The sequence below is a fragment of the Perna viridis genome, chromosome 6 (assembly GCF_037379345.1).
Source record: "Perna viridis isolate PV_CMFRI_1.1 ecotype Kerala chromosome 6, ASM3737934v1, whole genome shotgun sequence".
Classification (NCBI taxonomy): Eukaryota; Metazoa; Mollusca; class Bivalvia; order Mytilida; family Mytilidae; genus Perna; species Perna viridis.
In genome coordinates this window covers 49,252,146-49,396,324 of record NC_142450.1, presented here as the reverse complement: position 1 = coordinate 49,396,324, position 144,179 = coordinate 49,252,146, and the positions used below count along the sequence as shown (strand labels likewise).

General features: G+C 33.6%; 3 protein-coding genes, 32 non-coding genes and 1 pseudogene across 35 annotated transcripts in view; 2 read left to right on the top strand and 34 right to left on the bottom strand.

Annotated features, from left to right (window-relative positions):
* The window catches only part of LOC148615450 (uncharacterized), a 2,052-nt gene extending 521 nt beyond the window's left edge, over positions 1-1,531 (bottom strand). Inside the window, exons 1-3 of the mRNA XM_088590331.1 lie at positions 1,389-1,531; positions 810-932; positions 1-10 (exon numbers count right to left, since the gene is read on the bottom strand). The exon at positions 1-10 is cut by the window's left edge and continues 521 nt beyond it. Of these exons, the coding sequence (XP_088446457.1) occupies positions 1-10; positions 810-922 (123 nt within the window). The 5' untranslated portion in view covers positions 923-932; positions 1,389-1,531. The remainder of the gene's footprint in view (positions 11-809; positions 933-1,388) is intronic.
* Positions 1,532-4,302: 2,771 nt separating this feature from the next.
* LOC148615449 (ras-related and estrogen-regulated growth inhibitor-like) lies at positions 4,303-8,799 on the top strand. The gene is made up of 4 exons (XM_088590330.1): positions 4,303-4,742; positions 6,760-6,816; positions 7,707-7,780; positions 8,322-8,799. Exons 1-4 carry the CDS (start codon positions 4,631-4,633, stop codon positions 8,760-8,762), a joined length of 684 nt encoding a protein of 227 aa, XP_088446456.1. The 5' UTR covers positions 4,303-4,630; the 3' UTR covers positions 8,763-8,799.
* Positions 8,800-35,981: 27,182 nt separating this feature from the next.
* LOC148615448 (lysine-specific histone demethylase 1A-like) lies at positions 35,982-57,752 on the bottom strand. Its single transcript, XM_088590328.1, has 17 exons — positions 57,586-57,752; positions 51,128-51,335; positions 49,750-49,883; positions 49,181-49,259; positions 47,207-47,299; positions 46,769-46,875; positions 46,262-46,343; positions 43,988-44,082; positions 43,241-43,383; positions 42,901-42,991; positions 41,549-41,683; positions 41,066-41,139; positions 40,220-40,368; positions 39,228-39,323; positions 37,731-37,933; positions 36,976-37,300; positions 35,982-36,355 (listed from the first exon to the last, which is right to left on the bottom strand). The coding sequence occupies exons 1-17, from the start codon at positions 57,667-57,669 to the stop codon at positions 36,141-36,143; spliced, it is 2,313 nt and encodes a 770-aa protein (XP_088446454.1). The 5' UTR covers positions 57,670-57,752; the 3' UTR covers positions 35,982-36,140.
* Positions 57,753-62,880: 5,128 nt separating this feature from the next.
* Positions 62,881-62,951, bottom strand: Trnaf-aaa (transfer RNA phenylalanine (anticodon AAA)). Its single transcript has one exon. It is a non-coding gene; the product is annotated as a tRNA-Phe (tRNA).
* A 5,547-nt stretch (positions 62,952-68,498) lies between these two features.
* On the bottom strand, positions 68,499-68,572 carry Trnaf-gaa (transfer RNA phenylalanine (anticodon GAA)). Its single transcript has one exon. It is a non-coding gene; the product is annotated as a tRNA-Phe (tRNA).
* Positions 68,573-69,175: 603 nt separating this feature from the next.
* Positions 69,176-69,248, bottom strand: Trnaf-gaa (transfer RNA phenylalanine (anticodon GAA)). Its single transcript has one exon. It is a non-coding gene; the product is annotated as a tRNA-Phe (tRNA).
* Positions 69,249-82,512: 13,264 nt separating this feature from the next.
* Positions 82,513-82,586, bottom strand: Trnaf-gaa (transfer RNA phenylalanine (anticodon GAA)). The gene has a single exon. It is a non-coding gene; the product is annotated as a tRNA-Phe (tRNA).
* Positions 82,587-83,189: 603 nt separating this feature from the next.
* Positions 83,190-83,262, bottom strand: Trnaf-gaa (transfer RNA phenylalanine (anticodon GAA)). Its single transcript has one exon. It is a non-coding gene; the product is annotated as a tRNA-Phe (tRNA).
* Positions 83,263-83,867: 605 nt separating this feature from the next.
* On the bottom strand, positions 83,868-83,940 carry Trnaf-gaa (transfer RNA phenylalanine (anticodon GAA)). Its single transcript has one exon. It is a non-coding gene; the product is annotated as a tRNA-Phe (tRNA).
* A 605-nt stretch (positions 83,941-84,545) lies between these two features.
* Positions 84,546-84,618, bottom strand: Trnaf-gaa (transfer RNA phenylalanine (anticodon GAA)). The gene has a single exon. It is a non-coding gene; the product is annotated as a tRNA-Phe (tRNA).
* A 2,831-nt stretch (positions 84,619-87,449) lies between these two features.
* On the bottom strand, positions 87,450-87,522 carry Trnaf-gaa (transfer RNA phenylalanine (anticodon GAA)). The gene has a single exon. It is a non-coding gene; the product is annotated as a tRNA-Phe (tRNA).
* A 2,913-nt stretch (positions 87,523-90,435) lies between these two features.
* Trnaf-gaa (transfer RNA phenylalanine (anticodon GAA)) lies at positions 90,436-90,508 on the bottom strand. Its single transcript has one exon. It is a non-coding gene; the product is annotated as a tRNA-Phe (tRNA).
* A 603-nt stretch (positions 90,509-91,111) lies between these two features.
* On the bottom strand, positions 91,112-91,184 carry Trnaf-gaa (transfer RNA phenylalanine (anticodon GAA)). The gene has a single exon. It is a non-coding gene; the product is annotated as a tRNA-Phe (tRNA).
* A 605-nt stretch (positions 91,185-91,789) lies between these two features.
* Trnaf-gaa (transfer RNA phenylalanine (anticodon GAA)) lies at positions 91,790-91,862 on the bottom strand. Its single transcript has one exon. It is a non-coding gene; the product is annotated as a tRNA-Phe (tRNA).
* Positions 91,863-92,464: 602 nt separating this feature from the next.
* On the bottom strand, positions 92,465-92,537 carry Trnaf-gaa (transfer RNA phenylalanine (anticodon GAA)). The gene has a single exon. It is a non-coding gene; the product is annotated as a tRNA-Phe (tRNA).
* Positions 92,538-93,140: 603 nt separating this feature from the next.
* Trnaf-gaa (transfer RNA phenylalanine (anticodon GAA)) lies at positions 93,141-93,213 on the bottom strand. The gene has a single exon. It is a non-coding gene; the product is annotated as a tRNA-Phe (tRNA).
* A 603-nt stretch (positions 93,214-93,816) lies between these two features.
* Positions 93,817-93,889, bottom strand: Trnaf-gaa (transfer RNA phenylalanine (anticodon GAA)). The gene has a single exon. It is a non-coding gene; the product is annotated as a tRNA-Phe (tRNA).
* A 603-nt stretch (positions 93,890-94,492) lies between these two features.
* Trnaf-gaa (transfer RNA phenylalanine (anticodon GAA)) lies at positions 94,493-94,565 on the bottom strand. Its single transcript has one exon. It is a non-coding gene; the product is annotated as a tRNA-Phe (tRNA).
* A 603-nt stretch (positions 94,566-95,168) lies between these two features.
* Positions 95,169-95,241, bottom strand: Trnaf-gaa (transfer RNA phenylalanine (anticodon GAA)). The gene has a single exon. It is a non-coding gene; the product is annotated as a tRNA-Phe (tRNA).
* Positions 95,242-95,844: 603 nt separating this feature from the next.
* Positions 95,845-95,917, bottom strand: Trnaf-gaa (transfer RNA phenylalanine (anticodon GAA)). The gene has a single exon. It is a non-coding gene; the product is annotated as a tRNA-Phe (tRNA).
* Positions 95,918-96,520: 603 nt separating this feature from the next.
* Positions 96,521-96,593, bottom strand: Trnaf-gaa (transfer RNA phenylalanine (anticodon GAA)). The gene has a single exon. It is a non-coding gene; the product is annotated as a tRNA-Phe (tRNA).
* A 3,189-nt stretch (positions 96,594-99,782) lies between these two features.
* Trnaf-gaa (transfer RNA phenylalanine (anticodon GAA)) lies at positions 99,783-99,855 on the bottom strand. The gene has a single exon. It is a non-coding gene; the product is annotated as a tRNA-Phe (tRNA).
* Positions 99,856-106,206: 6,351 nt separating this feature from the next.
* Trnaf-gaa (transfer RNA phenylalanine (anticodon GAA)) lies at positions 106,207-106,279 on the bottom strand. Its single transcript has one exon. It is a non-coding gene; the product is annotated as a tRNA-Phe (tRNA).
* Positions 106,280-106,882: 603 nt separating this feature from the next.
* Trnaf-gaa (transfer RNA phenylalanine (anticodon GAA)) lies at positions 106,883-106,955 on the bottom strand. The gene has a single exon. It is a non-coding gene; the product is annotated as a tRNA-Phe (tRNA).
* A 603-nt stretch (positions 106,956-107,558) lies between these two features.
* Trnaf-gaa (transfer RNA phenylalanine (anticodon GAA)) lies at positions 107,559-107,631 on the bottom strand. Its single transcript has one exon. It is a non-coding gene; the product is annotated as a tRNA-Phe (tRNA).
* Positions 107,632-114,198: 6,567 nt separating this feature from the next.
* On the bottom strand, positions 114,199-114,271 carry Trnaf-gaa (transfer RNA phenylalanine (anticodon GAA)). Its single transcript has one exon. It is a non-coding gene; the product is annotated as a tRNA-Phe (tRNA).
* Positions 114,272-114,874: 603 nt separating this feature from the next.
* Trnaf-gaa (transfer RNA phenylalanine (anticodon GAA)) lies at positions 114,875-114,947 on the bottom strand. The gene has a single exon. It is a non-coding gene; the product is annotated as a tRNA-Phe (tRNA).
* A 603-nt stretch (positions 114,948-115,550) lies between these two features.
* On the bottom strand, positions 115,551-115,623 carry Trnaf-gaa (transfer RNA phenylalanine (anticodon GAA)). The gene has a single exon. It is a non-coding gene; the product is annotated as a tRNA-Phe (tRNA).
* Positions 115,624-116,226: 603 nt separating this feature from the next.
* On the bottom strand, positions 116,227-116,299 carry Trnaf-gaa (transfer RNA phenylalanine (anticodon GAA)). The gene has a single exon. It is a non-coding gene; the product is annotated as a tRNA-Phe (tRNA).
* A 2,670-nt stretch (positions 116,300-118,969) lies between these two features.
* Trnaf-gaa (transfer RNA phenylalanine (anticodon GAA)) lies at positions 118,970-119,042 on the bottom strand. The gene has a single exon. It is a non-coding gene; the product is annotated as a tRNA-Phe (tRNA).
* Positions 119,043-119,645: 603 nt separating this feature from the next.
* Trnaf-gaa (transfer RNA phenylalanine (anticodon GAA)) lies at positions 119,646-119,718 on the bottom strand. Its single transcript has one exon. It is a non-coding gene; the product is annotated as a tRNA-Phe (tRNA).
* A 2,669-nt stretch (positions 119,719-122,387) lies between these two features.
* Positions 122,388-122,460, bottom strand: Trnaf-gaa (transfer RNA phenylalanine (anticodon GAA)). The gene has a single exon. It is a non-coding gene; the product is annotated as a tRNA-Phe (tRNA).
* Positions 122,461-129,212: 6,752 nt separating this feature from the next.
* Trnaf-gaa (transfer RNA phenylalanine (anticodon GAA)) lies at positions 129,213-129,285 on the bottom strand. The gene has a single exon. It is a non-coding gene; the product is annotated as a tRNA-Phe (tRNA).
* Positions 129,286-129,888: 603 nt separating this feature from the next.
* Positions 129,889-129,961, bottom strand: Trnaf-gaa (transfer RNA phenylalanine (anticodon GAA)). Its single transcript has one exon. It is a non-coding gene; the product is annotated as a tRNA-Phe (tRNA).
* A 603-nt stretch (positions 129,962-130,564) lies between these two features.
* Trnaf-gaa (transfer RNA phenylalanine (anticodon GAA)) lies at positions 130,565-130,637 on the bottom strand. Its single transcript has one exon. It is a non-coding gene; the product is annotated as a tRNA-Phe (tRNA).
* Positions 130,638-131,061: 424 nt separating this feature from the next.
* Positions 131,062-134,363, top strand: LOC148615415 (uncharacterized; annotated as a pseudogene).
* The last annotated feature ends 9,816 nt before the right edge of the window (positions 134,364-144,179 follow it).

The following is a 144,179-nucleotide window of genomic DNA, read 5'->3' as shown; positions in this document are numbered from 1 at the left end:
CCTCGATGAACTGAAATGTAAAAAAGTTAAAACAGTTAAATTTGAGCAATTTTTAGAGGTTTATATGAAAGTGACATGTTCCAGTTTTATGGATTGTTTTTAATGTATTGTTTACGTTTTTCTGTCTTATCTGTTTCGCAGTTAGTAAAACAAATTTAAAAGGATAAAAAAGCTACAATCACCCAACTAACACTCAAATTTGTGTAATAGTGCACCGCTAAGATGCCTCTAACAGCGGGAATGTGCTAGAGTACCTGTAACACGCGTTGATAACAGTTTAAAAGTTTTACCCATCACTTTCTAACTGAAAACGTCATGTTCGATTGACATCACTTCCGAAAGAACGTGTTCTTGTAATTCATTTTTCACAGCATCTCTGATGCTCTCTCCATATGAATATTCATACAATGCATTCCATGAATGCCTCAGGTCATTTAGCTTAAATTACAGAAACCTTGTTTAAATTGCACCAGAGAAGGGTTTAAAAAAACCCAAACAAACAAACAAACAAACAAACAAACATACAAAAACAAAACAAAACAAACACAATTCACACCATCTAGTAAACAAGGTAAAAATTAGGAGGTCGTGATGCGAATGTTGAATATTCAGAATATTCATTACCTAACTATACACGACAATATCAAATAAGGAACAATGCTACACCGCGACATCGACACGCGTAATTTTTTAATTGTATTTACAAATAAAGTGTACGTGGCTAGCAAGTCTGTAAAACAACGAAATAGATGCGTAGCTCATTGCTTATTACAAAAACTGTTTTATATGTTTTTCATGCATGTACATACCTGCAGGGTCTTCCCCATATGAATGGAGGCGCCCAACAAGAATTGGTCCCCCTGCACAGGTTAATATGTGCAAGAAATGCACATAAAGTGATTAATATGGCTCCTCTTTTCATTATTGCTCATCTAAAATGTTGAAAACATTACAATAAAAAAATAAAAATAAACATTGACCTCAACTTATGAACACAACCAGTTTATTACAGGATATTATAGGTAGAACTAAGGTACACGCGGGAATTTGTGTGCAAGTTCATTTCGGGAAAATGCAATTAATTAAAACCAACTCTTTAAGCAAACGTATTCATGAATCTAAATCAATTGCCAAAGTTTCAATTCTTATTCAAAGATATTAATGGGTAAAGAATATGCCACTGAACTATAACCACAAGAAGAGGGAGATGAATATTCAAAACAATATAACTTATCGTCACAGTCTATTACCATAGTTTGGTTCCGTTTATCATGATTTTCTTGAGTTCAACTTTATATCAAATAGTGCAATTTAGTTCTGTAAATGAAGCTTTCCTTCTGAGAAAAATCCCCTTCCTGACCAGTATATATAAGAAAGATATAACATACCTATTTATGACTAGTCTGCATCCAGAAACAAATTAATCTGGTTGACTCTAATATTTATAGTACGTGTACCGATAAAGCGACATCAACTTTGTCACTAGTTTCCGCTGTATGGTTTGATATGTAGGAAAGGACTTATTTTTTTCCTAAAACGAAGTATTTTGTAGGAAATAATTTTTTTTCTACTTGTCAAAACATCCCTTATCGTAGGAAATCGAAATCCTGAGAATATTTGAACCTTTCTACGCAACAGATCTTTACCGGAATTCATGCTGGTTACTAACGTCTTAAATTGAAACGCTTGATCTAGGTTTTTTCTCGTTTTTGTAACATAACTTACTTACTTTTGAATTAGAGAAAATTGAAAGAAATATCGACATGGGCATGTTAGCGTGGCGTATCTGACTAAATTGTAATAAGTTGTTGATATTGACATAAACAAAGTAATACACAAACGCAGTAATTGAAGGCTTGAAATAAGTAACATTCAACCAACATAGACTGTCAAGTAATACAACGCCCATGGTGAAACAGCACTTCCAACTGGATTTTACAAATGGGAGTTAAGTAAACATAAATTGGTTATCATGCTGTCAAGAAGACATAAGCAGAGCTGATGAAACGAATGTTCAGGTTCACATAGAGTTAAAGAAGACATGAAACAAATGATTTAACAAGTCATTTTTATCTCTTACCAGTACTAACGAGCATATAAACACATCGATAACCTTAATGCATCCCCACTTCTATAGTAGAGAAAATCTAAAAAAAGTAATAAAATGTAGATTACACATTAACGACTGGTAACAAGGTCGTACATTGGACCTTTAAGAGGCAAAAAATCAGTGTTATGTAGAGGTGTATATTTTCATGATAATTATTTGCATGTCTAGATAAGCATATTTGGATTTAGTCATTGTACCATCATTCTTATGTCCAGAAGTTTATCTTTAATATACTTTTAAGCGATTTTCTATAGGAAAGGTGATGAAGTACAGTATCATGTTACCCATGTAGGATGTTGTTTTAAGTAGTTGTCAAAGTTTTTGATTTATTGGAAATTGGTGCTAAGTTGGTGTTGAATTGGTGCCTAATTTAGGTCAGTTATGTAAGTTATGATAATTAAAATAGTTGGTGTAAAATTGGTGTTGAAAAGTATATAAGGGCTTTGATTTTCAGTTTAAAAAAAAGAATGGAGATTGAAATTTAGTAGTGGAATAAAATGGGATAGGTGACCAAAAAGGAGAGAAGGAGAGAGAGAGAGAGAGGAGGAGGATTGCAGATTTTATGTTTAAGAATATATGGTTGCAGACTGAATGTAAGATTGGAATTTATTTTTATGTGGTTAAGGGATGTGTTTTTCGAGACAAGTGATGCAAGAGGAATATTATTTTTGAGAGTTGTAACTTGCCGTAACTGGAAGTTAACTCGTTGTTGTTGATGATGTTTGTTTGACGTTTTGACGTATACTTGCCTTAACAGGAAGTATTTGTATTCCGGACAATATGGTCCGAGGTTCCGGACAATGGTCCGAGGTTATTGTGGATAATTGACGTTAGTATAACTTGCCTTAACAGGAAGTTATCGTGTTCCGGGCACTACACGGTCGTACAATCCGGTATCTCTCATTGCATGTTGAAAACACCGATTGAATTAGAATTTCTAGATTTGAATCAAGACTATTACAGTACCTAATTGTTGCTGGAATGAAAGTATTATTTGTAGTAGAGAGTCGATAATAAGGTAGAATAAAGTCATTTCCGTTACGTAAAGGATAAGCGCTGAAACTTTGGACCTTAGCAGTAGTGAGACTACATAAATATTCAGGTGCATCTTGATTTTCTATTTTATATAACATTTGTAACCTTCTATATATGCGTCTATCAGCCAAAGATTTAGAAGCGTTTCCAGAACCACAGTTATCCTAGACTTCAGAAGCATATTCGAACAAAGGCCTTATGTATATATATATGTGTGCCTTTGATTTATCAAAGGCACACATAAGCAAATGATAAGGAGCCTGAATGAAAATAACAAAGGGGGTCTTTTTATCAAAATTAAAAGTAAAAGTTGACTGCGACAAGCAATTAAAAAAAAAGTCCAAATGTAGTAGTACGATGTATTGATGTATATCATGTAGTGCTGTACCAGCCTTGTATTAACATCTTTATCAGTATCGGTGTACAATCCTTTAGACTTATATAATTTTTTTGTTTGGGCTGCATCGTCATGATTCGACGATCCGCTACCCATTAAGTTTGCTGGTTGGCAAATTCCTTTAGACTCTCTCTCTCTCTCTCTCTGTATATATATATATATATATATATATATATATATATATATATATATATATATATATATATATATATATATATATATATATATTATTACAAATGTAGTTCATCTTTGATATCAAACAAATGGGTACCATTGATAATAGCAGAGATAAAACTATAATATATCATCTCTGTATTTTTTTAAAACTAGTATTCCCAGAATAATGAATGTGAAAAAAACTCAAAATTCTAAATTTTTACACTTGGATTGAGATAGCTACTACCACAAACGTATTATCCTGAAATGAAATAAATATTTTACCAAGTTTGTTGCTCATAAGTGGTTGTACGTTTTGTTGTGTCAACAACAATATTATGTTGCTTATTTATGAATACTATACTTAGTGTTCTAGCTAACATCTGTTCTATTTACTACTTTGATCATAGGCAATTATTGTATTATGTGCTTTGATCCCTATTGAATAAAACAATTAGGTACTGGCAAGACTACATTAAATTAGAGATCTGCAGACTCTACAAATATACAGACGTAAATATTAGTATCGGTTTTATTGTATTGTATTAAGATGTTAGGCTTTATCTTTGGTTCTTTGGCGACGATACAACAAGCTTGAGAGCTTACTCTGTCTTTCAATTCAGATGTAAACTTGCTAACATTTTGGAAGTGATAATCAATTGGTTACACAATATAATAAATATCTCATTAATTCGTCGCCTTTCACAGACGTAATAGCTAACATTACATCGTTGTTAACCCTCTGTTACTACGTGACTATAAATTACTGTTTTGACGCTATAAGCATCTTTCTTCGTTCCGCTTGTTTTGCAATTAAGTTATAAAGGAACCAGTAAGTCACCTGCTATAGATAATCGGATACACTTGTGCAAGTTCTGTTGAGTTTTATTGACATGTTAATTTTTAATAGGACGTAGTTTAAAATAGAAATAATGCCGTTTCACAAGGATCCTAAACCTATATCTGATGATAAACATTCTTCCAGTCAAAAGCATAAGGATGTACATATTCTAGTGCTTGGAACCCCGGGAGTAGGAAAATCGGGTAAGAACCATTGATTCTTAACGTAAACTGCGAAATATTTTAAGAAAAATAGTTTAAGAAAGTCAGCCTTTGATAAAACCATGCAAATTCTGTTCCATTGTCGAAAGGGGTATGTGAAGATATATCCCACTATCTCTTGGTGTTTTTTTTACACCAAGCATTTCAAGTGATGATGAAATACCATAGTCTTTTTGAGAAGTCTAAAAACTACAAGTTCAAAGATTGTTCTTTATTGAAAACAAACAAACAAACAAACAGAAAAAAAAAAAAAAAAAAAAAAAAAAGAATTGTGTTAGTTAGTAAATGGGAATTGTTTTTACAGTCAACATTAAATTATCTTCCATAGAGTTTAGACTGTAAACTGCGTTTACTCTTACAACATCAGGAAAGTAAGATCACTTAGATTTGATACGTAAAGATTGTCGTTGTAAAATTAAAAAAATGAAACATATATCAATGTAATTCTATTGCTTCGATATTCAAAAACAAAATGTCTGAATCTCTAGGTCAAGAAATTTTACATAATTTGATTAAATGACAAATATATAGTGTATATAACAATCCTTTGAAATGTCACGTCAGTTTTAACACATTAGCTTGTACAGAATGTAATTAGATCTTTAAGTATTTTTTCTTTTACAACAAAATTATTTAAGATGTTTGCTGTTATAAACCAGAAATGCACTTGAAAAAATCCTTTTTATGAACTATTAACTATAAATAAACATTTTTCGTTAAAAAAATGAGCAAACAAGTTACAAATAAAAGTTGTTAAGCAGTAAAAACCGTTAAAACTTTATAAGTAAAATAAAATGTATTTCTCTAATTTATGATTTAACTAAAACAAATTAACAATATCAGTATTCTACTATTTTTACACTGGCTACATTATAAACTGCAGTATTTTACACTATGTTATAAAGCAGATGTTAGCTGTGTATTTTATCATCACCGAAAAGATAAATATTGCGATGAGAGGATTTTTTAAAATGGAAGATAAAGTCGTATTTAATATCATAAGTTATTAAACCATAATGTGAATTTATCAGTACAAGCATGCTGCTCTCTTCAACATGAATTAAAACTTCAATGTTATCCTGTAAAATGCAATTACAGCAGCTGTCGTATGTGTTCTTGATATATCAAATCTATACAAGTGTTAATTGGTTAGGATGAACAAATGATTCGTTTGGATATTAAAAGGGTCCATTTCACTCTGAGATATGAAATTTGTGAGTGAAATACTAGTATACCATTTTACCTCCAATTCTAAACCGGTGATTAAAAATGCAATTCACTTTTTAACCACCGGGCGGTGATTTAATTTCCGCGAGAATTTTTCCGCAATTTTTCAATTCCGAATTTACTACAAATTTAAAAACATAAACAGATTCTCCTCCAATGCTTTTCGGGATTACAAAATCTCTCCACTCTCGATAGTAAAAATGTAGATTTAACCCACTCGCTGAAGTTAGTGGGTTGAAATATAAAATATAACTATCATGAGAGGAGAAATCTTGCTTGTAATCCATCGAGATTGAAGGAGAATCTATATGTATACATTTAGTACATACACATCTTTTAAGGTTTGATAAACAGTTCTTTAATTGTTGCCTGTGCATTTTGATAATTCAGAAATTTTGTTATGATCGACAAACCTATTGAGATATCGAAAAGGACGGCACCAAAATAAATTTTCCAGATTCACATTCAGGCAGAGTGGATGAATGGAACAAAACGAAACAAAAGTTATTTGATTCTCCATAGTTTGACTTAAAATTTTCCCTCAAATAAATCTCAAAATATAGGTCAGGTTATTACGACACAGATTCTTTATAGTCTGCATTAAAGTGTTAAAATTTCATAAGTAAAATAACTTATTGTAGCTAACAGTAATTGAAAACCAATCTAATCAATAAAATTAAGTTAATGATTCACTGGATGTTTGCTGAGTATAATTTGAGAACGTTTTATCTTCAATGCTAATATATCTAATAAATGTTATCTCATTTTGCAGCACTTACTGTCAGATTTTTAACCAAGAGATTTATTGGTGATTATGAAACAGAACACGGTAAGCTTCACAGAGATACAGAATTATGAGGCTTTTAAATGAAATAAAATTAATTCAAAAGAAGTTAATTTTCGTACATTAGGTCTTTAAAAATGAATTCTATTTTCGTATATATAGGTTAACTGAAGCTATCAGTATGTTGAAGTTTAAGAAAATAAAGCACGAAAATTTACAAATCTGATTCTTGAATGGGAACGAGTTTTCCAAATAAACATTTATTTTAAACATCAAAATTGTATTTTTTTTTTTGCACAAGCGTTCATCCGTTACAATGGCTAGCTTAATAAGATTTATATCTATGTTATATTCAAGATGTTATGACAAAAAGATGATTTAATCAAGTGACTGTTTAATCATATTTCATGCTTTCTAGTCTACTATCATTTGTCTTGTTACAAAGTCAGTAATTTGTTTCGATGACATGCCATGACTCTTTTTTTACGCATTAGTTTTTATCAGAGAGTTATATCCGGTTCTAAGGAACAACAAGGTATATATCTGTCATAATCACTGGTGCTGCCCGTCATTCACGTACTTAAATACGTGTTATTGTTCATATAATAATGCAACCAAGAATTTTCTGTGTTTTATTTAAGTAAAAAGTTTTTAAACACTGTTAAAAAAATCATAATAAACTACAAAAATGCTGATCAAACAATAGCAAAAAAGAAACATCGACAAAACATTGATTGAAATGAAGAAAAAAAAAAACGAAATACAATGGCAGGAATCATAAATGTTTAGTAAAATTGTCTTTGTTTTAGCTATATCAAAAACACAGAAAGTTTAATCGCAATGACCTACACTTGGTACACGCATTTTCTATTTTTATAGCACCCAAACCTCTTGCTTCTAATACGATTAATTGTTTTAATTGGTTTTTTTTTCAGAATCTTTATGTTCACATTGTGTATTAGTAGATGGAAAATCAGTCAGTGTACATATTTTAGACACCGCCTGGAAGGTAGGCGTTTTCATCTGATCTCTGAAATTTTGAACATAAACATAATTATGTTATGTTATAAATACGGCTAAATGCATATATTTTTTTTATATATTTTTCAGCATGAACTTAGAACTAAAAAATCCATTCTTTGATCATATATGGTGTGTAGGAAAACACAAATTTATTGACAATTCATAGATAAAAATAAACAAACGAACAAATATTCCAAAATATTGTATTTTTCCAATATAGAGAAAAAACGACACAATGGGGAGGAGGAATATACAGTACTTCGAAATAAATATAAATTCAAGATATTAACGGTACTAAGACATGTCATAGCATGCATGGGATATTTTTTATATTATGTGGAAATAAAATGCAAAAAATGAAATTTTTATATTGGTCCTGTTTGATGTCTTCGTACAATCGGCCGTAGATAGTTGGATTCGACCTCTGCATATATTTACCTTATACGACTTATACCTGTAAGATATTATGTAGAGAGTTACAAAAAATACCTACAGCTCTATTAATTATTTGTATTAAATCATTTCAGGCTGGTGACGTCATGAAAGATGAGTATCTTCTTTGGGCGGATGGAATTATACTTGTATATTCAATTACTGACAAATCAAGTTTCGATAAAATACGCACAATACTCGAGTGGATACTCGCTAAAAAGGGCGAAGAGAAAGTAATTGCAGTTGTTGGGAACAAAAGTGACCTTATTCACAGAAAAGCTATATCAGACACGGAAGCCACGCAATTATGTGGAGAGTACAACTGCATGTTCTTTGAGACATCTGCTAGTGATAATTATACAGATGTTGCTAATGCATTCAATACAATAATTAGAGAAATAAAAGTGAACAATAAAAAGAGGGAGAAACTAAACAAATTGATGCATAACCCGAGTGTTCTGGCAAAGTTACAGATAAGACAATCATTGAAAAGTCTTGCTGAAATGAAATGGAGAACACGAACTGGCACAATTTGATCCAACTACATAATAAAATTTTGTATTGATATCGGTATTTTATTGTGATGTGTTACATGTGATCAGCGATTGTATGTTGATACTTACTTAATTTAAAAGTTGTATGTATGTTCTATTGCAACACCGCCTGCACAAAGTCCAGCCTCCCTAGACCACTCGGCCAGCTAGGCTATATAAAAAATATAGCTTTCGCTGGCCGGGTCATTCCTCCTCGTAGGATTAATCTAGGGTTGTAACTTAGTACACGATGTATGGTAATACGGGACAGTTCATCTAGGTGTTATTATGTAGGATAGAGGATAAAATTAATGATGCATGTCATAACAAGTCAATATTATACAACGTCTCAGAATGTGACGACTCTATTCGTTACACTCTTCCATCGGATCAAATTGATACAGGGAAGATAACGTAAACTTATAAAAGGGTCTGAAAAATTCCCAACGATGTTAGAACTGTAAAATTTGCGAAGATATATATATACCTTTTGTCAACACAGGAGCGACTCTCGCCTGGAGTCAAGTTGGGCTTAGATATTTCAGCCCTCACAAGTAGACTACGCAAACTGTCTGGCTGTCTGAAAGCAATCATAAGTGGTCCAGGAAAGACTTTGGATAATGTTGACTCCAGGCGAGAGTCGCTCCTGTGGTGACAAAAGGTGTAAATGTTGCAATCAAATGCACCACCAAAGTCACGGGAAAACGCTACAACATATTTTGCAACGTGCACTGCAATAGTGCTAATGTAATATATTTGCTCCACTGTCCCATTTGTGGCCTTCAATATGTTGGTGAATCTAAACAGCCTTTTCACAAGCGCTTGAACGGACAGAGGAGCGACCTAACAAAAAAGCCTTTACTCCCAGTGAGTCAACACTTTAGATTACCTAACCACTGCCTCGATGATTTCAACAAAATGAAAATCTTCATCGTGGAACAAAGCACGATCTGGAGCGATCTACAGAGAGTGAATCGGGAGGGATTTCGGATAAAAGAACTCCGTGTTTTACACCCACACGGAATTAACAAAAAACATTAAGTTCTTCCTATCTTGTCTAGTTTCTTATAACAGTATTTGTAAATATTTTTTATTTTTACAGTTCAGTATTCAAGATCAACACACAACGTGTGTCTATAGCACAATGTTCAAGATCTTTGTTACCGTCGGTAAAAAATTTTTTATACGTCACAGGTATTCACCTGATTAGGTAGTGAGTTATGTTCAAAGGCCATTTACTTTCATACACACTCAGTTTATTTAAGGCACTGAAGAAGGTCATTTGTTGACGGAAAATTTTGCCCATTATATACTTTATTATAGTGTGTTAACATCTTGATCGGTATCGTTGTACAATCCTTTAGACGTATATAATTATTTTTGTTTGTTATATATATATATATATATATATATATATATTAAATGATTATTGTTCATGTATACAATATGAGATTGATAGATGTCTCAGAATGTTAGAACTGTCAAATTTGATTGCGATGCAAATGTTTGGCCAGCGAAAGCTATATTTTTATATAGCCTAGCTGGCCGAGTAGTCTAGGGCGCTGGACTTTGTGCAAGCGGTGTTGCCATAGATGTCACAGCGGTACGAGTTAGAGTCCTGCGGAGGGAACGACCAATAATTTCAGAACTTTCTATATAATGCACGTCTCCGCGCGATTTAACTTCGATTGCTTTTAGACTATAAACTTTGAACGATTTGAAGACTTTTGTGAATCTGTGGACAATTGTGTATCACATCAGTTAGATTTCTCACAAAACCAAATAAATAGTTTCCCAGTTGTTCGGTACGGGTCCGGTGTGGGAAGGGTCACTTCCATTATACAGTTTGATAGGAATGATCCGCTGGAATAAGTCACTTAAAATTAAATGACATGGATGGGCATATCATACTATCAAATTAAAAATCAAACTGTATAAGGTAGATAATATCTTATACACGGAAAATTCTTTTCTGGCATCTTGCAAAATCATACTGAAATGTATATTTTCTACAACTAATAGAGTTTGAAATAATGTAAAAATGATATATTTAAAAGAGTAATCAAGGGAACCAAGATTCTAGCGGAAATCAAAATAATGTAATCTAGGTACAAAAACCAGACAAGGAAAACAGACAAACACGACAAAGAACATTAAGTAACTAAAATAAAACATACTCCACTAAAAACAGGGAGCACTGACCAGGTGCACCGGTCGAGTAAGCGTCCTCTGCTTTTCTAGAAGTACCCATCGAGTTGTTCATAAAATGTCAAGTCCGGAAAGAGGAAAGGAAAACTATGACACGTTGAACAAATCAGTTTTCATGGTGCAGATGGATGCACCGTAACGATACACGTAATATTAAATATTTCAAATTATTTTGACATAAAAAGTAGTATGGTAAAATTAAAAACATTACTTTGAAAAAGTATCTTTCAAAGGGAGATAAATGGTGGGAAAATATTCCTTTGCAATCCATTGGGAATTTCAGTCATTTTAATATTGCAAGAAAAAGAGTTTGGTGACCCCCAATTTTCGTTTTTAAATATAATAGAATGTAAGATACGTGTTCTTTATATAAAATTGTAAGACATTCTTTCTACTAGTTTCTTTTAAGTTTGCGAAATACTGAAAATTTCCTACAGAATCCATGTAAAATGCAGTAAAATATTGCTTTTAATGAAACTCAATTATCTCAAAATGAAGCCGGTGACATACGTTTTTCAAATTCTTGAGTGTGTTCTTTCACGGTCATCTTCAAGAAAAATCAAAATTTATCTACTAGAGGTATCAGGTATGATCTACCTTAAAGGTGAGCTTTTATCCTATTATGATAATATACATATCAGATATAGTATAATATTTGGCAGTTGCCTACCCCTTTCTGAAACTATACAAAGGGATTCCCTGAGGACGGATCATCAATGAATCATGCATAATCTCTGTTAACGTCTAGTCGAATTAAAGTGTAGGTGTTTTATATTGGTTAAGTTAGTTACAGTACAATATGATTTGTTTTGAACCAATATATTTATAGTTTCAAACGTGATTTCCGGGACATGTCGTTTTCCTCTTTTGCAAATATGCAAAGAATATTTTATTTCAATCGACATTATTGAAAAGAAGAAAACCTGTATTATTTAACTCATCCACAGTTTGCCGTATTTCCTTATCAGCACTGTTTTGTTTTCCCAAAATGGTAGTTGATTCGTATTTGACCCGATCATTTAATATTGAATAATCAACTTCAATCACAGTGTATAAAGCTGAATAATAATTCAAAGTACATATATTAGCAATGGAACATGTAATTGTAGAATAATTTCAATTAGCAAAGAAAATAATATTTAAAATAATGAGTATACATGTATCGTTAATCTACTGGAGATTCACCAGAAATGTGTCATTACGTCAGAACATGTGAATTACACATGATTGGTTTTTTTTCATTATTCAATATCATCTCTTCGGATATTAATTACAAATACATGAACACAGATTTTAAGCGTTAAGTATTATGTAAGTATTACGCTTAAAAACACATATTTATAATACAAAATTGGCATGAAGTAAAAACTTTGTAAACCCTCTTTACTTTTCTAAAAATATATCGAACATATTATTTTCTCAGGATGTGAAATATGTCACATGAGAAACAACCTTTGAAATAAATCTTCCATTTAAATAACTATTAGAACGTTTCCTACATATTCGAAATATCAACTCTTGATTTATTAGTAGTATATTTTATCTATAGCTAATAATTTAAAGATAATTTGCACAACACGTGTAAAAGACAACAAATCTAACAATTGTTTAGGAGAGCGCATAACAAGAAGCCTTTTGAAATTAGGTACAAAATATTGACCTATTTTAGAACATAAATAAAAATAGATATACTCTAGTTAAAAAAGGAACATGATATCCATAATCCTAAGATGTCGACCATAAAACTTTTGAATTGATGACTTTGTTCCAATAGCATATTTGTAAGAGGTTTACCATTGTACAAAAATCCGTGTAGCTTTAGGAAGCTCTAATAGATAGTATGAGCTGTGATACATAACACTATTAACTAGGTTAAAAGTTATTTTTGACCTAGATAAATTGAAAGTTGAATTTTACATGAAAGGTCCTCGTGTTTGTCGTGTATTTTCGTTATAAATATTCATCACTTTTTAAAACTAGGTAATTATATGACGCAGACTTATCCGTGTATGTTGTGTCCTTCCTTCGTAAAACTACAAGAGATGTAAATTGATCTATGGAATCTTGATTGTTAAAAAGTTATCTATTAAGTGAAAACTGAGATAATAGGTCCTGGCTAAGTGCCGAGCTTATTTTTTGCAATTCTGCTATGAAGTCTACCTCATATAAGGCAAAATACCATTTGGTACATATTAAAAATATATAAGAGGTACAAAAGGAAGCATGTCAATCTTTTATGCTTAATTATGTGTAGCTTAATGACAGAACCAAATATGCCAGCAATGCTTGTAAATGTGATAGAAATGTCTAATTGGCTGACCTGATGCCGTCAAAAACACTTTCTTTCTGCTCGTAATGTAAAATGACGTCCGACAGTTAAATCACAGGAATTCTTGAAGAGTATATAGTGAAAAAAACTTCTCTCATATAAACTTGTTAAAAAATCGAGTGTAGTAGGTCTATGTATTTTTATTGTTATCTAGATAGATATACAATCTCTAGTTTTTCGTATACGAATATACTATAAATATATTTTAGTGTTGAATAATTCATTTTATAAAGGGTCAAAAAGACAATTAACAGGACCAAGACTGAATTTAAAGCTCCTATAAATAGGACTTAGAATACATATCATTTATAAGCGCTAAAGTTATCATCATCTAAGTCTTGAATACTTAAATATTTATACAAAAATTATGTAAACGTTTCTGCAATGTTATCATAGAAATTCATTTTGACTTCAACGAAGTCTTTTAGATTAGTACTGCCACATAATGTCAATTAAATGTTTTATGCATTTAGTACTGTTATCATTTAATTTGTTAAAAAAATGCTTGTAGAAGATTATTACAAATTTTCTTCTGAATATACTTAAGAAAAGGCTGAAACTTTACAACATATTTGTCTTGCGTGTTGGACATGTTTTTCAACAGACGGTCGACATTCCAATGATAACAAATTGTGGTTAGCTATTTGCTGTCCTTTTGACTTTATGACTGATCATATCCAAAAGGATGAACACCATGTAGCCAGATCCTTTGATCTCAGTTGCCTCGTTATAGATTTGTCTTTAAAAAAATCCTAGATTCGGTAACTACAAGTATATACATTGCATCTACATGAAAGAATCCAAAATAAAGGATATTTAGACTCTCTAAAGTCAGCATCATTACTACACTATACAACAGACGCTATGACTTCTCGTTTTGGATCGTCATCTGATCCGTGGCAACACCTCTTCGGCACCTGCGTATAGAATTACAACTCATACGTTATGTAAAGACCTTTTGTTCCGTGATAAACTTCTTTGAATTAGGTTCCTGGAACATGGAAAAATTGCTTCTGAATGAAAGTCATTCCTACAAAAGTTTTATGGCCGTCACCATTAAGTTAAAGTTCTTTGCAGTGTATCATTCTGCACCGGGAGAACCGATTTGTTCGCCGTATCATAGTGTTCTTTTCCTCTTTAGTCTACGTTAAATATTTCAAGCAACACGGCGTGTTTTCGAAAACAAAAGGGTGCTTACTCTTCCGGTGCATCCGTCCATGCCAACTCTTAGTTGAATCGTGGTTGCTCATTTATTTTTGTTAAATGAACGTTTTATTTTATATTTTATATTTATTTCATATTTCTTGTTTTTTTTGCTGCGTGTGTCTATTTTCCTTGTCTGGTCTTTGTCCCTGGATTATGTTATTTTTTTCATTACCGTTCTTATCCTGGTTTCATTGAAGTATCGTTCAGATGTAGACTTAAATAAGTAAGGTCAGTTGTTCTTAAGAATCGGACAAATCCTGCACATAAATATACAATTCCTATATAACCATAGGTAAAACTACAATACGTACAGTAGATAATGGTTGGATTATTTATCAATATGTATTTGAAGAATAATATTTACAATTGAATATCAAAATATTTTTCAATGCTATTTTTGGTGTACACCTAAAGAGAGGAACAGTTAAGAAATCGTGTTCAGCATTAACGATAATAGATGAGCATTTCAAAGAGAGAACCAGTCCTACTCATAATATATCTAATAAGGGTAACAACAGAATCATCGAACACTAATCCGATCCATAATATAGTAAATATAAAAACAAATCGGCTAGAAGAGGAGCACAGTTAGTGTCCATTGGAATGCCAATTTGTTGAAGAATAGCTCCTCCAAATGTGACAAATATGTTATCAATGAGGAAATCAAGAGTACGGCAAACCTGCTTTTCTAGATGTCATTGATTTCATTTCCACAGTAATATGCCAATTATTTCACGCGCAGATTTTCATTCACTGCTTCTGTTTGTTATAATTCTCAAGTTTAATTTCGAACGTTTTTCGGTAAACTTCCGATAGTCCATAGACTTTATAAGCAACAATGTTATTCATTAAATTTGCTGTTGTGACATAGTTACTTTAGATTTGGACTATAATCAAACATTTAAGCCGCATTTCTTACTGGTACCTTGTCTTCTTCGCTACTTACTATTAAACATGATTGTTTTTCCGGTCATCATCGCACGCTATTTTCTGTATACTCGATTAAAAAAACATTAAAAGCTCTATGGACCAAATTTATATCTTTTAATGTTAGTTTTGTATAATTGCGTCTTATGGTTTCAGCTTATATGGGCTAAATTTGCTTTAAATTTGTTCTTAAATTTGAGTACGCTTTTTGATTTTTGACACCTTAATGTCGTATCTTGATTCAGTTCATACAGTGTAGTAAATTTTATATAAATATAAGAATAAAAAAATTGCGTTAAGAAATCAGTATGTTTTTGATACATTGTCACACATCTCACGCTTAATGGGGATGAACCTGACTTCGATAGTAACACAAGAAATAAGTGCATCGTACATTTCCATTATTAAGTGTTCTAGACAATAAATAAAGATATGGGCAAAGACCAATAGGATATTGCCCTTTATCATGAATGTAACAGAGAAATTATATCGGTCAGACAACATCAAGACTTCTTCAGATACAGAAATACACTCTCTTAATTTGTACTTTAGCACAATTACAACGAAATAGAACAAAAACGTTTAATTAAAAATGACACCACGGAAGTCAATACTGTTAGTATTAATACAATTGTCCTGGCTTCCAGTTGTTAATGGAGCCCGGGTTGTTCATTTCCCTTTGTTTCTATGTACGTGTTTTTTAATTATTTCATGTTCTTTGTTCTGTATGTGTCTTTTTGATCACCGTTCGTTTTCTGGTTCGCTTGCTTTCCCTGAAATAATTTTCTTAAATGAAATATAGCTGTGTTTTTTGACAATTACAATAATATTCTGAAAAATATGAAATAATATTTCGACAGGCTTGTCATGATTAGCTGTTCGGGTGCGCTGAATATTTCCACGACTGGCTAAATTCTCAATACAGCAGTGAATTAAGGGCATTAAGAATCATCATGAATGAAATACAATCACATTGTCTATCGTCTTGAGACCTGGCCTTGGTTTTGTACAAAAATCAAGTTGAGAACAATTTCAAGTCCTGAGTTTTACTTCAAACCTTCAATTTTAAGTGATCTGGTTCTATAAAAATTTTAGTAGACGAAGAATTCGAGGAATATCTCTATTTTAGATTTTTTATGAAACTAGGAGCTGGTCAATATTGAGTGAAGTGCACTCATGTGGTGATTGATTTTTATATGACATAATATATTAGGCTTTAGATGCCGGAGCGTTCACCTGGTGTATATTACTACAATGTTTTCGAACGAAAGCACCAGAAAATTCATTAGACAAATGTTCAGTACATAATGTTTTAATCATGTGCCTTTTTGATCTAGTGTCAATGAATGTGCAATTTCCCCATAACATTTCTAGATTACTTTTGCTCTTTCCACTTAGATAATTAAATCGTTTTTCGAATATTTAGAAAAATAGTTTATATGGATTTTTGATATTTACTAATACTGATTCATATCGTACTTATTCCCTTTCCCGGGCGTAATTATTCATAACTCTATAACCTTGGTTCCATTGATTACTCTCCCTCATTTTTTTTGCCTTGTGTGAAGATCAATTCTAACACTTTATAATAAGAAAACAAAAAAAAAAAAAACTTTTAGTAAACGATTTTTGGATAATTAACTTCATTTCAAAGATTAAAGATAAGTTTGATGTTGTGGAACATGGTTTATTTGGGTAAGATACCGTGCAACATTCAACTTCTTCTCATGAGGTGCTATCACGATAAGCAGAAAATTATTGATATACTCATATTGTATAGTACGGTAGAAAGTAACCTAAAATTATGTAAAACGCATTTCGTTAAACTAGATTTCATAAGTCAATCAATTGTTAACATTGATCTACCACCAAATGTATTTTATTTGTATATTAGTGCGTTTTACACCACAAATATAGGAAGACATGTATAACATATAAACACGCGAAATATATGTTTTATTCCAAATATTTTCTTCATATATTAAATGATATGCAGATCAATAAATTAACATAATGAAACATGTATGATATACCGATGATAAACTTACTTGTTGCTTTAAGAAAATAAAATTCTTTAAAACAGGCGCCGACTAGAATACAGATAGCGCAATTTGAGTTATTGATGACGATAAAAACTCCAGTGTTAAAGAAACGTTATTGAATAATAAGCAAAAAATACAACTGCATCCAATCAACACTTGTAAACATGAATTCTGAACTGCAGAAAGTTTTGTTGACTTTTCGCACAATCTTTGAAAATAGAAAACTTGAAAACTTATGGATGAAATCTACTTACAACCATTTGCACTACACGAGATGGTTAATAAAGTATAGATGGAGTGAATGAAGGTGTCAATACCAAAGCTTTATACAGTTGAATCAATTAAGAAGGAGATAAAATCAAGTCATATTTTTCTTGTGGTAATTATAAATTGAAAACAGGTTGCATACATCTACGAGTTTTTTTTATGAAAACCAATTGAAAAAAACAAATTTAAAACAAAAAGCTATTAATTAGAATAAACTAATAGAAAAACTAGAATAGACTAATTTTGATCATAATGTTTGAATCAATGCTAAATTGGTTCCCCAAAGGTTAGGTGATATGGACTATTGACTATTGACTATTAATTGGAGCAGTATTAATTCATAACCTACAAGAAGTAATAATGATTAATTACATCATCATACCGGAGCTTTTGAATCAAGTTTTTGTACTTAAGATATTGATGTCGACGAATAAAGTTTGAACATTTTATTAAAAATACTTTGATGTAACAAGTAACACGAACAGCTTCTACACTGGCGCGTTAGATGTATAAAGAAACTGGGAATACGATCCTTCATCATGGTGAAGTTGACTCCTCGTAGGATTAATCTAGGGCTGTAACTTAGTACGCGATGTATGGTTGTCCGAGACAGTTCATCTAGATGTTATTATGTAGGATAGAGGATCAAATTAGTGAAGCATCTCACAACAAATCAATTTTATACAAACGTCTCAGAATGTGATGACTCTATTCGCTACAATGCTCCATCGGATCATATTGATACATGGAAGATAACGTTAACTTATAGAAGGGTCTGAAAAATTCTAAACGATGTTAGAACTGTCAAATTTGCGATGCAAATGTTTGGTCGTTCCCTCCGCGGGATTCGAACTCGTACCGCTGTGACATCTATGGCAACACCGCCTGCACAAAGTTCAGTGGCCTTTGTTTGATTATACTGTCGTAATTATGGAATGATATAAACGATAACACTTTGCAGATTGTTTTAATTTACGATTACAAACACAATGTTGAAAACAGAAGACAGTTCTGAAAGAATAAAATGAGCCCGCTATATATTTTTTCGTTTGAGTTGTTGATTCTAACACATTCGTTGTGTTTGTAATGTCAAGGGCAACTAACATCGTTAAAAGCTTTTCTGCTAGTCACTATTGTACCACGAACTGTTTACTTAATGGCTGAATATTCATTAGTTATGAACAGAAAATAGTATCAGAGATACATCTGACATTTATCTACCGACCAGGTAATAATGGTTACTGTACACAGACTAATTGGTATTATGAGGCTTTGTTTTCTAAATATTTCTATACATTTTGTATCATCGTTTGGATAAGTTATGCCTCACATGTATGTCAAGATCATATGTTCCCCTCTTTAAATAGTTACAATGAACTCACTAGAAAATATTTAGTTAATAAACGGACCAGATTTTGTGTAACGCAGTAAAGGCTAAGATTTTTTTCTGTTATGAAGCTTAAAATACCGAATTGTTCCCCTACCATTAGAAAAATATTTACTTCACATTAAGGTTATCAAGATAACTAGAAACCAATTAGAATAAGATAAAGAACGGTTCGGTAGTATGAAATTTTGCCGGATGACAGTGTGTTATTATTTCGTAACAAATGCTTGACATATTTTTATGGTAAACGAGGCCTTTAGTCTTCACCTGCAAATTGATTCCACTACTAAATGTGCTTATGTATTAAGGTTTAGGGGTAATGATAAAGAGATAGATTGTGGTTGTCAATGTTGAATATTCTACAGTAATTGGAACACTGCCGACAGGACAGTAACTCGGTAACAATCTGAAAGAACTTATTCGAACTAAAAAAAAATTAAAACAGTGGCCCAACCTCATCCGCGTCATTTTTAGACCTAGAATTCGAATTTGATGACAGTGATCATCCCAGCACAAACATATATAAAAAAACGAGGCAATTTTGAATTTAAAATTTATAAATTTCCCTGTCTTTTGCAATAGTATACCAGCATTCCCTACACTTCCAGGAATTTAACTACAGATTTCATGTGCTTTTAATGCCGATATAAAATCAGTACTTTTCTTTCGAATAACATTTCAGTAAGGAATTTCTTTCGGTAATTTCAGTACTTACCATTTTCGTCATTTTACAGTACTTTGAATTTTATTCATTTTTCAGTACTGTAAATTTCAGCCATTTTTCAGTACTGAAAATTTCAGCCATTTTTCAGTACTGTAAATTTCAGTCATTTTTCAATACTGTGGTTTTCTGTCGTTCCTTAGTACTTTTTCATTTCAAAGGAAACTATGATATTTACTGATTTTTTTTCACCTCTCATGAGTATGCTTTCATTGAATATGTGTATTGTTGTCTTCTTCGTTTAAAGTTTTTTTGTCCTACACCAATTTACAATTTTGTGCGGGCCAAACTCCAAACATCTTTTTAAGATTCGTTTTGGAGATATTTTGTTCTGGTTTCCTTCCATTGTTATATCGATTTTACATGTAATTTCTGGTTAAATGCATTTTAAATTGTGTAAGTTGTATGAGTTTTCATTTGTTCGAATATGAACACATCATAATGGAACTTGGTACTTGTACATATAAAATTACAAGCAGAATGTGTTATGCAACAATTCTTGATTGTTTTACATAACAATCTTTTATTCAGTACAGGAATGACAAATTTACATGAACGACTTTTTATTTTTTTTTATTTCGGAAAAGCATCAATTTTAACGTATAAATATGAATAATGAATATCATGTTTAATCGTTTATTTACTATTTATTTAAACATCAACAACTTACAATAATACATTTAGTTTTTTTCCTATAATATATAAAAGAAGGGAAATATTATAAATTAATACATGGAAATATAAACAGCTGTGCCCTGAACACGTAACAATCGTCCCCATATGGAAGTAAACGAAAATCGTGTCAGAACTCGTAGCAAAAATATGTGCTCTACTGAGCGCAGCTTGATACAACAACAGAGGTCGAACCCTGAAAATTGGGCCAAGTATTAACACACCATTCAAGCTAGATACAGTTCTGAATTTTGATTGCGATTCAATATTTGATACAGGAAACTAATTTGACCAGAATCACAGTGGCAACCTTATTCGTCAATAAGCACAACCCCAATTCAATCCTAGCCTTCCTTTCGTGGTATGACACCTTGTGGTACAATTTCAAAGAAGTTCATTCATATTTACTCAAGTTTTTGTGCGAAAATCGCGAAAATGCTCGTTTTTGGTACATTTTCCTAAACAGTTCAAGGCACACTCCCAACATCAATCCCAGACTTCCTTAAAGGTATGTCACTGTGTAGTTTACTTTCATAAACATATACGCTCATACTGAAGTTATTGTCCGGACATGAAGTGTCTATAAACAATAATAACAGCATACCATTACATGGCCACCATTTTTTTTCCAAACTCATAAAAAGGATTTGCAGAGGTCAACTTCAGAACACTTCAGGCATTTCAGGACATAACATTTTAACTTGATGCAGTAAGGTTAAATGTTGTTATATAGCATAAGGTTCTTGGAAGAAAAAGAAAATGGTAAAATAACTTAAAACAAATAACAATAAGACAATACAATAAGAAAAGAACTTCAAACAAGAGGCTCCCAGGAGCCTGAATTGCTCACCTTGTTAAAATTTGTCTTTCAAGGGTAATAAATTTAACAATGTGATGTCCAACAATTTTGACGCAAGAAGACTTCGGTAGGACTTATCATAAGTGTTCCATTAGGGTAGCATGTCCAAATTCAAGAAAGTCCCAGAACGCCTGCAAAATTTGTCAAATCCAAATGGTGGCCCAATATGACCAATGTAATGTGGTGACTAACAATCCTATAAATTTTGAACAAAATTTGTACAGCTGTCTCCAAGGAGTTGCATCCAATAAAGTGCTCATATTATGTAACATGCACAATTTGGTCAAAGTCCCATAACTCCTGTAAAATTGGTCAAATTAAAATGGTAGCCGAAAATGATCAATTATTGACTAATTATTTGCCTAAATTTATATGATAAAAACTGCCTATACAATACAAAGAACAAAAGTGCACAAACACAGGATTTAGCCGTTTAATACGTCATAATGGCCTAATAAAAATCCATATTTCCATAGACCAATATGAGGTATTGGACTAGTTAGTTAATACAGGTATAATTAGGTGAGGTTTTCCATATTAGCTGAGTTATTGGTCCTCGGATGATCATATTGGACCAATAACTAAACCAAAATGAAAACCTTACACAATAATACTACATGTATATTAAATATGATGACCATCAATCCCATATCATCAGATCTGTACAGCTGTATCCGAAGCAGTTCAAGAAGTATCCAAGAAGTGTTCTATAGAGTAGCATGTACAATTCAACAAAGTCCAAAAACTCCTGTAAAACTTGTTTAATCAAAATGGTGGCCCAATGTGATCAATTACATATAGTGACTAACAATCCTATATAATTTGAACAAAATCCCTCCACAGAGTCAAATGTGTTGCTTGGATATTTCTATATGTTTTTTTTTACCAAAATGTATTCCCTTTGTACAGTGGTAGCAAACAACTTTGCAAAGTTTGAAGTAAATCGAACATGCATTTTCCAAAATATTGTAAAATCTTGACCCTCCACCTTTTTTCAGGAAAAGTCTCATTTAGAAACTTAAACTAGAATTTTCTCTTAAAAGAATACAGATCATAAGACCGTGATAACAAAGAACTTTATAAAGTATAAAAATAAGGTTTACTATTCAAGGGATTTTAAAGTTACCATATTACATGTTAACACAGACAGACGGATGGATATATGAACATGTACCATTATAAGACCCATCTCTAATTGATAGCCATACATGTATAAGAGAAATCAAGGGAACCAAGGTTATAGCGGTAATCAAAAGAATGTAATCCAGGGAAAAGACCAGACATGGAAAACAGACACACACAACAAAGAACACAAAGCAACTAAAATCATACATACAAAGTAACAAAAGTAAATGAGCAACTCGGACTCCACTAAAAACTGGGAACATGGACCAGGTGCACCGGTAGGGTAAGCGTAATAGATTGTTTCCTAAAATCTTTTATATTCATTATATTAAATATAATATAGTTTCTTCAATATTGCTCTCCAGTATTTCATTCCTTTTTGTTCACAATGTGGGCTTTACAAACAACATAAAATATAAAAAAAAGTCCAAAACATTATAAATGCTTCACACTATTAGCAAAATTGTATAGTACCATATACCATGCAATACATATAAAATATATCATAATTTATAAAACATAACTAGACATTGATAATAATGGGACTAATGCCCTTTACAGCCTGTTGATTTGGGGATGACAATTCCATAACATTATATGAATCTTGCAAATTTCTGCAATCGGAAAAAAAAACATTTAAAAAAGAACTAACTGACAACAGAATTATATAAAAATAAGATTTACGGTAACTTATTTTTCCATCACAAACCCCTCTTTTTTTTACACTGGGTGGTGCAAGATTCTTCAAATACCGAAAGGCCTTCCTTTGTGTCTGATGAATCTATTGGCTAAATATTAAGTTGTTTTTGTGAACATCATTCTGACCACAATATGGCCAAAAACGAATGAAATATATGAATTTTGGTAAAATTCAAGCTATCTTTTTGCCATTTGCATTCAAGAATTTATAGAAATCCCTATGTTTTCTCAATGTAATGGATTTACAAATTCAAATGAACACTTGTTGATTAATTTTCAGTATTTTTAGGCCAATATGATTCCCAGTCTAATTAAAATTAGCCCCTCCAATTTTTTGTTGTTGCAAACATAAAAAGTAAAAAAAAAAACACTAGGTCTAATTTTATTTGACTGATATGATCCCCTAATCCCTTTCTCCCTTCATCAAAATACCATTAATTGCTTAGAAGTATCTGTAAGGTTTTAATATTTACAACTCATTAGGTGGAGCTACATTTGTGTGTGTAGTAACAAGCACTTCGTTCTACCTTTAATTGCTTTAATTTCACTTTTTGGACTATCATCATCAGGGCGGATCCAGGATATGAGTGTAGGGGGAGGGGCGTTAATTGAATTAAATGCTGTGCAAAGCAAGGCAAAAAATAGTATGGGTGAAACTTGTGGTGAAAAATGTTTTTCTTACCCATTGGTGTGGGGGGGGGGGCATTCGCCCGGTACGCCAGTCCTTGGATCCGCGCCTGATCATCTGCCAAGTATCGTGGTACAGAATCACCCTGGTAATCTGCACTTAGTTGTCATCAAGGCTAATGAAATGTTTAAAGAAAGAAAATTAAAAAAGCATTATCACCTTTCCCTTATTCTGAACAATTAAATCACATTATATACTCTTCAATGATTTTGTGAAAGACTGTATATGAGTTTCAGTTGAAAAATAGAGAAAGGGGTTACTTACAAGTGTATCTATTGAGTACTGCAACACTATTCAAGTGGCACTGCTTGTAAGAGTCATGCAGATTCTGTAATATGGGATATCGAAACAACTCCAAAAATACTTCATTTTTTTTATTTTTGTTATTAAGTAGCACTTCATCTAAGAATCATGCATAATGTGATATATGGCTGAAATGCCTAGCCTACATATTTTTGTTTGATGTTTTGTTTGTATTGACGTAGTAAATAGGAATTAGCATTCTGTTTTTCATAGCACCCATGTTCTTACATGTAGGAGATAAAAAATTATATAGAATTCACTGTAGAATTCAAAATAAAGGGAGATTACTCTATAAATGACACTAAATGCAATAGGTCTCAGTCTTGTATTCTTTGCCCCATAGGTCCATTCTAGAAAAAAAGGCATGAACTTTGGTACACCAGAACATGTCAAACTAAAAATAGACAACCTTTAGTTTCATTGTTCATAAAATAATACTCTGATGCATAATTTTTCATGAAAATACTGTTTTTCCTCAAAAACAAGTTTTTTGTGTCATAGCTTGATATTTATCCTATACTTTTGATGATAAATGATAATCATTTGCAAAAAAACAAAAACAGGAAATGGCATAAAGAAAGCGCAGTATATTTTTTTAGCCTCCATCTTTTGATGTACACCCGCTCCGGAATACAATACAAGACTGATACCTATCACTAATAAAAACTTTAAGATAGCTATAAATGCTGTTGCATATCTACAAGTGTGTTCAATTTCCAACTGAAAAAAAAATATCTCTGCCCTCCTGCTTTCCATTGAATTTGTGTTTCATTTTTTAATATAGGTACATGTATCTTATAACAGTATTAAGTCAAATATCTGATTTTTTTTCCAAAAAGAGACAAGTTTTGATAAAAAATAATTTGGTTACCTTTTAAAGATAAAAAGTGGTCTGAATTGATAAGACAAATGCCTAAAGTATTCTATGAATACCAAATTGACTGACCAAGTGTAGACAACAGTTGCCAAGGCTCTTGGCAAAATATGGGATTACGAAAAGCCTATACATGTATATAGGCTCTTTGTCATAGTAAGGGTTAAATGATTGAGTCAAGAGTAATAAAGGTTTAAAGTTTTGTCTCTACCTTAAAGGAACATAATCTTGACATTCAGCTTAGGTTTAAGTGTCCACAAAATTGCAAATAAATTTGTAGTTAATAGAAGCAAATTTATCAGTTCAGTCAGAGATAGGAGAAGGCAACGTTACATCAAATACATGTAACTCATATAAATATAGAAAGGCAATTTCGACCCTGACTTATCTTGTCCATAAAACAAGTGTATACTGATTTAACTATTTCATAGACACATTATATTAATACTTTAAACCTAACAGCACAATACATGACTCTTTAAGAACTATAAACCATTATGGCGTAAGCCTGCTATGAAAATGTAGAAAAGTAAGATTAGAAAAATAATTTTCAGATGCAAAAACCCAATGTCTATAAAAATTTGTTGGGTCCTACTATTTTACAGAAAAATCTTATACCGTGAAAAAAATACACATTTCACTAATTTTGACTCTTAACTTAAATGGCAAAATTTTTCGATAATTTCCCCCCAGAAAGGCAGAATGGCCAGACTGCCAAGATACAATCCTGAAAAAAATTACTAAAAATTACAGAAATATTCCAACGGTTAACAATATATAACAACCATTTTTTTTTAAATTTTGAAATGGGTAAAATGCACCTTATGAGTGTGGTAGTGGTGGGGAGGGGGGAGCTTGAGACTTGTTCCCAAGCTGGTGAATGCAGATAGTGTACTTTTCATTTGTATTTACATCGAATATTGCGCCAATACCAAGATAAAGTTCTTCTACAAACTTGTTGAAAGAACAGTTTCCTCTTCTGGTGATGTCTGTGTGGCAGTATGATGTCAATAAAATTTAACCGGCGACGTTTCCAACCGAAATTTGAACACCAGTTTCCGTTTTTCGTCGGTATCACTTATGCGCTTAAATTTTCACAATTATCTTCTTCTCGGTAAAACGCTCGAAAGATTTGTAAACAAATTACGTCATTTTGCACGTTTGTTTTGTTTATATGAACATTAAAATGAACGAAGTTGAATATTCCGACAACACGAGTCTAATATTTTTTTTTGATAAATCATTGTAAATCAATTATTTGTACTGACAAACGACAGAAAACCACAGTACTGAAAAATGACTGAAATTTACAGTACCGAAAGTTTACTGAAATTTTCAGTACTGAAAATTGACTAAAATTTACAGTACTGTAAAATGACAAAAAATCAAAATAAATTTTTTTTCGAAAGAAAGTACTGATTTTATATCAGTATTAAAATTACATAAAATCTGTAGTTAAATTCCTGGTAGTGTACATATATGGTGTTTCAACTTGTCATTTTTAAGGTATGCTTGAGCTAGTAGCGATTATTCTGACTTCTTAATACACCACTGTTGCCTTAGAGACAGGATTTGTTGGTATCAGAAAATGCGTCATATACGCTGCCTAAAAAAGTTTTTTTTCGATATCTATATCTTATTGAAAGAGTAATCAAGGGAACCAAGGTTATAGCGGTAATCAAAATAATGTAATCCAGCGACAAAGACCAGACATGGAAAACAGACATACATAACAAAGAGCATAAACGAACTAAAATCATACATACAAAGTAACAAAACCAAATGAGCAACTCGGACTCCACTAAAGACTGGGAGCATGGAACAGGTGCACCGGTAGGGTAAGCGTCCCCTGCTTTTCTCGAAACACCCGCCAAGTTGCTCATAAAAAGTCAAGTCCGGGGTAGACAAACGAGGAAAGGAAAACTATGACGCGTTGAATAAATCAGTTTTCATGGTGCAGATGGAAAAATATCAGTTAATAAGTAATAATGGATTTTTACTTGTATGTTATTAGTATTGTAACCGGGGAGGTTCTATGAAACAACACAGTTTCCCAGTAGTTGTTTATTGTGTACAGCAAACAAAACAAAACAAGTAAAAATCCATGAAAATCCATTATCTACAATATGTTTGTCAGAAACAGAATATTTTGTCAATGAGATATAGATATCGAAAAAAACTTTTTAAGCAGCGTATAATACGCATTTTCTGATACCATTCATTTTGAAATATAAATACCAAATCACGATAATTGCAGTGGTTTTCAACTTTTCGGTGTTTACCCTGATATTGCCATTTTTAGAATGACCGTCCTTTTGACTATTCCTTTTGAACGCTGCCTAGATTTAATCAGTTCGATAATTTTGTTAATACCCTAAATCAAATATTTAAATTTCAAACACAATATTTTTTATCCAACAAAAGTCATAACAAAGAACATGTGTTGCCTTTTGTCACACTGTGAATTGACTTTGACTGGTATAAATGTATTTCTTATTCTTATACACATATTACAAACAAATAAAGCCTAGGTTGATTTACTAGTACTAAAATTTTCAGGTGTTTATATTTGGTTTATTCTAATATTGAAATAAGACGTTTTGTATGAATTGAAGGTGTAAAGAGTACTTCTTGTTGGCTGACATTTGTTTATATATACACTCACTCTTACGGGGTGATGGATCGTTAAAAACGATGCAAAACATACCAATGAATTGAATAAACGTCAATTATGTTCAACATCACCAAAAGATGGTAAAATTTACATTGAATATTTCGGATAACTGATATCTTTCTCCAGCTGAAGAAGGATATCAGTTATCCTAAATATTCAATGTAAATTTTACCATCTTATGGTGCTGTTAAACATATTTAGACATGTAAACGATTCATCAAACATGTGCGACTACAACGTAGGAGTAGACCTATGTGGTAAAAGAAGAATATATACATAAAATAGCCTTTAGCAAATAATTTTGTTGACCAAAGCAACAGACTCATGATTTGTAATGAATACTTCAAACAAAATGACTTACAAATGTTCATATTGTGTTTCCTTCGCACAATCAAGTGCTTATTAATCTTAAATAGTCAGATATATAGAACAAATTTCTAAATCACGATTTGCTCTCATGATGTAAATTAAACACATTAAGGTACTTCTTTGAGTACTGTCACCTGTACAAATAATGAAAATTATTTCTGACTTTAATTACATTTACCAGATGCAGTTTTCTGAAAAAAGTTGGATCAGTCTTTTAATGGGAATAAATATCTTTCTTATCGAGTGCAAAATCAACTGGGTCAACTCATTACTAGAAGAATCGTTGTGAAAGAGTAATAAAGGGAACCAAATTCGGATTAAAATCAAAAGAATATAATCCAAGGATAACGAGTGGACAGAGACATTAGACACACACAACGTAGAAAATGAAATAACCAAAATAACACGTACACAGATACTGGAGTAAATAAATAAACTATGACTCCACTAAAAACTGGAAGCATGGACCGGGTGCACCGGTAGGGTGAGCGTCCTGTTTTTTTTTTCTAGAAACACCGAATTGCTCATAAAATGTCAAATCTTTGGTAGAAGAAAGAGGTAAGGAATGCTATCACACGATGAACAAATCGGTTTCCATTGTGCAGATGTATAAATCGTGAACTTACACAAATTATTTTGGCAATAAAAGAAAACTATGACACGGTGAACAAATAGGTTTTCATGGTGCAGATGGATACATTATGAATTTTTATAAATTATTTCAATTTTGACAACAACATTGAGGTGTGAAGTAATAAGAGCAGTTCCCAGTTATACGATGGCGTGTTAGGTATAAACAGAGTTATCACGATACTCCATCTTGTATATATTGATAAATATTTATATTCTTTCTTCCTTTTTTTAATAAACATACGTCCCACACCCAATCATCTTTCCATCAGTACAAATAAGTGTTTTATGTGCAGTTTGAATGTTACAATGTATACATACTACGTTGTTTACAGTATGAAAACACCCTTTTAAAAAGAAATTGTTGATTCCGACAGACAGTGATTTTTTTTGTGTTTTTATACAATGGAAGTACTTGGCAATTCGTTTCAAAATAATCAATTAAACCATGTTCACACTGCCTATCTAATCAGGAGTGTTTTCGTTTGGGATTAAACTAACCGTTTTCTGAGAGGAATTAATTAATGAAATGAACAATTATAATTGAAAACATTGTGTAAAATAAATAATTATGATTGCAAAGCTATAATTGTGATGGATTTTTTTTTCTTATGCAGACGAGAATTAAGATAAAGAAGTTGTTTTATACATGAAATACATGGATTAGGCACATTACCTATACGCTATCACCTTCATTGTTTTTCGTTAATTGCAGCTAACATTTTGTCTACGAGAGAAGTGAATTACATATAAAGCTCTATATAGTATTTATTTTTAGCTCTCGTGGTTATATTCCTCTTTCTTCTTATCTTTAGCTCCGTTATTTCAATTCGTTTTGTAGTCACTAAAAGCTTGCCATGAAAAAAGCGTAATATACATTGCGTCAAGCTAACGACAGTGTGATGTTTGAGGCGTGTTTACGTCGAACATTTGACACAATGACTTTTCCAGCCATATGGACACTTATGAACTTTTTGTACCAACACGTATAATTTCGGTTAAAAACTACAGATTAAAAAGTAACTGAGAAAACACACATGCAAGTTGTGCCCTATTTATCTGACATGGGAAATAATTTAGTGTGAAATTCATTACGCTTGAGAGTGGTCATTTTCAATGTACCATTTAAGTTTTTTGTAAGAATCTGGCAAAGTGGGAAAAATGAGAAACATGCATGCCAAACCCCCATCGATCTGAAAGAGTAATCAAGGGAACCAAGCTTAAAGCGGTAATCAAAAGAATGCACGCTAGGGACATAGACCAGACATGGAAAACAGACACACACAACAAAGGACAGAAAGCGACCAAAATCATACACACAAAGCAACAAAAGCAAATGAGTAACTCGGACCACTCCAAACTGGGAGCATGGCCAGATGCACCGGTAGGGTAAGCGTCCTCTGCTTTTCTAGAAACACCCACCGAGTTGCTCATAAAGAGTCCTGTCCAGGGTAGACGAAAGAGGAAAAGAAAACTATGACACGTTGAACAAATCAGTTTTCATGGCGCAATATAAAATACAATTTCATTCACGGATGTTTTCTCTATTTGTAAAGACAATTATTTAATCTCTGCATCACTGGATTTGCCCAGAAATTTTTCAATTATATGTTAGAAAAATGAGGATTTTTACAGTGTTATTTGCCCTTGAAATGTTCATTTTCAGTGCATTTCAATGAAATTATAACTCAATTTACCAAAATGATATGGACAATCTCCTTGATTACGATGATGCAGCTAGGCAAATTTAAGTTTAAAATGTGCTTTTTTCATACCATGTTTCACCCACTGCCTGATTCTTACAGAGACTGACACTTAAATACTCATTGTGTCAAATACAATCTGAATCTGATAGAGGAGCCTTAAGCTTGTTGACATATTATCGTGTAGCAGACGATGTTTACAAAATGGGCGGAGCTATGCGTCTATGATGAAGCAGGTACGAGATCACAATTAATTCCCCCTGACTTTTCGTTGTATACGAATATAGTTCATTTTTTTAGTGTGTTTCTTCCTGATTTTTTTTCTTTGCTATCATAAACTTTATTGCTTAGTACTAACTGCAGAAATGTAGGGCAAGGATCGAATTTACAAGGTTTTTTTTTCATTCTGTAATTTGATGTGGAAGTTGTGATTTGGTCCTTTGAAAGAAGGTCAAAATTTAGGACATTTGGCAGTGGTCACTTTCCATGTCTACGGGGTCTCCGAAGCAAAGTTGCTAAAAATAAAATATGATGATGAATTTTTCTAGCACTCTTATAGAAATCTGCTTTTATACATGTTTCCATATTGGTGAAGTTTGAATGTATTTGAAGCGGTGGAATTTTTTTATATGTCAAGATGGGTCTGTTGAAATGCACTCCCAAATTAATTGTGTCCTCGTACCTATAAGCAGAATAAATACCTGAGAGAAAAGCTTACAAAAAAATTAAAATACTGAAATAAATGAAAAGAAATAAAAAAAATAATCCTGATTCGTGTCAACTTGATGGCGCCGGAACACTATATTTTGCCCTAATCTGTTTTGGCTGAAATGAATCATTACAGTGGCAAAATACAGCGAGTAATGACACTTATTGTCCCCATACTCTCGATGGTTGCTCCTAATTACTCGTTAACTATAAGTTTATTTGTGATCGTCTTTATTGCCAAAAACAAAGTAATTAACAGTTATGTTTTTTTTTTATTTTAGTTGAATATCAACTAAAATACTGTGCAAGCAATTAATGTATTTTGGATTCAAATATTTAACATATCACTGGTATGATTTTTGATACTAAAAACGTCATTATTAATTTACGATTCACACGCACCAAACTCTCTTAAAATAAGTTGAGTTTGGAGATCAATGAATATGTTTTAAATTGCTCGTTTAAAGCGTCCATTTCAAATACATGTAATTGCATTTCTTTCTGTCGGAAAACATACAACTGATCAATATAGAATTTCAAGCATTGGTTTTTACAGTAAGCTTGTAAATAAAATACTAATTAGGTTGAAAATCGTTGTTTCTTTATCCTTATATAATTTTGAATATTGTAAAATGAAGACGAAACTATTACATGCTAGTAGACTATAAGAGTTGATGCCAAAGCCAGAGGGGTGAAATGGAACTTTGACTTTGACGGTGATCTAGCACTCCTTACCTTAAACATTGCTAATATTGATTAGAAAACAAGAAATTAATAACAGAGGCTTAGAGAATTCGATAGGAACTCATCCCTTAACAGATAAACTCTAAAGTGATGATCAACATAAAGAACGAGAAAGTAGAGGATTCAGACAAGTTCACATACCTTGTAACTGCAATAGAGGAAAAGGAAACACAATAGAGACTATAATAAAGAAAAGCAAGAGGGTCATCACATCGTCGAAGAATCATATGGCATGCAAGTGGGACAGACCACAACCTCATATACATAAATCATTCGTGAGACATTTACTAAATAATGAAATGGAAACTCGCAAAACATGAAGAGTAGAAACAAAGTATTATACAACATCAACGCCTCACAAAGATCCTGAAAATAATGTGACAAAGTTAAGCATTACAAGGCAGTAAATGGAATAGTCAAACTCAGAAAAATAAATTTAAAAATCATAGGGAAAAGACGTGAAACCGATAACAACAGTAACGTAGCACTTAAATATAAAGGACAAAGAGCTAGAGTAAGTCAAAACTTAAATAATGAACAATTGAGGAAGAAGAAAGGATGGACATTTTGGGACGTGGTCAAAATAACACAAGATAGAAAATAGTGGACAATCAGTTTGGAGGCCTTATTAAACTTTTGGTGCGAAGTTAGGGTAAGGAAGAGTTTCCGGGATGTATATATACAAATATTTGTGGAATTGAAATCTTCGCCTTATTGGAATGTTTTCATAACATTAAATAAATTTGTAATTAACTACTAAATCATGTGTTTTAATAGCAATTTCTTATGAATGCTTATTTTTTATATGATAACAAACACAGGATATAGGAGTGATGGTTCGACTAAGTTCTTTATGAAACTATAAATGTAATGACTATTATGTAATTTTCTAATTGTTATTTAAGAACATGCAGTAAATGTCAATTTGAATATATATATATAAACGTCTCAGAATGTGACGACTCTATTAACTACAATGCTCCATCGGATCAGATTGATACAGGGAAGATATGTAAACGTATAGAAAGGTCTGAAAAATTCCCAACGATGTTAGAACTGTCAAATTTGTGATGCAAGTTTTTGGTCGTTCCCTCCGCAGGACTCGAACTCGTACCGCTGTGACATCTATGGCAACACCGCCTGCACAAAGTCAAGCACCTTGGACCACTCGGCCAGACGTAAACAATTAAACAAGAGGAAAGTTAGAATTAAAAAAAATAATCTACAAGTTTTAAGTTTAAAAAATGGTTTTGAAAGAGCATTGAATGATTAAATTTCAGGAAATACCTAATTATTCCAGTTTCATTTTCATTAGTACCAATTATTTAACGGTGTGGTTATTGTTAACAGAGCATGGACAAAAATCAATCTTGCTGCAACTTCAACAGATAAAATAAATTAGAAGTTTGAAATATTTTTCAGAGGTTTAGATGGATATAAAACCTGGTTTAACTCACCTTTCATTTTTAAAAGACCAAGCCCGAACCATTGCGGTAGTTTCCAACTTTCCGGTTTTTACCCTGATACCATTTGTTATACACGGACTTTCCTGTTGACTATTTCTTTTTATCTGTTCGGTAATTTTGTTTTTTTTATAAGAATCAAACCATATCAGGCAAAGATATTGTTTTTCCCTATTCTAACTTTTTTGCAATTTGTAACATCAATGATCAAACGGCTTTTTATAAAAACATAAATGAAAATGACTATCTGATAGTTTCATCATCATATTCGTAGTTACATATCAATTAAAGTATAACACAGTTGATGATAAATTAATATTTTGCGAACTTATATAAAACAATGCACTGGACAAAACTTTTTAACGAAATGATCAGGTCTCAGATTAGTATTGGACCAGTCAGGTTTTTAATTAATACTTTGATTCATAATCGGTAGAATTTCTATAACAATATGATGAACGATGACATGACATGCACCTGTTTGTTACAACATACCAGAATTCCAGGTCTTTACACTTTCAAAGATAAAATTTGCCAGTAGTATTGTTTAATTGTGACGTCAAAAAATTCAAAGACCACCTTGAAAAACTCTTGTAATTAGTTTCATGATTATTTATTTGTATGTTTCTGTTTAAACATGATGCTCTAAAATTAGAATTATAAAAAAAGGTATTTACAGTAAGAAAGTGTTTGATGAAGTTTCACTACATGACAAACTATGCGTCAGTTTCAAGTGCATCAGACATCTAAACTAGCTAGCAGTGAGTGTGTAAAAATCCAATCAACATAACTAAGTGGAATGTAATATTCAACTCGTCTAATTTTGAATTTTTAGTGCATACTTTTTGGTTTTCATACACACTTGAGATACCTAGCTGAAATTTTCAATAGTTATCTAAAAATATTATAAACGAAGTCAATCAAAGAACCCTGTGTGTCAAAATTTTATTAAGTGGTTCTGGAGAAAATGAAGATACAAAATAGGTCTATACTGCCCGACTGGATGACAAATCTGTTATATATCAATGAAAACCAAACCCTAAAACATTCAGAATAACAAATGGCCGAGTTAAAATATTTTTTTCTGTTAATCAATGAGCTTCAAAAAAATCAGTACAGTAAGACAGTTTGGGGAAAGTTGGTACAAAAGGGTTAACCCTACCAATCATCTGAGTATATAGCTAAACCCTTGTTATACAACTGGATCCCCACAAAAAGCAAATATTAACAAGAACCCTGTTACAATGGCTCACTAGTGATACCCCCACTATAAACTAAGTCCTCAGAAAGTTCTGCGAAAAAGGTCACGCTAAATTTCTCACTTAGAAAAGCTGAAATGAGGGGAACCTCCCTTTTGAGCATTCAAAAGGTTAACAGGTGTGCCCTGTATAGATCAGGACCATTGAGATGGTTTCCAATGTTCCTCTTTTGCCTTGATGTTGCTATTTCCTTCTGTTGATTATTCGTTTTGACAATTGACAGGAGTATTTATCTATCAGTTCAGTAATATTGTTATTTATTAGCCATTATCTGCAACAATAAGTGGATTATTTGTTGATGCCCTCATATGAGTAGAGACTTTTTTTACATGTCAAAGCTATGCTGGCTGGGACCAAAACTTATATTGTCATTAGTAAATTAAATAAAAACATTTTGGTTTCTTCCATTTTTCCCACATTTAAACATCACCATTCCTAAACAATACATGTTGTGATAGTAAAGAGTGGTTTTACAGCATTAAAGGATAATTTTTTCTTATTGAAAAGAAAACAAAATAACCTAAAAATTAAACTAAGTTTTTTAAAATCAGACAAAATTGGAAAAATCTGAAATCTGATTAAAAAAAATCTGAAATCTGAATTAAAAAAAAAACACATTGATCAAATCATATACTTATACTTAAAATGATCAACTTCCTTCTTTGGATTCTACCAAAATATTTTTCAATAGAATATTAGAAAACTATGTCCTTTAACAGAATTAACTTCCATAAATTTGTAGTGTATTTTTTGTAATTATAACCCATTTACTAGAAAAATAGACCAAAACTTTGTCTTGAATTTTCAGTTTTAATTATATCCCTCTGAATTGTTGTTTTAATTACAAAGTTTTTTACAGACCTGACAGTTTTTAAAACTAGAGGCTCTTAAGAGCCTGAATTGCTCACCTGACTTCTCCCAAGTCAGAATCTGGCCTAGACCTAAAGGTTTTAGAGATATATAAAGAAAACTGCTGTCTGACCATATGTTCTATTTTTAGCAAGGAAGACCATGTTTGTCTATTAATAAAAATCCCCACATCAGCATGATCAGTTCTAGGCAGAATACCCTAACGAAAATTTGTACCATGTTGGTTTTAATGAGTGATGAAAAATTATGAACTATGACATTGGACAACAAAGTGAGCTAAAAATAATTAAAAAAAAGGCTGGGCATTACTATTTTGATACTGATCTATACATTCAGTATTAATGAGATTACAAAACTGAAGTGCTAATAAACTTTTACTAAAAAGTTATAAGTAGATTAGGTTTGATCAAATGTTCAATGACAAGCTAACATATGGCTGGCAACATTAAATCAGGTCATTTTCATGGAGTAATAATGATAACTTCTTAAATAGCATTATTTTACCAACATTTTATTCTGACATGACATGATTTGTACAAAACACATATGTGCATCATATGTACAATATAGTTTTATTTTGCCTTCCAGATCTATGACCTTTGACCCCTGAACACATGGTGCTGCCTATTTTAAAACATTTCCCAAACAATGACCTCATGTTTTAGCACCTTCAGTTTTCATAGAAGGAAGAGTGTATGGTGCTCCTAAAAACTGGTCTGCGATCCTGCCTGCCTCCCGTAAAGCACTCATGAAAGCTCCATGAACTGTAGCTGGATAGTTCCTTATGGTATGCTCTCCAGCGAAGAACAATCTAGGCAAAGTACCAGCTTGTGGCGAGACTGGTGTTGCCATCAAATCATAATCATTTCCTGAAATAAAAACAATACAGTTTCATTTCTCTACATTGTTTCATGTTAATTTTTAATTCAGTGATAAATATGAACATAACATCATCATTTATATAAGCTTTCAAATTATTATCCTCCACCAAGTAACTTGTGAATCAAATCATTTTACATAGAAAGTCAAACATAGCCCGCTGGGCCACCAGATTTTGTATGCTTTCTATATTACATATCACATCGGCAAGTCAATTTCTTACTGGACAAGTTCAGTTTCAGAAAAACTTGCCTACTTGACCTGCTCTTAGACACATTTCTTATTTTTGTTTTTAGGTCTTCGTGCAACACAAAATTTGCTACATCAGTTTCATTTTTTTAAACTGACAAGTTTTATACTAGATTCAGGAGAATTGTTATGTAATACGAATACAGCACTGAATTCTAGTTCATTCTTTAAAAAAATAAAAACAATAAAAACAGTATGTGTTTAGATAGAAAACCACACATAAATTCATTGCATTTTATTTCAAGTAGATATTCAATTTAAAATATTCTATAAGCAAGAGTGCTGAAAGGACAAATGTTTTGAAGAATTATTTTCTCATTGTTTTCCGAAACATATTTATTTGCTCAAGCAATGTACAAACCTGATGAACCAGCAGCAACATATGAATAAGATCCCCTGGACCATGGATCTGCCCGCCATCTTGTCACTAAAGTCTCTTTTGGCTGAGGTACAGCATTGTTACCAAATATACCCTTCAGAACAGCAATAGATCTACCAACAATAACATCGTCACTAACGTTCTCCATAATAGCTGCAGCCTCTCCTGCCACTAGAGCTAATAACACTGGTGCCTTGTATAGATTCCAAAAGAGAAACAGTTCACCACGACTGGCAGTAGTACTACCAACATGTCCAAATAGATTAGCACTAGGATCCCAGAATACTCTGTCAAAGCATAACACTACCTAAAATTATATTGAGAATGAATGCAAACTTAATGAGTCAAGCATTTGATTAATTGACATGATTAAAAAAAATGAGTTTGAAAGAAAGGTTACCTACATAGATACATGTAAAGACTTAAACTTATTTGTCATACATATATATCTCCATTGTATGATCAGGAGTAACCATTGTTACAGACCAGCAACAATGACAAAATGGGGAAATAGATGAAATATGAAAACATAATATCAACTACACAAATGTCACAAGCTTCTATGATCAAATTGAGTTTACAGTACATTTTTTTAAAAACTTGTCAATGTTTTGTGAATGCTATCCACTGGAAACATTGCTTTGAAAGGTATAAATAGAAATTTGATAAATGGTTCCTTTAATCCTTCCATTACCATTTGGAGGTTCTACAACCATTGAGAGGACTTTATTGCTTACTTTATTAAGATTACCAAACCCCATCCTCTGTAAAGCTGCTGACTTCCACTCCGGTAATGGAGGCTGGAACTGGACACTGTTTAAACCATTACCACGGAGACATTCTTTCAAAACTCCTAATGGAAGAGTACACAAAACAGCATCTCCCTTCAGAGTCTGGGAATTAGTATTGTTTTTAGCATTACTGACAGTAATTTCCACCCCTGTAAAACAGTGTACAAAAATACATTATAACAAGTGATTAACTCACATAGTTTACAATAATAGTTAAGACCATTCCCTAACACATGACAATTTCTTACAAACCTATAAATGTAAGAGTAATTAAGGAAACCAAAGTTATAGTGGTAATCAAAAGAATGTAATCCAGGGACAAAGACCAGACATATAAAAATAAAACAATGTTGTCTAACTTCATTTACTGTTATTTAGACAGATGAGCAGGAAAAATAAACATGTGATACAGTAGTAATTGGATGATTAATTGGAAAGAGTTAATAACCAAAATATGATCACAACAGAAGAAGAATGCCAAGATCTAATGAGTATGCAGAACTTGCTCCATGCACAAGTCATATTTTGGTTATTTACAATAATCAATTAATTATCCTGTTTACATTATAGATTTTCTCCATATTTTGTTGCTAATTTCAGCATAAATTCAAAAGTTTGTGATTGGTGGATTGATATTCATATTGTGACATCTTGGCAGGTTAAAATCCAAGAGTGAAATTACCAAAGGAGTACGTTCAGAAAATATCAAAATCAGCCCCAAAAACTAAAGTATTTCAAATAAATTTGAAAATTGCATAATTTACTAGTTGAATATGTGCCTTTCATGAAAAACAAAGTTTCATTGCTGTTAATGCATGTGTTGCACTAAAATTGTTGAGGTAAATAATGCAAAATTTGAAAATCTAGCCGAATTGTATTAAAATAGCTTATTTCATGAGACATTTTTAGAGCGCATTTATCAAACTCTTTCATATTTCTACAAAAATAGCCGTCTGTACCATTACAACTCCTGACAAAATATTTTGTTGTTCATAGCTTGCGCTCCATATTTTTGGATTAAAAAACTACCCATAATCCTCACATTTTTGTGAAAATTCTTCAAAATCTGTGTAGATGTAGAGTTTTGTGCCCTCCTTATGACAAAATTATCACGCAGCAGCAGCATGTATTTTTTGTATATTAGTATTCAGGTAGTATTTTAGCTTTAAAATAGGCAAACAGTAAATTTCAAAAAGTAAGTTGAAACTTTGGCAAAATAGTAGGCCAGAAACTAGAGTTAGTGAATTAACCCCTTTATTTCAGTGTGAAATTTCAATTTTTTTTTCTAATGAAATTTGGTAAAAAATTTCATAAACTAATTTTTCAAATCATTAATAAAATCTCAACTTTCAGTACAGAGAAGCTTTGGGTGAATAATGCAAAAATAAATGCAACAAAAGATGGTAGTACATGTAAATATCAAATAATAATAAATATTTATACCTGATGGAGTGTAGACAACCTTCCTGACAGCTGTGTTCAGCTTGATATCTAGACCTTCAGACAGAGCCACAGGAACACATGAATAACCATTTCTTACTGGAATCATAAATAATAATCATGTTTATAAAATATGATTACTAAACATTGATCTATGAAATAGCACCTGATACTTTGTGGAACAGAAAGACTACATCAGGTAGCAACCAAACTACTTATAAAGTACAATTTATTGACCACACAAACCAAATCAAATCATTCTCATTGTGGACAGATATATTTTTTGCAATGGAAATTTTCCCCATCACTTTCACATGCTGAAAAATTCCAAGTTCTGTAATCAGGAAGCTGAATATCAGAGAGCCACTAAATTTTCTCACTAAGTATGTCACCTAACTATGAATCTACATACCAAATTTGAAAAAAAAATTCCCTAAGTAGTAACTGAGAATTCAGACAGACAGAATGATGGAGTGATGGAAAGACATGGTGAATGTAATAATTGTAAAAGACTATTACCAGGAAAGTCCTAAATCTACATTAAGTTCAGAATCAGAGTAATTATGGCATCACACACTGATACAGATCTACTTACCAGTAAGATGACTGCCTGAGAATATCAGACACTGATACAGATCTACTTAGCAGTGAGATGACTGCCTGAGAATATCAGACACTGACACAGATCTACTTACCAGTGAGATGACTGCCTGAGAATATCAGACACTGATACAGATCTACTTACCAGTGAGATGACTGCCTGAGAATATCAGACACTGACACAGATCTACTTACCAGTGAGATGACTGCCTGAGAATATCAGACACTGACACAGATCTACTTACCAGTGAGATGACTGCCTGAGAATATCAGACACTGACACAGATCTACTTAGCAGTGAGATGACTGCCTGAGAATATCAGACACTGATACAGATCTACTTAGCAGTGAGATGACTGCCTGAGAATATCAGACACTGATACAGATCTACTTACCAGTGAGATGACTGCCTGAAAATTCGAAATCATCATCTTGATCCCAATGTTTCAGTGATAGCAGAGAGAGGGGTGTGGCATTTGCAAACTCCAGGTTGGCAAAGTGCCAATCTAAAATCTGTCTGTCTCTTGTGGATAAATATACATCACTGCAATACATACATGTTAGTAATAGTAATGTGTGAAAAAAACAGGTGAGCAATGAAGACAATATAATTCTACAATAAACTAAACCTAAAGATTTATAAATTGTCATTATCAGTACCTATTACTATTCACAGATTTTCCTTTAATCTTTTACCACTGATACATATATTTTTTTCAAAAATGTTGATAATCAGTTAAGCATTGAACTTCTAAGTGATTAAACTAGATATTATAACATACTGTATAAAGGCAAGAGCATACTATAAACCAACCTCAAATTTTAAGACTTTTAAAAGAAAACAGCAGGAAAATAAATTGCTTCAAATACAAGTCCGTCAATACCGATTAAGCGTTCCACAGAGTTGTAAAATAAAACATGTAGCAGTAAACTGAAATTACTATAATGAAACTAAGTTGTATACTGTATTAAGAGTTTATTTATAGTCCACTTCACTGGATAGATGTTTTAATTGCAGCTGTACCGAGTGAAGCATTAAAGATGAGTAACCAAAATCAATGATGATGGAAACATAACAATAGATAATAACTTAATGACACTTATAGGACCAACCATCATTTACAGTTTACTGTACATCAATCAACGTATTACTAAAGCAATAGATCTTAAGTTTATATCAGACTTCTGTAATCCTACTTAAGGAGAGAACGTCAAAAGTGAAAACTCTATTTATATATTACCTAGGTGGGTTTGCTTCAAGTTCATGTAGTTTTTCTTCTAATTCTTTCTGTTGAGACTGTAACTGGTCATATTCCTATAATGAGTTTTTTAATCATTTGTTTTTGTTATTTGTTTGCAATCGGTTAAAAATTCTATTTTGGTATTCCCTGTTCTAACTAAAATAAACTGAGTTTGCCTGGTTTGGTTTAATGAGAATTCCTCTGATATTAACATATTTCTGGATGTGTAATCAGCTGAACAAGTTCTTTTCAGCAGCACCATGTAAACTGACATATCTATCATCACTTTCATTTTCATTAAAAAGTTTCATTAAAGAAGAAAAGTCTGCTGATCAATGAAGTTTTTATTTGAATGTATTTATGATCCTCATCTGATAAAAATCTTTTTTCACGTACTCAACAAACAAAGGGATATTGGCAATATATGAAGTAATTATACAGTACAAAAAAGATTAAAGTGTCAGCAATAAGAAATATACAAACTTTACAAGCAGCATCAAGATCTCTGAGTTTACTTTTGACCAGGAACTCTGCAGTGATGTCACGAGGTGGTTTCACTTCTGAGGCTTCTTTCCATTGTCTGTGTAAATCTTCTACTTTCTCTTTTAGAGTCAACATCTATCAACATGTGCAATTTTTAATTTTGATCCAAAAATATTTGATACAATTTGGGAATTTATCCTTAAACAATTTATCCTAGTAATTCTTTGTATGTTATAACATAGTAATGATGGAATTAACAAACAAGAGGCTCTCGAAGAGCCTGAATCGCTAACCTGGCAAACCATGCCCTATTAACTAAATACCTATAGTTATCATGCATTGTTACCATGTTTGACTAAAAATGGCTGAAAAAGCATAAATTGATGAATGCTATAAGTTCAACTGAGTACCTAAGGCACTGTAAACTGTTGGAAATACCTTCAAAAAGTTTTTAGAACCTCTGGAAAAAAATTTGGGTAGGAGTCCCCCTATGCCCTGTTATTCCACCTAGTCTGAGGGGCACATTAGCCCAGTATACATTTGCTGAAAAAGAACATCAAATGAAGTTAAACCATGGCTATACAACATTTTCATCATCATCATCATCCTCATTTAACTCAGGAGGCCATGTTTACTATATAAACCAAATATTGTTGAAATCAAAACAAGTATAAAATAAGTGGGAAAATGACCATCCATAACAAAATTTCATCATCACCATTCAACATAGAACACAATGTATACTACTGAAACTAAAATTCGTTGGAATCCAATCAACTGGCGAAAATGGTCACAAAATTGCAGCTGATTTGAAAATGGCTGCCCAAAAAGAAATGTCAATACTGCCAGTCAACTCAGAATATCATGTTTATCTCATGAGCAGCTTTCATCTTCATTATTCTTCTATAGTTGAGGTAAAAAAAAGCAAAAAAAGCATTTTGACCCCTATGTTCCATTTTAGTAATAACACCCATGTTTTTTGATTGATGAATAATTTAAAATGATCCGTTTCTGCAAGATACCCTAAAGCAAGGTGAGCTAAAAAACACTGGCGAATAACTCATGTATGTAACTGCTATCTTAAGCTAAGCTGGTCACAATCAATGACATCTTGTTACAAAAATTTCCATGAAGTAAAAAAAATAAATGTACAAATCAGAAAATTAACATTGAAATACCTAAAATAAATACTCAACAAGTTAGAACATAATTAATTTATAGATCACGGCAACATTCTAAGATTTTGTGTCAGAAATTTTAAACCAGTCAGCTGATTCTGTAGAACATAATCCAGGTTCATTTTTCACAAGATATAAAAATTAACATAAGACAGGTAATAACCAGGGATTTACCTGATTTTGTGTTTTCTTCAGTTTTTCCTGCATTTCTATGATATTCTTTTGGTGTTCACACTGTTTTACTTTCACATGCTTTTCTTGCATTCTAAAGAAATAATCATAATATACATATGACAGGAAAAGACAAGATGACATTGTACATTTCTAACACAAGAAAAATATTCACAGATGGCTTATTCTGTAAAATGCATATTCAGTTTTTTTTTTATCAAAAATCCAATTAATAACCAAGTTATACTGAGAAAAACCTGGTGTTTACAGAGATAATATTCTTTTAATGTCTTCTAAAGTATATACATTCACGATGAAAAAGACTAATTTAATGAGCACTTACTTGATAACAACTTCCAGAGCCTGGCCTAGAGACGCGGGTTTTCCATTCACCATATTAAAGTCCATCTGATGAGAGAGGTATGATGTAGCTTCCAGTAATCTGTTAAACTCACGTTCCACCATCTCATCCTTGTCTTTTGGTACCTTTTGAAAAAAAAACTCTCTTAATAGAGCAAACATTCACACAAAATGGATTTTTAAACCAATTAGATCTATGAACATGTAAAACTTAAATAAGAAACAATTATCCAACAATGACTGTATCACTTCAGATACACACCTTAATGTAAAGTTTCATCAAAACCATGCATAACTGTTTAGGAGTAGTTGCCATAACAATCATACTGATTTTGAACAAAATTTATCCTGCAGTGTCAGACGAGTTGAGTCCACAATGTGTCACTAAAGTGCTAATGCAGGAAATGATCCTATCATTAAATTTGTCAAATCAAAACGCTGGTGCATTATGATCAACGACGTATAGTGCCTAACAATCCTACAAAATTTTAACAAATTTAGAGGAGTTGGGTCTACAAAATAAAAGTGATGGGTAGATGAACAAACACACACCATTACTAGTTCTCTTGATCACCTTATGGCAGAGGACAACTCGATATTATACAGGGTAATTGAGAATTTTGTTTCACTGCAATCTGTAGTTCTTGAAATTGTGCTTTCACAGACAGACAGACAAAAAGACAAGGTGAAAACTACTAGAAACAACAATTGATTAGAAACAAACACTTACAGTTCCACCATTTGCTTCATATAATGGACATTTCTGTTTAATTTTATGTAATTCCATGTTTATTTGTCTACTCAATACAGTTACTGGGTTACCACCTGAAATATACCAAGTAGATGTACATGTCTATTCAATACAGTCACTGGGTTACCACCTAAAATATACCATGTACATGTCTATTCAATACAGTTACTGGGTTATCACCTGAAATATACCAAGTACATGTACATGTCTATTCAATACAGTCACTGGGTTACCACCTAAAATATACCATGTACATGTCTATTCAATACAGTTACTGGGTTACCACCTAAAATATACCATGTACATGTCTATTCAATACAGTTACTGGGCTACCACCTAAAATATACCACGTACATGTCTATTCAATACAGTTACCTGGTTACCACCTAAAATATACCATGTACATGTCTATTCAATACAGTTACTGGGTTACCACCTGAAATATACCAAGTACATGTACACTCATTACAATTACTGGGTTACCACCTAAAATATACCATGTACATGTCTACTCAATACAGTTACTGGGCTACAACCTGAAATATACCAACTACATGTACATGCCTACAATTCTGTTACTGGATGACCACCTGAAATACACAATGTACATGTACATGTCTACTCAATACAGTTACTGGGCTACAACCTGAAATGTACAAAGTACATGTACATGCCTACAATTCCGTTACCGGGTGACCACCGGAAATACACAATGTACATGTACATGTCTACTCAATAGTTACTTGGCTACAACCTGAAATGTACAAAGTACATGTACATGGACACTCAATACAGTTACTGGGCTACAACCTGAAATGTACAAAGTACATGTACATGTCTATTCAATAGTTACTGGGCTACAACCTGAAATATACCAACTCCATGTACATGCCTACAATTCTGTTACTGGGTGACCACCTGAAATACACAATGTACATGTACATGTCTATTCAATACAGTTACTGGGCTACCACCTAAAATATACCACGGACATGTCTATTCAATACAGTTACCGGGTTACCACCTAAAATATACCATGTACATGTCTATTCAATACAGTTACTGGGTTACCACCTGAAATATACAAAATACATGTACACTCAATACAATTACTGGGTTACCACCTGAAATATACAAAGTACATGTACACTCAATACAATTACTGGGTTACCACCTGAAATATACTAAGTACATGTACACTCATCAATACAGTTACTGGGTTACCACCTTAAATATACCATGTACATGTCTATTCAATACAGTTACTGGTTTACCACCTGAAATATACCAAGTACATGTACATGTCTATTCAATACAGTCACTGGGTTACCACCTAAAATATACCATGTACATGTCTATTCAATATAGTTACCGGGTTACCACCTAAAATATACCATGTACATGTCTATTCAATACAGTTACTGGGTTACCTCCTGAAATATACCAACTACATGTACATGCCTACAATTCTGTTACTGGGTGACCACCTGAAATACACAATGTACATGTACATGTCTACTCAATACAATTACTGGGCTACAACCTGAAATGTACAAAGTACATGTACATGTACACTCAATACAGTTACTGGGCTACAACCAGAAATATACAAAGTACATGTACATGTCTACTCAATACATTTACTGAGTTACCACCTAAAATATACCAAGTACATGTACATGCCTACAATTATGTTATTGGGTGACCACCTGAAATACACAAAGTACATGTACATGTCTACTCAATACAGTTACTGGGTTACCATCTGAAATATACCAAGTACATGTACATGTATACTCAATACGTTTTAATACTGGGTTTCCACCTGAAATAATTTATAAACCATAGCTTTTTTTTGTGTTGTTCATTGTTTTTAATTTTTCATAGTTTTTTTTCCACTGAATTCAAATAGACATTAAGTAGTTTGTCTTTTGTTTCATATCATGAATAAGGGGAAGTAAGTCATACCATTAATCTCCTGTTATACTACAATTATATTTTGTTACAAACTAAACCTGACCATACCTGTTTAAGAAGAATGATTTCAAAAATATATTTTACTGTAAGGTAGTCACAACTTAAAGCCCTAAATGTGTAAAACTTATTTGTTAAATTATCTTCCCTGGCAAATATTTGATAATTATAATAACTGTACTTCATAGGACTATATTTACAGAAGAATGTAGAGGAGATTCCCTCATGTTCATGAAAAAGATTAAGAAACTGGTTAACAGACGGAGAACAGAATATTACCTAATCCTGTGACAACCATTGCCCCTAAATCAGCAACGTAGTTTCCTTTACGGAATGTAGCTATTCTTCCACCAACTCTATCCTATAAACAATGTAAATACAATCAATGTTTAAAATATTTCATGAAGTTTTGATGACAAGGATCATTTCACAATAAGAACTTATTCATACCAAGTATGAAAAAAGTGAAAAAAAAATCATACAAAATTGATTTAAACATTTGTCCTTTGGAGATCAAACATATCTATTAGACAGCATAACTTATAAAATTACACAACAAGAAGACAGTAACACACGAGATGAAACAGATAAGATACCACTATTCTACTAAACCTTCTGTAAACAGCATCCTAAACATTCCCAATTATTATTATTATTATTATTGGCTATTTACCTGCTTTCATTCTAAATTATACTGGCAATGTCAAATTAATTTAGTAAAACATAACATCTTTTGGTATGATAGCTAATATCTCAACTAACTGCTTTCATTGTATATGTACCTACCCTGGCCTCTAAAACAATGACTTCCATTCCAAATGACATTAACTGTCTAGCAGCAGCCAAACCAGCAATACCTGCCCCAATTATTATCACACGTCCATGCTTCTTGGCTGAAATAAATATTTTTGCAGTTACGTTGAGTCAGTGTACACTATTAATCAATCTAAACTACTCAGCCTTTCTCTGTACACAGAAAAATCTTGTATGTACTGGGAAGAAGAATCTATACAGAATTTTTCTAATACGGTTCTATATTACCATTTTTCCTAAGCTTGTCTAGATTGAGTGTTGAAGAAGGCACAGATTTAATGAGTGTCCAGAAATTGTTCTGTGCACAAATGTTCTCAGTATTTCATATGAATATGGAATTTTTAATTCATATGTGAAAACTCTATCACTGACTGCAATCTATACAATTATGCATAATAATCAATTACTAACTAGGCAGAGACTTAAGCCTTTTAAAAACTCCAAAGTTAATGAAACCAAATCTTTCTAAGTAGGCATGAACTCTCATCACAAGTGGACCATCACCTAAAACAAAAAAACAAAATTCAGAATTCAGCAGGATTTCAATATACAGATCAAGTACTTATTGATCAAACCATTTATATACCTCAATTAATCTTAAACATATGGAAACATGTTTATACTCCAAGTCACCTCAGATTGTTTGCGGTTTTTTGCGTTTATTTTGGTAATTACTCGACGGTTCATTTCTGCTCTTTACCTTTAGTAAAAGACAAAACTAGAAGTTCCGAATGAAAATGCTACAACTGGTACTTAATATGAGTCTTATCACATAAAGTAATAAATTAGCAGGGAACCAGAAATATGGCGGGAAATCATGGTATTTCAGCTCTTCAATTGTGATATAATAGGGAACATTTCAAAATATCCATAGAAACAAGATGGCGGATAAACAATACATTCAGTGCAAAATTTTTCGTAGGAAAAATAAATTTTGAATTTTTTCAATCTCGGAGGTAAGAACGAAAAATAATTGTAAGGGAATCGTAGTACAGAATGACATGAATAAAATGGCAAATTTTTGATAGGAACCGTCGAGTAATTACAAAAATAAACGCAAAAAAACGCAAACAATCTGAGGTGACTTGGAGTATAGGACCGGTAAAAATATGTTTAGTGTTATTAAAAATACTTAAAATAATATGTTTTTGAAAATTATACAAAAACCCATTATTTTTTCCAAAATTAATTGGTTAGTCAGAAACATATGTTTTTCATATGCTTTTTTAATGGAGGTCCTAAACATATGAAAAACATTTGATAAACACATGTTTTTCAGATGTTTTCACAACATAAGAAAAACATATGTTGTAATTTTTCCTGTGTATGACTTCTGCTAATATGTCTCAGTGATACAAGTTATGCTAGTTTTTTTATGTGTTAAACTACAAGTTCATTACATTACAATTCATTTTAAAAACTTTACTGCTCAAAGATATGGCAACATTTATGGGGAGTAACATGAAAATTTTATTTAGGAAAAATTCAATTGTGACTAAAGAGAAGTGTTATACTATTGAAAATTTAATTTTTGCACTTTATTCTTAATGGATAAAGTAATTAATTATGAACAAACTGAATAATACATGTAAATCAACAAAACCGTTCATTGGACACCTGAAACAGTAGTCAAAAAACTCCATCAATTAACCTCAAACTAAATGAAAAAAGTAGGACATTTGTCATCTGAATCACAACTTCTAAATTTCAGTTACCTCCCCTTTTTAGCTAGGAATTCCTTATAGTCAAGAATCTGACAGATGAAATGTTTTATTTTTTCATTGACCTTCACGCATAAATTATCTTTATTTCATACTTATGCATCAGTCACCTGAACTATTAGTTATGTTAACCTGATTATGAGAACCTTTCACATCCCTATTTTCAACATATACTGTACTTATTTGTGGAGTTATGTAGTGAGTCCACAGATTTATCATTGATTCTTGATTTACTAGGTATCACTCCACTGACTTAAGGAGGTAGACCTAGGGTAAGGGACATAACTTTTGAAATCAGTGATATGTTTGTATTACATTCAATTTCAAGCTTTCCTTGAAACAGAATGAAATCGGTCAAGCTACTTTGATGCTTACATGATATTGATGTAAATTGGTGAATAAGAATATTCAAATGATTTGTAAGAGTTGTGTCCCTTACCCTAGGTCTACCTCCTTAAAGGCTCTGCTATAAAAGATGTGATCCACAAGGCATAAGCACTACTCCATACAAAGATGTTTCAGTTGAATGAAGAGGCAGGGTTTAATAATGGTATGTGTAGTAAATATACCTCTTTGCAGGAGATTGGTAGTGAGTATGACAGAGGTTATAATGCTTTTCAAATTAATTATCATGTGTACCTCTGTAGAGAAGATTACTACTCACTGTTATATGGAGCCTCAATCTGAGGAAGAGCATTTTCAAATGTAACTTGTTGTTTTGGATTGTCCAGCCATAACTGAAGCTGTGAAAAGAAACAGTAACAAATGTAACAATAATTATAATGATCAAAACTACTGCAAACACTGGAGGATTTCTTTTGACAATGACTTTGTTTTGAGAGTATTTGCATGTAGATACTTAATGGTTGAAACTGTCTAATAAACGATCCAGAGATGTTTTCATAGCCAAAGTTACAGCAATAATACAATTTAAATAGAAAATGTTAATACTCTTTTTTGCTTCAAAATGATGTCAAAAACTGAAAATACTCAGTAATTGACTAATATGATTACTAGGAAATAACACATCAATGATTGGTGCATCATTTTCAGACAGAATCTTGAATAATTCAACTCTTACAATGTTAAAATGTTAAAATGTTAAAATACTCTAAAATGTTGAAAGCCTTAAAGCTACAGTTTCAACTTCAATAGGAAACAATATTAAGGAGATAGACAATACACTGCCTTGAACTATTCTGTAAGTGAGGATGACATTTAACAACAACTTACAATCCTGTTCCTGAGGTACAAAAATACTTTCTGTGATTGTGGTGGACCCTGTACTATATCTGGGAAACAAGCTGCTTCTTGTGAAGTCATCTTATCAAATGGAACTCTGCTCTGGAATGCTGCTCCTTCTAAACCTATATCAAATATTCACACTTAAACAAATATGCCTGTTTTTTTTTTTTATTTACAAAAAATATCTCTACATGTACATACATAAATGCCAAGATTTTCGCCAAAATTTAAGAACCTTTAGTCATTTTTCACACACAACAATTTTTGATACTTAATACATGACTCAAGGTCCTCTCCTTAAGATGAGGAAGATGTGTCATTTATATATGTACTTAATCAGCTTTTTTTGGGGAATTATAATGAATATTTATTATTTTATATTGACAATATTAGGCCAAAAAAAAATATGTGTGTTTACTATCACATGCTGAAAAAAAAAGGGTTGGCAGTTCGATTTTTTTTTTTGGTGGGAAGGGTGGTTCAATTGTAGTTTCTTGACTAATAAGCTACATAGAGAGAAACAGAAGACATTGTAATGGTGCACATGCTTGTCTATCAGCTAGTTATATTTTTAAATTGCTGGCACTGAAGGCAGTCGTTGTTTGATATGATAAATAACGGTACCGGTGACGAAAAAAGGAATTTCAGAAATTGCAGATTAAAAAAGTTAGGGTCGCAGTGATAAAATGAGGGTCCGTCGGGGCCGTAAACACCCTTAAGAATCAACACTCTTATCATATCTTTATCAATAATTCATCTCTTCATAACAGGCATAAAAAGCTAAATGATAGAAATATTGAGACCAAGCTCACAAAAAGAATGCCCCTTCTTCACAAGGACTTTAATTATGATTATATACCTTTGCAAGGATCTGGCAATGGTCATATTCGTGAACATCTACATATGATGTCTAACCTCCATATAAAATTTCATCAAAATCCATTGAGATACTTAAGAGTTGAACTTACAAGCAACAAATTGTGAGTTAGAAAGACGGATGTACTTCTTGAAAAATACAATATCGACAAATTCACGAAGAAGCAGTACATATCTCAACTACTGATATACTTACAACATTAGAAGTTTGTCTGTACAATGAGTCTAACATGTTGTGAACATGATTGTTCTACTCCTGTGTTTATGTCTACTGAAAATATTCTTGAGATCACTGTGCAAAGAACAGCTAAATGGGTTCCATGTATTTTAGAGGTGATCTGGGTTGAAATCTTATCCTTGTTCAAAATTTGGAAAAAAAATGAGCAAAAAATAGCCTGCAACACATTGTTTTAGAAATAAATTTCATCTGTCTTTGATACAGAAGTCAATAGGTGAGGTCTGCAATATTTTATGAGTGTGGCAATCATACCTGTAGGGTCATCATTATCACTATCATTGTCAGGAACATCAGGATCTCCTTCAGATTTAGTTACTGGAGGTTTTTCTACTTTTTCTTTGACTTCTTTGACTTCTTTAACATCTTTCTCGGTTTTTTCTTTCTCTTTTTTCTCTTCTTCTGAATAATATTCATCCTCAGAAATATTTGCTAGTTGTTCATCCATTTCTTTATATTCAACCTACAACATGAAATAAAGTACATTCATTGAACTTTTAACTACTTTCTGGTAAATATGATTTTCAAAAGTTGCATTCAGAATGTACAGTGTACAACATGTACATGTTCAGTTTGTGTGTGATTTACATAAACTTAATTGTTGAAAAAAAAAACCCAACAAGATTCTCATTGAGTTTTAAAGTAGATGGAAAATAAAACTGAATCATGAGGGTCTAGAAAGTGCCAATCGAGTACCAGAAATGGGAAGTCAAAGCCAAAGATGGAGTGTCCCTTTCTTGGTTGGAGGTTAATCTGGGTAGGATTAATCAGGTTCTGAACCCCCTCCCCCAAGATTTCAGTGCATTGTACATTGTAATATGATTTGCAGTGGCAGATCAATGTCAGCTAAAGTGAGCAAATTCAGTATAAAAGGTACACTACTGTCGACACAAATTTTAAAATTTAAACTTCTTTACTCTCCACAGTGGAGATGTGCATGGAGTCACAGTGTCTCCATTCTCCACAGTGGAGATGTGCATGGAGTCACAGTGTCTCCACTCTCCACAGTGGAGTCACCATTTCAAAAATTGTCTTTAGTTTACTTATTCCGTCTTTATACCAAAGTATATTTAATGTTTGTAACAGGTTAATAACATTTTAGTAATTGACAGAAATAAATATTTAAAAGAATAGAAAAGGAGAAATTTTATCCTAGTTTTTACTTAGGTGGAGTCACAGAACATGAGTGACTCTACACTGAAGAGTGGAGAAATTAAAAATCTGGTTGACAAGTGTTTTCCCCAGATATTTGTGAAGGCTGGGTTATTAAAATATTTTGAGAGCATTCAACTGCCACAGGTTATATTGGGGACGCCATACCTCGACATGAGGGCAATTCATTTACTTAAACTTGTAATAAACATCCTTCACCTTATTGTGACACTGTAAAAGTATCATAAATGAGTGCCAAGACAACAGGAGAACATGCTGAAATGTAAATTAGCTAAAAAAATTAATCAATATAATCTTTAACTTGAAAGTTGGGTTTTGTAAACTGGGGGCACACTGCAAAATTCACGTGGGAGGGTTAACGGATATGCCATAATGCTAGCTTGTTGTAGTCAGGTACATTAACTTACTACACTATACCATTTGTGTGAAAAAAATGTACATTTGTACATTGTACATGTAAAATGGCTAGGTAAAGTACTAATAGTTAAAATGGATGTTGTTTCAATCAATTTGATCTAACAATATATTAAGGCAAAGTGTAACAGAGTAATCAAGGGAACCAAGGTTATGGTGGTAATCAAAAGAATGTAATCTAGGGACAAAGACCAGACATGGACAACAGACATACACAACAAAGAACATAGAGTAACTGAAATAATACATACAAAGTAACAAAAGCAAATGAGCAACTTAAACTCCACTAAAAACTGGAAGCATGGACCAAGTGCACCCGTAGGGTAAGCAATTCAGAATCCAGAACATCAGTCCTTAATACCTTCAAAAAGATTTAAAAAAAAAATATAATTTTGGCTGAAATTAATTTTTTTTCTTTGGGGAGGGGTGTTGGTTCTAGGTAGGTTGGAAAAAATAACGTTAATTTAACGCCAGCATAAAGATTCACGGTCCGCATGTTATAAATAAATATAAATATTTTACCCACTGAATTAAATGTACACTGTATACAAGCAATTCTGATCAAATACAATTGTTAATGTGTGGTGTGGGTGCAAAATGGGGTGAAATACATGTACATTTTTTATATACCTTTAATAAGAGTTTCCAGCAGGGATAATTTTACAAGGTCTACAAACAAAGCGGAAATTTGCAAAATCAGAAGTAAATATACAGTAAAAAAAGAATCGCATCGGTAAAATCAGGATTTGAAATAGCAGAATTCCTCTTACAAACAGAAAAAAATCTTCCATGGGCTTGCAACTCTATAAGAAAGAAGTTCAACAGGCAGATAATTCCGTGAATGGTCACACTTCATTCAGGTGTAATCAGTTGTCAGATACGGATACGGTTTACCCAGAACACTGTATCCATATTCCAACAACGATGAAATCGTGGATCTGACATACATAGATCACCAGAGATTTAACAAATGTGCCCAAAGACAATAGCAGTTAATTGAACATTTCTGGAAATGTTAGAAATCCTAGTACTTGACTTCTCTATGAGAATTTCACAGCATGACAAAATGAACAATGTATTAGTGTAGGAGATGTCATTCAAATTTGGCACGATTCCGCACAAGCACGGGCGAAATATCAAGACCAATTGCAAAATTATATCCATTGGGAGTAACACATACAATTGCTAACAAGTCTGAACATAATAGTGCCACAATAGAGCAACAGAATGTCTGTGTGAAAACTTGTTTGTGACGAGTTCGCAAAAGACAAAATAAGAATTACCATTCAAAGGTGGACCAGCAACATACTGTTCGACAGCCATGAAGACAACCAATAGATGAGTGATGCAAGTGTAACATAGACTACATGTAAATCATTGAATTTTCCTTACTTCATGAGTGACTTATCGATTTAATTGAATTCACGAAATTTCAAATTTTCAATATCCATTTCTGATCATATTTTACCGACTGGATGGACATTACTTATTACCATCATGGACTATAAAGACTGCCCCCACCATATTGAGATTATTGTGGGAATATAACATTCACTTTCTTGTACTTTTCCACTGGTGACGTCGGTTTGTTGAAGTTCACGATAGTTGTATAGACATGTCTTGCCTATAACCAGTCGACAAATGGGAGAGCATGATATCGTCAATATGGACATACTAAGGATTGAAACCCTAGATTGCTTGGTTATAGCAACAAATGATCGAATCCTTTCCCCAAGTCAATTAAATGGCAATTTTAACATGACACTACCTAAAGTATAGGTAGGCTGTCCTGTCACACAAGAAAAGCAAAGTCAATTAAATGGCTATTTTAATATCCCTACCTGCTAAATACATATGTACCTTGGCATTACAATCCAATCTGACCTTAAATGGCACAGTCATGTAAACAACATATGCAATAAAGTTACCAATACATTAAGCTTCCTAAAAAGAAATCTAAACATCAGTTTCACCAAGATAAAGGAGCAGGCATATAAATCGCTAGTCAGGCCATCACTTATATATGCCTGTTCTACTTGGGATCCATACACTATAGATGACATAAATAAAATAGAAATGATTCAAAGGCATGCAGCTAGGTTTGTGACAAAGAGTTATCATAATACATCTAGTGTCTGCAACATGATACAACATTTAAACTGGAGAAGCCTAGCTCATAGAAGATCAGACACAAGATTAATAATGTTATACAAATCAATTATTCCCTAGTTGCCATCATAAAAACTGACCGGTTAATTCCATCTCTCAGACAACGCCAAAACATACACACATTATCCTTCCAAATTCCTCAGTGTCGGTTACAAGTCTGACAACAATCTTTCTTTCCAAGAACCATCAAATTATCGAACAGCATACCAATGAACATTGTTATAGGTGACTCAGTCCAGTCATTCAAAACAGTCATCTCAACTTACACCTACATTCATTAAACATCCACCAAAGTATATAGTTTTAAACTCACTCTTATTGTTTATTTTTTTTTTTTAAGTCACTCCTATCGTTAATGTTAAATTCACTAGTTAAATTTAGTTTGGAATTTGTAAATAGCATGCACAGAGAAAAGTGACCTTATCTTCAGTGTGTTGAAGTTGGTCAGGAGATTGTAGAGGTATTTTTATATTGTCTCACAGTCACATTCTTAGACTTCCAGCAGGGCTTTAGCTAGGATTTTGAGGGCTTTAGTCACTTTTGTGTAGAGCATGAACAACATATGGGCAGCAGAATTTTGTAAATAGTCAATAGTATCATAAACTAAAGACATAAACACTCTTAAATATATTCATTTTAAGTTTACAGATACAGGCATAACAATAAATACAATAAATGTTACAACAAAATAACTGTTATTTTCTATAAGAAAACATGTTTTACTTAATGAAATAAAATATTTACTATTAGAAAAATAGTAAAATAGATATTTTTTACATCATGACAAAGCTTTGATGCATTCAGTCTAAAAATGGCTACTATCTGACATAAGCTACTATTATGGTATGACCTGACACTCAACTAATAAGAGAAAATCCTCCTGTCCTTTGCCAAAGACCACACCTCAAAAACCCTCTTCAACCTAAAACTCCTCAAATCAGAAGGATGGAGACAGATCTTTAGAAGAGAATTGACTGATGAAACCTTGAGCCTGTTTCTAAGATAGGTCTTGATCAGATAGTACCTATTAAATTCCCTCTCAGTCACCAGAAGATAACGCAGAACTAGATAGATAGAAAGGAGGTTGGCCACACTGGCATAGTCAACTGTAGAATGTTGCCAACTGTAGAATGTTGCACTCTGTAAGCGGTTGCTGCATGATATCTTACAGCTGGGTGGTAATTTTTTAGTGACCTTTGACCCCAGATCATGAGTAGAATTGAAGAGGTTGATAATCATTGTGATTTTGTTTCAAGAAGAGAAGAGAATCGTAAAATAAATATTTATTGTTGATTAATACTTCCTCACTATCCGCTATTGCGTTCAAATTAATTGAAATGCATGAGATGACCAGTCACACATCGGAGACATTGTTTTTGTGTGCATTTAAATTTCTAAAAATGGAAAGCTAAATATGTTGCGAGGCTCGTGAAGGGTTTGTTTTTATATGGGAGTAAAATCAGTCAGTATCCATTAAAGATCGAAATCTTTTAACACGACTAATCCTTAAAATAAGGATATATATATATGTTACATTTTAAACGCACTTAAAAGCAGAAATGTCTCGAGTCAACTTGAGGCTTTTTATGGCAGTCAAAAACAACGGGTTGAAGTTGAGTGAGAACCCTGGAATTATCTTTTGTTGTTATTTTAAAGGATTATTAAAGATGCACATATCAGGGATGCCAGGTTAACAAGAATAGAATGTATTTCACACCTGGTTGACCAAGTAATTACCAAGCTTGGGGTCATAAACTTGTCAGAGCGTAAGGCCAGGTGAAATTATGTAACTTTTGATTGACAGTTTTTATTGAAGGTAACGAAAATTTATCTGAAATACTTTTTGAATGGAATTTTTTTATACACTTTTCAGATTTTAAGTGACGAAAACGATCTAAAACATTTTCGTCATTTATGAAATCCTTTTGTAAATGGCAAAATTGCCAAGCACTAGCTAAATCACTGCTTCCAGTAGTTCTGTACTTAGTCCAAATTTCCTCTGACCCTACAACCCTCCTCTTTTTTATTTGGATATTGATATGTTGGGTTGGGGTCAGAACGATGTGCCAAACAAAGGGTTGGAGATTCAGCGGTACCGCGGAGTACCACCCATCAACCACTTGTAACGACTATCAAGTTGTGCATGTCACACCTACCTAGTTCGATTCTGGAATCATTTTCCTGTATGCTGATACCAAATTTGCTAGAAAAATTACATTTATTATTGAAGTTTCGATAATTTTCCAGGAGAGACCTTGTTTTGTTTTGAATCGTAATAGAGAGTAGGCTGAGCTTGTTACTTTTGGAGCGCAAGGGTAGCGAACACGTAACTTTTTAGCAGAATTTTGAAATATTCTGTTAGATTGTGTCTCATAGAAGATCAAACACAAGATTAATAATGTTATACAAAATCAATTTTTATAAATGTTGTATCATGTTGGAAACACTAGTTGTATTGTGCTACCTGTTTGTCACAAACCTAGCTGCACACCTCTGAATCATTTTTATTTTGTTTATGTCATCTATAGACTGTATAGTGTATGGATCCCAAGCAAAGCAGGCATATTCAAGTGATGGCCTGACTAGCGATTTATATGCCTGCTCCTTTACCTTGGTGGAACTGATATTTAGATTTCTTTTTAGGAAACTTAATGTATTGGTGACTTTATTGCATAGGTTGTTTAAGTGACTGTGCCATTTAAATTTTAAGGTCAGATTGGATTGTAATGCCAAGGTTGAAGGTATTTAGCTTTATCGACATGTTCTACTGTATGGCCATGTAATGTGTAGGTATATTTGACAAGGTTTTGGTTACTTGAAATTGAAAGAATATTACATTTGTCGGGGTGGAATGCCATGTGCTATTTTTGTTCCCATTCTCCTAGTTTTCCCAAGTCATTTTGTAGTGATTTGCAGTCACCGTTTAAAAAATAAATAAAAACTATCGTCCAACGAACTTTCGCTCTCTTCCTCCTACTAGCTCGTCTGCTATCGCTATCTTCGTCTTCTTCTGTATTCAATGATTTTTTCTTATCATCCATTATCAGAAACGGAAGAAAAAGAAAAGTAATTGAACGCTGTGAAGCAACAAAGGGGCGGAAGTATTAGAATCGCTGTATTACATAAACAAGTTCGGAATCGACACAATCGAATTCCGGAACAATATTATATTTTTATATTTTTGAAAGAAAGAAAAAACAAAACAGGCGCGTAGATGCCCTTAGGCAAAAAAGCTTTTGCCTTAAGCGGCCCCAGACCCCCTGCCGTAATTTTGCCTATACTTCAATTTGGCCTCAGCTACGCGCCTGCATAACAAAACAAAACAAAACAAACAAATAAATAAATAAATAAATAAATAAATAACCAAGGTTATGGTGGTAATCAAAAGAATGTAATCTAGGGACAAAGGCCAGACATGGAAAACAGACATACACAACAAAGAACATAAAGTAACTAAAATCATACATACAAAGTAACAAAAGCAAATGAGCAACTCGGACTCCACTAAAAACTGGGAGCATGTACCAGGTGCACCTGAAGGGTAAGCGTCCTCTGCTTTTCTAGAAACACCCGCCGAGTTGCTAATAAAAAGTCAAGACCGGGGTAGACAAACGAGGAAAGGAAAGCCATGCCCTGTTGAATAAATCAGTTTTCGTGGTGCAGATGGATACACCATAACGATCCACGAGTTCATGATGACGACCGAAATCAGTTAAAGAGTAACCAAGGGAACCAAGGTTATAGCGGTAATCAAAATAATACAATCCAGGGACAAAGACCAGACATGGAAAACAGACAGACACAACAAAGAACATAACTAAAATCATGCATACAAAGTAACAAAAGCAAATGAGCAACTCGGACTCCACTAAAACCACTGGGAGCATGGACCAGGTGCACCGGTAGGGTAAACGTCCTCTGCTTTTCTAGAAACACCCGACGAGTTGCTCATAAAAAGTCAAGTCCGGGGTAGACAAACGAGGAAAGGAAAACTATGACCCAGAAGCCTTTTTGTTAGAATTCAAGCGCGATACAAAAAGTCTGTGTAGTTTTGGCAAGCTCTGGCATAACGTATGAGTTGTGATATGGACATTCCATACACAGGCGCTGAAGGGATGTTGCCACAGGTGAAAGGAAAGTTGACAATTCTGAATGAAAAGTCATCACGTTTGTCATAAAGTTTGGTCAATAGTTTTCCTTTACTATCGATTTCGAAGTGTAAGTCAAGGTATGAGACTGACCTTACAGTGTCTGTAGTATCCTTTATCGCAAGTTCTTTTGGGTAGATGCGATGTATCAAATCCCCGAAATTAGGATTGTTTAAAGATAATACGTTATCTATATAGCGGAAACTGAAATTAAATGATGTAGCCAAACGATATTAAGCTAAGAATTACATACTCCCACTACAAAATAAAATAAATGATCTCAATTCAAATGAAATGCCATATTCTGATTGAATATTTTTGTTGTATTTCAAAATTGGATGAAAATCATTTATTGCCAGACTTTGTCAGCAGAACAAATTTTTGATATCAGGATTGAAGAGCAAGAAATTGTTGATATTTTCCAAATTCTAAAACCGAATAAAGCATTGGGTCCGATATCATTAGCCACAAAATGTTTAAATGCTTAAACTATGTCCTGAAAAATTGCAATCCCATTGAAAACCATTTTGTCAAATCACTAGAGCTCTGCAAATTTCTATCTAACTGGAAGATGGCTAATGTGATAACAATATTTGAAAAAGAGTGATTACCGTATAACCATAGGCCTATTAATGTATAAACTAAAATCTTTTGGAATTCGATGAGATATTCTGAAATGGTTACAAAACTACTTGAGTGATAGGAAACAAAAAGTCGTTCTAAATTCATCAGCCTCGTCAGGAAGCCATCTTTCATCAGGTGTTCCTCAAGGTTCAGTAGCTGAACCTCTCTTATTTGTTATTTTCATTAAGGAAATAGCTGATAATCTTAGCTCTTTATGAAGACTTGTTGCAGATGACACATCATTTAACTACTCTGATCGCGATAGTGAGCAAATAAGAACGGTCATTAGTCGTGATTTAAACGAGTTGGATAAATAGGCAAACACTTGGTGCATGACTATAAATGCGGAAACTGAGATCATGTTATTCTCTAAATGGAGTTGAAATTCCAATCAAAATACACCTTGGTATTAATTTACTAGTTATGCAAAGTGGTCCATGCATATTGAAAATATAACAGCAAGTGCACAAAATCATCTAAATGTATTACGAAAATTAAAACTCAACTGAATCATGACATCTAAGAAAAACTATACATATCTTATATTCATATTCGACCGTTATTAGAATATGCCCCCGAAGTATGGCGCAACTGTAATACTTCAATCACTGGAAAAATAGAACAAATTCAAACGGAGGCTGCAAGAATTATAAGTGGGTTACCAGTACCTGGTCCAAGCTCCCAGTTTTTAGTGGAGTCCGAGTTGCTCATTTGCTTTTGTTACCTTGTATGTATAATTTTAGTTACTTTATGTCCTTTGTTGCGTATGTCTGTTTTCCATGTCTGGTCTTTGTCCGTGGATTACATTCTTTTGATTACTGCTATAACCTTGGTTCCCTTGATTACTCTTTTATAAAATTTCAATTCGTATATAAAGAAGTAAATTTGGAGACACTAGAAGAATGTCGAACACGTAGAAAATTACAAATGCTCTATAATATCGAACAAAAGCATGCACCTGAATATTTGTGAAATCATGTTCCATCTAAGGTACAATCTATTTCCAACTATTCATTGCGAAACGGAGAGGACGTTTTATTGCCGTATTGTATATTGTATTGTCTGTTACAAGGGAATCTGCCCTTCCAGCTTTAAGGAATGGAACAATCTCGACGTTACATTAAGAAAGATTGATTCAGTTCAGTATCCAAATTTAATTAAGTCAGTTTTAACTAGGAATAAGGATCGATCCAGTGTACAGAAATATTTTTCATACGGGCCTAGAGAGCTAAATATACTGATAACCCGAAAAATGAAATATTACAACTAGTCGGTATAACCCTATTTATGGGTTAATTAAGAAAAAATGAAATGTCACCGAATACCACTATTATTAAAGAAATGGGGTGACTGAACACACAGTTTTCTTCACCACTTACCACATCTTCAACACCATGAACCATGCCACAAACAGTATCATCATGTAACACCTCAGACACCTCACCACCATCTATTACACCATTTCTCTCATCCTGATTAGCATCACATTCATCAGTAAAATGGCATTTGGAACATCGTCTGAGTTCACACCCTCAAAATCTTTTGTGGTATGGCTAACAACACCATGCATTATCATCACTCACAAAAGGCTCCACATCAGCCTCTACAGTTGTATGGCCAGTATCGTCATTACTAGTAATATAGCTGACATCATCACTGCGATGGGCATAAACACTACTCTCATCATTTTCACATCTTCTAGTATCATGTGCCCATTCATCATCTTTAATATTGTTACTACTTGTACCGTCATTTTCTGTATGAGACATTCTATCACTTGAATGAGTAATCAAGAGAACCAAGGTTATAGCGGTAATCAAAGGAATATAATCCAGGGACAAAGACCAGACATGGAAAACAGACATACACAACAAAGAACAAAAAGTAACTAAAATCATACATACAAAGTAACAAAAACTGGGAGCATGGACCAGGTGCACCGGTAGGGTAAGCGTCCTCTGCTTTTCTAGAAACACCCGCCGAGTTGCTCATAAAAAGTCAAGTCCGGGGTAGACAAACGAGGAAAGGTAAACTATGACCCGTTGAATAAATCAGTTTTCATGATGCTGATGGATACATCATAACGATCCACGAGTTCATGATGACGACCATAAACTTCTGTAGTGATGACTTCAATCTTGTAGCAACATAAGCCTGTTCCAGAAGCCTATTTGTTAAAGTTCTAGCGCGATACAAAAAGTCTGCGTAGTTTCGGCAAGCTCTGGCATAACTTGAATGTCGAGTGTCATGTTGCCTAAAGATGCCTGAGTAGGCATTAGTTTGGAATTCTGTAAATGAATAACCCACTCTTGTCTTCCTTAAGGTACCACACTTACAGTTTTCTTTCTTGTGGAAATAAACAATAAGAACACTTAATTTTCAAACACAATCAACTTATATGACCTTGTCCGCCACAGTCAAATATTTGAAATCGGGACAATCTTTATACATGTGGTCCGGACTAAAACACCCATGGCATACTCCAACTTGTTGATTGTGTATCACATAATAGAGTAGGGAATGAATTTCATATTAGGCGGAAGTTTTGCCTTAAAGACTCTTGTCCCATCATAAATACAGTTTGTCGACTTCATTTTATGCTTCTTAATTGGTGACACCACTTCAACTCAAATTTTTGATAACCTTTCTATGATTTCAGGATCAGTAACATACATACTTCAAGTTCAATATCTGAAACTGGATTCTAATTTAGTCAGTTTGCATGTTATATCACTAAGAATTGGTTTCATCATCTGTCTCTCTCTAAATAAAACTTCATATCCACTGCTAGTCTTTGTCACATATGCTATAGCACCTCCTCTACCACATTTCGATTCAATTGCATTTATTTCTGAATCAGGTTATACTTTCCCAAAAACTTTTTGTACGCGCACACACACACAAGGCTATAAGGTGCACTATTTCGTACACCAAGTTGACCCGTCTAATGTTGTAAAACTTAAAATTCAAAGTTGAAATTTGGTGGATATATTTATTAAAAGTAGTTATGCGTTTATACATAGACAGATGTAATATACATTTTGATGTGATGGTAAACAATTGAAATTTAAATGAAGAAAAGTATTCGGAATGTTTCAGTCCTCTGCTATATTAAGTTCTCTCGTCAGCCTCAGCTTGCTGATTTTCAAAATTCCCTTTAAGTAAAATTTATACATGTATTTCGCCACTTTTCTTGTAATATCATCATGAAAAACCGTACCTCTTCCATTATTAGTCGCCAGAAAGGAGGAAAAAAAGAATTATATACAAACGTCAATGTCATGCCTTGATGGCAGACTTGTTTGAAAAGAGATAATAAAGCGGTTCATATAACAGGCATCTGTGCATGCACGGTTTATTCATTCTGCGCTTGAATACATGCAGTTGTTGGTATAGCAAATTAGATGCCCGAGTTACTATTATGCACCTGATGTAAAAATCTGTTGCAAAAAATATCCTGCCAGCCGCCGGATTGTTCCGTGCCGGAACCCGGGATTGAACCGGGGGCCTTTAGATTTTGTCTAACGCTCTCCCAACTGAGCTATTCCGGCTGACAAGGACTGACGAGATTAATTGAGTACTTATATATACATCACCATCGGATCTATAGTTTTCTTTTTAAGATCTCATACATCGAAAATTTTATCATTCTTGATTGTTGATATCAATTCAAATATGCCGAAAAGCAAGTACTCGACCGGTTAGGCTGGCTAAACAAAATACCGTACATGTACAAGACCACCAACATGTCGTCGGAAAGAACGATTTAAGGTATATTGGGGTCGATACATACACATGTATGCATCCTGGCTAGCTGAATATTAGTTAGTAAAATGTTTACACGTACTTTACCATTTTCTTGTATTATCATTATGAAATTAAGTCGTACCTCTTCCATTGTCAGTCGCCAGAAAGGAGGGAAAAAGAATTATATACAAACGTCAATGTCACAACTTGAGGGCAGACTTGTTTGAAGAGAGATAATACAGCGGTTCATATAGCAGGCATCTGTGCATGCACGGTTTATTCATTCTGCGCTTGAATACATGCAGTTTTAAGTATAGCAAATTAGATGCCCGAGTTACTATTATGCACCTGATGTAAAAATCTGTTGCAAAAAATATCCTGCCAGCCGCCGGATTGTTCCGTGCCGGAACCCGGGATTGAACCGGGGGCCTTTAGATCTTCAGTCTAACGCTCTTTTTTTTTTATTTTGATAAAATTTTATTCAAATAAATACATTCATAAAAGAATTATTGGGCTAGTCTCCCATTAATTCATATTATCACAGTGTTGGTTAGAATTGTAACAATTATTAACAACAGATCTCAATTAAAACTCAATATGTACTTCATCATTACTTATCCTTAATACAGGATTTTTGTTTAAATAATACTTTTCAAATAAATACATGCACTTCTTCTGTTTATAATACAAGTATGCATAACTCACATGTTTTTGCAGAACATTTTTAAAATATGGCACTATGTCTATCAAATGATCATCCTTCATAGAGATATTTCTCCTCTTTACTACACAGAATCTTCTAGCACATAAAACTGTATTTACAAAGTATAAGTTTATATTTTTATCCTTCTTGACTAGACCAAAGTAACATATATAATTGAAATCTAGAGTATTGACAAAGCTAGTAGAACTATTACACATAATGTTATGTAGGAAATCTTTAAAAAAGTCATTGAACTGAGTCAAACATCTACACACAATGATCAAGTGCTCCAAGTCTTCATGCACATCTTTGCAAACTGGACAAATAGAATCAACAGTAATTTGGCATTTCATCAGTCTCTCCTTAGTGAAGAAAACTCTATGGAAAATTTTGAATGATGACTCAATCCAATCACTTTGTAAAAATGAAAAGTTCAAAACTTTTTGTACTTTTTGAACATCAAAATCTGGAAATATTTCACACCAGTATTTTATAGAATTAGGTTCTCTTGTTAATGTCTTTAACAGTATATCATAAAATGATCTTGTTGTATTAGGTAAAGCATACTTTCTACCATTAACGCTGTAAATTATATTTAAAACAGTTGCTTTACAAGTGTTTGCATTTTCTTCAACTAAAAGTACATAATCTTGTGGAATACATTGCTTAATACATTTCACTACTTTAATAATTTTATCAACGGAAACATCAGGGAACTTTTGAGATACAATATCTTGAATATAAGTGTCCTTCATAAAACCTTTCTTGCATTCATAAGCTAAGTCCTTAATCTTGACAATACCTGCTTCTATAAATGTTCTCATATATAACATACTATCACCATTCACAATCATTGGATTACAGAAGAGGGGAATATCAAAAACGTTAGTCACATTAATTTCTATTTCCATACAATGACGTATCTTCCCCCATGCATACAACATACATTTATAAAAATCAGGCAAACATCCTAATTGTCTATGAGTAAAATCGCAATGCAATATTTCAACACCAAGATTCATTCCTTGTACTTTAGAAAAGAAAGAAAGACATGTAACTTTCCAAACAGCATTATAATCCATATCTAATAGCCTACTTAAAAACTTTAGTCTAAATGCATACATTTTATGAAAAATGTCAGGAAAATTTAAACCACCATCTAACACCTTATTAGTTATTACATCATATGCAACTAGAGATGGTTTATCATTCCACAAAAAATCAATACATATCTTCTTAATTTCTAAATAATGTTTTTCTGGTATATTAACAACCATAAGAGTATACCAAAGTTTACTCATCAATAAAGTATTTATTACAGTTAATCTACCATGTATTGATAAGTGTCTCATTTTCCAAAAATTCAATAGCTTCAAAATAGATTGTACTTTGCAATCCCAATTCAAACTATCACAAAGAGATTTATCCTTACCAATCCATATGCCTAAAAGCTGTAAAACCCCATCACACTCTCTAATACTCCAAGCATCTAATTCATGTTTTGAAATAGTTCCAGTTCCCAATGCCAAAATTTCTGATTTATCCTTATTTAATTTTGCCCCAGATGCTTGTTCATACAAATGTAAAACTCTAAAGGCTTCATCTACTGAATTTTTGTCAGACAAAATTAAAGTAGTGTCATCAGCATGTGAAAAAATCTTTTCTTCAACGTTTGTATTAGGAATATTCAAACCTCTAATACTACTATTCTTTTTAATCATTGTACTCAATGGTTCAGCTACTAATACATATAATAAAGCTGATATAGGACAACCTTGCTTTACAGAGTTCTTTAATTGAAAGTATTTGGACAGGAACCCATTACACTTGACAGTGCTGAAAATGTCAGTATAAAATATTTTTATCCAAGAAATAAATTTCTCCCCAAATCCAAATTTCTGCAATACAGAAAATAAATATTCATGTCCAACCCTGTCAAATGCTTTTTCCTGATCAAGTTTCAACAAGTAACATTCTAAATCATCCATTTCAACCAAATCAATAATATCTCTAACACTTGCAGTAGTGTCAGAAATGTCTTTACCTATAATACAGCAACTTTGAGTAGGTGATATAATTTTTGGTAATACAAACTTAAACCTGTTAGCCATTACTCTTGCTAGTATTTTATAATCCACATTTAATAAAGTTATAGGTCTGAAATTTTTAAGTTCAGATTTGTCACCTCTATTCTTATATATCAAATTAATCATGCCATATCTCATAGACCTAGATAAAACTTTATTTTCTTCAATACTATCATAAATATATTTCAATACAGGTTTCAATTCATTTAAAAAATAAAGATAGAATTCAACAGTCAATCCATCAGAGCCAGGCGTTTTGCCTTTTTTCATTCCTTTCAATGATTGTTCAATCTCATCAATACATATATCATCATCACATTTAATAATATCAATATCATCAACTTTAACATCAACACAATCTAACATGTCATTGATTGCATCATTGTCAGTATTTACAGATGAAAACAATTTTTTATAAAAATTATGCACAACATCTAATAATTCCACAGTACTACTAACAGCATTACCATCACAATTTCTCAAAGTACTTATCAAATTCTTACTTTGTTTATATTTTTCCAGACTTAAGAAATAAGCAGTATTCTTGTCACTTTCTAAGGCATGTTGACATTTAGACCTTAATATAGCACCATTACATCTATGTTTTTCTATAGCTTCAAGTTCATCTTTTAATTCTAAATATTTTACATAATCAATTTCTATACCACATGCAGACTTCACTGACAATTCTTGTAACTTATTTTGCAATTTAAAATATTCTTTGCTTCTCTCTTTCTGATTTTCTTTGCCATAGATTTGACTTATTCTCTTAATACTAAATTTCAAATTATCCCACCAAATGAGAGGGTTTGAATAATAAAAATCTGAACATATTTCATCTTCTAATAACTTTCTGATTCTTGTTACATATTCTTCATTATCTAATAAGGAATAGTTAAAAATCCAGATACCTGGTCCTCTTTCAACCTCTGTAAAATCTAATTTCATGCTAACAATACAGTGATCACTAAAACAAGTATCTCTATAAAAAATATTTTTAATACAGGGCTTAACATTACTAGAAACTAAAAAATAGTCAATTCTACTTTGTGTCAAAAAACCTTGTACAACTTGTTTTCGTGAAAACATTTTGACACCTGCATTTCTGTCTCTCCAGACATCAAACAAACAATTATCGTGCATCATAGTATTAAGATATTTCACAGACCTATCTGCATAAAAAGCAGTTTTCCCACTTTTATCTAAAGGAGACAGTGCAGTATTAAAATCGCCTGCTACTATAACATATCCGTCTCCTTTAATTTTACTTTTACAATCTTCAAAAAATTCACATTTTTCACTTACACTATTAGGAACATACAAATTAAAAATATCTACAATTTTATCATTGATTTTACCTTGAATATGAATAAATCTACCAGGTACACATTCACAAACTTTAAATACATTTTTAAGGTTTTTACTGACAAGAATTGCAACACCCTGTCTATTACAGTTACTATTACTTGCAAAAATATCACCATTCCATAATGTCTTATCATTCTTTATATCTTCAAAAATAATATTATTCCAAAATGTTTCCTGTAAGCATACAATATCATACTTTCTTTCATTACATAGTGAAAAAATACAATCCTTTTTACTTTGGTTACATAGACCATTACAATTAAAACTTATGAAGTTATAAGTAGCCATCACAAAAATAATTCTAATAATATACAACATTAAACACTCCATTATTAACTATTCAAATGTTTTTGTAAATTTGACAACCTTGCTGCTTTAATATTAGGCTTGATATTAAGCATACTTCTCCTTTTAATACCCAAGTAATTTCTCTTCTTCCCTACAACAGTGAAAGTATCTCCACTTTCCTCTTGGTCTTCACTGACCACGGGAAAAGTGTCCATAGTAATCTCATCCAGAGAATCACATGAACTTCTGACTTCCCCCTGGCTACTGTCATTTTGTTCAAGGGGGGAGACAGCACTTTCAACACTAAAACCATCAGACACTTTATCAATTCTATTTTCACCAGACAATTCAACATTTGATTTAGTAAGCAAAACTGGTTCAATATTACAATTATTCAAACAAATATTGTTTAATTCTTTATCTGTACCTTTCTTGACTTTATCATCTCTGACACATTCCGCACTGTCATCACCAACACCATCATCCATCTCAAAACATTCCTCCTCATCAATGTAAATACCATCTCCATTCCAATCACCGTCACCCTCATCATCAGTGCAAAGGCTAGCACCACCTTTAGCACTTTCACCAAAACCCACTTCATCTACATAAACAAAATACCGTACATGTACAAGACCACCAACATGTCGTCGGAAAGAACGATTTAAGGTATATTGGGGTCGATACATACACATATATGCACCCTGGCTAGCTGAATATTAGTTAGTAAAATGTTTACACGTACTTTACCATTTTCTTGTATTATCAAAAATAATAAAACAAAAACAATATCAAAAACAATGTTCAGGAAATATTTACACACAAAAATACGGCGAAGAACTCACCAAACAAAGAAAAATTCTCGGACGACACAATGTTTACATCCTACAGATGATGCATCCAAAAACCGACCCTCCGGGATTGAACCGGGGGCCTTTAGATCTTCAGTCTAACGCTCTCCCAACTGAGCTATTCCGGCTGACAAGGACTGACGAGATTAATTGAGTACTTATATATATACATCACCATCGGATCTATACTATAATATCTTTTTCAGATTTCATAAATCGAAAGTTGCATCATTCTTGATTGTTGATATCAATTCAAATATGCCGAAAAGCAAGTACTTGACCGGTTATGCTGGCTAAACAAAATACCGTACATGTACAAGACCACCAACATGTCGTCGGAAAGAAGGATTTAAGGTATATTGGGGTCGATACATACACATATATGCACCCTGGCTAGCTGAATATTAGTTAGTAAAATGTTTACACGTACTTTACCATTTTCTTGTATTATCATTATGAAATTAAGTCGTACCTCGTCCATTGTCAGTCGCCAGAAAGGAGGGAAAAAGAATTATATACAAACGTCAATGTCACAACTTGAGGGCAGACTTGTTTGAAGAGAGATAATACAGCGGTTCATATAACAGGCATCTGTGCATGCACGGTTTATTCATTCTGCGCTTGAATACATGCAGTTTTAAGTATAGCAAATTAGATGCCCGAGTTACTATTATGCACCTGACGTAAAAATCTGTTGCAAAAAATATCCTGCCAGCCGCCGGATTGTTCCGTGCCGGAACCCGGGATTGAACCGGGGGCCTTTAGATCTTCAGTCTAACGCTCTCCCAACTGAGCTATTCCGGCTGACAAGGACTGACGAGATTAATTGAGTACTTATATATATACATCACCATCGGATCTATACTATAATATCTTTTTCAGATTTCATAAATCGAAAGTTGCATCATTCTTGATTGTTGATATCAATTCAAATATGCCGAAAAGCAAGTACTTGACCGGTTAGGCTGGCTAAACAAAATACCGTACATGTACAAGACCACCAACATGTCGTCGGAAAGAAGGATTTAAGGTATATTGGGGTCGATACATACACATATATGCACCCTGGCTAGCTGAATATTAGTTAGTAAAATGTTTACACGTACTTTACCATTTTCTTGTATTATCATTATGAAATTAAGTCGTACCTCTTCCATTGTCAGTCGCCAGAAAGGAGGGAAAAAGAATTATATACAAACGTCAATGTCACAACTTGAGGGCAGACTTGTTTGAAGAGAGATAATACAGCGGTTCATATAACAGGCATCTGTGCATGCACGGTTTATTCATTCTGCGCTTGAATACATGCAGTTTTAAGTATAGCAAATTAGATGCCCGAGTTACTATTATGCACCTGACGTAAAAATCTGTTGCAAAAAATATCCTGCCAGCCGCCGGATTGTTCCGTGCCGGAACCCGGGATTGAACCGGGGGCCTTTAGATCTTCAGTCTAACGCTCTTTTTTTTTTTTTTTTATCTTTATTGAATAAAACAATACTATATAACAATGCAAATCACAATGTCTATAAAATCATATTATTACACAATTGAAGACTATACAATTTATCACAGTTTGAATAACAACACATCTTCTTCTAACATCACAATGGGATTGTCTCTCAAGAACTTTTTATGAAAGACTGAAAGTCTGTTTGTAGATTTACAATACATATAAAAATAACCAATGTAATGTCTCAGTGTGTATTTGAAATATGCAATTAGGTTAATACTTCGTGTACCATTTTTGAACATTTGTCTTTGTTTCATTATACACAGTCTTCCAATAGACAGCAAAAAATTAACAAAGTGAACATTTACACCCTTTACACTGGATGATACACCCAACAAAAATAACGTCATATAAGTATGTTCCTGTATTAAGTTCACCTCTGATTGTACAAATAGTGTCTCTAAAATATCAAATACGAAATCATGAAAGTTAACAAGTATGTCACATGTTAGAAAAATATGAAATAAAGTTTCCTCTTCACAGTCACAGTTTTGACACACATTGCTGTCTATTATTCCTATTTTACATAGTTTAACATTAGTAAAAATCTTATTGTGACATAACTTGAAATCTAGATCAATACATTCAGATGGTTTCCAGAAACTATGTATCTGTTTCCAAACAAAACAGAAATCACTTTCATGAATATCACATTGTTCACACCAAAATTCATAACATTTAGGTTTAATAAAACACTTTTGTAACAGTAACGTATAAAATCTTTTTGTTTTACACAACGACATGTCACATACTTTATTGTCAAACTGAACATAGAATTGAGACAGTTCATCATTTTTCACATTACATTTTGTCAAAACAACTTCTTTCCACTCGACAGGAATGTGATTCAATAATAACATATACAATTTTCTGACAATGTTAAAAGTAACATCTATTTCTTTTTCTCTCATCATATCAAAAATTGCATGAACTGGCAAAAATCCAGGTATAGCTTCATATGAAATATCTTTAATTTGAACAATACCAGCTTTTATGAAATATTCCCATTCTTTACCAGACACAAACTTAGAACTATTATAAAACAGTGGTTGATTATAAACATCAGAGTCTCCTATATTAAAAGTTATATCTTTTCTAATACACTGCCATGCTTCCAACATTTCTCTGTACACATGCGGTAAACATAATAAATCCTTTTTGTTTAAAAACAAAAATAGAACTGACCTCGAAAGATTCATACAATGCACTCTTCTCAAAAAATAGCTAAAGGTACTTTTCCAAATACAATTGCATTCAGGATTTAAAAATCTCCCTAAAAATTTTAATCTAAATGATAACATTTTTAAATATATATCTTGAAAATTCAAGCCACCATCTTGTTTCATACCAGTAATAGTAGCATATTGTACTAAATGAGATTTAGAATTCCACAAAAAATCAATACATATTTGTTTCAAATCTGTCAACACATTTTCAGGTATTGGAGAAACAGCTAATAAATACCAAATTCTAGATACCAATAAAGAAGAAATTACAACATTTCTTCCAGATAAAGTCAAACGTCTTTGTTTCCACATATTAACAATACATCTTATTTTTCTTATCTTATCCTTCCAATTCATATCATTACATACATCAATATCTACACCAACATAAACACCAAGAACTTGAATACATTTTTCACAAACTCTTAATCCAAGTACAGTCTTATCATCATCAGTCAAATTTCCTTTTCCAATACATAAAATTTCAGACTTACTTCTGTTAATCTTAGAACCTGATGCCCACTATATAAATCAAATACATCAAAGGTATATTTAATAGATTTTTTATCACTCAAACATAATGTAGTATCATCTGCATGTTGAAACAAGACTGCAGTTTCATTACTATAAGGTATACGTATACCATTAATATTACAATCTTTCTTTATTGTCATTGACAGTGGTTCTGCCGATAAAACATACAATAAAGCACTAATAGGGCATCCTTGCCTAATACCATTTCTAACTTTAAAATATTTTGTTAAAAAACCATTACACTTGACAGTACTTTGAATATCAGTATAAAAAATCCTAATCCAATTAATAAATTTACATCCAAAACCAAAACCTTCTAATACTCTAATGAGATAATCATGACTCACTCTGTCAAAAGCTTTCTCTTGATCAAATTTTAAAATATACCCTTCTACATCATCATCATCAACCATATTTATTACATCACGTACACTTGCTATTGTATCTGCAATATCTCTACCAGGTATACAACATGACTGGCTGTTTGAAATTATTTGACAAAGTACTGATTTAAATCTATTTGACATGACACGTGCTAATATCTTATAATCAACTTGTAACAATGAAATCGGTCTATAATTCTTTAAATCCCTTTTATCACCTTTTTTCTTATAAATAAGAGACAGTACGCCATTTCTCATAGACCTTGATAAAGTGTTACTCTTTTCAACTGCCTTAAACACCTTCAGTAAAATATCCTTTAAAATATGATAAAATGTACAATAAAACTCCACCGTCAGTCCATCAGATCCTGGACTCTTATTTTTAGACATTTTATGTAATGCAACAAAAATTTCTTCTTCAGTAATATCACTATCACATACTCCTTGATCAAAATCATCAACTTTTACATCTATATTTTGCAACAAAACATCCATTGATTTTTTGTCTGTTTCCACACATGAATATAACTTACTATAAAACCTATATTGTAAGTCTAACAAACCATCAGTATCAGAAACAGTAGTATTATCATCAAAATCAATTAATTCTTTAATACAATTACTCTCTTGCTTGTACTTTTCTAAATTCAAAAAATACTTTGTACATTTATCGTTTTCTGTGGCCCAAAAAGCTTTTGATCTCAAAATAGCACCTTTACATTTCTCTTCTTCTAATACACTTAATTCTAACTTTAAGTTTTCATATCTTTCTACATCTACATTTTCTCCTTCTGCAATTCTCATACATAACTTTTGTATCTTATTTTGTATACAATAATACTCAGCATTTTTCTCTTTTGCAATTCTCTTACTAAAAACTTGAGAGAATTTCTTAATTCTATATTTTAAATTATCCCACCAAATCAATACATCATCATCAAAAAGAGAACATTTCTTACTGTCATCAATAATATTAAACATATTTGTTACATAATCGTCATTATCCAACAATGTATTGTTAAAAATCCATACACCTGGACCTCTTTCTACTTCATCAAACACAACTCTCATTTCCACAAAAGAATGATCGCTTAAAGATGTATCTTTATACTTTACATATTGTACAAAATTTGACAAATTTCTAGTAATGAGAAAATAATCCAATCTTGATTGTTGTAAATAAAAATCACTAACTCGTTTCCATGAAAAAGTTTTATCACCAGGGTTTCTAGTTCTCCACACATCATATAAATTGTTATCTGACATCAAACTACAAAGTAAATTATAACTCATATCATTTCTGTGTACAGTTTTACCAGATCTATCCAGATTTGACAAAGTTGTATTCCAATCACCCGATAAAATAATATTATCATAGGAACTAATATATTGATTAAGAAATGTAAAAAACTCACATCTTTCTCTAAAAGAGTTATATGCATAAATATTCAATATGTTATAAATACAACCTTCATGTTCAAATTGGACATGTAAAAATCTACCTTCATCATCCTTTGAAATCAATTTTACATTTTGTTTAAACCTTTTATGCACAAGAATAGCAACACCTTGTCTTTTAGTACTACTATTAGAATATAAAACATGACCGTCGTACATTCTATCAATATTCAAAATAAAATCATCATCCCAGAAGGTTTCTTGTAGTAACAAGAAATCAATCCTACTATTATCAATAATTGATACATATTTCTTAAATTTATTAACGTCTCTCAACCCATTACAATTGTTGCTTACAAACAGCACCATTGTAAAAATAAAAATATTGAAACATACATTAAACATCTCCATTGTTAATATTCTTTTGGCTGGATTTGTCTTTCTTAATATTATTTACATTCGGATAAAATTTCATCTTGTTCCTTCTTTTTTTACCTTCTACTGTACAAAATTCAGAAGCACTTACATCTGAGCTCCCAGAACAAGACAAACCAACCTCTGTTTAAAATGTGACATCGACTCCAGTGTTTTCACCACTGGAGATGGTGTCAGTGTCCATACCTTCACTAACAATATTATCTTCTTCAGCATTTTCTTTTACAATATGCTTATGTACAAAAACAGTTTCATCATCAGAGTCACCTGTTCTTGAAATATCATCTCTTTGTCTTTTCTGTCCTTTAGCGATTCCTTCAGTTGATCCATCTCCAGTAAGACCTTCACTACATTGTCTGTCAATGTTATCATCACATGTGGTCCCGAAGACCACATTAGAATCCTCTTTGGCCCCGAAGACCATATTATCATCACCAACGCTCAGATCAAGCTTTTCACCATCCGTCATGGTCCTAAGGACCATTTCATTTCTCTCCTCTGTAGTCCCGAAGACCACACTAACCCTGTTTTTATTGGCCCCGAAGGCCAAATCATCACTATTTTTATTGGCCCCGAAGACCAAATCATCATTCTTTTCTGTGGCGCCGAAGACCACATCATCAACTTCTACATTGGTCGCGCAGACCACACCCTTTGTTGATTTTTTCTCGCCGACCATATCTTCCTCTTCAGTAACTCGATCTGTAAAATCCCCATTTTCTTTCTCACTTTCCACTGAAACATCTGCAATTTCAACTTCGTAATTTGTTTGATCATCCTCAACTCCATTCTCATTTAGTGTTGTTTCCTTTTTTTTATCCTTAATTACATGATCACTATCTTCCTTTCTGCAAATACACCTCTCAGTTACCAATCTACATTCTTTGCACTTACATTTGCAATCTTCCTTCATCTTGTCACAAGTGAAACAAGGACAAACGCATGTTTCCTTGTTGCAGTATTGACATTTCTTTTCTTTGCAAAAACAATGCCTAAGTCTTTTCTTGCAATATTCACACGGAGGTATCTTACACTCATGCTCTTTATGACCATGCTTATCACAGTTGAAACAGACTAGTTGTGGACATTGTCTGTACTTATGACCAGGAGATCCACAATAGTTACATAACTGCCTCTGATGGTCGTGTTTAACTCGAAAACTCCTTGTTCCTAATCCTGTGTCAAATTTCATTGACCAGGGAAGGGAAGTCATCCCATGAGGAAACTGAACTCGGACATACCTTGTCCCATCTGCAACTTCAGTTCCAGGATGAACATGTCTAAAAACTTGAGATAATGGTTTACAATTCTTTTCTATCAGTACATTAAGAATTGATTCATCACTAACATGAGCAGGCAAGTGAATAAGTGAAACCACTACTGAGTTTTGAAAAACAAATAAACATTCATGAAATTTACTATCAATATTAACTCCCTTTGTTAATTTATCTGCATTTACTTCACTGTCCATAGTTACACAATACGAATTTTCAATTTCATCCTGGACAACTGCTAAAACCGTATTTTCACCACAAACCTCCTCAGCAGCCTTAATGATTTTTGCTGGAGTTCCAGGTGCTTTCGGAATATTCATAATCTTAACCGCACATTCCTTCTTATATATCTTCTTTCTATTTGTGTACTTTCTTGGCCTATCTCCTTCCTTGCTACCATATACAAATGGCTTTGCATTTGAAAAGCGAGTTCCAGAACTTCCTGGTGCTCTGTTCTCCATATTCCAATTTGGTTTTAGGTTGAATCAGTAAAAGCGAATCAAACGCACCTTTCTCCCCCCTATTTCCTGCACATAAATGGCAGGAAAAGGGGAAATATACGACAAAATTCGACAAGTGTCCTATCACTTTACATTAATGAAACAATATTAAGCATACAGAAATGTATCTGAACACATAGATATAGCTGAACTCACCAAAAAGACACATTCAACCGGAGCGGCAAAATGTAAACATCATCTCATGATATGTCCAACAACCAACCACCAGTCTAACGCTCTCCCAACTGAGCTATTCCGGCTGACAAGGACTGACGAGATTAATTGAGTACTTATATATATACATCACCATCGGATCTATACTATAATATCTTTTTCAGATTTCATAAATCGAAAGTTGCATCATTCTTGATTGTTGATATCAATTCAAATATGCCGAAAAGCAAGTACTTGACCGGTTATGCTGGCTAAACAAAATACCGTACATGTACAAGACCACCAACATGTCGTCGGAAAGAAGGATTTAAGGTATATTGGGGTCGATACATACACATATATGCACCCTGGCTAGCTGAATATTAGTTAGTAAAATGTTTACACGTACTTTACCATTTTCTTGTATTATCATTATGAAATTAAGTCGTACCTCTTCCATTGTCAGTCGCCAGAAAGGAGGGAAAAAGAATTATATACAAACGTCAATGTCACAACTTGAGGGCAGACTTGTTTGAAGAGAGATAATACAGCGGTTCATATAACAGGCATCTGTGCATGCACGGTTTATTCATTCTGCGCTTGAATACATGCAGTTTTAAGTATAGCAAATTAGATGCCCGAGTTACTATTATGCACCTGATGTAAAAATCTGTTGCAAAAAATATCCTGCCAGCCGCCGGATTGTTCCGTGCCGGAACCCGGGATTGAACCGGGGGCCTTTAGATCTTCAGTCTAACGCTTTTTTTTTTATCTTGATAAAATTTTATTCACAGTAAAACATCATGTAAAAGAATTATTGGGCTAGTCTCCCAATAATTCACATATCACAGATCACAAATTGTCCTTAAATTACATTGACAGTATATATATGAATAAGTATATTTAAAAGTCTATCACAACATTATCATCAGAGATGCGCAGAACAGGATTGTCATTCAAGTAATATTTTTGAAACAAAGAAAAGTTCTTTTTCTGTATATAATACATGTAAGCATAATTAACATGCTTTCGAAGAACAGATTTAAAATAAGAAATAATGTGCAAAACTTTCTCATCTTTCATGACTAAATTTCTTCTCTTTACAACACAAAACCTTCTAACAGATAAAGCAGTATTAACAAAATAAAAGTTTACTTTTTTATCTTTCTTGAGTAGACCGAAATAACATAGAAAATTAAAGTCTACCATATTGATAAAGCTAGCTGAAATATTACACAATATATTATGTAAAAAGTCTTTAAAAAAGTCATTGAATCGAGTCAAACATCTACACGAAATTATAAGATGTTCTAAGTCCTCATGCATATCATCACAAACTGGACACAATGAATCATCAGTAATGCGACATCTCAATAACCTCTCCTTAGTAAATAAAACTCTATGAAATATTTTAAATGATAACTCAATCCAATCACTTGGTAAAAATGGAAAGTTCAAAATTATTTGGACTTTTTGAGTATCAAAATCAGAACACATCTCACACCAATATTTGACAGCATTTGGTTCTTTTGATAATGATTTCAACAACATAGAATAAAAAAACTTTGTTGTACTAGGAAAAGAGTACTTTCTATTATTAACATTACATTCTATATTCAAACTGAGATTTCTACGAACATTTTCATTATTTTCTACTAAAATTTTACATTCATCAGGAATACATTGTTTTATACATTGTACTACCTTAATAATCTTAGCAGCAGATACCTGTGGAAACTTTTCAGAAACAATATCTTGAACAAAATCATCTCTCATTAATCCCTTTTTACATTCAAATGCTAAATCTTTCACTTTAATAATGCCTGCATCTATAAAAGTCTTGATATACAGCATATTACCATTATTAGTAATCAAAGGATTATTGAACAGAGGCAGGTCAAATACATTATTCAAATTGATATCAATTTCAATATAATCAAGTATCTTTCCCCAAGCAAACAGCATACATTTATAAAAATCAGGTAAACTCTCCAACTGTCTCTGCTTAAATTCACAGAACAAAATCTCAATACCAAGTTTCATATCTTGTACTTTGGAAAAGAAATAAGTACAAAGATGCTTCCAAACAGCACAATACTCTACATCTAACAAACAACTTAAAAATTTAAGTCTAAAAGCATACATCTTATGTAAAATTTCTGGAAAGTTCAAACCTCCATCTAGTATTCTATTAATAACAACATCATAAGCAACCAAAGATGGTTTATCATTCCACAAAAACCCGATGCACAATTTCTTTATATCTAAATAGTATTTTTCTGGTATATTAACTACCATCAGAGTATACCAAAGTTTGCTCATTAAAAGAGTATTTATCACAGTTACTCTACCATGTATTGACAATTGTCTCATTTTCCAAAGATTCAGTATTTTTGAAATAGACTGCACTTTGCATTCCCAATTCAGACTATCACATAACTTTTTATCCTTGCCAATCCATATGCCTAAAAGCTGTAAAACCCCATCACACTCTTTAATTTTCCAAGCATCTAAATCATTTTTTGATATTTTTCCAGTACCCAATGCCAAAATTTCAGATTTATCTTTATTTAATTTTGCCCCAGATGCTTGTTCATACAATTGTAAAACATTAAATGATTCATTTACTGAATTTTTGTCAGACAATATCAATGTAGTGTCATCAGCATGTGAAAATATTTTTTCTTCAATATTCACAACAGGAATGTTAATACCTTGAATCCTATCATTCCTTTTGATCATTATACTTAAAGGTTCAGCAACTAAAACATACAATAAAGCAGATATTGGGCAACCTTGTTTAACAGAGTTTGCCAATGGAAAATATTTGGATAGGAAACCATTGCACTTGACAGTACTAAAAATATCTGTATAAAAGATTTTTATCCAAGATATAAATCTCTCCCCAAAACCAAATTTTTGTAAAACCGAAAAAAGATATTCATGCCCAACCCTGTCAAAAGCCTTTTCCTGATCTAACTTTAACAAATAACATTCTAGATTATCCATTTCAACCAAATCAATTATGTCTCTTACAGTAACAGTAGTATCAGAGATGTCTTTACCTATTATACAACAACTCTGAGTTGGTGAAATAATCTTTGGAAGTACAAATTTAAACCTATTTGCCATGACTCTTGCTAATATTTTATAATCTACATTCAATAAACTGATAGGTCTAAAATTTTTCAGGTCAGTTTTGTCACCTCTATTTGTATAAATTAGGTTAATCATTCCATACCTCATAGACCTAGATAAAACTTTATTCTCTTCAACTGTATCATAAATATATTTCAAAACATCTTTCAACTCATTAAAAAAATATAAATAAAACTCCACCGTGAGTCCATCAGGACCAGGTGTTTTTCCTTGTTTCATACCTTTTATAGAGGTTTTTATTTCTTCAATATTAATTTCCTCATCACATTTTTCAACATCACAAACGTCAACATTGACGTTAATACAATCTAACATTTTATCAATTGCTTCATAATCAGTTTGTACACAAGAAAATAGCCTTTCATAAAAACTATGAATAACATCTAAAATTTCAGCAGTTTCACTGACAACATTACCATCATAATTTTTCAAACCATTTATCATATTTCTATTCTGTCTATGTTTCTCTAAATTCAAAAAATAGGTTGTATTCTTATCACTTTCTAATGAATATTGACATTTGGATCTTATAACAGCACCATTACATCTGTGTTTTTCTAAACCTTGAAGTTCCTCTTTCAACTCTAAATATTTGACATGATCTATATCATTACCACAAGCAGCCTTTATTGACAATTCTTGTAACTTATTCTGTATTCTATAATAATCTCTATATAACTCTCTCTGTTTTTCTTTACCATAGAGTTGACTTGTTTTCTTGATTTTATATTTCAAATTATCCCACCAAATTAATGGATGTGAAAAATAAAAATCTGAACCAATTTCATCCAGTAAGATATTTCTAATTTTTTCAACAAAAAAATCATCACTCAATAAGGACTTGTTAAAAATCCAAACACCAGGTCCTTTTTCAACTTCAGAAAAATCTAATTTCATACTAACAATAGAATGATCACTGAAAGATGTATCATTGTGAAAAACATTCTTTATAAATGGTTTTAAATTACAAGAGACTAAAAAATAATCAATTCTACTTTGAGTTAAAAAACTTTGTACAACTTGTTTTCTTGAAAACATTTTAACACCTACATTTCTATCTCTCCATACATCAGATAAACCTTTTTCATTTATCAATTCAGTCAGACATTTTAAAGATCTGTCAGCATAAAAAACAGTTTTCCCACTTTTGTCTAAAGGGGAAAGAGTGGTATTATAATCACCTGCTATTATAATAAATTCATCTCCATATATTTTACTTTTACAATCATTGAAAAAATTACACATTTCACTAACATTATTTGGAGCATACAAATTAATTATGTCCAAACTTTTGTCAAGAATTTTACCTTGTATATGAACTAATCTTCCACATACACTCTCACAAACTTTAAAAACATTTTTCAACCTTTTACTTACAAGAATGGCAACCCCTTTCCTATTACAAATGCTATTACTGGCAAAAATCTCACCATCCCATACAGTTTTATCAATTTGAATATCCTCATACAATTTATCAGTCCAAAATGTTTCCTGTAAACAAACAATGTCATATTTTCTTTCAATACATAATGCAAAAATACAATCCCTTTTATTTTTGTCACACAAACCATTACAATTAAGGCTAATGAAGTTAAAAGTAGCCATCACAAAACAAAAGTTCATAACTAATGACACATTCCACTCCATTGTTACTTCATTAACTTATTTTTAACATTTGACAATCTAGCTGCCTTTAAATTAGGCTTAATCTGAAATTTATTTCGCCTTTTGATACCCAAGTAGGATTTTTTCTTACCCACAACAGTAAACTCATCACCACTCGCCAACTGACAATCACTTGTCAATGAATGAGTGTCCATTTCAAAATCATCCAAAGTATCACAAGTACTATGGCTGACTCCTCCCTGGCTTTTGATTTTATCCTGAGAGGAGACAGTATTTTCTATATTAGATATATGATCAATATCTTTAACATTATTCTCAGATACACCAGAGACATCATTAAATTCAACCAAATTAACATGGCTAACATCTACATTATTAGTAAGATTGTCATGATCGATTTCTGATTCTACTTTTTTTTTTATCTTCACCACTTACAATATCTTCAACACCATGAACCATGTCACAAACATCATCTAACACCTCAGAAACGTCATCACCATCCACTTCATGATTCTCTCCATCGTGACTAGCACCGTCACATTCATCAATACACTGGCTAGCAACACCATTCGGAACATCATCTGTGATATGGCTAGCAACACCATTATCACCATTCGCTATCGGCTCAACAATCGCCTCCACAGTTGTATGGGTAGCATCGCCATTAGTGTCAACATGACTGACATCATCACGACAACGGGAATGAACACTACTGACAACATTTTCACGTCTTCTAGTGTTCTGTGCCCATTCGTCATCTTCAGAAACATCACTTGAATCATCATTTTCTGTATGAAACATTCTGTCACTTGAATGTTGAATGTCATGATCCTTAAAAATGCCCGAGTAGGAATCAGTTTGGAATTCTGTACATGAATTACCCACGCCTGTCTTCCTCAAGGTTTCACACTTACAGTTCTCCTTCTTGTAAAAGCAGAAAGAACACTTATTTTTCAAGCATTTCCTACTAATATGACTTTGCTCGCCACACTCAAAACACTTGAAATCAGGACAATCTTTATATATGTGGTCCGGGCTAAAACACCCATGGCACACTCTAACTTGATGATTGTGGATCACACGATAGTATGCAGTTTCTTTTTCATTCACTGAGAACTTCATCGAGTAGGGGATGGATTTCATATTAGGTGGAAGTTTTGCCTTAAATACTCTTGTTCCATCATAAATATAGTTTTTCGACTTCATCTTATGTTTTTTAATTGGTGACACCACTTCAACTCCAATTTTTGAAAATCTTTCAATGATTTCAGCATCAGTTACATACATACTCAAGTTGAGTATTGAAACATATCTGAAGCTGGATTCTAATTCAGTCACTTTAAATGTTTTACCACTGACTGATAAATCACCAAGAATTGGTTCCATCATCTGCCTCTCTCTAAATACAACTTCATATCCACTGCCGGTCTTTGGCACACATGCTATAACACTTCCTCTACCACATTTCAATTCAATTTCATCAATTACTGAATCAGGTTCTACTTTCCCAGAACCTTCAAGTACACATGAAATTAAAACAGTTTTCTCCTTTGAAAATTCATTTTCAACATTAAAAGACTTTCTATTGGACCTTTCTGGTCCACTTCTTTCAAAGTTCGCCATTAGTTCTTAGATGGATCTCAAGAAACGAATCGAGTGCACCTTTCCTCCCCCTTTTTCCTGCTACGAAAAAGCAGGAAAAGGGGATATAAAACGAATATTTATATGGAAACTATTATCACTTTAAAGCAAATATCATCTAACAATGTTCAGGAAATATTTACACACAAAAATACGGCGAAGAACTCACCAAACAAAGAAAAATTCTCGGACGACACAATGTTTACATCCTACAGATGATGCATCCAAAAACCGACCCTCCGGGATTGAACCGGGGGCCTTTAGATCTTCAGTCTAACGCTCTCCCAACTGAGCTATTCCGGCTGACAAGGACTGACGAGATTAATTGAGTACTTATATATATACATCACCATCGGATCTATACTATAATATCTTTTTCAGATTTCATAAATCGAAAGTTGCATCATTCTTGATTGTTGATATCAATTCAAATATGCCGAAAAGCAAGTACTTGACCGGTTATGCTGGCTAAACAAAATACCGTACATGTACAAGACCACCAACATGTCGTCGGAAAGAAGGATTTAAGGTATATTGGGGTCGATACATACACATATATGCACCCTGGCTAGCTGAATATTAGTTAGTAAAATGTTTACACGTACTTTACCATTTTCTTGTATTATCATTATGAAATTAAGTCGTACCTCTTCCATTGTCAGTCGCCAGAAAGGAGGGAAAAAGAATTATATACAAACGTCAATGTCACAACTTGAGGGCAGACTTGTTTGAAGAGAGATAATACAGCGGTTCATATAACAGGCATCTGTGCATGCACGGTTTATTCATTCTGCGCTTGAATACATGCAGTTTTAAGTATAGCAAATTAGATGCCCGAGTTACTATTATGCACCTGATGTAAAAATCTGTTGCAAAAAATATCCTGCCAGCCGCCGGATTGTTCCGTGCCGGAACCCGGGATTGAACCGGGGGCCTTTAGATCTTCAGTCTAACGCTCTCCCAACTGAGCTATTCCGGCTGACAAGGACTGACGAGATTAATTGAGTACTTATATATATATACATCACCATCGGATCTATACTATAATATCTTTTTCAGATTTCATAAATCGAAAGTTGCATCATTCTTGATTGTTGATATCAATTCAAATATGCCGAAAAGCAAGTACTTGACCGGTTATGCTGGCTAAACAAAATACCGTACATGTACAAGACCACCAACATGTCGTCGGAAAGAAGGATTTAAGGTATATTGGGGTCGATACATACACATATATGCACCCTGGCTAGCTGAATATTAGTTAGTAAAATGTTTACACGTACTTTACCATTTTCTTGTATTATCATTATGAAATTAAGTCGTACCTCTTCCATTGTCAGTCGCCAGAAAGGAGGGAAAAAGAATTATATACAAACGTCAATGTCACAACTTGAGGGCAGACTTGTTTGAAGAGAGATAATACAGCGGTTCATATAACAGGCATCTGTGCATGCACGGTTTATTCATTCTGCGCTTGAATACATGCAGTTTTAAGTATAGCAAATTAGATGCCCGAGTTACTATTATGCACCTGATGTAAAAATCTGTTGCAAAAAATATCCTGCCAGCCGCCGGATTGTTCCGTGCCGGAACCCGGGATTGAACCGGGGGCCTTTAGATCTTCAGTCTAACGCTCTCCCAACTGAGCTATTCCGGCTGACAAGGACTGACGAGATTAATTGAGTACTTATATATATATACATCACCATCGGATCTATACTATAATATCTTTTTCAGATTTCATAAATCGAAAGTTGCATCATTCTTGATTGTTGATATCAATTCAAATATGCCGAAAAGCAAGTACTTGACCGGATATGCTGGCTAAACAAAATACCGTACATGTACAAGACCACCAACATGTCGTCGGAAAGAAGGATTTAAGGTATATTGGGGTCGATACATACACATATATGCACCCTGGCTAGCTGAATATTAGTTAGTAAAATGTTTACACGTACTTTACCATTTTCTTGTATTATCATTATGAAATTAAGTCGTACCTCTTCCATTGTCAGTCGCCAGAAAGGAGGGAAAAAGAATTATATACAAACGTCAATGTCACAACTTGAGGGCAGACTTGTTTGAAGAGAGATAATACAGCGGTTCATATAACAGGCATCTGTGCATGCACGGTTTATTCATTCTGCGCTTGAATACATGCAGTTTTAAGTATAGCAAATTAGATGCCCGAGTTACTATTATGCACCTGATGTAAAAATCTGTTGCAAAAAATATCCTGCCAGCCGCCGGATTGTTCCGTGCCGGAACCCGGGATTGAACCGGGGGCCTTTAGATCTTCAGTCTAACGCTCTCCCAACTGAGCTATTCCGGCTGACAAGGACTGACGAGATTAATTGAGTACTTATATATATACATCACCATCGGATCTATACTATAATATCTTTTTCAGATTTCATAAATCGAAAGTTGCATCATTCTTGATTGTTGATATCAATTCAAATATGCCGAAAAGCAAGTACTTGACCGGTTATGCTGGCTAAACAAAATACCGTACATGTACAAGACCACCAACATGTCGTCGGAAAGAAGGATTTAAGGTATATTGGGGTCGATACATACACATATATGCACCCTGGCTAGCTGAATATTAGTTAGTAAAATGTTTACACGTACTTTACCATTTTCTTGTATTATCATTATGAAATTAAGTCGTACCTCTTCCATTGTCAGTCGCCAGAAAGGAGGGAAAAAGAATTATATACAAACGTCAATGTCACAACTTGAGGGCAGACTTGTTTGAAGAGAGATAATACAGCGGTTCATATAACAGGCATCTGTGCATGCACGGTTTATTCATTCTGCGCTTGAATACATGCAGTTTTAAGTATAGCAAATTAGATGCCCGAGTTACTATTATGCACCTGATGTAAAAATCTGTTGCAAAAAATATCCTGCCAGCCGCCGGATTGTTCCGTGCCGGAACCCGGGATTGAACCGGGGGCCTTTAGATCTTCAGTCTAACGCTCTTTTTTTTTTTTATCTTTATATTATCAATCATCAAATATATATCACAGATTTTTACATCAATATTTTGTTCACAAAAACATTAATTCTCAATTGTCCGTATTACAATCCAGGCTGAATACAATCACATTCACAATTGTCCATTTTTCATGCAATCCTGAAAGAATACATTAAACATACAAATGTCTGCTCATATCATCTACACTTTCTTACAACAGTTTAAATATATTCGCATACTTTTTTAGTTATTTTTCAACATTTTTCGTAAAAGGTAAAAACAAGCATGACTTCACGAAAAGAGGATTATTTTAATTTAACAATATATCAATTAAATCTCTTGTCCAAAAGTTATGTAAAAAGGCTGGACCTCCACGCCTTTATATCAACTTTGGTATAAAGTTTTAACAAAATATGATTAAACTCAAACAATCCACAATTCAATGGCACTCTCATACAAATAAGGTCTATTGACTCTTCAAAAAGTATTCCATCTTTTGAATTCCTTCTTTCACTATATCACTGTAAAATTTAGTTTGCCGTACATCATTAAAATCTTCTTCAATATTTTTCTTAAAATATTTCCAGTGATGGACGGAGCGGTCAATAATAATAGTTTCATCGTCTGTTAAACAGTGATGAAGAATGTTCATCGTTCCTGGCAAAAATGCTAATAAAACGCCAATACTACCAGTACAAAATTTGATAACAATTTTGTCCAATGAAAGTGGTATTTGAACAATTGGTTGTGTATTGTCCGTTTTCCTTTTTTGTGTACCGGTATTCACTTTTGATCTATTTAAATCTTGCCGAGGTGGTTCAACAGGTTTATGAATAGTCTTCTTTATACACACATTATCAGTAATCGATTGTCCACCGCTACCTTTCTTGCTTGACTGCTTTTCTTTATTTGGTTCAACCGGTGATTTAATTACCTTATGCGAGGATCCACACGGGGTTTTCTCTAACTTATCTGCGACAGATATCTCCATATCCCAGTCCGATTGTTTGTCAGATGATTCGGAATCATCATCGGAAGAACCAGTATCACTTGACAATGTCTGATCTTTTATGTTTTCACCGACGCTATTTTTGGCCGCAATAAATTCATCATACCGTCTTTGATCACGACTACGTGTAGACTTGGATTTGTGTCGCTTCGGTTGATTGTTTGTCCAACTTAAGCTAATTCGCATTTTTCCATTCTGTTCAACAGAAGACCATGAAAATTCACTGTATTGTTCACTAACAATATTCACCAAAGCTAACAACGTTTTTGGGAGATTTTCCATTTTTTGCAATGAAGCTCTACCTCCCATGCAGACCCTCAACGGGAAATGAAGAATAAGCACAATCAGTATAAAAACGCTTATAATACATCAAATTGTCAATCTGACTTACGTTTAGTGAAACAATGTCCTAAATACACAAGTAATGGCTGGTAAATCCAATCCAAAACACGGTAATCCGACAAATAATCACATTTTCTATCAGCACTGACAAAAAGGCGTCCGACATCTTGGGCATACTCGACTGGTCTCACAGTCTAACGCTCTCCCAACTGAGCTATTCCGGCTGACAAGGACTGACGAGATTAATTGAGTACTTATATATATATACATCACCATCGGATCTATACTATAATATCTTTTTCAGATTTCATAAATCGAAAGTTGCATCATTCTTGATTGTTGATATCAATTCAAATATGCCGAAAAGCAAGTACTTGACCGGTTATGCTGGCTAAACAAAATACCGTACATGTACAAGACCACCAACATGTCGTCGGAAAGAAGGATTTAAGGTATATTGGGGTCGATACATACACATATATGCACCCTGGCTAGCTGAATATTAGTTAGTAAAATGTTTACACGTACTTTACCATTTTCTTGTATTATCATTATGAAATTAAGTCGTACCTCTTCCATTGTCAGTCGCCAGAAAGGAGGGAAAAAGAATTATATACAAACGTCAATGTCACAACTTGAGGGCAGACTTGTTTGAAGAGAGATAATACAGCGGTTCATATAACAGGCATCTGTGCATGCACGGTTTATTCATTCTGCGCTTGAATACATGCAGTTTTAAGTATAGCAAATTAGATGCCCGAGTTACTATTATGCACCTGATGTAAAAATCTGTTGCAAAAAATATCCTGCCAGCCGCCGGATTGTTCCGTGCCGGAACCCGGGATTGAACCGGGGGCCTTTAGATCTTCAGTCTAACGCTCTCCCAACTGAGCTATTCCGGCTGACAAGGACTGACGAGATTAATTGAGTACTTATATATATACATCACCATCGGATCTATACTATAATATCTTTTTCAGATTTCATAAATCGAAAGTTGCATCATTCTTGATTGTTGATATCAATTCAAATATGCCGAAAAGCAAGTACTTGACCGGTTATGCTGGCTAAACAAAATACCGTACATGTACAAGACCACCAACATGTCGTCGGAAAGAAGGATTTAAGGTATATTGGGGTCGATACATACACATATATGCACCCTGGCTAGCTGAATATTAGTTAGTAAAATGTTTACACGTACTTTACCATTTTCTTGTATTATCATTATGAAATTAAGTCGTACCTCTTCCATTGTCAGTCGCCAGAAAGGAGGGAAAAAGAATTATATACAAACGTCAATGTCACAACTTGAGGGCAGACTTGTTTGAAGAGAGATAATACAGCGGTTCATATAACAGGCATCTGTGCATGCACGGTTTATTCATTCTGCGCTTGAATACATGCAGTTTTAAGTATAGCAAATTAGATGCCCGAGTTACTATTATGCACCTGATGTAAAAATCTGTTGCAAAAAATATCCTGCCAGCCGCCGGATTGTTCCGTGCCGGAACCCGGGATCTTTAGATCTTCAGTCTAACGCTTTTTTTTTTTTTATCTTGATAAAATTTTATTAACAGAAAAACATTTACAAATCAAAGAGATATTGTTATTAATTCTCATAGACATACTATTATCATATTGATTAGTTATATCATATATGTCAATTACATACGCATAGAAAACAAAGTCACCACAATTGTCCATTTTCGCAATACCTACAAAATTTTTATATTCATACATTTAATATATTTTTATTCACAATCATGTACGCACAAGCGATATCACAGTTGTACTCTTTCACTGTATTCATGCACATTTTTATTTCTTTTTTTTTTAATTTTAGGTAAAATGTAAAAACAAGTGAAAAGGTAATTGAAATACAATACACAATTTCATATCCAAATATTAAAGATTCCGGCTGGCTATCCATTCCAGACTGCTTTAAAACATTGGCATGCAAAAAATGTAAAAAAAAAATATTTCAAAACATTTTCCATATATTCAAACTTTATCATACAATTTAAAAATCAAATCAGACCTAGTTTAACCATGTCTCTATTTTCCTGCGGGCAACAATTTCCATTTTCTCAATTGCACTAGCTATATCACTATTCATGTATTTAGTTTTCCTAACATCATCAAAATCGTTTTCAATATTGTGCAAAGCGTACGTGTACCGCTTTGTTCCTGGACCGAAATAATGAATGTCCTCTTCCTTTCCCAATGAGTAGGACATGATTAAATTAATCATTGGGATCAACGTTAATAGTGTTGCGCTACACATACTCAACGAAGTTTTGATAACAATTTTATCTAGAACTGGTGTCTGTCGAGATTTTGATTTCTCTTCAGTGTTCGAAATATTTTCTGTATTCACAACGTCATGAGATTTAGTTAACATATTCTGTGTATTCGAATGTTCACTTATACATATTTTCCCTGCGGCATTTAAATTTCCGTTAACATGTTTCACACTCTCGGTTCGCAATTGGTTATTCTCTTCACTTGACTGCTTTCCTTTGTTAGTATTTACCGTCAATGAGGCGCTACACGGAACACTGTCGATCACGTCCATTAACGCATCGGTGGGTTCAGATGGAATATCACTTTCTGTATCACTTTCAATAAACGATTCATCTTCGCTTTCAGATGTTTTATTTTCTGAATTTTTCTTTTCTACAAATTGCTTCAGTCGTTTCCGGTCACGTTTTCTAGATGCATTAGATTTCCGTTTCGTTGATTTATCACCATTTGTCCACAATAAAGATATTTTCATTCTTCCATTTTGTTCAGTAGATGTCCAGCTAAAATCAGTATATTGTTCATTTACAATTTTCAACAAAGAAGTTAATGTTTTCGGTAGACAATCCATTTTCACATAAATTAATCTCTCAACATTGAATTCATAAATCAATTTTCCACAAGACCCTCAAATCAAAAACGGCAGAAGCTATCACGATAATGTCAATTGTATATAAATACGTATTTTGTCAACTGAAACTTACTACTTGTGTAACTATGTCCATCATATCACTATATTTCGGCTGGAAAATCCATTCCAAAACTGATAATCTAACTAATTCCACAAACATTAAGAACACTGTAACAAAACACGTCTGACATCTTGGGTGCGTTCGACTCCTCTTCAGGATTGAACCGGGGGCCTTTAGATCTTCAGTCTAACGCTCTCCCAACTGAGCTATTCCGGCTGACAAGGACTGACGAGATTAATTGAGTACTTATATATATACATCACCATCGGATCTATACTATAATATCTTTTTCAGATTTCATAAATCGAAAGTTGCATCATTCTTGATTGTTGATATCAATTCAAATATGCCGAAAAGCAAGTACTTGACCGGTTATGCTGGCTAAACAAAATACCGTACATGTACAAGACCACCAACATGTCGTCGGAAAGAAGGATTTAAGGTATATTGGGGTCGATACATACACATATATGCACCCTGGCTAGCTGAATATTAGTTAGTAAAATGTTTACACGTACTTTACCATTTTCTTGTATTATCATTATGAAATTAAGTCGTACCTCTTCCATTGTCAGTCGCCAGAAAGGAGGGAAAAAGAATTATATACAAACGTCAATGTCACAACTTGAGGGCAGACTTGTTTGAAGAGAGATAATACAGCGGTTCATATAACAGGCATCTGTGCATGCACGGTTTATTCATTCTGCGCTTGAATACATGCAGTTTTAAGTATAGCAAATTAGATGCCCGAGTTACTATTATGCACCTGATGTAAAAATCTGTTGCAAAAAATATCCTGCCAGCCGCCGGATTGTTCCGTGCCGGAACCCGGGATTGAACCGGGGGCCTTTAGATCTTCAGTCTAACGCTCTCCCAACTGAGCTATTCCGGCTGACAAGGACTGACGAGATTAATTGAGTACTTATATATATACATCACCATCGGATCTATACTATAATATCTTTTTCAGATTTCATAAATCGAAAGTTGCATCATTCTTGATTGTTGATATCAATTCAAATATGCCGAAAAGCAAGTACTTGACCGGTTATGCTGGCTAAACAAAATACCGTACATGTACAAGACCACCAACATGTCGTCGGAAAGAAGGATTTAAGGTATATTGGGGTCGATACATACACATATATGCACCCTGGCTAGCTGAATATTAGTTAGTAAAATGTTTACACGTACTTTACCATTTTCTTGTATTATCATTATGAAATTAAGTCGTACCTCTTCCATTGTCAGTCGCCAGAAAGGAGGGAAAAAGAATTATATACAAACGTCAATGTCACAACTTGAGGGCAGACTTGTTTGAAGAGAGATAATACAGCGGTTCATATAACAGGCATCTGTGCATGCACGGTTTATTCATTCTGCGCTTGAATACATGCAGTTTTAAGTATAGCAAATTAGATGCCCGAGTTACTATTATGCACCTGATGTAAAAATCTGTTGCAAAAAATATCCTGCCAGCCGCCGGATTGTTCCGTGCCGGAACCCGGGATTGAACCGGGGGCCTTTAGATCTTCAGTCTAACGCTCTCCCAACTGAGCTATTCCGGCTGACAAGGACTGACGAGATTAATTGAGTACTTATATATATATACATCACCATCGGATCTATACTATAATATCTTTTTCAGATTTCATAAATCGAAAGTTGCATCATTCTTGATTGTTGACATCAATTCAAATATGCCGAAAAGCAAGTACTTGACCGGTTATGCTGGCTAAACAAAATACCGTACATGTACAAGACCACCAACATGTCGTCGGAAAGAAGGATTTAAGGTATATTGGGGTCGATACATACACATATATGCACCCTGGCTAGCTGAATATTAGTTAGTAAAATGTTTACACGTACTTTACCATTTTCTTGTATTATCATTATGAAATTAAGTCGTACCTCTTCCATTGTCAGTCGCCAGAAAGGAGGGAAAAAGAATTATATACAAACGTCAATGTCACAACTTGAGGGCAGACTTGTTTGAAGAGAGATAATACAGCGGTTCATATAACAGGCATCTGTGCATGCACGGTTTATTCATTCTGCGCTTGAATACATGCAGTTTTAAGTATAGCAAATTAGATGCCCGAGTTACTATTATGCACCTGATGTAAAAATCTGTTGCAAAAAATATCCTGCCAGCCGCCGGATTGTTCCGTGCCGGAACCCGGGATTGAACCGGGGGCCTTTAGATCTTCAGTCTAACGCTCTCCCAACTGAGCTATTCCGGCTGACAAGGACTGACGAGATTAATTGAGTACTTATATATATACATCACCATCGGATCTATACTATAATATCTTTTTCAGATTTCATAAATCGAAAGTTGCATCATTCTTGATTGTTGATATCAATTCAAATATGCCGAAAAGCAAGTACTTGACCGGTTATGCTGGCTAAACAAAATACCGTACATGTACAAGACCACCAACATGTCGTCGGAAAGAAGGATTTAAGGTATATTGGGGTCGATACATACACATATATGCACCCTGGCTAGCTGAATATTAGTTAGTAAAATGTTTACACGTACTTTACCATTTTCTTGTATTATCATTATGAAATTAAGTCGTACCTCTTCCATTGTCAGTCGCCAGAAAGGAGGGAAAAAGAATTATATAAAACGTCAATGTCACAACTTGAGGGCAGACTTGTTTGAAGAGAGATAATACAGCGGTTCATATAACAGGCATCTGTGCATGCACGGTTTATTCATTCTGCGCTTGAATACATGCAGTTTTAAGTATAGCAAATTAGATGCCCGAGTTACTATTATGCACCTGATGTAAAAATCTGTTGCAAAAAATATCCTGCCAGCCGCCGGATTGTTCCGTGCCGGAACCCGGGATTGAACCGGGGGCCTTTAGATCTTCAGTCTAACGCTCTCCCAACTGAGCTATTCCGGCTGACAAGGACTGACGAGATTAATTGAGTACTTATATATATACATCACCATCGGATCTATACTATAATATCTTTTTCAGATTTCATAAATCGAAAGTTGCATCATTCTTGATTGTTGATATCAATTCAAATATGCCGAAAAGCAAGTACTTGACCGGTTATGCTGGCTAAACAAAATACCGTACATGTACAAGACCACCAACATGTCGTCGGAAAGAAGGATTTAAGGTATATTGGGGTCGATACATACACATATATGCACCCTGGCTAGCTGAATATTAGTTAGTAAAATGTTTACACGTACTTTACCATTTTCTTGTATTATCATTATGAAATTAAGTCGTACCTCTTCCATTGTCAGTCGCCAGAAAGGAGGGAAAAAGAATTATATACAAACGTCAATGTCACAACTTGAGGGCAGACTTGTTTGAAGAGAGATAATACAGCGGTTCATATAACAGGCATCTGTGCATGCACGGTTTATTCATTCTGCGTTTGAATACATGCAGTTTTAAGTATAGCAAATTAGATGCCCGAGTTACTATTATGCACCTGATGTAAAAATCTGTTGCAAAAAATATCCTGCCAGCCGCCGGATTGTTCCGTGCCGGAACCCGGGATTGAACCGGGGGCCTTTAGATCTTCAGTCTAACGCTCTCCCAACTGAGCTATTCCGGCTGACAACGACTGACGAGATTAATTGAGTACTTATATATATACATCACCATCGGATCTATACTATAATATCTTTTTCAGATTTCATAAATCGAAAGTTGCATCATTCTTGATTGTTGACATCAATTCAAATATGCCGAAAAGCAAGTACTTGACCGGTTATGCTGGCTAAACAAAATACCGTACATGTACAAGACCACCAACATGTCGTCGGAAAGAAGGATTTAAGGTATATTGGGGTCGATACATACACATATATGCACCCTGGCTAGCTGAATATTAGTTAGTAAAATGTTTACACGTACTTTACCATTTTCTTGTATTATGATTATGAAATTAAGTCGTACCTCTTCCATTGTCAGTCGCCAGAAAGGAGGGAAAAAGAATTATATACAAACGTCAATGTCACAACTTGAGGGCAGACTTGTTTGAAGAGAGATAATACAGCGGTTCATATAACAGGCATCTGTGCATGCACGGTTTATTCATTCTGCGCTTGAATACATGCAGTTTTAAGTATAGCAAATTAGATGCCCGAGTTACTATTATGCACCTGATGTAAAAATCTGTTGCAAAAAATATCCTGCCAGCCGCCGGATTGTTCCGTGCCGGAACCCGGGATTGAACCGGGGGCCTTTAGATCTTCAGTCTAACGCTCTCCCAACTGAGCTATTCCGGCTGACAAGGACTGACGAGATTAATTGAGTACTTATATATATACATCACCATCGGATCTATACTATAATATCTTTTTCAGATTTCATAAATCGAAAGTTGCATCATTCTTGATTGTTGACATCAATTCAAATATGCCGAAAAGCAAGTACTTGACCGGTTATGCTGGCTAAACAAAATACCGTACATGTACAAGACCACCAACATGTCGTCGGAAAGAAGGATTTAAGGTATATTGGGGTCGATACATACACATATATGCACCCTGGCTAGCTGAATATTAGTTAGTAAAATGTTTACACGTACTTTACCATTTTCTTGTATTATGATTATGAAATTAAGTCGTACCTCTTCCATTGTCAGTCGCCAGAAAGGAGGGAAAAAGAATTATATACAAACGTCAATGTCACAACTTGAGGGCAGACTTGTTTGAAGAGAGATAATACAGCGGTTCATATAACAGGCATCTGTGCATGCACGGTTTATTCATTCTGCGCTTGAATACATGCAGTTTTAAGTATAGCAAATTAGATGCCCGAGTTACTATTATGCACCTGATGTAAAAATCTGTTGCAAAAAATATCCTGCCAGCCGCCGGATTGTTCCGTGCCGGAACCCGGGATTGAACCGGGGGCCTTTAGATCTTCAGTCTAACGCTCTCCCAACTGAGCTATTCCGGCTGACAAGGACTGACGAGATTAATTGAGTACTTATATATATACATCACCATCGGATCTATACTATAATATCTTTTTCAGATTTCATAAATCGAAAGTTGCATCATTCTTGATTGTTGACATCAATTCAAATATGCCGAAAAGCAAGTACTTGACCGGTTATGCTGGCTAAACAAAATACCGTACATGTACAAGACCACCAACATGTCGTCGGAAAGAAGGATTTAAGGTATATTGGGGTCGATACATACACATATATGCACCCTGGCTAGCTGAATATTAGTTAGTAAAATGTTTACACGTACTTTACCATTTTCTTGTATTATGATTATGAAATTAAGTCGTACCTCTTCCATTGTCAGTCGCCAGAAAGGAGGGAAAAAGAATTATATACAAACGTCAATGTCACAACTTGAGGGCAGACTTGTTTGAAGAGAGATAATACAGCGGTTCATATAACAGGCATCTGTGCATGCACGGTTTATTCATTCTGCGCTTGAATACATGCAGTTTTAAGTATAGCAAATTAGATGCCCGAGTTACTATTATGCACCTGATGTAAAAATCTGTTGCAAAAAATATCCTGCCAGCCGCCGGATTGTTCCGTGCCGGAACCCGGGATTGAACCGGGGGCCTTTAGATCTTCAGTCTAACGCTCTCCCAACTGAGCTATTCCGGCTGACAAGGACTGACGAGATTAATTGAGTACTTATATATATACATCACCATCGGATCTATACTATAATATCTTTTTCAGATTTCATAAATCGAAAGTTGCATCATTCTTGATTGTTGATATCAATTCAAATATGCCGAAAAGCAAGTACTTGACCGGTTATGCTGGCTAAACAAAATACCGTACATGTACAAGACCACCAACATGTCGTCGGAAAGAAGGATTTAAGGTATATTGGGGTCGATACATACACATATATGCACCCTGGCTAGCTGAATATTAGTTAGTAAAATGTTTACACGTACTTTACCATTTTCTTGTATTATGATTATGAAATTAAGTCGTACCTCTTCCATTGTCAGTCGCCAGAAAGGAGGGAAAAAGAATTATATACAAACGTCAATGTCACAACTTGAGGGCAGACTTGTTTGAAGAGAGATAATACAGCGGTTCATATAACAGGCATCTGTGCATGCACGGTTTATTCATTCTGCGCTTGAATACATGCAGTTTTAAGTATAGCAAATTAGATGCCCGAGTTACTATTATGCACCTGATGTAAAAATCTGTTGCAAAAAATATCCTGCCAGCCGCCGGATTGTTCCGTGCCGGAACCCGGGATTGAACCGGGGGCCTTTAGATCTTCAGTCTAACGCTCTCCCAACTGAGCTATTCCGGCTGACAAGGACTGACGAGATTAATTGAGTACTTATATATATACATCACCATCGGATCTATACTATAATATCTTTTTCAGATTTCATAAATCGAAAGTTGCATCATTCTTGATTGTTGATATCAATTCAAATATGCCGAAAAGCAAGTACTTGACCGGTTATGCTGGCTAAACAAAATACCGTACATGTACAAGACCACCAACATGTCGTCGGAAAGAAGGATTTAAGGTATATTGGGGTCGATACATACACATATATGCACCCTGGCTAGCTGAATATTAGTTAGTAAAATGTTTACACGTACTTTACCATTTTCTTGTATTATCATTATGAAATTAAGTCGTACCTCTTCCATTGTCAGTCGCCAGAAAGGAGGGAAAAAGAATTATATACAAACGTCAATGTCACAACTTGAGGGCAGACTTGTTTGAAGAGAGATAATACAGCGGTTCATATAACAGGCATCTGTGCATGCACGGTTTATTCATTCTGCGCTTGAATACATGCAGTTTTAAGTATAGCAAATTAGATGCCCGAGTTACTATTATGCACCTGATGTAAAAATCTGTTGCAAAAAATATCCTGCCAGCCGCCGGATTGTTCCGTGCCGGAACCCGGGATTGAACCGGGGGCCTTTAGATCTTCAGTCTAACGCTCTCCCAACTGAGCTATTCCGGCTGACAACGACTGACGAGATTAATTGAGTACTTATATATATACATCACCATCGGATCTATACTATAATATCTTTTTCAGATTTCATAAATCGAAAGTTGCATCATTCTTGATTGTTGACATCAATTCAAATATGCCGAAAAGCAAGTACTTGACCGGTTATGCTGGCTAAACAAAATACCGTACATGTACAAGACCACCAACATGTCGTCGGAAAGAAGGATTTAAGGTATATTGGGGTCGATACATACACATATATGCACCCTGGCTAGCTGAATATTAGTTAGTAAAATGTTTACACGTACTTTACCATTTTCTTGTATTATGATTATGAAATTAAGTCGTACCTCTTCCATTGTCAGTCGCCAGAAAGGAGGGAAAAAGAATTATATACAAACGTCAATGTCACAACTTGAGGGCAGACTTGTTTGAAGAGAGATAATACAGCGGTTCATATAACAGGCATCTGTGCATGCACGGTTTATTCATTCTGCGCTTGAATACATGCAGTTTTAAGTATAGCAAATTAGATGCCCGAGTTACTATTATGCACCTGATGTAAAAATCTGTTGCAAAAAATATCCTGCCAGCCGCCGGATTGTTCCGTGCCGGAACCCGGGATTGAACCGGGGGCCTTTAGATCTTCAGTCTAACGCTCTTTTTTTTTTTTTTTTTTTTTTTTTATCTTTATTGAATAAAACTATACGAAATAACAATACAAATCAGAATATCTATAAAATCATCGTGTTACAGAACTTAAGAATATACAATTTATCACAGTTTGAATAACAGCACATCTTCCTCTAACATCACAGTTGGATTATCTTTCAAAAACTTCTTTTCAAAGACTGTTAGTCTGTTTGTAAATTTACAATAGAAATAAAAATAACTAATATAATGTTTCAGTGTGTATTTGAAATATGTTATTAGGTTAATACCTCTTGTGCCATTTTTGAACATTTGTCTTTGCTTCATTATACAGAGTCTTCCAATAGATAACAAAAAATTAACATAATGAATATTAACACCTTTCACATTAGATGATAAACCCAGCATAAATATCCTCATGTAAGTATAGTTATGTATCAAATTGTCCTCTGATTTTACAAATAGTGTCTCTAAAATATCAAACATAAAATCATGAAATTTAACAAGTAACTTACATGTCAAAAAAATATGAAATAAAGTTTCCTTCTCACAGTCACAATTTTGACAGGTGCTACTGTCTATTATTCCAATCTTACAAAGTTTAACATTAGTAAAAATCCTGTTGTGACACAATTTGTAGTCTAGATCAATACATTCAGATGGTTTCCAATAATTATGTACTTGTTTCCACACAAAACGGAAATCACTTTCATGAATACCATATTGTTCATACCAAAATTCATAACATTTAGGTTTAATAAAACACTTTTGTAATAGTAATGAATAAAACCTTTTTGTTGTACATAGCGTCATGTCACACACTTTACTGTCGAATTGAACACAAAATTGGGAGAGTTCTTCATTTTTCAAATGACAATTTGTCAAAACGACTTCTTTCCACTCAGCAGAAATATGATTCAATAATAACATATACAATTTCCTGACAATGTTAAAATTAACATCTATTTCTTTTTCTCTCATCATATCAAAAATTGCCTGAACTGGCAAAAATCCAGGTATAGCTTCATATGATATATCTTTAACTAGTACAATACCAGCTTTTATAAAACATTCCCATTCTTTACCAGATACGAACATCAAGCTATTATAAAACAGTGGTTGATTATAAACATCACAGTTTCCTATATTAAAAGTTACATCTTTTCTAATGCACTGCCATGCTTCCAACATTTCTCTGTACACATGCGGTAAACATAATAAATCATTTTTGTTTAAACGCAAAAATAAAACAGGCCTAGAAAGATTCATACAATGTACTCTTCTCAAAAAATAGCTGAAAATACTTTTCCAAATACAATTGCACTCAGGGTTTAAAAATCTTCCTAAAAATTTCAATCTAAATGAACACATTTTTAAATAAATATCTTGAAAATTCAAGCCACCATCTTGTTTCATACCAGTAATAGTTGCATATTGTATTAAATGAGATTTAGAATCCCACAAAAACTCAATACATATTTGCTTTAAATCTGTCAGTACATTTTCAGGTATTGGCGAAACAGCTAATAAATACCAAATTCTTGATACCAATAAAGAAGAAATTACAATATTTCTACCAGATAGAGTCAATTGTCTTTGTTTCCACATATTAACAATACTTCTTATTTTTCTGATCTTATCCTTCCAATTCATGTCATTACATACATCAATGTCTACACCAACATAAACGCCAAGAACTTGAATACATTTTTCACAAATTCTTAATCCAAGTACAGTCTTATCAACATCAGTCAAACTTCCTTTTCCAATACATAAAATTTCAGACTTACTTCTATTAATCTTAGAACCTGATGCTCTACTATATAAATTAAATACATCAAAAGTACATTCAATAGATTTTTTATCGCTCAAACATAAGGTAGTATCATCTGCATGTTGAAACAAAACTGCAGTTTCTTTACTGTAAGGTATACGTATTCCATTAATATTACAATGTTTCTTAATTGCCATTGACAGTGGTTCTGCTGATAAAACATACAACAAAGCACTGATAGGGCAACCTTGCCTAATACCATTTCGTATCTTAAAATATTTTGTTAAAAAACCGTTACACTTGACAGTACTCTGAATATCGGTATAAAAAATCCTAATCCAATTAATAAATTTACATCCAAAACCAAAACATTCTAATACTCTAATGAGATAATCATGAGACACTCTGTCAAAAGCTTTCTCTTGATCAAATTTTAAAATATACCCTTCTACATCATCATCTTCTACCATATTTATTACATCACGTACACTAGCTATTGTATCTGCAATATCTCTACCAGGTATACAACATGACTGACTATTTGATATTATCTTGCAAAGTACTGATTTGAATCTATTTGACATGACACGTGCTAAAATCTTGTAATCAACTTGCAACAATGAAATAGGTCTATAATTCTTTAAATCCCTTTTATCACCTTTTTTCTTATAAATAAGAGACAGTACACCATTTTTCATAGACCTTGATAAAGTGTTACATTTTTCAACGGCCTTAAATAAAAATATCCTGCCAGCCGCCGGATTGTTCCGTGCCGGAACCCGGGATTGAACCGGGGGCCTTTAGATCTTCAGTCTAACGCTCTCCCAACTGAGCTATTCCGGCTGACAAGGACTGACGAGATTAATTGAGTACTTATATATATACATCACCATCGGATCTATACTATAATATCTTTTTCAGATTTCATAAATCGAAAGTTGCATCATTCTTGATTGTTGATATCAATTCAAATATGCCGAAAAGCAAGTACTTGACCGGTTATGCTGGCTAAACAAAATACCGTACATGTACAAGACCACCAACATGTCGTCGGAAAGAAGGATTTAAGGTATATTGGGGTCGATACATACACATATATGCACCCTGGCTAGCTGAATATTAGTTAGTAAAATGTTTACACGTACTTTACCATTTTCTTGTATTATCATTATGAAATTAAGTCGTACCTCTTCCATTGTCAGTCGCCAGAAAGGAGGGAAAAAGAATTATATACAAACGTCAATGTCACAACTTGAGGGCAGACTTGTTTGAAGAGAGATAATACAGCGGTTCATATAACAGGCATCTGTGCATGCACGGTTTATTCATTCTGCGCTTGAATACATGCAGTTTTAAGTATAGCAAATTAGATGCCCGAGTTACTATTATGCACCTGATGTAAAAATCTGTTGCAAAAAATATCCTGCCAGCCGCCGGATTGTTCCGTGCCGGAACCCGGGATTGAACCGGGGGCCTTTAGATCTTCAGTCTAACGCTCTTTTTTTTTCATTGTAAAAATAATTTTATTCATTAATATTTACAAGGTTGTGTTGGACCGGACAATACCCGGTTTTACAGATTCAACGAATATATATATATATATATGTCTTTTAGATATACTTAATTTTGAATTTAGCCAAAGTTAGCCAATACATGTTAGAAGAAAGGAAGAAATAAAAATAGATAACAATGCTTTCTGCATACAAACACAGTTGTACATGTATCAAGTTGTATTTATATAAACAATATCTACAAGTAATCACAATAATTAGGCAAGAACATTTTCCTTTCATCAATGTTAAAAATCAAAAATGAAACACAAGTGAATCCATTTCTAGTCTTAAGAGTGGATTTCTATTAAGATAATATTTATAAAACTGGTTCATTTTGTTTTTCACTCTATATAAAGCAAAAGCATATTCAATGTATCTCTGAATTGTATATTTGAAAAAACGGACTGTTTCGATATTTTTGTTTTCAAACACTTTCAAATTACGTGATTTATAAATGACAAGTCTAGCTACACAAATCATGTAGTTCAAAAAGTATGTATTTATAAGCTTTGAAGTATTCAAATAACCTAGTAGGATAAGTTGTTCGTAGTCTATAGAGTTCACAATATCTGCAGAACAATTCCTAAACATGTCAAATAATAAATCCTTTAAATAGTTGTGAAGTGGTTTCTGAAATGAACAAGTGACCCACAGATGAGACAAGTCTTCTGTTGATTGATTACAGCACTTACATATCTCATTATCTACAGTACCTATTTTATTTAATTTTTCAAGGGTAAATATAGAGCGATGGATCATGCGATAGTACAAACATCGGCAATCAGGCGTTAACGTTTCTTGATTGACAAGCGAGTATAAGCGTTTAAATTCTAGTTCAGGATAAAACTCCGCCCACTTCTTCTCGGCCGTAGGCTGTTCCCACGATAAAGATAAAATGACTGAATAGAAATTCTTAGTTGTACATGTATTGAAGAAAATTTCTTTGTCATTTTCGTCGATAATTTTGAGTATCGGGGTTTTGTCACCTTGGGGATTATTTACAGTTTTTACGTGTTTGTGCCATTCTAAAGGAATAGAAACGAGAATCTTTTGTAAGGATAACGCTATGTGTTCGGCATTCTCATCTGGATTATGCGATTGGATTATTTCGATTATTGCATTCGGATTTAGAAAACCTGGTACCACTTCATAGGATATGTGCTTTACTAGAAACAAGCCTGCATCTATGAAATTTTGAAAGAGGAGCATTTTATTGTTATACTTAATCTCTGGATTACAAAAAATTGGGATATTATAAATCTGGTCTGGTTCCATTTTGAAGCTGATTTTATGTTTGATTCTGTAGAATGATTCCATCATTTCTTGATAAAATACCGGAAGTTGCTTAAGCTGGCTGTTATTTAAAACCAAATACACAATATTTTCGGCAACATCAAGATTATTGATATTTGTTATGAAATAGCTAAATGCACTTTTCCAAAGAGCAGTGCAATTAGGGTCTAAATATTTATTAAGAAATTTTAATCTAAATGCTTGCATTTTTAAGTAAATATCTGGTATGTTTAAGCCACCATTAGCCTTTGCACCTATAATTGACTGGTATTTAATTAAAGGTGGTTTCCCTTTCCATAAAAAATTTAAAACTGCTGACCGGAGTTCAACTTTAATAATTTCAGGTAGGGGACAAACTGTTAGCGTATAATATAAACGCGACATGATCAAAGTAGAGACGACAGTTGCGCGACCATGGAGGGTTAGCTGACGCTTGTTCCAAAGGGAGAGAATGGACTTAATTGTTTGAATTTTGTCTCTCCAATTAAGATATTCACAAGAAACTTTATCTTTACCAACGTAAATACCTAAAACTTTTGTAACATTTTCACTTCGTTTAAGTTTTAGATTATACAATTCTTGATCCGATAATTTACCGGCTCCGAGACACATAATTTCTGATTTATCTTTATTAATTTTAGCACCTGAAGCCTGACAGTATAAGTCAAGGACCTCAAACACTTCACCTATAGACTCTTTGTCGGAAGTAAATATATTAGTATCATCGGCATGTTGAAAAACTTTACCCTCTTTCTCTGAATTGTGAATTTTAACACCTATAATATTTTTGTTTTTAAATATAGCCTGTCCGAGAGGTTCAGCGGCCAAGACGTACAGGAGAGCAGAAACGGGACAACCCTGCTTAATTGAGTTTCTAATTTTTACGTATTTAGTTTGGAATCCGTTGCATTTAATACTGCCGCTTACGTCATTATAAAAAATTTTTATCCAACGAATAAAATTTGGCCCGAATCCGAATTTTTCCAAAGCAAGATAGAGATATTCGTGATCGACTCGATCGAATGCTTTTTCTTGATCAACCTTAATCAAATACGCTTCTAAGTTGTCCTTCTCAATGACTTCTATAATGTCTCGTATGCTGGATGTTGTATCCGCGATATCGCGACCGGTTACACAACATGTCTGTGTTTCGGAGATGATACTAGGCAGAACGATTTTTAGGCGATTCGACATAACTCTTGCCAGAATTTTGTAATCGACGCAAAGTAATGAAATTGGACGAAAGTTTTTAAGATTATTTTTATCTCCTTTATTTTTGTAAACAAGATTTATCACACCATGGCGCATAGATCTAGAAAGGATTTGTTCATTTTCTATAACTTTGAAAATCTTCATAAAAATTTCACCAAATAAATCGAAAAATTTGCAAAAGAACTCAACTGTTAAACCGCAGGGACCAGGTGACTTATTTTTAGCCATCCCGAATAAGGCCGAACGAATCTCGTCTAGAGTTACCTCAGATTCCAATATTTGCATGTTTTCTTCTGTAATTTTTTCGGAAATATAGTCAAGTATCTCCGCTGCCTTATCCTTATTAATTTCAGTACAAGAGTACAAGTTTTTATAAAATCTGTGGATTTCGTTCAAAATGTCGTCGGTATTTGTGAGTAAGTTACCGTCGGGAGTTTTGAGTTCTTTTATACAGTTATTGTTTTGCCTAAACTTTTCTAATTCAAGAAAATACTTAGAGTTTCGATCGCTTTCGATCGCCCAATGGGCTTTGGACCTGAGAATGGCACCTCTACATATATCATGTTCATACTCTTTAAGTTTCATTTTGGTTTCTTCAAACTTAGTAACATTAAAATTTATATTACTTGCCGCTTGGAGGGACATTTTTTCATATTCACGCTGTAGTTTAAAATATTCTGACTTTTCTGCCTTTCTTTTATTCGTAGCAAAAAGCTTTGAAATTTGCTTAATTTTGAATTTTAAATTATCATACCACACCAGCGGTTCACTATTATATAAGTGACATTTCTTTTCATTTTCGATTAAAGTACGAATTTTTTCAGTGAACATAACGTCTTCTAATAACATGTTGTTGAAAATCCAAAGGCCGGGGCCACGCTCTACATCTACAAAGTCGACACGCATCACGACGGCGGAGTGGTCGCTAAACGTATTGTGTTTGTAATAAACATTTTTGACAAATTGTGACAAAACCCTAGAAATAAAAATGAAATCTATACGGCTTTGGCATAATTTATCACTAATAACTCTGCGCCACGAGTAACAACGGACTGAATGGTTTCTAGCTCTCCAAATATCATAAATATCACGGGTCTCGCATAATTGCACTAAACATTTAAAAGCATTATCTTCTATGTGAACTGACCTTTCTGGGCGGTCGAGTTTAGATAATGAGTTGTTAAAATCTCCGAGTAAAATGGTATTTTCTGACATGGGGATATTTTTTGATATTTTCTCAAAAAAGGCAACCTTTTCTTTCGCGACATTTGGAGCATAACAAGTTATTATATCCAATTCTCTATCGTCAACTTTTAACTTAATATGTAGATACCTGCCGTCAAAACTTTTTACATAAGAAACATTATCTTTTAATCTATTTGAAATTAAAAATCCAACACCTTGCCTATGGGTTTCAGTACATTCGGCATATATTTTGCCATTCCATAATTTACTTAAATTATTTTGAACGGACTCGTCCCAAAAAGTTTCTTGAATAGCAATAATATCAAACTTATTCTCTTCACAATATGTACTAAACAGTTCAAATTTATGCAAATCTCTAAGACCATTGACATTAATTGATACAATATTAACCATCGTAATAAGGAGGAAGGCTGCTAAAGGGTTTATGACGATGAAGGTGGAGTCTTAACAGGAAAGTTTGTGTCTAGGATTTTGTTTCAACTTCTTAATGTCCTCAGCAGTAAGTGAAGGACCTGTTACCATCTTTCTTCTTCGAATATGACCTGACCCCATTTTACAAATTTTCTTAGGGTTTTCACAATCTTCATCAGACTTATCTTTCTCAAGTTCTAGGACAGACTCGGAGTCATTTTGGTCTTTATCATCAGACTTACATGCAAAATCTGTAGTAAAAAGAGGAATACCAGAATCCGAGGCTGTCCCTTGATGCCCGAGAAACCCAGACCCCCCAAATTTATTACAAGTATCAATATTACCAACACTGTCAGTGTCCATATTTGAAACTGGTTCTTTCATAATGTTCTTTAGATTCACACAATTGTCTGTTTCAATATCTGAAATGTCCTCAATGTCAAGTGTATCATCGTCGTCCTGCACATCACCGCTACCAGTGTCGACTGTATCATCATTAGCTGTCATCAATGTTGCCTCCTCTGTATTATCATCCGAGGTCGTATCTCCGCCGTTCGTCTGCCATAGCTCTGCCTCATCAATCTCGGCTTCTGGCCGTGAATGTTCCCCCCAAGGGGTACAGTTACACTTGTGGGGGTATTTGTTGCAGGTTTTACACGGTGGCGTGTTACACATCTTTGCTAGGTGACCAGTTCTATAACACTTAAAGCATCGGTTTTCTGGACAGTTGGCGTAGACGTGACCACTTTCATAACACTTCGTGCATACCTTTTTCTGGTTGTCATGTACAACTCGGATATATTCGAAAGAGTTTATGCCAGTTGAGAACTTCATTGAATATGGTAAGCTCTGTATTTCACCAGGGAATTTGACTACTGCGAAACGTGTACCATCCGCCACCGAGGTGCCAGGGTACATCCTGCGTTTCAGAGAAGTAACAAGTTCTAAGCCTGCATCTGTTAGCTTTTTAGTAATTTCTTCATCAGTTACATAATATGAAACATTCAAAAAACTTACCAGCTTCTCTTTTGAGAAAATGGCATTTGGTTTAAACGTATTGTTCTTGATTTTAAATCCAGTGTCACAGATAAGTTCCAAAGCATCGTAATCCAACAAAGTAATTTCATATCCGTTTCCACTTTTCGGTACACACGCAGCAACTGTTCCTTCTCCGACTGCTTCTTCAACACTTTTAATAACAGCACCGGCTAATACAGATTTGTTGTCTCCAACATCAACAAACACAGTAAGTTCTTTCAGGGTTTTTCGACCTCCCCTCCCACCCGACATGGTGGAGGGAGGAAACACAGTTCAGGTTGATAAAAAGCACAAATACTTATTTAATATCACAGTTAAGGTTAATAATCCAATAAAAGAATATCCACATGTGCGGATGACTCGTAAAAACGAGAAAAACTTTTCGATTTTTCACCCAGCTCAGAAAACGTGGCCGTCGTCTAAAACCGGAAACCCCAAAATCTGTTGCAAAAAATATCCTGCCAGCCGCCGGATTGTTCCGTGCCGGAACCCGGGATTGAACCGGGGGCCTTTAGATCTTCAGTCTAACGCTCTCCCAACTGAGCTATTCCGGCTGACAACGACTGACGAGATTAATTGAGTACTTATATATATACATCACCATCGGATCTATACTATAATATCTTTTTCAGATTTCATAAATCGAAAGTTGCATCATTCTTGATTGTTGACATCAATTCAAATATGCCGAAAAGCAAGTACTTGACCGGTTATGCTGGCTAAACAAAATACCGTACATGTACAAGACCACCAACATGTCGTCGGAAAGAAGGATTTAAGGTATATTGGGGTCGATACATACACATATATGCACCCTGGCTAGCTGAATATTAGTTAGTAAAATGTTTACACGTACTTTACCATTTTCTTGTATTATCATTATGAAATTAAGTCGTACCTCTTCCATTGTCAGTCGCCAGAAAGGAGGGAAAAAGAATTATATACAAACGTCAATGTCACAACTTGAGGGCAGACTTGTTTGAAGAGAGATAATACAGCGGTTCATATAACAGGCATCTGTGCATGCACGGTTTATTCATTCTGCGCTTGAATACATGCAGTTTTAAGTATAGCAAATTAGATGCCCGAGTTACTATTATGCACCTGATGTAAAAATCTGTTGCAAAAAATATCCTGCCAGCCGCCGGATTGTTCCGTGCCGGAACCCGGGATTGAACCGGGGGCCTTTAGATCTTCAGTCTAACGCTCTCCCAACTGAGCTATTCCGGCTGACAAGGACTGACGAGATTAATTGAGTACTTATATATATACATCACCATCGGATCTATACTATAATATCTTTTTCAGATTTCATAAATCGAAAGTTGCATCATTCTTGATTGTTGACATCAATTCAAATATGCCGAAAAGCAAGTACTTGACCGGTTATGCTGGCTAAACAAAATACCGTACATGTACAAGACCACCAACATGTCGTCGGAAAGAAGGATTTAAGGTATATTGGGGTCGATACATACACATATATGCACCCTGGCTAGCTGAATATTAGTTAGTAAAATGTTTACACGTACTTTACCATTTTCTTGTATTATCATTATGAAATTAAGTCGTACCTCTTCCATTGTCAGTCGCCAGAAAGGAGGGAAAAAGAATTATATACAAACGTCAATGTCACAACTTGAGGGCAGACTTGTTTGAAGAGAGATAATACAGCGGTTCATATAACAGGCATCTGTGCATGCACGGTTTATTCATTCTGCGCTTGAATACATGCAGTTTTAAGTATAGCAAATTAGATGCCCGAGTTACTATTATGCACCTGATGTAAAAATCTGTTGCAAAAAATATCCTGCCAGCCGCCGGATTGTTCCGTGCCGGAACCCGGGATTGAACCGGGGGCCTTTAGATCTTCAGTCTAACGCTCTCCCAACTGAGCTATTCCGGCTGACAAGGACTGACGAGATTAATTGAGTACTTATATATATACATCACCATCGGATCTATACTATAATATCTTTTTCAGATTTCATAAATCGAAAGTTGCATCATTCTTGATTGTTGACATCAATTCAAATATGCCGAAAAGCAAGTACTTGACCGGTTATGCTGGCTAAACAAAATACCGTACATGTACAAGACCACCAACATGTCGTCGGAAAGAAGGATTTAAGGTATATTGGGGTCGATACATACACATATATGCACCCTGGCTAGCTGAATATTAGTTAGTAAAATGTTTACACGTACTTTACCATTTTCTTGTATTATCATTATGAAATTAAGTCGTACCTCTTCCATTGTCAGTCGCCAGAAAGGAGGGAAAAAGAATTATATACAAACGTCAATGTTACAACTTGAGGGCAGACTTGTTTGAAGAGAGATAATACAGCGGTTCATATAACAGGCATCTGTGCATGCACGGTTTATTCATTCTGCGCTTGAATACATGCAGTTTTAAGTATAGCAAATTAGATGCCCGAGTTACTATTATGCACCTGATGTAAAAATCTGTTGCAAAAAATATCCTGCCAGCCGCCGGATTGTTCCGTGCCGGAACCCGGGATTGAACCGGGGGCCTTTAGATCTTCAGTCTAACGCTTTTTTTTTTCTTGATAAAATTTTATTCACAGTAAAACATCATATAAAAGAATTATTGGGCTAATCTCCCAATAATTCACATATCACAGATCACAAATTGTCCTTAAATTACATTGACAGTATATATATGAATAAGTATATTTAAAAGTCTATCACAACATTATCATCAGAGATGCGCAGAACAGGATTGTCATTCAAGTAATATGTTTGAAACAAAGAAAAGTTCTTTTTCTGTATATAATACATGTAAGCATAATTAACATGCTTTTGAAGAACAGATTTAAAATAAGAAATAATGTGCAAAACTTTCTCATCTTTCATGACTAAATTTCTTCTTTTTACAACACAAAACCTTCTAACAGATAAAGCAGTATTAACAAAATAAAAGTTTACTTTTTTATCTTTCTTGAGTAGACCGAAATAACATAGAAAATTAAAGTCTAACATATTGATAAAGCTAGCTGAACTATTACACAATATATTATGTAAAAAGTCTTTAAAAAAGTCATTGAATCGAGTCAAACATCTACACGAAATTATAAGATGTTCTAAGTCCTCATGCATATCATCACAAACTGGACACAATGAATCATCAGTAATGCGACATCTCAATAACCTCTCCTTAGTAAATAAAACTCTATGAAATATTTTAAATGATAACTCAATCCAATCACTTGGTAAAAATGGAAAGTTCAAAATTGTTTGGACTTTTTGAGTATCAAAATCAGAACACATCTCACACCAATATTTGACAGCATTTGGTTCTTTTGATAATGATTTCAACAACATAGAATAAAAAAACTTTGTTGTACTAGGAAAAGAGTATTTTCTATTATTAACATTACATTCTATATTCAAACTGAGATTTCTACGAACATTTTCATTATTTTCTACTAAAATTTTACATTCATCAGGAATACATTGTTTTATACATTGTACTACCTTAATAATCTTAGCAGCAGATACCTGTGGAAACTTTTCAGAAACAATATCTTGAACAAACTCATCTCTCATGAATCCCTTTTTACATTCAAATGCTAAATCTTTCACTTTAATAATGCCTGCATCTATAAAAGTCTTGATATACAGCATATTACCATTATTAGTAATCAAAGGATTATTGAACAGAGGCAGGTCAAATACATTATTCAAATTGATATCAATTTCAATATAATCACGTATCTTTCCCCAAGCAAACAGCATACATTTATAAAAATCAGGTAAACTCCCCAACTGTCTCTGCTTAAATTGACAGAACAAAATCTCAATACCAAGTTTCATATCTTGTACTTTGGAAAAGAAATAAGTACAAAGATGCTTCCAAACAGCACAATACTCCACATCTAACAAACGACTTAAAAAATTAAGTCTAAAAGCATACATCTTATGTAAAATTTCTGGAAAGTTCAAACCTCCATCTAGTATTCTATTAATAACAACATCATAAGCAACCAAAGATGGTTTATCATTCCACAAAAACCCGATGCACAATTTCTTTATATCTAAATAGTATTTTTCTGGTATATTAACTACCATCAGAGTATACCAAAGTTTGCTCATTAAAAGAGTATTTATCACAGTTACTCTACCATGTATTGACAATTGTCTCATTTTCCAAAGATTCAGTATTTTTGAAATAGACTGCACTTTGCATTCCCAATTCAGACTATCACATAACTTTTTATCCTTGCCAATCCATATGCCTAAAAGCTGTAAAACCCCATCACACTCTTTAATTTTCCAAGCATCTAAATCATTTTTTGATATTTTTCCAGTACCCAATGCCAAAATTTCAGATTTATCTTTATTTAATTTTGCCCCAGATGCTTGTTCATACAATTGTAAAACATTAAATGATTCAGTTACTGAATTTTTGTCAGACAATATCAATGTATTGTCATCAGCATGTGAAAATATTTTTTCTTCAATATTCACAACAGGAATGTTAATACCTTGAATCCTATCATTCCTTTTGATCATTATACTTAAAGGTTCAGCAACTAAAACATACAATAAAGCAGATATTGGGCAACCTTGTTTAACAGAGTTTGCCAATGGAAAATATTTGGATAGGAAACCATTGCACTTGACAGTACTAAAAATATCTGTATAAAAAATTTTTATCCAAGATATAAATCTCTCCCCAAAACCAAATTTTTGTAAAACCGAAAAAAGATATTCATGCCCAACCCTGTCGAAAGCCTTTTCCTGATCTAACTTTAACAAATAACATTCTAGATTATCCATTTCAACCAAGTCAATTATGTCTCTTACAGTAACAGTAGTATCAGAGATGTCTTTACCTATTATACAACAACTCTGAGTTGGTGAAATAATCTTTGGAAGTACAAATTTAAACCTATTTGCCATGACTCTTGCTAATATTTTATAATCTACATTCAATAAACTGATAGGTCTAAAATTTTTCAAGTCAGTTTTGTCACCTCTACTTTTATAAATTAGGTTAATCATTCCATACCTCATAGACCTAGATAAAACTTTATTCTCTTCAACTGTATCATAAATATATTTCAAAACATCTTTCAACTCATTAAAAAAATATAAATAAAACTCCACCGTGAGTCCATCAGGACCAGGTGTTTTTCCTTGTTTCATACCTTTTATAGAGGTTTTTATTTCTTCAATATTAATTTCCTCATCACATTTTTCAACATCACAAACGTCAACATTGACATTAATACAATCTAACATTTTATCAATTGCTTCATAATCAGTTTGTACACAAGAAAATAGCCTTTTATAAAAACTATAAATAACATCTAAAATTTCAGCAGTTTCACTGACAACATTACCATCACAATTTTTTAAACCATTTATCATATTTCTATTCTGTCTATGTTTCTCTAAATTCAAAAAATAGGTTGTATTTTTATCACTTTCTAATGAATATTGACATTTGGATCTTATAACAGCACCATTACATCTATGTTTTTCTAAACCTTCAAGTTCCTCTTTCAACTCTAAATATTTGACATGATCTATATCATTACCACAAGCAGCCTTTATTGACAATTCTTGTAACTTATTCTGTATTCTATAATAATCTCTATATAACTCTCTCTGTTTTTCTTTACCATAGAGTTGACTTGTTTTCTTGATTTTATATTTCAAATTATCCCACCAAATTAATGGATGTGAAAAATAAAAATCTGAACCAATTTCATCAAGTAAGATATTTCTAATTTTTTCAACAAAAAAATCATCACTCAATAAGGACTTGTTAAAAATCCAAACACCAGGTCCTTTTTCAACTTCAGAAAAATCTAATTTCATACTAACAATAGAATGATCACTGAAAGATGTATCATTGTAAAAAACATTCTTTATAAATGGTTTTAAATTACAAGAAACTAAAAAATAATCAATTCTACTTTGAGTTAAAAAACTTTGTACAACTTGTTTTCTTGAAAACATTTTAACACCTACATTTCTATCTCTCCATACATCAGATAAACCTTTTTCATTTATCAATTCAGTCAGACATTTTAAAGATCTGTCAGCATAAAAAACAGTTTTCCCACTTTTGTCTAAAGGGGAAAGAGTGGTATTATAATCACCTGCTATTATAATAAATTCATCTCCATATATTTCACTTTTACAATCATTGAAAAAATTACACTTTTCACTAACATTATTTGGAGCATACAAATTAATTATGTCCAAACTTTTGTCAAGAATTTTACCTTGTATATGAACTAATCTTCCACATACACTCTCACAAACTTTAAAAACATTTTTCAACCTTTTACTTACAAGAATGGCAACCCCTTTCCTATTACAAATGCTATTACTGGCAAAAATCTCACCATCCCATACAGTTTTATCAATTTGAATATCCTCATACAATTTATCAGTCCAAAATGTTTCCTGTAAACAAACAATGTCATATTTTCTTTCAATACATAATGCAAAAATACAATCCCTTTTATTTTTGTCACACAAACCATTACAATTAAGGCTAATGAAGTTAAAAGTAGCCATCACAAAACAAAAGTTCATAACTAATGACACATTCCACTCCATTGTTACTTCATTAACTTATTTTTAACATTTGACAATCTAGCTGCCTTTAAATTAGGCTTAATCTGAAATTTATTTCGCCTTTTGATACCCAAGTAGGATTTTTTCTTACCCACAACAGTAAACTCATCACCACTCGCCAACTGACAATCACTTGTCAATGAATGAGTGTCCATTTCAAAATCATCCAAAGTATCACAAGTACTATGGCTGACTCCTCCCTGGCTTTTGATTTTATCCTGAGAGGAGACAGTATTTTCTATATTAGATATATGATCAATATCTTTAACATTATTCTCAGATACACCAGAGACATCATTAAATTCAACCAAATTAACATGGCTAACATCTACATTATTAGTAAGATTGTCCTGATCGATTTCTGATTCTACTTTTTCTTTATCTTCACCACTTACAATATCTTCAACACCATGAACCATGTCACAAACATCATCTAACACCTCAGAAACGTCATCACCATCCACTTCATGATTCTCTCCATCGTGACTAGCACCGTCACATTCATCAATACACTGGCTAGCAACACCATTCGGAACATCATCTGTGATATGGCTAGCAACACCATTATCACCATTCGCTATCGGCTCAACAATCGCCTCCACAGTTGTATGGGTAGCATCGCCATTAGTGTCAACATGACTGACATCATCACGACAACGGGAATGAACACTACTGACAACATTTTCACGTCTTCTAGTGTTCCGTGCCCATTCGTCATCTTCAGAAACATCACTTGAATCATCATTTTCTGTATGAAACATTCTGTCACTTGAATGTTGAATGTCATGATCCTTAAAAATGCCCGAGTAGGAATCAGTTTGGAATTCTGTACATGAATTACCCACGCCTGTCTTCCTCAAGGTTTCACACTTACAGTTCTCCTTCTTGTAAAAGCAGAAAGAACACTTATTTTTCAAGCATTTCCTACTAATATGACCTTGCTCGCCACACTCAAAACACTTGAAATCAGGACAATCTTTATATATGTGGTCCGGGCTAAAACACCCATGGCACACTCTAACTTGATGATTGTGGATCACACGATAGTATGCAGTTTCTTTTTCATTCACTGAGAACTTCATCGAGTAGGGGATGGATTTCATATTAGGTGGAAGTTTTGCCTTAAATACTCTTGTTCCATCATAAATATAGTTTTTCGACTTCATCTTATGTTTTTTAATTGGTGACACCACTTCAACTCCAATTTTTGAAAATCTTTCAATGATTTCAGCATCAGTTACATACATACTCAAGTTGAGTATTGAAACATATCTGAAGCTGGATTCTAATTCAGTCACTTTAAATGTTTTACCACTGACTGATAAATCACCAAGAATTGGTTCCATCATCTGCCTCTCTCTAAATACAACTTCATATCCACTGCCGGTCTTTGGCACACATGCTATAACACTTCCTCTACCACATTTCAATTCAATTTCATCAATTACTGAATCAGGTTCTACTTTTCCAGAACCTTCAAGTACACATGAAATTAAAACAGTTTTCTCCTTTGAAAATTCATTTTCAACATTAAAAGACTTTCTATTGGACCTTTCTGGTCCACTTCTTTCAAAGTTCGCCATTAGTTCTTAGATGGATCTCAAGAAAAGAATCGAGCGCACCTTTCATCCCCCTTTTTCCTGCTACGAAAAAGCAGGAAAAGGGGATATAAAACGAATATTTATATGGAAACTATTATCACTTTAAAGCAAATATCATCTAACAATGTTCAGGAAATATTTACACACAAAAATACGGCAATGAACTCACCAAACAAAGAAAAATTCTCGGACGACACAATGTTTACATCCTACAGATGATGCATCCAAAAACCGACCTCCGGATTGTTCCGTGCCGGAACCCGGGATTGAACCCGGGGCCTTTAGATCTTCAGTCTAACGCTCTCCCAACTGAGCTATTCCGGCTGACAAGGACTGACGAGATTAATTGAGTACTTATATATATACATCACCATCGGATCTATACTATAATATCTTTTTCAGATTTCATAAATCGAAAGTTGCATCATTCTTGATTGTTGATATCAATTCAAATATGCCGAAAAGCAAGTACTTGACCGGTTATGCTGGCTAAACAAAATACCGTACATGTACAAGACCACCAACATGTCGTCGGAAAGAAGGATTTAAGGTATATTGGGGTCGATACATACACATATATGCACCCTGGCTAGCTGAATATTAGTTAGTAAAATGTTTACACGTACTTTACCATTTTCTTGTATTATCATTATGAAATTAAGTCGTACCTCTTCCATTGTCAGTCGCCAGAAAGGAGGGAAAAAGAATTATATACAAACGTCAATGTCACAACTTGAGGGCAGACTTGTTTGAAGAGAGATAATACAGCGGTTCATATAACAGGCATCTGTGCATGCACGGTTTATTCATTCTGCGCTTGAATACATGCAGTTTTAAGTATAGCAAATTAGATGCCCGAGTTACTATTATGCACCTGATGTAAAAATCTGTTGCAAAAAATATCCTGCCAGCCGCCGGATTGTTCCGTGCCGGAACCCGGGATTGAACCGGGGGCCTTTAGATCTTCAGTCTAACGCTCTCCCAACTGAGCTATTCCGGCTGACAAGGACTGACGAGATTAATTGAGTACTTATATATATACATCACCATCGGATCTATACTATAATATCTTTTTCAGATTTCATAAATCGAAAGTTGCATCATTCTTGATTGTTGATATCAATTCAAATATGCCGAAAAGCAAGTACTTGACCGGTTATGCTGGCTAAACAAAATACCGTACATGTACAAGACCACCAACATGTCGTCGGAAAGAAGGATTTAAGGTATATTGGGGTCGATACATACACATATATGCACCCTGGCTAGCTGAATATTAGTTAGTAAAATGTTTACACGTACTTTACCATTTTCTTGTATTATCATTATGAAATTAAGTCGTACCTCTTCCATTGTCAGTCGCCAGAAAGGAGGGAAAAAGAATTATATACAAACGTCAATGTCACAACTTGAGGGCAGACTTGTTTGAAGAGAGATAATACAGCGGTTCATATAACAGGCATCTGTGCATGCACGGTTTATTCATTCTGCGCTTGAATACATGCAGTTTTAAGTATAGCAAATTAGATGCCCGAGTTACTATTATGCACCTGATGTAAAAATCTGTTGCAAAAAATATCCTGCCAGCCGCCGGATTGTTCCGTGCCGGAACCCGGGATTGAACCGGGGGCCTTTAGATCTTCAGTCTAACGCTCTCCCAACTGAGCTATTCCGGCTGACAAGGACTGACGAGATTAATTGAGTACTTATATATATACATCACCATCGGATCTATACTATAATATCTTTTTCAGATTTCATAAATCGAAAGTTGCATCATTCTTGATTGTTGATATCAATTCAAATATGCCGAAAAGCAAGTACTTGACCGGTTATGCTGGCTAAACAAAATACCGTACATGTACAAGACCACCAACATGTCGTCGGAAAGAAGGATTTAAGGTATATTGGGGTCGATACATACACATATATGCACCCTGGCTAGCTGAATATTAGTTAGTAAAATGTTTACACGTACTTTACCATTTTCTTGTATTATCATTATGAAATTAAGTCGTACCTCTTCCATTGTCAGTCGCCAGAAAGGAGGGAAAAAGAATTATATACAAACGTCAATGTCACAACTTGAGGGCAGACTTGTTTGAAGAGAGATAATACAGCGGTTCATATAACAGGCATCTGTGCATGCACGGTTTATTCATTCTGCGCTTGAATACATGCAGTTTTAAGTATAGCAAATTAGATGCCCGAGTTACTATTATGCACCTGATGTAAAAATCTGTTGCAAAAAATATCCTGCCAGCCGCCGGATTGTTCCGTGCCGGAACCCGGGATTGAACCGGGGGCCTTTAGATCTTCAGTCTAACGCTCTCCCAACTGAGCTATTCCGGCTGACAAGGACTGACGAGATTAATTGAGTACTTATATATATACATCACCATCGGATCTATACTATAATATCTTTTTCAGATTTCATAAATCGAAAGTTGCATCATTCTTGATTGTTGATATCAATTCAAATATGCCGAAAAGCAAGTACTTGACCGGTTATGCTGGCTAAACAAAATACCGTACATGTACAAGACCACCAACATGTCGTCGGAAAGAAGGATTTAAGGTATATTGGGGTCGATACATACACATATATGCACCCTGGCTAGCTGAATATTAGTTAGTAAAATGTTTACACGTACTTTACCATTTTCTTGTATTATCATTATGAAATTAAGTCGTACCTCTTCCATTGTCAGTCGCCAGAAAGGAGGGAAAAAGAATTATATACAAACGTCAATGTCACAACTTGAGGGCAGACTTGTTTGAAGAGAGATAATACAGCGGTTCATATAACAGGCATCTGTGCATGCACGGTTTATTCATTCTGCGCTTGAATACATGCAGTTTTAAGTATAGCAAATTAGATGCCCGAGTTACTATTATGCACCTGATGTAAAAATCTGTTGCAAAAAATATCCTGCCAGCCGCCGGATTGTTCCGTGCCGGAACCCGGGATTGAACCGGGGGCCTTTAGATCTTCAGTCTAACGCTCTTTTTTTTTTTTTTTTTTTTTTTTCATTGTAAAAATAATTTTATTCATTAATATTTACAAGGTTGTGTTGGACCGGACAATACCCGGTTTTACAAATTCAACGAATATATATATATATATATGTCTTTTAGATATACTTAATTTTGAATTTAGCCAAAGTTAGCCAATACATGTTAGAAGAAAGGAAGAAATAAAAATAGATAACAATGCTTTCTGCATACAAACACAGTTGTACATGTATCAAGTTGTATTTATATAAACAATGTCTACAAGTAATCACAATAATTAGGCAAGAACATTTTCCTTTCATCAATATGTTAAAAATCAAAAATGAAACACAAGTGAATCCATTTCTAGTCTTAAGAGTGGATTTCTATTAAGATAATATTTATAAAACTGGTTCATTTTGTTTTTCACTCTATATAAAGCAAAAGCATATTCAATGTATCTCTGAATTGTATATTTGAAAAAACGGACTGTTTCGATATTTTTGTTTTCAAACACTTTCAAATTACGTGATTTATAAATGACAAGTCTAGCTACACAAATCATGTAGTTCAAAAAGTATGTATTTATAAGCTTTGAAGTATTCAAATAACCTAGTAGGATAAGTTGTTCGTAGTCTATAGAGTTCACAATATCTGCAGAACAATTCCTAAACATGTCAAATAATAAATCCTTTAAATAGTTGTGAAGTGGTTTCTGAAATGAACAAGTGACCCACAGATGAGACAAGTCTTCTGTTGATTGATTACAGCACTTACATATCTCATTATCTACAGTACCTATTTTATTTAATTTTTCAAGGGTAAATATAGAGCGATGTATCATGCGATAGTACAAACATCGGCAATCAGGCGTTAACGTTTCTTGATTGACAAGCGAGTATAAGCGTTTAAATTCTAGTTCAGGATAAAACTCCGCCCACTTCTTCTCGGCCGTAGGCTGTTCCCACGATAAAGATAAAATGACTGAATAGAAATTCTTAGTTGTACATGTATTGAAGAAAATTTCTTTGTCATTTTCGTCGATAATTTTGAGTATCGGGGTTTTGTCACCTTGGGGATTATTTACAGTTTTTACGTGTTTGTGCCATTCTAAAGGAATAGAAACGAGAATCTTTTGTAAGGATAACGCTATGTGTTCGGCATTCTCATCTGGATTATGCGATTGGATTATTTCGATTATTGCATTCGGATTTAGAAAACCTGGTACCACTTCATAGGATATGTGCTTTACTAGAAACAAGCCTGCATCTATGAAATTTTGAAAGAGGAGCATTTTATTGTTATACTTAATCTCTGGATTACAAAAAATTGGGATATTATAAATCTGGTCTGGTTCCATTTTGAAGCTGATTTTATGTTTGATTCTGTAGAATGATTACGCTCTCCCAACTGAGCTATTCCGGCTGACAAGGACTGACGAGATTAATTGAGTACTTATATATATACATCACCATCGGATCTATACTATAATATCTTTTTCAGATTTCATAAATCGAAAGTTGCATCATTCTTGATTGTTGATATCAATTCAAATATGCCGAAAAGCAAGTACTTGACCGGTTATGCTGGCTAAACAAAATACCGTACATGTACAAGACCACCAACATGTCGTCGGAAAGAAGGATTTAAGGTATATTGGGGTCGATACATACACATATATGCACCCTGGCTAGCTGAATATTAGTTAGTAAAATGTTTACACGTACTTTACCATTTTCTTGTATTATCATTATGAAATTAAGTCGTACCTCTTCCATTGTCAGTCGCCAGAAAGGAGGGAAAAAGAATTATATACAAACGTCAATGTCACAACTTGAGGGCAGACTTGTTTGAAGAGAGATAATACAGCGGTTCATATAACAGGCATCTGTGCATGCACGGTTTATTCATTCTGCGCTTGAATACATGCAGTTTTAAGTATAGCAAATTAGATGCCCGAGTTACTATTATGCACCTGATGTAAAAATCTGTTGCAAAAAATATCCTGCCAGCCGCCGGATTGTTCCGTGCCGGAACCCGGGATTGAACCGGGGGCCTTTAGATCTTCAGTCTAACGCTCTCCCAACTGAGCTATTCCGGCTGACAAGGACTGACGAGATTAATTGAGTACTTATATATATACATCACCATCGGATCTATACTATAATATCTTTTTCAGATTTCATAAATCGAAAGTTGCATCATTCTTGATTGTTGATATCAATTCAAATATGCCGAAAAGCAAGTACTTGACCGGTTATGCTGGCTAAACAAAATACCGTACATGTACAAGACCACCAACATGTCGTCGGAAAGAAGGATTTAAGGTATATTGGGGTCGATACATACACATATATGCACCCTGGCTAGCTGAATATTAGTTAGTAAAATGTTTACACGTACTTTACCATTTTCTTGTATTATCATTATGAAATTAAGTCGTACCTCTTCCATTGTCAGTCGCCAGAAAGGAGGGAAAAAGAATTATATACAAACGTCAATGTCACAACTTGAGGGCAGACTTGTTTGAAGAGAGATAATACAGCGGTTCTTATAACAGGCATCTGTGCATGCACGGTTTATTCATTCTGCGCTTGAATACATGCAGTTTTAAGTATAGCAAATTAGATGCCCGAGTTACTATTATGCACCTGATGTAAAAATCTGTTGCAAAAAATATCCTGCCAGCCGCCGGATTGTTCCGTGCCGGAACCCGGGATTGAACCGGGGGCCTTTAGATCTTCAGTCTAACGCTCTCCCAACTGAGCTATTCCGGCTGACAAGGACTGACGAGATTAATTGAGTACTTATATATATACATCACCATCGGATCTATACTATAATATCTTTTTCAGATTTCATAAATCGAAAGTTGCATCATTCTTGATTGTTGATATCAATTCAAATATGCCGAAAAGCAAGTACTTGACCGGTTATGCTGGCTAAACAAAATACCGTACATGTACAAGACCACCAACATGTCGTCGGAAAGAAGGATTTAAGGTATATTGGGGTCGATACATACACATATATGCACCCTGGCTAGCTGAATATTAGTTAGTAAAATGTTTACACGTACTTTACCATTTTCTTGTATTATCATTATGAAATTAAGTCGTACCTCTTCCATTGTCAGTCGCCAGAAAGGAGGGAAAAAGAATTATATACAAACGTCAATGTCACAACTTGAGGGCAGACTTGTTTGAAGAGAGATAATACAGCGGTTCATATAACAGGCATCTGTGCATGCACGGTTTATTCATTCTGCGCTTGAATACATGCAGTTTTAAGTATAGCAAATTAGATGCCCGAGTTACTATTATGCACCTGATGTAAAAATCTGTTGCAAAAAATATCCTGCCAGCCGCCGGATTGTTCCGTGCCGGAACCCGGGATTGAACCGGGGGCCTTTAGATCTTCAGTCTAACGCTCTTTTTTTTTTTTTTTTTTTTTTTCATTGTAAAAATAATTTTATTCATTAATATTTACAAGGTTGTGTTGGACCGGACAATACCCGGTTTTACAAATTCAACGAATATATATATATATATATGTCTTTTAGATATACTTAATTTTGAATTTAGCCAAAGTTAGCCAATACATGTTAGAAGAAAGGAAGAAATAAAAATAGATAACAATGCTTTCTGCATACAAACACAGTTGTACATGTATCAAGTTGTATTTATATAAACAATGTCTACAAGTAATCACAATAATTAGGCAAGAACATTTTCCTTTCATCAATATGTTAAAAATCAAAAATGAAACACAAGTGAATCCATTTCTAGTCTTAAGAGTGGATTTCTATTAAGATAATATTTATAAAACTGGTTCATTTTGTTTTTCACTCTATATAAAGCAAAAGCATATTCAATGTATCTCTGAATTGTATATTTGAAAAAACGGACTGTTTCGATATTTTTGTTTTCAAACACTTTCAAATTACGTGATTTATAAATGACAAGTCTAGCTACACAAATCATGTAGTTCAAAAAGTATGTATTTATAAGCTTTGAAGTATTCAAATAACCTAGTAGGATAAGTTGTTCGTAGTCTATAGAGTTCACAATATCTGCAGAACAATTCCTAAACATGTCAAATAATAAATCCTTTAAATAGTTGTGAAGTGGTTTCTGAAATGAACAAGTGACCCACAGATGAGACAAGTCTTCTGTTGATTGATTACAGCACTTACATATCTCATTATCTACAGTACCTATTTTATTTAATTTTTCAAGGGTAAATATAGAGCGATGTATCATGCGATAGTACAAACATCGGCAATCAGGCGTTAACGTTTCTTGATTGACAAGCGAGTATAAGCGTTTAAATTCTAGTTCAGGATAAAACTCCGCCCACTTCTTCTCGGCCGTAGGCTGTTCCCACGATAAAGATAAAATGACTGAATAGAAATTCTTAGTTGTACATGTATTGAAGAAAATTTCTTTGTCATTTTCGTCGATAATTTTGAGTATCGGGGTTTTGTCACCTTGGGGATTATTTACAGTTTTTACGTGTTTGTGCCATTCTAAAGGAATAGAAACGAGAATCTTTTGTAAGGATAACGCTATGTGTTCGGCATTCTCATCTGGATTATGCGATTGGATTATTTCGATTATTGCATTCGGATTTAGAAAACCTGGTACCACTTCATAGGATATGTGCTTTACTAGAAACAAGCCTGCATCTATGAAATTTTGAAAGAGGAGCATTTTATTGTTATACTTAATCTCTGGATTACAAAAAATTGGGATATTATAAATCTGGTCTGGTTCCATTTTGAAGCTGATTTTATGTTTGATTCTGTAGAATGATTACGCTCTCCCAACTGAGCTATTCCGGCTGACAAGGACTGACGAGATTAATTGAGTACTTATATATATACATCACCATCGGATCTATACTATAATATCTTTTTCAGATTTCATAAATCGAAAGTTGCATCATTCTTGATTGTTGATATCAATTCAAATATGCCGAAAAGCAAGTACTTGACCGGTTATGCTGGCTAAACAAAATACCGTACATGTACAAGACCACCAACATGTCGTCGGAAAGAAGGATTTAAGGTATATTGGGGTCGATACATACACATATATGCACCCTGGCTAGCTGAATATTAGTTAGTAAAATGTTTACACGTACTTTACCATTTTCTTGTATTATCATTATGAAATTAAGTCGTACCTCTTCCATTGTCAGTCGCCAGAAAGGAGGGAAAAAGAATTATATACAAACGTCAATGTCACAACTTGAGGGCAGACTTGTTTGAAGAGAGATAATACAGCGGTTCATATAACAGGCATCTGTGCATGCACGGTTTATTCATTCTGCGCTTGAATACATGCAGTTTTAAGTATAGCAAATTAGATGCCCGAGTTACTATTATGCACCTGATGTAAAAATCTGTTGCAAAAAATATCCTGCCAGCCGCCGGATTGTTCCGTGCCGGAACCCGGGATTGAACCGGGGGCCTTTAGATCTTCAGTCTAACGCTCTCCCAACTGAGCTATTCCGGCTGACAAGGACTGACGAGATTAATTGAGTACTTATATATATACATCACCATCGGATCTATACTATAATATCTTTTTCAGATTTCATAAATCGAAAGTTGCATCATTCTTGATTGTTGATATCAATTCAAATATGCCGAAAAGCAAGTACTTGACCGGTTATGCTGGCTAAACAAAATACCGTACATGTACAAGACCACCAACATGTCGTCGGAAAGAAGGATTTAAGGTATATTGGGGTCGATACATACACATATATGCACCCTGGCTAGCTGAATATTAGTTAGTAAAATGTTTACACGTACTTTACCATTTTCTTGTATTATCATTATGAAATTAAGTCGTACCTCTTCCATTGTCAGTCGCCAGAAAGGAGGGAAAAAGAATTATATACAAACGTCAATGTCACAACTTGAGGGCAGACTTGTTTGAAGAGAGATAATACAGCGGTTCATATAACAGGCATCTGTGCATGCACGGTTTATTCATTCTGCGCTTGAATACATGCAGTTTTAAGTATAGCAAATTAGATGCCCGAGTTACTATTATGCACCTGATGTAAAAATCTGTTGCAAAAAATATCCTGCCAGCCGCCGGATTGTTCCGTGCCGGAACCCGGGATTGAACCGGGGGCCTTTAGATCTTCAGTCTAACGCTCTTTTTTTTCTCTTGATAAAAGTTTATTCACAGAAATATATTTACATGTAAAAGAATTGTTGGGCTAATCTCCCACTAATTCACATATCACAGATAACAATTAATAATATCATGTATGTTAAGTCAATCTTCCATATTATATAGTGGCTTGCATACTAAAAGTCAATGACAACATTTTCGTCACAGATACGTAAAACAGGATTTCTTTTCAAGTAGTATTTTTCAAACAATGAAAAGTTCTTCTTTTTATAATACATATAAGCATAATTTACATGTCGCTGAAGTACGGACTTAAAATAATTTTGAATATCTAGTACTTTCTCATCTTTCACAGCTACATTTCTCCTTTTCACAACACAAAATTTTCTAAATGCTAAGACAGTATTAACAAAATAATAGTTACTGTTTTTATCTTTCTCAGTTAATCCAAAATAACATAGAAAATTAAAATCAAGCATATTGACATATCTTGTAGAGCTATTGCACAAAATATTATGTAGGAAATCCTTCAAAAAGTTGTTGAATTTAGTTAAACATCTACATGAAATTATAAGATGTTCCAAATCTTCATGTACATCATAACATACTGGACATAAAGAATCAATAGTAATATGACATCTGAATAATCTCTCCTTCGTAAATAAAACTCTATGGAAAATTTTAAACGATGTTTCAATACAGTCACTAGGTAAAAATTGAAAATTCAAAACATTTTGAACCCTTTGTACATTAAAATCACTAAATACTTCATACCAGTAGCTGACAGCATTTGGCATTATTGTGCTAGTTTCTAAGAGCATACCATAACAAATTTTTGCCGTTCTAGGTAATGTATATTTTTTACCATTATCATTATACACTACATTCAGAACAGGTTTATTATAGTTATATGCATTTTCTCTAACTAAACGTTTTACCTGTTCTGGAATACACTGCTTAATACACTGAACTACATCAACAATTCTATCAGCAACTAACTCAGGAAACCTTTGAGAGACTATATCCTGTACATATTTGTTCTTCAAAAAACCTTTTTTACATTCAAATGCCAAGTCTTTAATTTTAACTATTCCTGCATCTACAAAGGGTTTAATATACAACATTTTCCCATCATTTACTATCATTGGATTATAAAACAATGGAATATCAAATACATTATTCACATTTATATCAATTTCCATATGAGTACGAATCTTTCCCCAAGCATATAACATACACTTATAAAAATCAGGTAAAATACCTAATTGTCTATTATTAAGATCACAAAATAGAATTTCCATACCAAGATTCATATCTAGAACTTTTGATAAAAAATAAGTGCAAGTATGTTTCCACACTGCATTATAATCATTATCTAACAATCGACTTAAAAATTTAAGTCTAAAAGCATACATTTTGTGAAATATATCTGGAAAATTTAAACCACCATTCAAAACTCTATTTATTATAACATCATATGCAACCAATGATGGCTTATTATTCCACAAAAAATCTACACACATCTTTTTAATGTCTAAATAGTATTTCTCAGGTATATTAACCACCATTAGAGTATACCATAATTTACTCATCAACAAGGTATTTATAACCGTTACTCTACCCTGTATTGATAAATGTCTCATTTTCCAAAAATTCAATAATTTTGAAATAGATTGCGCTTTGCAATCCCAATTTAAATTATCACAAACAGTTTTGTCTTTGCCAATCCATATACCTAAAAGCTGAAGAACCCCATCACACTCTTTAATATTCCAAGCATCTATTTCTTGTTTCGATATCTTTCCGGTACCCAATGCCAAAATTTCAGATTTATCTTTATTCAATTTTGCCCCAGATGCTTGTTCATATAAATTTAAAACTCCAAAGGCCTCATTTACTGAATTTTTGTCAGACAATATCAATGTTGTATCATCTGCATGTGAAAATATTTTCTCCTCACCAGATGCATTGGGAATTTGTATACCATGAATTCTATCATTCCTTTTAATCATAATACTCAAGGGTTCAGCAACTAACACATATAACAAAGCTGATATAGGACACCCTTGTTTTACAGAGTTCTTTAATTGAAAATACTTGGACAAAAAACCATTGAATTTGACAGTGCTGAAAATGTCAGTATAAAATATCTTTATCCATGAAATGAATCTCTCCCCAAATCCAAATTTCTGCAATACAGAAAATAAGTAGTCATGTCCAACTCTGTCAAATGCCTTTTCCTGATCAAGTTTCAGCAAATAACATTCCAAATCATCCATTTCTATTAATTCTATAATATCTCTGATACTTACTGTAGTATCAGAAATATCTTTACCAATAATACAACAACTCTGATTTGGTGATATAATCTTTGGTAATACAAATTTAAATCTGTTGGCCATTACTCTGGCTAAAATTTTATAATCAACATTTAACAAAGTTATAGGTCTGAAGTTTTTCAGGTCAGACTTGTCACCTCTATTCTTATAAATCAGGTTAATCATTCCATATCTCATAGATCTTGACAAAATTTTATTGTCTCCAATACAGTCATAAATATATTTCAATACCGGTTTCAACTCACTAAAAAAGTATAAATAAAATTCTACAGTAAGCCCATCAGGGCCAGGTGTTTTACCCTTTTTCATGCCTTTTATAGAGGTTTCAATTTCATCACTAGTAATTTCACAATCACAGTTTTCAATATCACAATTTTCAACACTAACGTTAACACAATCTAACATTTCCTCTATTGCCTCATGATCAGTTTGAACACAAGAAAAGAGTTTCTCATAAAAATTGTGTACAACATCTAACATTTCAGCAGAATCATTGACAACAACACCATCACAATTTTTTAAACTACATATCATATTTCTGTTTTGTCTATGTTTCTCTAAACTTAAGAAATAAGCTGTATTCTTATCACTTTCAATTGAATACTGACATTTTGATCTAATAATAGCACCATTACATTTGTGTTTTTCTAAACTTTCTAATTCATCTTTCAATTCTAAATATTTGACATGATCAATTGATATACCACAAGCTGACTTCACAGACATTTCTTGCAGCTTATTTTGTAACCTAAAATACTCTCTATTTAATTCTTTTTGTTTCTCTTTTCCATATATTTGGCTGACTTTCTTTACTCTATATTTCAAATTATCCCACCAAATAAGTGGATTTGACAAATAAAAATCAGAACCAATTTCATCAAATAAAATTTGTCTAATCTTTTCAACATAAACATCATCATTTAATAAGGTTTCATTAAAAAGCCAAACACCAGGTCCTTTTTCAACTTCAGAGAAATCAAGTTTCATATTTACAATGCTATGATCACTAAAGCATGTGTCGCTATAAAAAATATTTCTTATACATGATTTTAAATTACTAGATACCAAAATATAATCAATCCTACTTTGTGTTAAAAAACCTTGAACTACCTGTTTTCTAGAAAACATTTTGACATTCATATTTCTATTTCTCCATACATCAAATAAACATTTATCATTCATCAAATTAGTTAAACATTTTACAGATTTATCTGCATAAAACGTAGTTTTTCCACTTCTATCTAAAGGACAGAACGCAGTATTGAAATCTCCTACAACTATAATATATTCATCTCCATATATTTTGTCTTTACAATCATTAAAAAAAGTACATTTATCACTGATACTATTAGGAGCATACACATTGATTATATCAACATTTTTACCTTCAACTTTACCTTGAATATGCAATAATCGTCCACATATACTATCACAAACTTTAAAAACATTTCTCAATCTTTTACTTAAAAGAATAGCCACACCTTTTCTATTACAATTACTATTACTAGCAAAAATATCACCACCCCATACACTATTGTCATTCTGTATAATTTTATATAAATCATCATTCCAGAATGTTTCTTGTAAACATACAACATCATATTTCCTTTCATTACACAGTGCAAAAATACACTCTCTTTTATTTTTGTCACAAAGACCATTACAATTAAGGCTTATAAAATTAAAAGAAGCCATCGCAAAACAAAAATGTAAAATAGCAAACATATAACACTCCATTGTTCCTTATTTCAATTTTTTATGTATATTCGATAACCTTGCTGCTTTCAGATTAGGCTTTATATTAATCTTACTACGCCTCTTGACACCCAAGGCATTTTTTTTCTTAGCTACAAGAGTAAAATCATTTTCACTTGCCCCTTGACTACTATCAGTCATCAGGAAAGTATCCATTTCAAAGTCGTCTAAAGTGTCACATGAACTCTGACTGACTTCCCCCTGACTGTTAATTTGTTCTAGAGGGGAGACAGAAGCTTCTATATTCAAAATAGAACCTATTTTACAATCATTTTCTGAAACATTTTCTTTTGGCATAACACATTTACTTTTAGATTTAACATAATCAACATTGTTAACATTAAGTTCAATATCAACATTACTTTCTTCTTTATCTGTCTTGTTTCTTTCTTGGTCACCATAAACCATACTATCATCTTGTCCAACTTCCCCAGACACTTCATCATCACCATCTACCATCTCAGCTTCATCATCATTGACCAAAACGGCACCATTCACATCACCATTACCATCACCCTCATCACTGCAATGGCTAGCAACGACACTTGAAATAACATCTAAATCGATATTCTCATCATCTTCAGTGATATGACTAGCAACGCCATTATCACTACAAGCCGAAGACTGACCACCACGCCCAACAGTGTAATGATTCGCAACATCATTCTTTCCGCTATCACTGACATCATTTACATCATCAAGATGAGCATTAACAGTTATATTACTCTCACCATTGGTATGGTCATCATCCATTATTCTGCTACATGGCCATACATCGTCATCTCGTGTAAATGTTCCTTGGAATTCAGCAAAAGAATTGTCTACGTGTGTTTTCTTTAGAGTACTACACTTACAGCTAACCTTCTTATGCAAACACTTAGAGCACTTATTCTTAAAGCATTTTTTCCTGACATGACCTTGCTCTCCACATTCAAAACATTTGAATTCAGGACAGTCCTTATACATGTGGTCAGGACTAAAGCAACCATTACAGACTTTTACCTGGTGATTATGAATCACGCGGTAATATGCAGTCTCTTTCTCATTGACTGAAAACTTCATTGAATATGGGATTGACTTCATATTCGGGGGAAGTTTGGCTTTGAAAATTCTTGTTCCATCATAAATATTGTTCTTTGATTTCATCTTATGCTTCTTAATAACAGAAACAATTTCAACACCAGTTTTATTAAATCTATCCACAATTTCCTCATCAGTCACATACATACTCAAATTAAGTATCGAAACTAATCTAAAGCTAGATTGCAATTCACTCACTTTGCATCTTTTTCCATCCACAGTCAGATCACCGAGTACTGGTTCCATCATCTGCCTTTCTCGAAACACAATTTCATAGCCGTAACCAGTTTTTGGCACACATGCAATTACACTTCCTATACCACATTTCGATTCAATGTCATCTATCAACAAATCAGGCTCTAGTTTTCCAAAACCCTCCAGAGCACAAGCAATTAACACAGTTTTCTCCTTAGAAAATTTGCTATCATAATTAGCCGACTTTCCATTGGACCTGTCTGGTCCACTTCCGTCAAAGTTAGCCATTGGTTTTTAGTAAGATCTCCAAATAGTAATCAAACACACCCTTCCTCCCCCTTTTTCCTGCACCGAAATTGCAGGAAAAGGGGCAAACAAACAATTGTTTCTAAGCAAACTGTGGTCACATTCAATCAATAATTAATTAGCAATCTTCAGAAAATGTTTATGAACACAGATAAGGCGATGAACTCACCAAACAATGAAAAATCTCCGGACGACACAATGTTTACATTTCACATATGGTACATCCAAAAACCAGACCCAATATCTCAACTTGAGGGCAGACTTGTTTGAAGAGAGATAATACAGCGGTTCATATAACAGGCATCTGTGCATGCACGGTTTATTCATTCTGCGCTTGAATACATGCAGTTTTAAGTATAGCAAATTAGATGCCCGAGTTACTATTATGCACCTGATGTAAAAATCTGTTGCAAAAAATATCCTGCCAGCCGCCGGATTGTTCCGTGCCGGAACCCGGGATTGAACCGGGGGCCTTTAGATCTTCAGTCTAACGCTCTCCCAACTGAGCTATTCCGGCTGACAAGGACTGACGAGATTAATTGAGTACTTATATATATACATCACCATCGGATCTATACTATAATATCTTTTTCAGATTTCATAAATCGAAAGTTGCATCATTCTTGATTGTTGATATCAATTCAAATATGCCGAAAAGCAAGTACTTGACCGGTTATGCTGGCTAAACAAAATACCGTACATGTACAAGACCACCAACATGTCGTCGGAAAGAAGGATTTAAGGTATATTGGGGTCGATACATACACATATATGCACCCTGGCTAGCTGAATATTAGTTAGTAAAATGTTTACACGTACTTTACCATTTTCTTGTATTATCATTATGAAATTAAGTCGTACCTCTTCCATTGTCAGTCGCCAGAAAGGAGGGAAAAAGAATTATATACAAACGTCAATGTCACAACTTGAGGGCAGACTTGTTTGAAGAGAGATAATACAGCGGTTCATATAACAGGCATCTGTGCATGCACGGTTTATTCATTCTGCGCTTGAATACATGCAGTTTTAAGTATAGCAAATTAGATGCCCGAGTTACTATTATGCACCTGATGTAAAAATCTGTTGCAAAAAATATCCTGCCAGCCGCCGGATTGTTCCGTGCCGGAACCCGGGATTGAACCGGGGGCCTTTAGATCTTCAGTCTAACGCTCTCCCAACTGAGCTATTCCGGCTGACAAGGACTGACGAGATTAATTGAGTACTTATATATATACATCACCATCGGATCTATACTATAATATCTTTTTCAGATTTCATAAATCGAAAGTTGCATCATTCTTGATTGTTGATATCAATTCAAATATGCCGAAAAGCAAGTACTTGACCGGTTATGCTGGCTAAACAAAATACCGTACATGTACAAGACCACCAACATGTCGTCGGAAAGAAGGATTTAAGGTATATTGGGGTCGATACATACACATATATGCACCCTGGCTAGCTGAATATTAGTTAGTAAAATGTTTACACGTACTTTACCATTTTCTTGTATTATCATTATGAAATTAAGTCGTACCTCTTCCATTGTCAGTCGCCAGAAAGGAGGGAAAAAGAATTATATACAAACGTCAATGTCACAACTTGAGGGCAGACTTGTTTGAAGAGAGATAATACAGCGGTTCATATAACAGGCATCTGTGCATGCACGGTTTATTCATTCTGCGCTTGAATACATGCAGTTTTAAGTATAGCAAATTAGATGCCCGAGTTACTATTATGCACCTGATGTAAAAATCTGTTGCAAAAAATATCCTGCCAGCCGCCGGATTGTTCCGTGCCGGAACCCGGGATTGAACCGGGGGCCTTTAGATCTTCAGTCTAACGCTCTCCCAACTGAGCTATTCCGGCTGACAAGGACTGACGAGATTAATTGAGTACTTATATATATACATCACCATCGGATCTATACTATAATATCTTTTTCAGATTTCATAAATCGAAAGTTGCATCATTCTTGATTGTTGATATCAATTCAGCCGGATTGTTCCGTGCCGGACCCCGGGATTGAACCGGGGGCCTTTAGGATACAAGAGCGCAATTATTTGTAATGCATTTGCCATAGGGTACCTATGTAGTTTGAAAATTAATTTCAAGAAAACAACACAAATTAGCAGAAAATGGGTTTCAGTTCCTAAAACTAGAAAAGCATACTTTTTATTTGCACAAAAAAAGGTACATGGTCATGCGCCAAAAGTTGACCTAAATTTCAGTTGTTATGGACTCTTGAAAATTCAGCACAAAATATAACTGCAAAAAAATGAAGCACCTACATTTCATTTATGAGAAATCATTTCAACCCTATAACATTTTATTAATTATTACCAAAATAAAATCAATCATAAATGGGTAAGCTTTGAAATGAAAATAAATTTCAAGCCATATCCAACCAATCAGGTACCACCTTGTATTCAGTACTCAGTACCATTTTGGGGTAAAAAAAGTTCCCGGTAGAATGTAAACAAATAATTGCGCATTTGTATCCTATAGAAAACATGAAGCGGTTAAGAATCAGTACTCAAGTTCGCATTCATAAAGCACATCTTATTACAAGTACAGAAACCAAGTTAGGTGAAAATCCGTTAAAGTTTAGTCGAGATATTCCCTTTTTAGTTTGGAGTGCGAGTTTGCGGCCAGTGATGAAAAATTTCCACAGAAAGCAAAAATTAAAAATTAAAAATGGAAAAATTTCTTATTAAAATATCTTAGAAATCATTATGACTTATGTTTTCCAATACTTTAAGCAATACTTCTTTTATGCATGTACAAGTTGAAATCTAAATTTATTAAGGGTAGAATCTACCCTTCTAATAGTAAAAATACAAAAAATGGCCAAAAGTTGGAAATTTTCCTTAAAACTTTCTAAATTAAGTGAAATGAAGATGCACTTTCTAACTTTATCATGTAATTTTTAATTGTTGGTGATAAGAGGTACCAGAATGACAGCAACAAATTTTGCTTGTCATCATGATAATTATAGAAGAGCCATAAGATCATCAAATGGCATCTTTGAAGAATTTTATATGTTTGAAGGGGGCACCTGTTGTTTATCCTGTAAATAGTGCAAAGACTGAACTTTTCACATCAACTTGTACTGCAAAACAAGGGTATAAAATAAACTTGCATCACAGCACACCAACACTTATCAAAGCTAAATTAATAGTCAACATTTCAAATTTATTAAATGTCAGGATTCAAAAAAGGAAATAAATACACATTTAAATCTGGGAATTTACCTCACAACAAAGCAAGGACTAAACTTTCAACAGTGAAAAGTGACTTAGAAACACCTAAATACATTAGACTTACAAGGAAAACTCATGAACTGGTTGTTAATGATCCATACACTGATCCTGAGGAGAAGGCAGAGCGGTCCAGTCGTGCGGCCAAGTTACTGCGACCAAAATCTAAATCTGTTCCTGTTGCCAGGAAATCTAAGAAAGGAGCTAAAAAAGAAAAAAGGTAGGACATGTAATAATAAATAACATAATTAACTTACAATCAAACAGTTTATTAATGTAGATTTTGAAAAAAAAAATATATCCCATATGTGCACAATTTTCAAACTATTTAGGATGTTTTTTCCTTAAAACTTGCAAATTTATTTCCAAGAACACAAATTCTTGCACTTTGTGTAGTAATTAACCTTTATTTAAGTTATAAAGTAGGAAAAAATCAACTAGATATCAGCCCAATATACATAAATGCTCCATTAAAAAATATATTAAAATTAAGGGGGAGATAACTCTAAATTGCATTTGAATATAGGAATAACTATTGTGTTAGTAGGACATCAAATATGGTTTCTTTTCTAATTTTCAGGTTGAATTCTGATTCCCACAGAGTGCTGTGCCTTTACAAATCAGAAAACATGTGGAATTGCGCATTTAGAGAGCATATGATGAAAAGTCCAGACTGTGATGGTATTTTACTATACGATTTGGACAAAGAAGAAAAAAGAGGTTTCTCATCAAGATTTCGACTTATTTGCGCATCGTGTAAATACTTTTCGAAGATGTATACACAGTATGAGGAACTTGAAACCGGCAGACCGGGTAGAAAACCCTCAAAACTACCAACTGGTGTACTAGTTGGCCTGAGTCAGACTCCAATTGGTCCTACAAGCTTGCGCAAAATCTTTCTAAGTGGCAATATTTCAACTCCAGCAGCCTCTAGCCTGCAAAGAAGGACAAATCAAGTATATAAAAACATTGTACAAGTTGTAAAAAAAGACATGAAAAGAAGAAGGGAAGAATTAGTCGAAATAAACCGCCTCCGAGTAAAGAAAAATCCAAGATGTATTAGTGTTCAAATGGATGGCATGTACAGCAACAGACCCTACTCGGGAATTGGACGCCCACCGTTCCAACCAGCTAATCAGGTTGTGTATACATCAGCTGAAAATGTAACAAAAACATAATATTGTTAATTTGGTTGACAAAAATAAGCTCTGTTCAGAGCATTCTTCATTAGATGTTGATTTTGACTCAGGCCAACTCCACTCTGAATGTACAGATGAATGCAGTGCTAATATTCCAATGGTGAAGAGCATTGGTGATGAATATGCATGGGCCAGGAAGTGCCTTGAAGACCTTTTAAAAGACAACATAGAACTAGACTATTTAGTTACTGACCCAGACAGTTCAGCTTACAGAGCTGCAGTTGATTTGTATGAGGAGGGAAAATCAAAAACTGAGCCTCAGCATTTCATTGATACCAGGCATTTGTCGGAAAATATGCGGAAAAGTGTGAAGAAAGACAAAAGTCTCCTACAAATCATGCCGGCACGGACACAAAAGCAACGCCAAAAGCTACTGAATAACTTTGCAACAGACTTAACTGAAAGGTGCAATTCTGAACTTGCTGTATGTACTAAGCAATTTGAAGGAAATTTTAAAAGAGTTAAATCAAAGATGTCTCATACAGTTGATGCAGTTATCCGGTGCTACATGGGAAACATGACTTATGCAAGAAATATTCTTTTGTATGTGGCAAGAGTGAGTGGCTCAAGAAGAGAAGTCTACTACCAAAGACATTCAAAATCATGCATACCCATGAAAACATGGATTTTATTCGTATCGCAGTAAATAAGCGCCTCGGACCAAAAGCACTTGAGAAGACCAGGCTTAATATGAACACTAACTTTGTCGAGGGTGTGAATCGTAGCATAAGGCGTTCCTTACTTTCAAATGTAACGTACAAAAAGAACTATTCTGGAAGGGCACGCTCAGCTATCCATAGAGTAAATCTTGGTCCAGGTGAATCCATCCTTGAGTTGTGCAGTGCCTTACACTGTGACATTCCAGTTGGGAGTACAGCTTACCAGGCTCTGAAAAGTGTGCAGAAATTAGACATTTTACAAAAGCAACATAAGCAAACAATGGAATACAAGAAATATAGAAGTGAAAAACGTGAAAAACTGTACAAACTATATAAAAAATTAAGTGAAATTATTGCGTACGAGACAAATTTGCTACTGAAAAGTGAAAAAAACAGAAACCTTCTTCTCTAAACAAACACAAAGACCATTCCTGCAGTGTAAAAAGCAAGAAAAGGAGAATTTCTGTTAGAAAATAGTTTTTATATTAATAAAAATATAAATATTAAACAATATGGTTTGTGTGATTTTGAGCAGAGCCCTTGACTTTTGCAGTGAATTCTCTCCTGGTTAAACTCATGTTGTTCTATGGCTATGTGGTCTGGATTGACACACAGTTTCTCATGGCAGATATGGCTGCACTCTTTGTCATTAAAAGATTTTTGAAAGTCATCCCTTGATATCCTATGCCTTATCATGTAGGAAAGCCTGTGTGCACTCTCCCTTTTGCCTTCTCCATCAGGCCATTTCACTACTTGGACCCCATAACCTGACTTGAACTTCCGTGCCCCTTTCCATTCAATGCATCCCTTACCATTGCCCATTAAAATAGCCTTTTTGAAAAACTTTTTCTCAATATCAGCCCAAAAAGCATCCATTTTGAAAAAAGAATGATCAAAGTCACCACAGAGTTTGCAGGAAAGCTAAGCACCACAAAACAGTGATGAAGGAAAAAAGTGAATGTGAACGTACACATTCTCTATAGGATACAAGAGCGCAATTATTTGTAATGCATTTGCCATAGGGTACCTATGTAGTTTGAAAATTAATTTCAAGAAAACAACACAAATTAGCAGAAAATGGGTTTCAGTTCCTAAAACTAGAAAAGCATACTTTTTTATTTGCACAAAAAAAAGTACATGGTCATGCGCCAAAAGTTGACCTAAATTTCAGTTGTTATGGACTCTTGAAAATTCAGCACAAAATACACTGCAAAAAAAATGAAGCACCTAGATTTCATTTATGAGAAATCATTTCAACCCTATAACATTTTATTAATTATTACCAAAATAAAATCAATAATAAATGGGTAAGCTTTGAAATGAAAATAAATTTCAAGCCATATCCAACCAATCAGGTACCACCTTGTATTCAGTACTCAGTACCATGTTGGGGTAAAAAAGTTCCCGGTAGAATGTAAACAAATAATTGCGCATTTGTATCCTTTAGATCTTCAGTCTAACGCTCTCCCAACTGAGCTATTCCGGCTGACAAGGACTGACGAGATTAATTGAGTACTTATACATACATCACCATCGGATCTATACTTTAATATCTTTTTCAGATTTCATAAATCGAAAGTTGCATCATTCTTGATTGTTGATATCAATTCAAATATGCCGAAAAGCAAGTACTTGACCGGTTATGCTGGCTAAACAAAATACCGTACATGTACAAGACCACCAACATGTCGTCGGAAAGAACGATTTAAGGTATATTGGGGTCGATACATACACATGTATGCATCCTGGCTAGCTGAATATTAGTTAGTAAAATGTTTACACGTATTTTACCATTTTCTTGTATTATCATTATGAAATTAAATCGTACCTCTTCCATTGTCAGTCGCCAGAAAGGAGAGAAAAAGAATTATATACAAACGTCAATGTCACAACTTGAGGGCAGACTTGTTTGAAGAGAGATAATACAGCGGTTCATATAACAGGCATCTGTGCATGCACGGTTTATTCATTCTGCGCTTGAATACATGCAGTTTTAAGTATAGCAAATTAGATGCCCGAGTTACTATTATGCACCTGATGTAAAAATCTGTTGCAAAAAATATCCTGCCAGCCGCCGGATTGTTCCGTGCCGGAACCCGGATACATCCTATCAATATTCAACATAAAATCATCATCCCAGAAAGTTTCTTGCAGTAACAAAAAATCAATCTTACTATTATCTATAATGGCTACATACTTCTTAAATTTATCACAATCTCTCAAACCATTACAATTGTTACTTACAAAAAGCACCATTGCAAAAGTAAAAATCAGATAAAATAAATTAAACGTCTCCATTATTAACATTCTATTGGTTGAGTTTGTCTTTCTGAACACTATTTATATTAGGATAAAATTTCATCCTGTTGCTCCTTTTTTTTCTTTCAGGTGGACCTAAGTCCACAGTACAGACACTGCTCTGGGAACAAGACAAATTATCTTTTGCATCATTTGCGACATCAACTCCAGTGTTACAACCACTGGAGGAGATGTCAGTTTCCATATCATCACTATCAACACTATTTTCTTTAATGTCATTTTGTTTTACAATATGCTTGTTAACAATTACAATTTCATCATCAGAGTCACATGCTCTCGAAATCTCATTTCTTTGTCTTTTCTGTCCTTTAGTCTTTTCTATCATTGATTCATCTTCTACCAAATCTCCAGTGCATTGTTTATCAACACTTTTGTTGCCTTCGGTCCCGAAGACCTTATCCCTGTTATCTGAGGCCCCGAAGACCACATTTTTATCAGTCATGCTCTTTTTGAGCTTACCATCATTTGCATTGGCCCTGAAGACCTTAGTTCTCTCTTCTGTAGTCCCGAAGACCACATCCCCTTTCTTGGCAGTGGTCCCGAAGACCATATCATCATTTTCTACAGTGGCCCCGAAGACCACATCTTTTGTCTCATTACGTATATTTACCGAAACTTTACTTTCAAGAGACTGCTTGTCATCACACTAATTATCTCGCTTGTTTTCTATCTGAACTGAGTCACCTCCATTTTCGTCCTCGTCAGAGTATGTACCTTCCAAATCCTCCCTATCGCCATTCTCACGTGATATTTGATCACTGTCATGACTTTCTTCTTCCTTCTCTTTACCCCTAAATTCTTCATTACCTCTACCAGTATATCCCTTTCTACATGCATATCGCGCAGTTACTATTCCGCATTCTCTGCACTTACATCTGCATTCTTCTTTAGATTGGTCACAAGTAAAACAAGGACATTCACAAATTTCTTTGTTACAATATTGGCATTTTGTTTCCTTGCACTCACAATGTCTCAATCTTTTTTGCACCTCTTGCACGGTGGCATTTTACATTCATTTTCTTTATGTCCATGTTTATCATAATTATAGCAAACTAGTTGTAGACATTGTCTATACTTATGGCCAGGAGATCCACAATAGTTGCATAATTGCCTCTGGTGATCATGTTTAACACGGAAACTTCGTGTTCCTAATCCAGTATCAAATTTTATTGACCAAGGAAGAGAAATTAGGCCAGGCGGAAACTGTACTCTCACATATCTTGTTCCATCAGCAACTTCAGTTCCTGGATGAACATGCCTAAATACCTTGAACAGAGGCTTACAATTCTTTTCTCTCAATACATCAAGAATAAGCTCATCACTAAGATGAGCAGGATGAGCAGGCAAATAAATGAATGAAACTATAACTGAATTATCAAACAAAAATAGGCAATCATAGTTTTTACTTTCAATATTAACACCCCTGGTTAATTTGTCAGCATTTTGCTCACTATCCATCGTAATACAGTACGAATCCTCCATATCATCAGGGACAACTGCTAACACAGTGTTTACTCCACAAATATCCTCCACTGCTTTAATTATTTTTGATGGAGTCTCAGATGTTTTCCCAATTTTAACAATCTTAACGGTACACTCTTTTGTATATTCCCTTTTTGAACTCGTGTACTTTCGGGTTCTTTCACCTTTTCTACCACCATCATACCCTTTCGCACCAATATTGCGATTTCCAAAACTTTCTGGTGCTTTGTTCTCCATAACTAAATTTGGTGATTGGTTGTATCAGTAAAACCGAATCAAACGCACCTTTCCTCCCCCCCCCTCTTTCCTGCAGTGAAATTCAGGAAAAGGGGAAATAAACGAACAAAATAGACAAGTGTCTTATCACTTTAAGTCAAATAAACAATGCTCTACAAAACGAAATGTATCTGAACACAGAAATAAAGCTGAACTCACCAAAACGGCACATTCGACCGGAGCGGTAATATGTAAACACCTTCCTATGATATGTCCAAGAACCGATCTCCGTACACATGTATGCATCCTGGCTAACTGAATATTAGTTTATAAAATTGTACACGTACTTTACCACTTTTCTTGTATTATCATTATGAAATTAAATCGTACCTCTACCATTGTCAGTCGCCAGAAAGGAGGAAAAAAGAATTATATACAAACGTCAATGTCACAACTTGAGGGCAGACTTGTTTGAAGAGAGATAATACAGCGGTTCATATAGCAGGCATCTGTGCATGCACGGTTTATTCATTCTGCGCTTGAATACATGCAGTTTTAAGTACAGCAAATTAGATGCCCGAGTTACTATTATGCACCTGATGTAAAAATCTGTTGCAAAAAATATCCTGCCAGCCGCCGGATTGTTCCGTGCCGGAACCCGGGATTGAACCGGGGGCCTTTAGATCTTCAGTCTAACGCTCTTTTTTTCTCTTGATAAAATTTTATTCACATAAATACATTCATAAAAGAACCATTGGGCTAGTCTCCCAATAATTCACAATATCACAGTATTAGTTAGAATTGTAAAAAAAATGTTAATAAACAATTATATGTCAATTAAAAGTCAATATGTACTTCATCATTACTTATTCTTAATACAGGATTTTTGTTTAAATAATACTTTTCAAATAAATACATGTACTTCTTCTGTTTATAATACAAGTATGCATAATTCACATGCTTTTGCAGAACATTTTTAAAATATGGCACTATGTCCATCAATTTGTCATTCTTCATAGAGATATTTCTCCTCTTTACAACACAAAATCTTCTAGCACAGAAAACTGTATTTACAAAGTATAAGTTTATATTTGTATCCTTCTTGAGTAGACCAAAGTAACACATATAATTGAAATCTAGTGTATTGACAAAGTTTGCAGAACTATTACACAATATGTTATGTAAAAAATCTTTTAAAAAGTCATTGAACTGAGTCAAACATCTACACACAATGATCAAATGCTCCAAGTCCTCATGTACATCTCCGCAAACTGGACACATAGAATCAGCAGTAATAAGATATCTCATCAGTTACTCCTTAGTTATGAAAATTCTATGGAAAATTTTAAATGAAGACTCAATCCAATCACTTTGTATAAATGAAAAGTAGAAAACTTTTTGAACTTTTTGCACATCAAAATCTGAAAATAATTCACTCCAGTATTTTACAGAATTAGGCTCCCTTGTTAATGTCTTTAACAGTACATCATAAAATGATCTTGTTGTATCAGGCAAAGCACACTTTCTAGCATTTACACTGTAAATTATATTTAAAACAGGTAGTTTACAACTGTTGGCATTTTCTTCAACTAAAACCATATAATCTTGTGGAATACATTTCATAATACATTTCACTACTTTAATAATTTTATCAACGGAAACATCAGGGAACTTTTGAGATACAATATCTTGAATATATGTTTCCTTCATAAAACCTTTCTTGCATTCATATGCTTAATCTTGATAATACCTGCATCTATAAATGTTCTCAGATATAACATACTACCACCATTTACAATCATTGGATTACAGAAAAGGGGAACATCAAAAACGTTATTCACATTTATTTCTATTTCCATACTATGACGTATCTTCCCCCATGCATACAACATGCCTTTATAAAAATCAGGCAAACATACTAATTGTTTATGAGTGAAATCACAAAACAATATTTCAACACCAAGATTCATTTCTTCTACTTTAGAAAAGAAATAAAGACATGTAATTTTCCAAACAGCATTATAATCCACATCTAATAGCCGACTTAAAAACTTTAGTCTAAATGCATACATTTTATGAAAAATGTCTGGAAAATTTAAACCACCATCTAACACCTTATTAGTTATTACATCATATGCAACTAGAGATGGTTTATCATTCCATAAAAAATTAATATATATCTTCTTAATTTCTAAATAATGTTTTCCTGGTATATTTACAATCATAAGATTATACCAAAGTTTGCTCATCAATAATGTATTTATTACAGTTAATCTACCATGTATTGATAAGTGTCTCATTTTTCAAAAATTCAGTAACTTCAAAACAGATTGTACTTTGCAATCCCAATTCAAACTATCACAAAGAGATTTATCCTTGCCAATCCATATGCCTAAAATCTGTAAAACCCCATCACACTCTCTAATACTCCGAGCATCTAATTCATTTTTTGAAATAGTTCCAGTCCCCAATGCCAAAATTTCTGATTTATCTTTATTTAATTTTGCCCCAGATGTTTGTTCATACAAATGTAAAACTTTAAAGGCTTCATTTACTGAATTTTTGTCAGATAATATTAAAGTGGTGTCATCAGCATGTGAAAAAATCTTTTCTTCAACGTTTGTATTAGAAATATTCAAACCTCTAATACTATTATTCTTTTTAATCATAGTGCTCAATGGTTGAGCGACTAATACATATAATAAAGCTGATATAGGACATCCTTGTTTTACAGAGTTCTTTAATTGAAAATATTTAGATAAGAACCCATTACACTTGACAGTGCTGAAAATGTCTGTATAAAATATTTTAATCCAAGAAATAAATTTCTCCCCAAATCCAAATTTCTGCAAGACAGAAAATAAAAATCCATGTCCAACCCTGTCAAATGCTTTTTCCTGGTCAAGTTTCAACAAATAACATTCTAAATTATCCATTTCAACCAAATCAATAATATCTCTAACACTTGCAGTAGTGTCAGAAATGTCTTTACCTATAATACAGCAACTTTGAGTAGGTGATATAATTTTTGGTAATACAAACTTAAACCTGTTAGCCATTACTCTTGCTAAGATTTTATAATCAACATATAATAAATTATAGGTCTAAAATTTTTCAACACAGACTTGTCACCTCTATTCTTATATATCAAATTTATCATACAATATCTCATAGACCTAGATAAAACTTTATTTTCTTCAATACTATCATAAATATATTTCAATACAGGCGTCAATTCATCTAGAAAATAAAGATAAAATTCAACAGTTAATCCATCAGAGCCAGGCGTTTTGCCCTTTTTCATTCCTTTTAATGATTGTACAATCTCATCAATACATATATCATCATCACATTTAGTAATATCAGTATCATCAACTTTAACATTAACACAATCTAACATTTCATTAATTGCATCATTGTCAGTATTTACACATGAAAACAATTTTTCATAAAAGTCATGTACAACATTTAATAATTCCACAGTACTATTAACAGCATTTCCATCATAATTTTTCAAAGTACATATTAAATTCTTATTCTGTTTATATTTTTCTAAACTTACAAAACAAGCAGTATTCTTGTCACTTTCTAAGGCATGTTGACATTTAGATCTTAATATAGCACCATTACATCTATGTTTTTCTATAGCCTCAAGTTCACTAAAAAATAGTCAATTCTACTCTGTGTTAAAAAACCTTGAATAACTTGTTTTCGTGAAAACATTTTAACACCTATATTTCTATCTCTCCAGACATCAAACAGACATTTTTGATTCATTATACTAGTAAGATGTCTCACAGACCTATCTGCATAAAAAGCAGTTTTTCCACTTTTATCTAAAGGAGACAGAGTAGTATTAAAATCACCAGCCACTATAACATAGCCATCTCCTTCAATTTTACTTTTACAAACTTAAAAAAAAACTCACATTTCTCACTTACACTATTAGGAGCATATACATTAAAAATATCAACCGTTCTATCATTAATTATACCTTGAATATGGATAAATCTACCAGGTAAACATTCACAAACTTCAAATACATTTTTAAGACTTTTACTGACAAGAATAGGAACACCTTGTCTATTACAGTTACTATTACTTGCAAAAATATCACCACTCCATAAAGTCTTATTCTTCTTTAAATCTTCAAATGTATTATTATTCCAAAAAGTTTCTTGTAAACATACAATATCATATTTCCTTTCACTACATAATTTAAAAAATACAGTCTCTTTTATTTCTATCGCAAAGACCATTATAGTTAAGGCTTATAAAATTTTAAGTAGCCATAACAAAAAGTAATCTAATAATATTAACAATAGGACTCTCCATTTTTATTTACCAAATTTTTTTTGTACATTTGATAATTTTGATGCCTTTATATTAGGCGTAACCTTAAGCTTACTCCTTCTTTTGATACCTAAATACGTCTTTTTCTCTTCAACGACAGTAAAATCATCTCCACTTGCCCCTAGACATTCATTAGTCAAGGGAAAAGTGTCCATACTAACTCATCTAGAGAATCATATGAATATCTGACTCCCTCCTGGCTGCTTTTATCTTGTTCCAGGGAGGAGACAATATCATCTACAACTAATCTATCCGATTTAACATCATCTTTTAAAATACTTTCAGCAGAAAATTCAACACTTGATTTAACAAATTCAATTGATTCAGTATTACAATTGTTCAAGACTACATTGTCCTGTTTTGTACCTGTATCTGTCTTAACGTTTTCGTCACCTTCACAGTCATCAATCACATCATCTTCCATCTCAAAACATTAATCATCTATGTCATCACCACTACCATCATCACCAAGTTCAAAAGTGCTAAGGTTAGCAACACCTAGAGCACTTCCTCTCGAAACAACTTTACCAGCATTTTCAGAATAATGACTACCATCGTCATTCACCTTTGCACTTCCATTTTGATCTACAGGTGTACTTTCATTTTGATAAGTCATATCATCAACATTCGTAAAGTTATTTTCATTTACATTGCAATTCTCATCAATATAATCAATATTCACGTCAGACTCCTTTCTATCTTTCACATCTCCCTTCTTTGCAATGTTATCTCTAGACATTGTCTCCTGTAAACTTTCCATCTGAGATAATGGTGAGTATGTATTGTCAATGTGAAATTCCTTTGTAACATCACAGTTACATTTTTCTTTCTTATGAAAACAAAACGGACACTTGTTTTTCAAACATTTCCTACGTATGTGGCCCTGTTCACCACATTCAAAACATATAAATTCAGGGCAGTCTTTGTGCATCTGTTCTGGGATAAAACATCCAGAGCAGACCTTGACTTGTTGGTTATGTATAACCTGTAATAAGCTGTTTCTTTTTCATTTACAGAAAATTTCATGGAGTATGGTATTGCTACCATATTAGGCGGAAGTTTAGCTTTGAAAGTACGAGTGCCATCATAAACATTAATTTTGGACTTCGTTCAATGCTTCTTTATTGGAGAAACAACCTCTACACCAATTTCAGAAAATCTGTCAATAATCTCTTCATCCGAAACATACATACTAAGATTCAATATCGAAACATATTTGAACTTTGCCTCCAGTTCGTTCACATTACAGATTTTGCCATCAAAGTTTAATTCACCAAGAATTGGTTTCATCAATTGTCTCTCTCTCTAAACACCACTTCAAAGCCAACTCCATTTTTCATCACACATGCCACAACGCTACCTATACCACATTTACTTTCAATTTCATCAATTAGTTTTTCAGCCTTAACTGCACTAACACCGTTATCTCTTTAGAAAATTCGTCTTTAGAATTGAACCTATTCCGTTGGGACCTTTCTGCCCCGTTACTGTCAAAGTTTGCCATTGGTGTTTACTTAGATCAGCAAACAACAAATCGAACACACCTTTCCTCCCCCTTTTTCCTGCAACGAAAACGCAGGAAAAGGGGATACTAAACGAATATTAGTCTGTAATATATATCACATACAGTCATATAATACAAAATAAACTTCAACAACTGTTTTTAACCACATATGTGGCGAATAACTCACCAAATTCAGAATAATTTCCGGGCGACACTTTGTTTACATGTTGAACATGGTACATCAAAAACCAACCATCCCGTCTAACGCTCTCCCAACTGAGCTATTCCGGCTGACAAGGACTGACGAGATTAATTGAGTACTTATATATATACATCACCATCGGATCTATACTATAATATCTTTTTCAGATTTCATAAATCGAAAGTTGCATCTTTCTTGATTGTTGATATCAATTCAA

Excerpts from the sequence above, each read along its gene's own strand:
- LOC148615448 (XM_088590328.1), bottom strand. The coding sequence starts at position 57,669 with ATGGATGATAAGAAAAAATCATTGAATACAGAAGAAGACGAAGATAGC. Across the intron at positions 41,140-41,548 it reads ATCTTGATGCTGCTTGTAAA|GAATATGACCAGTTACAGTC; the intron begins GTTTGTATATTT and ends AACTCATTATAG. Across the intron at positions 40,369-41,065 it reads CTTGAAGCAAACCCACCTAG|TGATGTATATTTATCCACAA; the intron begins GTAATATATAAA and ends TATGTATTGCAG.
- LOC148615449 (XM_088590330.1), top strand. The coding sequence starts at position 4,631 with ATGCCGTTTCACAAGGATCCTAAACCTATATCTGATGATAAACATTCT. Across the intron at positions 4,743-6,759 it reads CCCGGGAGTAGGAAAATCGG|CACTTACTGTCAGATTTTTA; the intron begins GTAAGAACCATT and ends CTCATTTTGCAG. Across the intron at positions 7,781-8,321 it reads TTTTAGACACCGCCTGGAAG|GCTGGTGACGTCATGAAAGA; the intron begins GTAGGCGTTTTC and ends AAATCATTTCAG.